The sequence below is a fragment of the Schistocerca serialis genome, chromosome 1, assembly GCF_023864345.2.
Source record: "Schistocerca serialis cubense isolate TAMUIC-IGC-003099 chromosome 1, iqSchSeri2.2, whole genome shotgun sequence".
Classification (NCBI taxonomy): domain Eukaryota; kingdom Metazoa; phylum Arthropoda; class Insecta; order Orthoptera; family Acrididae; genus Schistocerca; species Schistocerca serialis.
The window spans coordinates 719,842,437-719,986,615 of record NC_064638.1 but is presented as its reverse complement, the minus strand read 5'-3'; the positions used below and the strand labels follow the sequence as shown (position 1 = coordinate 719,986,615).

The window sequence follows — 144,179 nt, the reverse complement described above, 5'->3', positions numbered from 1 at the left end:
AATAAATCAGACAACCACCGATGGAGAGCACAAAATCACGTCAACCAGCTCGTGCGTGTGCCAAAAACATTGAGTCTCGTGATGTGGGATATCCCATTTGCGTGCACGTCTACGTTAGCTGACTAGTCCCGTGTGCCGACAGCTTTAGGTTGTTCCCAGAGATGAATCCCTGTGGGGTATTCACCGCATTGATTGCGTTGCACAGCCCGCAATGCTCATATGTAAGGTGAAAAGGATTACAGTTAAATTGTTGACTCAAGTGAGGATAGTGAGCGGTACAGCAGACGTGTTTAAATATAAGGGGAGAAAATAAAAAATATAGAAAATTCTGGGAAACTAATTCCGAATTTAAAAGTTGGATATGCGCTGATGAATCGAACTCCAAATGTGCTAGATGTAGAATCTGTAACGTATCTTTTTTATATGAATTGGGATGCATTAAAAAATTTTTGAAAATGAAAAATCATGTCAAAAAGTGAAGGGGGTGTCATCTAACTAAACACCTGGCAGTACTGAGTAGATTTGTGAAATCATCTACCGCAGAAATATCTTTAAATAATCTGGCTCACATTGCAGAAATTAAATTGGCAGGATTCGTGGGAGAACACGGTCTTCCTTTCAATTTTGTAGATCATCTGGAGGGTTTAGTTAATAGTTGCTTTCCTGATTCTTAAGTCGATGACGCTGTAAGTCTGTGTCACACTAAATGTTCCCAGATAGTATAGAACGCGATAGAAGAAAGCCATAAGACGAAACTTGCAAAAACTGAGACATACAAAATTCAGTCCTCTTACCGATCAGCCAAAGGACGTTAAAAATTCCTGATAAAGACACAAATAGAACTGATATTAGAGTTTGGAATCTTTGTGAAATTTTTAAGCCAGGTGAGTATGAAAGGCTAGTGAAGTTGCAACAAGTAAAAACCTTTATTCGAATCTAATACTTTCATTTTATGAGTACAATATTTCTGAAAACAGTATTGTGGGATTTGCATCTGACGGTTGTAATTCTATAATGGGGTCAAGATACACTGTTGCTACTTGGTCAACTGAAAAATGTCTTGGATTAAATATTCACAAATGCATATGTAACTGGCTTCACATATGTACCAGTGAAGCTTTTAAATGTCTTTCTGGGCATTCTGAAGACCTGTCTAGGAACATTCATAATCATTTCAAACCTAGTGCTGAGAACAGACACTAATGCATTAATTTCAAACTTGTTTGTATATCAGAATTTATAAAATGTTGTATGCATCACACAGAGAAGATGGCTATCTTTGCAGGTCTTTGTAGTGAGAACGTCAGAACAGTGGTATGCTCGCCATCTCTATTTTCATTCTAAAGTCTTAGAGGGGAGGCTGTTTGCGGCAGCAGAAATTCACTGATCGCACAGTGACAACTTTTTAAAATTGTCTAATTAATTTTGGCCCATATTTTTAGCAAAATTCACAGATTTCTGGAGTGGCAAAGTTGTTATCATTAGCTTACATGACAATTTGACAAAGAGTTACAGGGAAATATTGCTTTGCTACAAGGAGTGGTGCTATGTCCAATAAATTGATTGACATTGAGCCCAACAACAAGACAAAGTTTCTTCCTGACAGCCAAGTGTATTTAGGAGTTCAAGTTCTGAACGCATTCAGAAACCAGAAACATACAGGGTGTATCAATAAGAACCATCCGATTTGGCATATCTGTATTTCTAAAACTTGTTGTTGTTGTGGTCTTCAGTCCTGAGGCTGGTTTGATGCAGCCCTCCATGCTACTCTATCCTGTGTAAGCTTCTTCATCTCCCAGTACGTACTGCAACCTACATCCTTCTGAATCTGCTTAGTGTATTCATCTCTTGGTCTCCCTCTACGATTTTTACCCTTCACATTGCCCTCCAATGCTAAATTTGTGATCCCCTGATGCCTCAGAACATGTCCTACCAACCGGTCCCTTCTTCTTGTCAAGTTGTGCCACAAATTTCTCTTCTCCCCAATTCTATTCAGTACCTCCTCATTAGTTACGTGATCTACCCATCTAATCTTCAGCATTCTTCTGTAGCACCCACATTTCGAAATCTTCTGTTCTCTTCTTGTCTAAACTACACTCCTGAAAATTGAAATGAGAACACCGTGAATTCATTGTCCCAGGAAGGGGAAACTTTATTGACACATTCCTGGGGTCAGATACATCACATGATCACACTGACAGAACCACAGGCACATAGACACAGGCAACAGAGCATGCACAATGTCGGCACCAGTACAGTGTATATACACCTTTCGCAGCAATGCAGGCTGCTATTCTCCCATGGAGACAATCGTAGAGATGCTGGATGTAGTCCTGTGGAACGGCTTGCCATGCCATTTCCACCTGGCGCCTCAGTTGGACCAGCGTTCGTGCTGGACGTGCAGACCGCGTGACACGACGCTTCATCCAGTCCCAAACATGCTCAATGGGGGACAGATCCGGAGATCTTGCTGGCCAGGGCAGTTGACTTACACCTTCTAGAGCACGTTGGGTGGCACGGGATACATGCGGACGTGCATTGTCCTGTTGGAACAGCAAGTTCCCTTGCCGGTCTAGGAATGGTAGAACGATGGTTTCGTTGACGGTTTGGATGTACCGTGCACTATTCAGTGTCCCCTCGACGATCACCAGTGGTGTACGGCCAGTGTAGGAGATCGCTCCCCACACCATGATGCCGGGTGTTGGCCCTGTGTGCCTCGGTCGTATGCAGTCCTGATTGTGGAGCTCACCTGCACGGCGCCAAACACGCATACGACCATCATTGGCACAAAGGCAGAAGCGACTCTCATCGCTGAAGACGACACGTCTCTATTCGTCCCTCCATTCACGCCTGTCGCGACACCACTGGAGGCGGGCTGCACGATGTTGGGGCATGAGCGGAAGACGGCCTAACGGTGTGCGGGACCGTAGCCCAGCTTCATGGAGACGGTTGCGAATGGCGAGGACGCCGATACCCCAGGAGCAAGAGTGTCCCTAATTTGCTGGGAAGTGGCGGTGCGGTCCCCTATGGCACTGCATAGGATCCTACGGTCTTGGTGTGCATCCGTGCGTCGCTGCGGTCCGGTCCCAGGTCGACGGGCACGTGCACCTTCCGCCGACCACTGGTGACAACATCGATGTACTGTGGAGACCTCACGCCCCACGTGTTGAGCAATTCGGCGGTACGTCCACCCGGCCTCCCGCATGCCCACTATACGCCCTCGCTCAAAGTCCGTCAACTGCACATACGGTTCACGTCCACGCTGCCGCGGCATGCTACCAGTGTTAAAGACTGCGATGGAGCTCCGTATGCCACGGCAAACTGGCTGACACTGACGGCGGCGGTGCACAAATGCTGCGCAGCTAGCGCCATTCGACGGCCAACACCGCGGTTCCTGGTGTGTCCGCTGTGCCGTGCGTGTGATCATTGCTTGTACAGCCCTCTCGCAGTGTCCGGAGCAAGTATGGTGGGTCTGACACACCGGTGTCAATGTGTTCTTTTTTCCATTTCCAGGAGTGTATTTACCATCCACGTTTCACTTCCATACAAGGCTACACCCCATACAAATACTTTCAGAAACGACTTACTGACACTTAAATCTATACTCAATGTTAACAAATATATCTTCTTCAGAAAAGCTTTCCTTCCCTTTGCCAGTATATATTTTATATCCTCCATACATTGGTCATCATTAGTTATTTTGCTTCCCAAATAGCAAAATTCATCTACTACTTTAAGTGTCTCATTTCCTAATCTAATTCCCTCAGCATCACCTAATTTATTTCGACTACATTCCATTATCCTTGTTTTGCTTTTGTTGATGTTCATCCTATATCCTCCTTTCAAGACACTGCACATTCCGTTCCACTGCTCGTCCAGGTTCTCTGCTGTCTGACAGAATTACAATGTCGTTGGCAAACCTTTAAGTTTTTATTTCTGCTCCATAGTTTTTAATTACTACTCCAAATTTTTATTTTGTTTCCTTTTCAGCTTGCTCAATATACAGATTGAATATCATCAGAGATAGGCTACAACCCTGCCTCACTCCCTTATCAACCACTGCTTCACTTCTGTGTCCCTCGACTCTTATAACTGCCATATGGTTTCTGTAAAAATCGTAAATAGCCTTTCGCTCCTTGTAGTTGACCCTGCCATCTTCAGAATTTGAAAGAGAGTATTCCAGTCAACATTGTCAAAAGCTTTCTCTAAGTCTACAAATGCTACAAATGTAAGTTTGCCTTGCCTTAGCCTATCTTCTAAGAGAAGTCATAGGGTCAAAAAAATGGCTCTGAGCACTATGGGACTTAACTGCTGTGGTCATCAGTCCCCTAGAACTTAGAACTACTTAAACCTAACTAACCTAAGGACATCACACACATCCATGCCCGAGGCAGGATTCGAACCTTCGACCGTAGCGGTCGTGCGGTTCCAGACTGTAGCGCCTAGAACCGCTCGGCCACTCCGGCCGGCTCATAGGGTCAGTACTGCCTCACGCGTTCCTAAATGACTCCAGAATCCAAAGTTATTTTCCCCAAGGCCTGCTTCTACCAGTTTTTCCATTGTTCTGTAAGGGATGCATGTTAGTATTTTGCAACCATGATTTATTTAACTGATAGTTCGGTAATTTTCACACCTGTGAACGTTTGCTTTCTTTGGGGTTGGAATTATGAGCATAAGTGCTAACGTCAGCTTTTATTTTTGAAGCACTGGAGGGAGATGCAACACCACATAGAAACAAAGCCTACACAGTTACGCTTGAGAGATCTGTGACGTCACAGATCTGCGGCTAAATACTAGGATCTCTAATAGATTCCCAACAATAAGCGTCTAACGTTAACAGTAATGGGGACACTCGATTACTGACTAATCTGATAGATGTCTCCATGGTCGCGCTACCATGATCCCTTGCGAATCCACGATGATCATTTCTGCTGTTCAGCAAGGGAAGCTTTAAAATGACGTCGAACATATTTGGTGCGTGGCTGTCATCACAGTGATCGTTCCAAAGTATGTGAAATACATAATTCTTCGTAAGACACAACTCACTGATTAAAAAAGTCACAATAGGCGATTAGAATGTTGTAACAAATAGCTGTAACAATTAGCCGTGTTCGATCCCTCCTCCATCTCTCTCACTCCTCTCCGACCTCCCCTCTCTAGGCACATGTTTGTCGAATAACACACGAAATTTTTCACTGTAGGATTCGAGTTGTATATTGCAAGCCGGGATAGTTTTTGGTTGTTGTTAAAATTCTTAACCTAGGTCAGAGACGATCTTCGGCAGAAATGGCAATCATCATTTAAAAAGGGAAACGTTCGACGAGTTACCTGTTTTTTCATGCTTAGCATTATGCATTTCTTCTCATAATAAAGTAAAAATGTTTACATAGGTATTTTTGTAATGCTTCAGACAAAATAAATCTGTCTGAATTTCTCATTGCAGTAAACCATAAAAAGACAGTTGCAGGGCATGAAAGGCAGAATACACATATAAACGTCATATAAATTACGTATGGAAATATTTGTTCTTGATAATAATTTTTCGAAACACATCATGTCAAGTATGAACATACTTAACTTCTGACCATTTCATAATAACTGACTCCTGACTTTGAGCTCATATTCTGGTCTCATTGCATTACAAACATAGATATGTTATATCTTTCCGGAATCTTGGAAATGTCTAATTTTATTCAGTGTGTGAATATCGTGTCTTACCTGAAATAAGGGCAACATATGCGGTAATATTTAAGAGAAACTGTGCTTTCTCTAGATTCATTCGGCGAGTGTCAACTTTAATGACGCATAAAAATCAGTCCGTGATTAGGAGAAAAATTTCCTTTTACACAGTTTAAAGATGCAACATTATTCTATTTGCAGGCAGATTTTCGTTATTTTCTGATGGCTCGTTTCATCGCTATAATGTGAAATGCAAGACGGTGCGATTAAGCTTAGCGTTGTAGCTATTGCAACAGAGAAGGCACTGGTGTTAAGCTTGAAACTGTTTGGCTACATCATATATCTTTCACTGATGAATACTCCTCGAGTTCGTCAGTTAAGAATTTGTCAAGCAATTGTGTTAGTAGCTGCAATATATGCGAGGCTATGGTGTGCCGTAGTTGTCATACCAGTGCGCCACCACAGTTGTAATGCGCCAAAGGCGCCTAGTCATCAGTGAAAAACAGCAACTGCATAGTCGCATTCCAGTACAGCATGGTCGCATTCAGTTTTTGATGCAAATAGAGGCAAATAATACGGGAATTGCAAATAAATGCTTGATAGGCAAGCACCTCACAATAAATGAACATTTGTATAGCACATTTCAACAGTAAAGGGAGAAGTCGATTGGCTAGAATAAATTGTGCAGTGGAGAATGATGACTGAAAAAAACCTGCCTTAATCGCTTTCGCTGCCGGCCTAGGTCTTGCTGCTGCTGTTATTGCAGTCATCCATTTGGATCAGCGACGGTTCTATTGCTATGTCAAGACGGTGGGCTCTTTGTGCTTAACTGTTTTCAGGTTAGTATACATGACTCACGGAATTCCTCCAGATACTTTGGGGACCACCTTCCAGAGCTGGGCGACACAACTGTAAATTACCATTTATTTTAAAATTCTTGTTCTCCTTTGTTACCTAGTTCTTGACAGATGCCTGGATAAGTTCAATGACATTCAATTCGCAATGCACTGTAGGCAACCACACGAGTTTTATTTCCTTCTCCACTGATTGCAATACACATTGCCAACGGTATTTCTGTGTCTTGGAGTGCAGTCGCGCATGTTTCTATAGACGAGCTGTAGTAAATTCCTCATATAATGTGGCATTACATGGAGCATCTACAATATTGTTTTCCATCCATTCAATAAAAGAATCCTGTTTCCATTTCGCATATGGATTTCGTGATACTGGATTTATCGTCATGTTATATGGATCCTGGTCTAAAACAATCTCAGATTTATTTGGTAATTTTTCGAGAATGCTCCTAAATTACTTTTTGTAGCATTTGGCATTCATTTCAGAATGATAATCTGCACCTCCTTTTTGCCCAGTGAAATATAAGCCAGTATTTTGCAGGAACCCATCTTCATTCCCAATGTGGCACATTATAATCATTTTCCCTGAACTAGACTGTGTTTGAATTACTCCTTTCCAGCTGGACACTTCCTCTGTGATAAGCGTATACATTTTATCATGCATATGGCATTTTTTGTTCCTGCTAATCAAACTTTCTGAAATCATTTGCACCACACAAGCCTCATCAATTTATTAAATAGTCCATCCAGTGTTGCGGAAATGTCTTATTTCCCGCAAGAACTCGTCTCTTTTGCCTGTTACGTTGTTATTTTCCATCAACACAAGTTTTTGTCAACTTTTCATATCTGAAATCCAATTTTTGAATAGCATGCCAAACAGTTGTTTCATTCATATCAAGAACCCACTTCAGTCTTCAACTTTTCCAACGTGTCTTCCACTGCTGTTCCACACAGAAGTCATGGATTTTTCTGCTTATGACTCCGTGTGTAAACTCATCCAATACAAACTTCTTCGCCTACCAAAACTTTTTTTTGGTGATACAAGACATTAAGTTTCTCAATATTCTCACAAAATTCGCTTCACTGTGCTTTCACTAATACTGAGACATTTAGAAGTTCTCTTTACTAGCTACACTACTGGCTATTAAAATACACCAAGAAGAAATGCAGATGATAAACAGGTATTCATTGGACAAATATATTATACTAGAACTGACAGGTGGTTACATTTTCACGCAATTTGGGTGCATAGATCCCGAGAAATCAGTACCCAGAACAACCACCTCTGGCCGTAATAACGGCCTTGATACACCTGGGCATTGAGTCAAACAGAGCTTGGATGGCGTGTACAGGTACAGTTGCCCATGCAGCTTCAACACAATACCACAGTTGCAATATCGTGCTGAAATGTAGGGTTTCGTAGGGATCGAATGAAGGGTAGAGTCATGGGTCGTAACACATCTGAAATGTAACGTCCACTGTCCAAAGTGCCGTCAATGCGAAGAAGAGGCGACTGAGACGTGTAACCAATGGCACCCCATACCATCACGCTGGGTGATATGCCAGTATGGTGATGACGAATACACGCTTCCAATGTGCGTTCACCGCGATGTCGCCAAACACGAATGTGACCATCATGATGCTGTAAACAGAACCTGTATTCATCGGAAAAAATGACGTTTTGCCATTCGTGCACCCAGGTTCGTCGTTGAGTACACCATCGCAGGCGCTCCTGTCTGTGATGCAGCACCAAGGGTAACCGCAGCCGTGGTCTCTGAGCTGATAGTCCATGCTGCTGCAAACATCGTCGAACTGTTCGTGCATATGGTTGTTGTCTTGCAAACGTCCCCATCTGTTGACTCAGGGATCGCGACGTGGCTGCACGATCTGTTACAGCCATGTGGATAAGATGCCTGTCATCTCTATTGCTAGTGATACGAGGCCATCGTGATCCAGCACTGCGTTCCGTATTACCATCCTGAGCTCACCGATTCCATATTCTGCTAACAGTCATTGGATCTCGACCAATGCGAGCAGCAATGTCGCAATAAGATAAACCACAATCGCGATAGGCTACAATCCGACCTTTATCAAAGTCGGAAACGTGATGATACGTATTTCTCCTCCTTACATGAGGGCATCACAACAACGTTTCACCAGGCAACGCCGGTCAACTGCTGTTTGTGTATGAGAAATCGGTTGGAAACTTTCCTTGTGTCAGCATGTTGTAGGTGTCGCAACCGGCGCCAGCCTTGTGTGAATGCCCTGAAAAGCTAATCATTTGCATATCACAGCATCTTCTTCTTGTTGGTTAAATTTCGCATCTGTAGCATGTCATTTTCGTAGTGTATCAATTTTAATGGCTAGTTGTGTATAATAAGGAAATGCTCGCGCCCTATTCTTTTTCGGCCTCAAAGCAAGTACGCACAACAATCACCGTAGGCTTTTCACAACGCCATAAATGATTCACGGTTTCACACAAGTAAAAGGCAACTAGTTACATTATGAGCACTGTCTTACACATCTACTCAGCAACGAATGGGAGAACGATTGTTTTCTATCTGACAGGAAGCAGAAATGTAAACATTGCAACAATGAACAATGTCTGGCAAGATGGCACATGCAAGCACGCAGCCCATAGAAATGCAAAAGCAAATAAATTAAAGATGTGATGTTAGCGCTTTATATGGATTTATGTGCAAATGAAAGTAACGGCCGCGAAAGTAAACAACAGAGCTTGCATTTACAGTTTTTGTCTTATTAATGTTTATCACCATTAGGACAAAACGACCAATTGGAAAGCAACAATTCGTCTGGAAGTTGAGTATGATCGTATCTTTAAACTGTGCAAAGGGAGTTTTCCTCCTAATTGCCATCTGACTTCTGTGACTCCTGAAATTTGACACTCGCCAGAACATGATCGAAGAAGCATGATTTCTCTTAGATATTATCGCATATAGGGGCTCTTTTCAATTAAAATGTAATATCCTTACACCAAATAAAAGTAGACATTTCCCTGATTCTGGCAAGGTATAACACATCAATGTTTGTCATGTGATGTGACTAGAACATGAGCTCAAAGTCAGGGGTCAAGTATTAAGAAATGGAGTTATTTAAATCATGAATGACACAGGTCCATGCCTTCCAGAAACATTGATTATGATGAATGAAATTAGGAAATGACATTTTTTGAATAGGTATCGTGTTTGAGTTTATTCGCTCATTATCAAATGATTTTGTAGTTACGTCCCCGCACCATACCTCAAGGAGCTAATTCTGGTGCACACTTCGAGCTCTCCTCACTATCCATGGCTTCACCCATAAATATTTCCATTTCTGTTTCTTTTTAAGCAATGTGCTCACCACCAACACTAAATTAAATCCTGTTGTATAGACGACAACCATTCCCAAGCAACTACAAGGAAAAATTTTATGATAATGTAGCTCCAATGAAATAGTTTGGTCAAAGAAGTCTGACCAAATCTTTTAGGTTTTATGTGATTTCCTTAAATTGCTTCAGGTAAATGCTGGAATGGTTTCCGTGAAAGGGCACAGCCAACCTCCTCCTCCATCTTTCTCTAATCTGATAGGACCTATGGAGAGAAAAGCAAAGAAAAAAAAACCAGTTATGTGTTTGTGACAAATCTTAAACACACCATTGCTTTGAATTAGCTTTTGCTTAACTTGCGAAGGATCATGGTAGCATGACCATAGGCACATTTATTGCATTTCTCAGTAGACGATTTTTCTTATTGTAGCCCTAAGACAGCTGTAACATGGCAGTTTGAAAGCATGGATTTGCAGTCACTATGTTTATAACAATTGTTATGACAATCTTGTATGTCATGGTTGAAATAAATGCTTCAGAGTATTAACTTACTTACAAGGGAACCTCCCCATCGCACCCCCCTCAGATTTAGTTATAAGTTGGCACAGTGGATAGGCCTTGAAAAACTGAACACAGATCAATCAAGAAAACAGGAAGAAGTTGTGTGGAACTATGAAAAAATAAGCAAAACATACAAACTGAATAGTCCATGGGCAACATAGGCAATATCATGGACAGAGTTAACTGTAATAAGTTTAGTGTCTGTGTTTTGCGACCGCACCGCAAATCCGTGCGATTAGTAGACGAAAGGACGTGCCTCTTCAATGGGAACTGAAAACATTTGATCGATACGTCATAGGTCAACCGATTTCTCCACAGGAAAACACATCTGATATATTCTATACGACACTGGTGATGGCATGTGCGTCACATGACAGGAATATGTTGTCGACCCACCTAACTTGTACACTTCGCGAATGGGTAAAAAGATTCTTCTACCTTGCCCGATTTAGGTTTTCTTGCGGATGTGATAATCACTCCCAAAAAATTGATCGCGTCGAACGGACGGACAGACAGGTAATAATTGTCTGGAAATAAAAAATTAAAATTTTCACTCGTGGCAAGACTTGAACCAAGGACTTCTCATTCTGCAGCTGCTCACGCTAACCACGGGACCACGGCACTCCTGAGGTCACACTATGCTTGATCTTGCCAATCTTGCGCATGGACTACTCAGTTTGTATATTTTGCTTATTTTTTTCATAGTTCCACACTTCTTCCTGTTTTCTCGATTGATCTGTGTTCAGTTTTTCAAGGCCTATCCACTGTGCCAACTTATAACTAAACCTGAGGGGGGTGCGATGGGGAGGTTCCCTTGTTAGCGTCTTTTCTAAATGCTGCATATGTGTTGCATGCCCAATTCTAGGGGAAGTTATGAGAATGGTCCTAAAGATAGCATGTTTATGTTGCCGTCTGACAAAGCCTTAAGACTGAAGTGGTTCTCAGCAATTCACAGGAGAGCCTGGATCACCAGTAAACAGTCTGCTGTAAGTATCTGCACATTTATCTTGATTAATATGTTGTTACTTTTTTTTAGTAACGTAATGCTACAGAACTGAAAATATTAACGTCAGATTTCCTTTGTCAGTTTGCATCCTATCACTAGATTAACTGTAAGATGTTTAGATATGTGAATCACATTTCATTGCACATGAACTTTTAAGGAATGCCGGCGCATATGACCAACAAACTGTCTGACTCCTTATGGCACCTTTGGACCATAACATTTAAAGTGGCAAAAAAATTATTTAGTACATAGTAGTGAATACTTGTAATATGTTTTTAAAAAATCAAAATTATAGTACCAATTCTTTAATTTTTTTCCGGTGTTGATAGTGGTCCAGCCCAGAAAAGTACATTATAAAAATTGCTGTATTAATGTCGTGTTTATCTCTCTATTTCCAGATGCTGACCCCTAAAATTTTTCCAGGGTGCCCTACTTATTTGTCTTTGTAGCACACATCTACTCTAAAAGCTCCAGATAGTTGTTGAGACCATTTGGAAAACAGGGGACTCAATGTAACCATTTAGCAGAATGTGAAATCGCTTGCAAAAATGAGTCGATTTCATTTAGCAGTTAAGAAGAATGCAAAACTAACTGGTGTGATTGTGAAAAGCACAATGGCTGGTTCGCAATAAACAAAGCAAACAGTTTGCTTCTTGTGTTCTTGAAGAATGATGCTTATCCAGGGATTGTGTTACGTAGTTGTAAATAGTGATTTATTGCTAAGTGTCATTGTTAATGACGCTGCATTAAAGCATCCTGGAAATATGAAGTTACCCATGAAAGTAAGTGTCCCCCAACTAGACGAACAAAACTTTTGTTTGATTTTTTTTTACAAATGAAGCATGTTGTAGTCATACTTATTAGTAGCATACATGCAACATAATGAACTCACACAAACACCTGTCTTCTGTCAATTGTGCTGGCAGACTGATCTGTAGCTTTGCCAGTTTCAAAAACAAATTGTCAATAACATCTTGTTATAGTTTCCCCATTGCTTACTGCATTTGTTGCATGTTTCCCAGGTCACTGGTGAAAGTCAGTGACTTGTACTGAACATTCCTCTACATCCGTGGTGCATTTCATGAGTATATATATACAGAGCTTCAGAAAGACCATATCACTTCCACAGAAGTCTAAAGGGATACAAAACGAATTTATTTTTGAGTGAACATGTTAAGGAAAACAGTACTGCAGATAAAAAAAGGCTACATATTATGGAATAATTATTGACAGCACTCCCAATGAAAGCAGAACTGACAAAATGAGTAACATAATTATATACATCCATATAGAAGACAATATTGTGGAAATTCAAGAATCCTTCTTAGAGTCTCTGTGTTGGGAAAGACAGCAGAGGTTATGTCAAAATATATTCAACAGCAGCTGGGAGAAGACTGGCTGGATATTGTGTTGTGCAGGTCTCAAGGTCATGGCAATGCCGCACCAATGTCAGGTTTTCATGGACTGGTACAACAAAAGATACGACAAGCCATATCCATGGCATTTCATGAGCCACACATGGTCCCCCAGGTCTTTCCAAATGGTGAGCACCTCAGGGAGCTCAGTATTCTCTTCCTGGGTATGGACTTGGCGACCCAGGGTTTCCTGAGTTGGGGATTAGTATGCACCGCCACCCCCTGCAACCGTAACCTCTGGTCATATTTCAGCAGCCACTATATGGTGCGATGGTGGAACACTGTACATTACAGGGAACAGGGATCTTGGCTTCACCACCTGAGTCGCAATGATGGCACAAAACTCTTAAAAGACACCTCACTCTTAAGGTGTGCTGGGTGCAGATAAGATGCGTGGCTATTGAGGCAGAACAGTCTTTAGCAGACAACCTCTGTGAAACCTGCCATACCTCAGTTGTAAGAGGCTTACCTCTTCTCAGCAAGTGGGGCTCTGTCTGAGAGGATGAATGACTCCAGCGACTTGTAGGAGCAAAATAGCTCACAGTAGCAATACCTTCAACCTCCAGTGGAAGGAGTGGGCCACTGGAGGGTTTACCTACCCACTCCACAAAGAGACCTCTGGTGGTGTGTCCATCTGATATATCTATTTTTATGTTGAATAGCAGTAACAGAAGGAGGAAGAGGGCACATTCAAAAGAATATCTACATTCTATATACAGAAGGGAGTGGAGGGGATTTCAACAGCAAGTTATGCAAAGGAAAAAGCTTCGAGGATATACTGTAACTGCTGAAATGCAAGGCATCTTCAATTACAGCACACGTTTTACCAAGTAGTGACCTTATGTACCTAGACACTGCTGAATTTTAACAGAATGGTACGATGAAGGTATATTCAAAGTGAGAAATGTGACAAAACGGGTTGATGGTGAAGTAGGAAAAACACCTACCTTGCTCATCTTTAATTCAGCTACAGGGTGACAATTACTAAACAATATGAAAAAACGTAAATTAGTTACAAACTCCAATGTGCACACACTTTATTCAACATGTAAACATCACTATAGATATTCAGATCCAGGTTATGAGGTGTACGATATGCCTGCCATCATTGCCGATCATGTGGAGCAGACGAATAGCAAAATTCTGCATGACCCACTGAAGCATCAGAACACTGATTCTATCGATGACCTCCTGAATGGCTGTTTTCAGTTCAGCAATGGTTTTGGCGTTACTGTGAACACCTTGTCTTCAATATAGCCACACAAAAAAAGGACTCACATGTGTTCAGATCCGGAGAATATGGCAGCCAATTGAGGCCCATGCCAGCGGCCTCTGGGTACCCCAGAGCTATAATGCAGTCTCCAAAGTGTTACTCCAGGACATCACACTCTCTCCTGCTTCGATGGCATCAAGTTCTGTCTCGAATGAACCACATCTTGTCGAGATTAGGGCACTTTGGATAATGGGGATAAAATCATCTTCCAAAACCTTCACGTACTGTTCAGTAGTCACCATGCCATCAAGGAATATCACACTGATTATTCTGTGACTGCACATTGCACAGTCACCCGTTGAGGTTGAAGAGACCTCTCAATCACAAAATGGGGATTCTGTCCCCAAATGCACCAATTTTGTTTGCTGACAAACCCATCCAAATGAAACTGGGTTTCGTCACTAAAACAAATGATAAGGCGCGTACTAATTCCCATCATGCCTCGTGGCCAACTGTGCAGTTTGAACATCCTTATGATGATATTATTTTATATAGTTCAATAATTGTTACCCTGTACATTACCTCGTTACGTACAGGCTGGTTTCTTATGTCTTAAGTCTGTATATCTCCAGTCCTGTGTGTTCCTTTCTGTGCCAGAGATTTGGGGAGACAGTTCCAGTGTGCAAAGGAAAGCTGACCTGTGGAAGACGATGTTTACACACTCATGAGCCCAGGCTCACTGTGCACCCAAACCTCTTGTGTTAATTGCTCCAGCACACATCTACTCTGGTCACAGGAATCTGCTCTTGATGTACATGAACAGAAGATCCAGGAATTTCTGGTCATCAGGCGATTACTGACACAGAGGCAAAAATAGTTTTTGAGGCTATGCAACCTCCGACACTAACAGTTTCTGCGACAAGAGAAGCAGTGCAAAACTGGATTGTGAACTTCACACTTCTCTTACTACAGTTGACTTACTTGAAACGTTTAGCCGATCCTCTTCTCTGTATATGCAGCTGTGTCGATCTCCACAACTTCTCCGAAGAAATAATGCTGGTTAGAGGAACCAAAAAAATTACTATCTCTCTCGCTTGAAATAACTCAGTACTCTCATACTTCCAGTTCAGCTCAGGCGTATTTTCCTTTCCACAAGTTTCATATAAGCATACAAACTCTTGCAAGTCAACTGCACCAATACTCATTAGATACAATTAAATATAATCACAATTGCCTAGTTTTAACAACCAAACAATTTATATACGTCCCAGCGTCTTGCTTTGTTCAGAGCTAAGACATGAAGTAAGTTAAAAGTCTATATATACGAAGACAGTAACTTGTTCTCGAAAGAACAGTTACTGTTGATGACCATGCAGCTTTTCCCTGGAATAAATGATGACTAACTGACAACCTCAGCTGCCGACAGGTGTTGTTGATATACCTCAATGTAGCACACATTTTCAGCTGTCCACATCGAGGTATATCAACAACACCTGTCGGCAGCTGAGGTTGTCAGTTAGTCATCATTTATTAAAAGTCTATATTCAAATGTTCATTTTTATTTTTTTTTCAACAATCACATTCACTAACACAGCAAAGAATAGCATTTAATTATTCTGTGTCCTCTCATCCTCTCACACAGCGTCTGTGGTTCTTGTGGCCAACACCTGTCAGCGCTGTTCGACTGCCTCGCTTATTGTCTTCTCATTACAAACTTCCAACTTGCACACAGAAACCAGTGGCACAGTAGATACGTTTCCGCTCTCTTACTTACTTTTAAAATATTGGGTGTTCGAGATGGTGGAAGGCCGAGTCTCTCTAGAATTTTCATCGAAATTCTTGAGTCACTACAACACTTGTACCCTCATTCTCTGCCACTGTCAAGCAACCAGTTATATCAAGTCTGATGCTTCAACACAAACAGCCAGGACAGATGCTAGTGCGTCTGCCATTGTGAAGCAACCAGTAGCCAAGTCTGATGCCTTGATGCAAACTCACAGTGCAGGTGCTGATGTATTCATCAGGTGTTTGCAGCTGCACCTATCAAGGCACTGCTGTAGTTATTAGTTTGCCAGAACCACCAGTGTTGAGTTCTATGGAAAAGCAGGTGACTTCTACTCCAAAAAAGAAATCTGGTTACAAGACAACTACTTCTACTTATTTACCATTTTCCCCACAGAAAGGGAAACCACTGGATGGGAAGGCAAAGCCGAAAAAGTATGATGTCAAGCCCTCTGACTGTAGTGCTTCAGTACCTTCTAATGGGGAAGACTGTTCGATGGACCTAGACATATGTTTGGGTGATCCACTGAGCCCGCCACCTTTTGAACTCCGCTCCTACGCCACAAGACTTGGTGAGGGTTAAACAAAATGATTAAGCTGGGTCCCATTCTTCAATGAAATTTAAATGGTTACTGGAAGCATTTGGAAGATTTACAACTGTTTGTACAAGAACAGCCTTCAGGAGACGTACTTCAAGGTCATAAATTATCCTATACTATCAGGATTTTAACCTCCACATGAAGGATGACTTAAGTGGTGACCATGCAAACGGTGGTATGGTTGTGTTCATCAGTAAAACACTCCATTACCTTGCTCATCATCCTCACCATTGAGATACAAGTGGCTATAGTGGCAATGTGTGCCCTCTCACCTTATAGCATGATCTGTGGAACCCCACCACAGCAACTGCTTGATGGTACACTACTTACTTATCTCATGTTATAATAACTTCGCCCCCATTCTTATTACTTGATGACATCAATCCACATCACATGCTCTGGGGCTCTTCTACTATCTGCCCTGGGAGTCAGGTGACAGAGGCTCCAAATGTCAGTCGATATCTGCATACTTAATACTTGGGATACAACACAGTTATGCACAGTTACTGGGTCATTCTCTGCTAAAGGTCTCTACCTATGCTCTCCTGCCCTCAGAGATACCACTACATGGGAAGTGGCTAATGATTTACACTCCAACGATGACTTGCCCATCTAGTTTCATCCAGCTGTAAATACAAGACCTGAATGGAGGCCACCTAAGCAGCTGTTTGGCAGTGTGAACTGGCTGCTATACAGCCAACGGTTTGTCTGCCAATACTGTTATGACACGCAGGAGTGGGTGGACCAAATCACAAATGTGATGCATCATGCTGCTGATTCCTCCGTTCCTACATCTTCTAGCCACACTAAAAGAAAAAGCGTCCCTTGGCTGAACAAGGAATGTCAGTTAGGAGTTAGGAACATGGTGCTGTGTTACATTGGTTTAGGAAAAGAACATGTGGAGTTTGTTTCCCAGCCTTTTGGCAGGCAAGGGATAAAGCTAGGTGAATCATCAAGAAGAGAAAGCAGTGCATGTGGGGAGAATTTTTAATATGCATTAACTGTTCTGCACCAGCAATGAAAGCATGGTAATTACATCTACATCTACATCCATACTCTGCAAGCTACATTATGGTGTGTGGCGGAGGGTACTTTGAGTACCTCTATCGGTTCTCCCTTCTATTCCAGTCTCGTATTGCTCGTGGAAAGAAAGATTGTCGGTATGCCTCTGTGTGGGCTCTAATCTCTCTGATTTTATCCTCATGGTCTCATCGCGAGATATATGTAGGAGGGAGCAATATACTGCTTGAGTCGTCGGTGAAGGCATGTTCTCGAAACTTCAAATTACACGATTACTAAATGATCCTGTAACGAAGCGCACTGCTCTCCGTTGGATCTTCTCTATCTCTTCTATCAACCCTGTCTGGTACGGATCCCACACTGGTGAGCAATATTCAAGCAGTGGGCGAACAAGTATACTGTAACCTACTTCCTTTGTTTTTGGATTGCATTTCCTTAGGATTCTTCTGATGAATCTCAGTCTGGCATCTGCTTTACTGACGATCATCTTTATATAATCATTCCATTTTAAATCACTCCTAATGCCTACTCCCAGATAATTTATGGAATAACTGCTTCCAGCTGCTGACCTGCTATATTGTAGCTAAACGATAAAGGATCTTTCTTTCTGTGTATTTGCAGCACATTACACTTGTCTACGTTGAGATTCAATTGCCATTCCCTGCACCACATGTCAATTTGTTGCAGATCCTCAAGCATTTCAGTACAATTTTCCATTGTTACAACCACTCGATATACCACAGCATCATCTGCAAAAAGCCTCGGTGAACCTCCGATGTTATCCACAAGGTCATTTATGTATATTGTGAATAGCAACTGTCCTACGACACTCCCCTGTGGCACACCTGAAATCACTCTTACTTCGGAAGACTTCTCTCCATTAATTCAGAAGATTTCTGGGAATAAAGGTCCATACCCAATATCTGCCATAATTATTACAGAAATAGCAAACAGCACCTCTGGAAATAGCACAGACATTGACAAAACATTTTTGTGATTTGCCCTCCACCTATTACATCACTTTTGATTCCATCACAATAGGGAACACATGGAGAAATTGTGACTACATTTTTTATCTGACATCTTGGAGCCATATAACTGTCCTTTCTCCATGCTGGAACTACAGTCGGCACTAACTGACGCGTGTGACACTGTTCCAGGACCTGACAGTATTCAACATGACATGTTATGATACCTAAGCCTTTTCAAGCAAATATGGGCTGAAGGCTATTATCTGGATCCCTGGTGGGACGCAAACCTTATACCACTTTTAAAGCCATGGAAAGACAGGTTTTCTCTAAATAGCTGCAGGAGTGTTGTGCTTACTAGCTCTATAGGAAAGACCTTTGCACAGATGATAAACTGACACCTAGTGTGGACTCTCAAAACCGAGGGATTGCTCGGCTATTTCCAATCTGGATACTGGAAATACCGGTCCGTGTCTGACAATCTCCTCCAATTAGAGGAAGTGATACAAAGATTCATTCCTACGTAAACAACAGTTTAATAGTAACTTTTTCGATTTGGAGAAAGTCTACGATACCACCTGGAGACACATTATCTTCCATAAACTACATAAATGGGGATTTCATGGGTATCTTCCCATCTTGCTGCAGTCTTTCCTCAGTGAATGATGTTTCTGGTATCGAGTCGATGCTACATACTCCAATCCATTCCCTCAATGGAATGGTGTTCTGAGCATCACCCTTTTTTCTACAGTTATTAATAGTACCTCTTCCACAATGAGGAACCCAGTCAATTATTCTTATTTGTGGACGATTTTGCAGTATTCTACTCTTCCTCCAGTCTCCCAGTTACTACACATCAACTACAGCTGACCCTTAAGAGGCTGGAGTATTGTGCCTGATACCTCTAGTTTTAAATTCTCCAAAGATAAAACTGTATGTCTTTAATCGTTCACAACAGTGTTTTCCCTACCAGAACTCCAGCTGAGGAGAACCATCTTGGATTTAATGACTTCACTGAGGTGGTTGGGCCTCACTTTTGATCAGAGGTTAAGTTGGCTGCCACACCTGTATTACCTATTATGCAGATGTATAATGGCACAAAACATCTTAAAATGTATTAGTGGTATGAACTGGGGAGCAGAATGATTCAGTTTTCTCGCACTCTATAGAACCATCGTACACACACAGTTTGACTAAGTCATCATAGTATATGGATCAGCTAGGCCTTCTTATTTACAGATGTTGGACGCTGTAAAACATGTGTTAGGCTGGCAAAAGGTGCCTACCAAACCAGTCCCATACCTAGCCACTGTGCAGAGGCTGGTGAGCTACCTCTCACCATCTGGCATGAACTGGCTCATGGAGTGACGTGTACAAAATTGCAGTCCATCTCTGATCATCCTGCTGTCAGTGTTAAAGCTAAACAACCCATATAACACAGGTTTACTGGTCGGCAGGTTGGTAAGCCTTTTTCTGTCCACATGAAGGAATATCTTGAGGAACTTGGCATACCTCACATACCAGTTCTTAAACAGGGATGGGGCAAAGTCCCTTCCTGGATGACTGACAGGTCCATTTTTAACTTGGACACGATAGAATACAACAAGCTCACAACCCTACCTTCAGTTTTAAGATGGATTTTCAACGCCATTTTATTGGAGCACAAGGAGGTTTTTCACCGATGGATCGGAGCAAAGGGACAATGTCACTTTTACTGTTATCTTCCCACATTTTATCATTTGACTCTGCCAACCAAGCCACTTCTTTGTGTACTATGCAGGTCATGAAAGTACTGCAGCACATGAAACTTCTTTGTATGACTAGATCTACTGGAACTTGTATCTGTCACTATTGTTATGTGGCCTCTCTTTTCGTTTTCAAAACAGTACTCTCCATTCTTGAGCACCACGTTCTTGTGAAGGGTGTTGTTGATCAAGCTGTTTAGCACCTAAAAATTTTAAATCCACCCATCCATCCAAACCAAAAGCTCTGTTCAGTCCCTCTGCCAATCACACTCTAAATCTTTGTGAAGTTCATGCAATCTCAAGTGTTCCCTCTAGTGTGTCCTGTTTTAGAACTGCAGAGAAGGTATATCCATTCTTCTCATCTTTTCCATGTAGATGGGCATTACTTGCAGGGGGTGAAAAACACAAGCAAAAGTTTGAAACAGTTGTCTGATACCAGAGTGGTCATTACAGTTCAGATCATCATAAAAGAAAAGATGAAAACAATTGTGAACACTTTGGAAGATTCAAAGGCAAACTTTGGTACTAGATCTGCACCAAGCTTGCTCCTTTCAACAATTGTACCTTTTTGACCGACATTAAAGTTTGGCACACAACACTGGAGGAAATAAATGTAGTTCAATATCTACAGTTTCCAAAAATGACTTTTGACAAAGCACTCACTAAATTAAACATCCTAAATGAGTTATTAGTAATGGAACAAACTAAAATTATACACAATGCTGTTGCTTTTCGCACTAAAAAATACAATGATATGGACATAAACACTAACCAACGACGAAGGAGGAGGTTAAATAAAATGATGCTGGGTGAACAAGCTCACAAATAAGAATTATCTTTGCTCTACGGTGAACCAACAACTACTAGCCAATTAGTCATTTAGTAATTTAAAGAAAAGTTTTATATAGAATTATTTTAGTGACATTGACAATGTTAGTAAAGTACAGGCACAGAAACATGTAGTGTAATAAATAGTACTAACTTTCTCATGGTAAAGTTACAAAACTAACTGATATGGTTTCCAGACACATAAAATAAAACAGGACATGTGGCCTGTAATTGAAAAAGTGTCATGATGATCTCTCCATTGGCAAAGATTCTGGAATAGTCCCCCATTTGGATCTCTGAGAAGGGACTGCCAAGGGGGAGGTTACCATGAGAAAAAGCTTGAATAATCAACGGAAGGATAATGTTCTACAGATCGGGGCATGGAATGACAGAAGCTTGAATGTGGTAGGGGAACTAGAAATCTTAAAAAAGGAAATGTAAAGGCTCAATCTAGATATAGTAGGGGTCAGTGATGTGAAGTGGAAAGAAGACAAGGACTTATGGCCAGATTAATGTTGTTGTTGTGGTCTTCAATCCAGAGACTGGTTTGATGCGGCTCTCCATGCTACTCTATCCTGTGCAAGCTGCTTCATCTCCCAGTACCTACTGCAACCTACATCCTTCTGAATCTGCTTAGCGTATTCATCTCTTGATCTCCCTCTACGATTTTTACCCTCCACACTGCCCTCCAATACTAAATTGGTGGCCCTTGATGCCTAAGAACATGTCCTACCAACCGATCCCTTCCTCTTGTCAAGTTGTGCCACAAACTCCTCTTCTCCCCAATTCTATTCAATACCTCCTCATTAGTTATGTGATCTACCCATCTAATCTTCAGCATTCTTCTGTAGCCACATTTCAAAAGCTTCTATTCTCTTCTTGTCCAAACTATTTATCGTCCACGTTTCACTTCCATGCATGGCTACACTTCATACAAATGCTTTTAGAAATGACTTCCTGACACGTAAATCTATACTCAATGTTAACAAATTTCTCTTCTTCAGAAACGCTTTCCTTGCCATTGCCTGTCTACATTTTATATCCTCTCTACTTGACCATCATCAATTATTTTGTTCCCAACTCCTCTACTACTTTAAGTGTCTCATTTCCTAATCTAATTCCCATCAACAGCAGCAGAAAATGGTATAACGGGAGTATGTTTTGTTATGAATAGGAAGGCAGAGTGTGTTACTGAGAACAGTTCAGCAATAGGGTTGTTCTTATCAGAATCAACAGCAAACCAACATTGACAACGACAGTTCAGGTATACATTCCGACGTCGCAAGCCGAAGATGAAGAGATGAAGAAAGTGTATGAGGATACTGAAAGGGTAATACAGTATGTAAAGGGTATGAAAATCTAATAGTCATTGGAGATTGGAATGCAGTTTTAGGGGGAGTAGAAGAAAAGATTACAGGAGAATATGGGCTTGGGAGAAAGAATGAGAGAGGAGAATGACTAATTTAAGTTCTGTAACAAGTTTCAGCTAGTAACAGCGAATACTCTGTTCAAGAATCATAAGAGGAGGAGATATACTTGGAAAAGGCCGGGTGATACAGGAAGATTTCAGTTAGATTACGTTGTGGTCAGACAGAGATTCCAAAATTGGATACTGTATTGTAAGGCGTACCCAGGAGCAGACATAGGCTCAGATCACAATATATTAGTGATGAAGAGAAGGCTAAAGTTTATATTTGGAAAAGGCCGGGTGATATGGGAAGATTTCAGTTAGATTCAGTTCAGACAGAGTGTCCAAAACCATATACCAGATTGTAAAGCGTACCCAGGAGCAGACATAGACTCACATCACAATAAAGTAGAGATGAAGAGTAGGCTGAAGTTTAAGACATAGTCAGGAAGAATCAATACGCAAAGAAGTGGGATACGGAAGTATTGAGAAATTATGAGATACAGTTGAAGTTCGCTAAAGGCTATAGATACAGCAATAAGGAATAGCTCAGTAGGCAGTACAGATGAAGAGGAATGGATATCTCTAAAAAGGGCCAAATCAGAAGTTGGGAAGGAAAACATAGGTACAAAGAAGGTAACTGCGAAGAAACCATGGGTAACAGAAGAAATACTTCAATTGATCGATGAAAGGAGGAAGTATAAAAATATTCCGGGAAACTCAGGAATAGAGAAATACAAGGCGCTGAGGAATGAAATAAATAGGAAGTGCAGGGAAGCTAAGACGAAGTAGCTGCAGGAAAAATGTGAAGACATCGAAAAAGAAATGATTATCAGAAGGACAGACTCAGCGTACAGGAAAGTCAAAACAACCTTTGGCGACATTAAAAGCAAGGGTGGTAACATTAAGAGTTCAATGGGAATTCCACTGCTAAATGCAGAGGAGAGTGTGGATAGGTGGAAAGAATACTTTGAAAGCCTCTATGAGGGAGAAGATTTGTCTGATGTGACAGAAGAAGAAACAGAAGTCATTTTAGAAGAGGTAGGGAGGGTCCAGTATCAGAATCAGAATTTAAAAGAGCTTTGGAGGACTTAAGATCAAATAAGGCAGAAGGGATAGATAATATTCCACCAGAATTTCTAAAATCCTTGGGAAAACTGGCAACAAAACGACTGTTCACGTTGATGTGTAGAATGTATGAGTCTGGCGACAAACTATCTGACTTTCGGAAAAGCATCATGCACACAATTCCAAAGGCTGCAAGAGCTGACAAGTGCGAGAATTATCGCACAATCAGCTTAACAACTCATGCATCCATGTTGCCTACAAGAGTGATATACAGAAGAATGGAAAAGAATATTGAGGGTGCACTAGATGATGATCAATTTGGTTTTAGGAAAGGTAAAGGGATGAGAGAGACAATTCTGACGTTGCGGTTAATAGTGGAAGCAAGACCAAAGAAAAATCAAGACACGTTCATAGGATTTGTCAACCTGGAAAAAGCGTTCGACAATGTAAAATGGTGCAAGATGTTCAAAATTCTGAGAAAAGTAGGGGTAAGCTATACGGAGAGATGGGTCATATACAATACATGCAACAGCCAAGAGGGAGTAATAAGAGTGGTGACCAAGAACGAAGTGCTCGTATTAAAATGGGTGTAAGACAAGGGTGTAGCTTTTTACCCCTACTGCTCAATCTGTACATTGAGGAAGCAATGATGGAAATAAAAGAAAGGTTCAGTAGTGGCATTAAAATTCTAGGTGAAAGGATATCAATGATATGGTTTGCTGATGACCCTGCTATCCTCAGTGGAAGTGAAGAAGAGTTACATGATCTGCTGAATGGAATGAACAGTCTAATGAGTACAGAATATGGATTGACAGTAAATCGAAGAAAGACGAAGCTAATGAGAAGTAGTAGAAATGAGAACAGCAAGAAACTCAACATCAGGATTGATGGTCACAAAGTAGATGTGGTGAAGGAATTCTGCTACCTAGGCAGTAAAATAACCAATGATGGACAGAGCAAGGACGACATCAAAAGTCTATCAGCAATGGCAAAAGGGGCATTCCTGGCCAAGGGAAGTCTACTAACATCAAATATTGGCCTTAATTAGAGAAAGACATTTCTGAGAATGTATCTGGAATACAGCATTGTATGGTAGTGAAACATGGACTTTGGGAAAACTGGAACAGAAGAGAATCGAAGGATTTGAGATGTGGTGCAACAGACGAATGTTGAAAATTAGGTGGACTGATAAGGTAAGGAATAAGAAGGTTCTGTGCAGAATCGGCGAGAAAAGGAATATATGGAAAACACTGATAGGAGAAGGAACAGGATGATAGGACATCTGTTAAGACATGAGGGAATGGCTTCCATGGTACTAGAGAGAGCTGTGGAGGGCAAAAACTGTAGAGGAAGACAGAGATTGGAATACGTCCAGCAAATAATTGAGGACATTGGTTGCAAGTGCTACTCTGAGATGAAGAGGTTAGCACAGGAGAGGAATTTGTGGGGGGCCGCATCAAACTAGTCAGAAGACTGATGACAAAAAATTAATTTTCTATTATTCTGTTCTTTATACTCTTATCGCGTAACTGTTGTGCTACATGCTGATTTGCATTCGAAGTTTCTCAGTGATCTATTTTAAGCATGTATATTACAGTTAGCAGAGCATGAAAGTACACAAATTATAAAAACTGATCTTTTTTGTCAGCCATTGCATCTATATTATTCATTTTTTTAATAAAATGTACACTACAAACACACCAATTTAAAAGCAGATTGTGCAGCATCACTTGGTTTCGGCACCCCAGGCCTCCAGTGGGTTTAGTCCACCACTGCACCAACCACACTGTGTGTGTTTGCCAGTAAAGGATTCTGGTGTGTGTGTGTTCAAATTATTGACACTGCTTGTCCTCGTCCTGCCCATGCTGCCATTGTTCTTTGCTCAGTCAAAAAAGTTGAACTCACTAAAGATGAAACGTCCCTTGTGAGCCTATTCACTGAGTCTTTGAGATCAAGAAGCCACATTCAGCCTAAATAGTCAGTTATTATTTGTAAACACCTGCTGTAAAGATAGCAGCAGAAGTATGTTCCTACATATGTTACTTTCAATAATTCCTTTTTTATAGTGGAGTAATTCCTTCTGGGTCTCAATGATGGGATGTTAAGCAAATAGATGTTCTATTCCACTTCCTTCCTGTGAGAACACACGTCCTACTCTGAAAGTGCTAGTGTCACATAACATGATACAGGGTTTCTCATAGAATCACTGTGCAAGTATGGGGCTAGACATAATAAACTTCTACAACAGCACAACAGTTTCTTTGTACTTCACAGTCCAGGAGAACATTCCTCCCTTTTTTAGTCATTGCACAAGAAACCTTCCCATTTTTGAGTAATCAGGCATACATTTCCACTAATAATTTGCCACACCAAGATACAATTCCAACTCTCTTATCACAGAATCTGCTGGGAAAATATGTACAGCTCTTACATGCTCCACATTGGGCTTGATTCCTTTCTACATAATGATATAACAGCAGCACACCACCTGCAGAGCGAAGTGACATTTCCCAAACACAGGATTGTACAAGCAGCTCTGAGTCTTTCTAGCACACTCAGCAACTTTACAATCTTTTCATCAATATTATGAGAAAAACCAATTATGTCATCTAGATAGACCATACACTTCCCATACGAATCCTCACAAGACTCTGTCTGGCACATATTTAAATGTGGAAGAGGATGGGCAGGCCACTACAGTATACTCCTAACTAGTTTTTAGAAGTTTCAGTTCACAAAAAGCCTCGTTCATTAACAGAAAGCTATTAATGATATCTATCTGGACCTGCCTGGAGAAATTTTGGAAAAACATTCTCTCTTCACAGATCAAAACAGGTGCAACATATCTGGTTTTTATGTATACTAACTGAGTGGGAGAAAATCGATAAGGGTACTCAACATAAACTATTGTACGCAGAGTAAAGCAGGGACATACGTCATGGTCTGGGATTATATAAGTTATGGAGGTGTTTGAACATAGTGATAAATTATGGAATTTTTAATATTTTGTTATAAAAACATTCTACGAAATAATTACTAAATGTATAGATGCTTGAAACTGACTAGGAATCTAAATTCCAACAGGATAATGACCCCCACTGAAGGTCGAACACACGAATGATTGATCTGCAATGCACGTCACTTACAAACTACTACTGCATTACCTAGCATCAATAAAAAAATTGTGGTTCACAACTGGTAATGAAGTCAGGAAAAGGCAGTGCTCATTGCAAAATAATAACCTGAAAGATGAAAACAGCTTGGGGCAAGAGAGAACCAGAAGTCACAGCTACTCCTAAGGATTTCATTGCCTGAACACTATAGACAATAACAAGAGAGAATGGACTCCATATGAAATAATGAAGGCTCAGGAAATCCCAATGAAGCAATACTTTTTATTTTATTTGGTATTATTGTTTCTCCTTCATTGTTTAATCTTTTAGAGGAAATAATTTTAAATTTTTGCTTCTTGAAATTAACATTTGTAAGTTCTTTGAAATTTGTTAAATGTAATACAAGGTCTTAATTTCGTGCCAATTGTGTGTTGGAGTGAAATGCGGTTGGCATTCCTACAAACACCTGAGTTTAATGTGTAACTGTCTGTCTGTTATTATTTGGTGCTGTATTGAGTACAATGCTGGGTCACAGTTTGAAAATTTTGAGATGGCAGAGTTAGAGGAGCAATGTGTCTGCATTAAATTTTGCTTGAAACTCAAGACATCCTTTACAGACATACACCAAATGATGCAGGAAGCCTATGGTGATTAGTGCTTTAAGCTCTACTTAATGTTATATGGTTCCCATGGTTAAAAATGGCCACACAGAAGTTAAAGATAACCCTTGTTCAGGACGTCCTTCAATGTCTACCGAAGATGCTCTTATCATGTCAGGAATGTCAAGATATTGTGCATGCCATCGAAGACAACACTGTCCAAGAGATTGCAGAACATAACTTTTCAGTTGGATCATGTCATGAATTCCTGACAACATCATTTTTGGAATGCATCGTGTTCTGCCAGGTTCATCCCATGGCTCATGAGTCACAACCAGAAAGTTCTTCAGCTCACAATCTGAGAAGAGCTTCTGGATTGCACAAATGAGAACAAGCTGTTCTTTAAGAGAATCATAACTGGTGATGAGACGTGGGTCTACAGTCATGACATTGAGACCAAGCTTCAGCCTTCACAATGGGTCGGGAAAGGTTCTCCAAAACAAAAAAAGCTTGTCAGGTCATGTCAAGTGTCAAAGCCATGCTCATAGTTTTCTTTGACTCTGTTGGTGCGACTATTGTACAAAAAACGAAATCACTGTGTTGCTTCATCCTCCGTACTCTTCAGACCTGGCTACTGCAGACTTTATTATTTTCAAAGTTGAAAATACTGTTGAAAGGATAAAGCTTTGCAATGATCAAGGTGTATATGTGGACAAGGAAAAAAAATTCTCGGATTTCCCAGTAAAAGATAAACTTTCTCCCGGGTGGAAAATACACTTTTTCCATGTTAAGTGACAGTATACTAGTCTTAAAAACTGTAAAACTTACCAAGCCTTTGAATGATTATGGTTTTATGCACTGGTGTAGAATTTCCTGACACTTTAGAAAACTAAATTCAGGAAAAAAACACGTTTTGGAAAGATGTCTGATGTGCAGCAACATGTATACAGTGTATTTTCTTGTTACGAGAGTATAAATTCGAATTTCACCAAACATCGCATGTTACTTTCCAGAGCATTGAAATCGAGATTGCGATGTGCGTTTGTAAGCCAGTCATAGCTCATGTCACGTGATCTCGCCAGCTGATGACAGCAGATATTTAGAGCTTAGGACACGTAATGTAGTCAGCCAATAGCAACATCACTGCTAAGTAGTACGAACACAAAAAAAAGAAAAGTTAATGGTTTAAATTAATATACGTAGTCTTGTTACAAGAGAAGCTAAGCTTTCACATATAATGTTGATCTTTTTTGTGCATGTTACACTTTAAGATACATTGAACACACATGCCAGTAAAATTTTTAATCACGACAAATGTCTGGTCTTGAAATTATTCTAAATGGTCGTTCTCAAAGAATTGATTTTTAAATGAGAGCCAAATGCTCTGTAGCAATGCAAGATAGTGGCACCCTCCCCCCCCCCCCCCCCCCTTTTCCTCGAGCGTTTTAGGTAGGACCCCAAAAATTACAATCAACTTTTCAAAAATATGTTCATTTTGTAGCACACATCTTTCTGTAGTGTCTGAGACATAAAACATGTGTTCGAGGAAACATGAGACATTTTATTTGGTCGTAAGTGTGCCAAAGTGCAGTGCCACAACTCTTCACACAGCTATCTTCTATTACACGTCACTGTATTTCGCTCTGTGGAATTCAAACGTGTAATATTTTGTAATGGGTGCCATCAAACTATATTCAGGACAGTGGAAATTGAAATGTCCTGTGGTACTAGCTCTCTTGCTCCCAGGAGGTCGGTTTGAAAAAAACACTCACAATTAATACTGGATGGAATTATTTGTAACCAGAAGAACAAGAACTCTTTATTACCTATTAGCTAATAACTTGCTGTTTTGTGTGACATAAAATTAAATATAGAATACATAAAACCAGTAAAGACAAAAGACAAGCCAGACAATACACAGATCTTCAGTCCTAGCATTTTTCTCTACTCTTGCTACAGCTTTACATGGCGTGCTTTCCTTTCTATGAAAGAATCTATTACCTCATCAAAGCTCGTCAAACGTTTTGCTAGATGAAAAAATGAAATGTCGCTGTCTAATATTGAAAAAGCTGTTAATGCAAATTGTAACAAAGACTGGTGTGGTTTCTCGATCTGATTACATGTATTTTGTCACTGTCTGCCAGATAAAACAAAATAGGCCTGCCTAATATTGCAGCAATTGTAATACATGCCAAATAAACGAGACATTTTGGCACAAATTGTTATTTTTTATAACACGACAGAATATAATTCACGAAGTACCAATGAACAGGCTATTAGGCCACCTCACGCAAATAGTTTTATGTTAGGCAATAGTTTCACATTTCGTTCATACGCTCCTGCTTCTGAAGCACGAGATCAAAAAGTAGTAGTACGAAATTTTTATATAAATTTCGAATCGTCTTATTTTTCCATAATTTGTGTGCTGTCCCCGTTTCTTCTCCTTCCTCATCCTGACAAACAATGTTGTCATCACTAATTCTGTAACTATTGCTGCCAGTGTCAAAACTTACTCTCCAATTAACTTTACTAACCCTGCCACAATCACCAGTTTAGTTATCCTGCGTTTATTCTCCGGTTAGACATTATGAAGTGTTCGTACAACGCGTTTCCTGCTCTTCTCCCAGAATACAACTTTAGCAGATGCTATCCGGGGGCTGTACAACCGGCTCTTACTAGTGTAACAGTCTGGCCAAACATTTTCCGTCAAAATTTCATTTTCTTGGATACACCGAGAAGATAATACGTAATCTTTCTTAGCTCTTATTCCTGTTACTCATTTATTTCCATTCTGGTAGCCTCAACCTACAGATTTCGCAAGTAATTATAACAACACTGACAATTCCCCAGTTAACCATATAAACAGCAATTGGCATTCAACCATTCGGCTTTATTCCGCTCAGCTTGTGTAGTCCCGTCCCGTTTCGTGCGCAGGAAAGTTTATTTGTAGATGTGACGGGGATTCCCCTGGCAGAGTCATCACATACATTATACACACATTCAAAAATCAACTTATGATCCATTCAGAAATCAACTTAGAATTTATCCAAAAACCTATAGGGATGAGTTTCAAAATCATATGAACAATCGATACACCAATGTGCGCTGGATGCTATGCACTTTGTGTAACAAGTTCTTTTTCCTCAAGAATATGAATATGACTGCTTGTGCATGAAACTAAAGGACTTAGTAAGCTGCATAGGTACATGTAACAAAATAATTTTCTTTTAATAAGATATGTAGAGAAAGTATAAATACATATATAAATATGTACATATCATATCATAAACAACAACAACATCAACATATATAAATTCTCTTATCTATACGAGTATTGCAGGTAGGACACAATATGGTAAACAGTGTTTACAACATACTTAATGACTTGTCAGTCAACAACATATTGTCATATTGTCATGGTGGTACAAAATATTATCAGTAACCTTTTAACAACTGGCACAGTCAAAAGTATAACAGAGATTACACTCTGCAAGGAAGAACAGCTTTAATGTGAAAGGCCAAATACTTTCAGAGCATTAAATGCAGTTGCTAGAGCAACTTCTTCAGGTCCTTTTCTCATAAACGCCCCAACCATTTCGACAATTGCAGGAAGTGAACATGGTTCATTTCTCTGAAAGGTACAGTACCGCTGCAAAAATGTGAGAGACCTAGAACAGAAAATGAAAACTACAAAATCCGAATAAATTAAATCCTAATTTTAAAATATCTACTTAACCAATGAGTCTTCCCAAAGTTTGTTCTGTTTCCAGACTAAATATCAGTGCTATCAGTCTTTATAAACTCAACACATTTATCCATTAAGCACCTAACAATTTCCTCCATTTTATATATTTCCATTCTAGATACATCTTTTAATATTATAACAACAAGAATAATAGCTTACACAATTTCCATTCCTCATAATTTGAAATAAGTCACTTATTAATTTTAGCACACTGTGCTAACATACATAGTATTCTTAGGGCTATCGTTTATTCATAAAATCTAAAATAAAACCTTATAAAATAAAAAATAGAAGTAAGACTAAACTCTCCTAACCAAGCCACAGTTTTATCACTGCTCCATTTTTTTCAAAGAGCACAAGATGAATAATTAAGTCTTCTGGAATCAAAAGGAAAAAATATGTTTAACTTATACTTTCACAAGTGAGGCTTCAAAAAGATGAGTAACTCTCCTCGCACCCACCATTTTAATGTTCTGTCAATACATTAACTCAATGTTTATTGAAAAAGCAATTACTTAAGTTACTATGAACAGACAGCATCATGGCACTGTAAGGAGCATTTAGAATTTTGGACACAAATTTTCCAGTCAGAAATGAAGCTTCATTGAATTGCTGTGCCACCTCCAAATGATAATTTGTTTTTGTGAAACACCATGGTAACCTTTCAACAGAATCATCTCATTTGGTCATGACTGTGTTTTTGTTGGGCACAAGATTTTGCAGAAAAAAAAACTGGAAGTTAATCAAGTGAAAATCATACCTTTCTGTTAGAGCCTCTTTAACATGTGGGGGCAACTTAGATGCGCGAGTGTTGGGATACATGAATGGAGAGTCAGTTTCCACCATCAACTGTTCCAGTGGGATGACACCAGATTCTAAAAGCTTTCTAACTCCATTGTCAGATTTGTCCTTGCATAAATAACCTGAAATAAAAGAAATTTATCAATTTGAAGCATAATTTATTTTAAAAAAATATTGTGATTTTCCTGTCCATATTTGTCCCGGCTGAAGTAAGATGACTAAACAATAACACTGCTGAAAAGATTATAATTGACACTTTTTCTTTCATCTCGAGTCACCAGTCTAGAACGCAATACAGCTCCAAGATGATTTTTTTCCCTTTCTTTTTTTTGATCCAATTTCGTTCCTGTCCCTTGCCAACTTTTTGTTTATACCTTTATTATCCTTTCTTAATGTCTGGTGCTAATACGTATGACAGCTCCACACTTCCATTTTTTTTAAATTTGTTTTATACTAGAGAATCTACCTGTTTGTATAACTCCTACTTGTCCTCTCAGTTCCTTCCGTGTATACGTATAACCACTTTAATGGGGACGTCATGGATTTGGGTTCAAGAAATTGATTTTTCAAAAATATTTTTTTCTTACTCTACAGATATTTACCAAACGGGAAAGCGCTGGTAGATTGGCACAATAAACACACACACAAAATTTCAAGTTTTCGCAACCCACAGTTGCTTCATCAGGAAAGAGGGAAGGAGAGGGAAAGACAAAAGGATGTGGGTTTTAAGGGAGAGGGTAAGGAGTCATTCCAATCCCGGGAGTGGAAAGACTTACCTTAGGAGGAAAAAGGGACAGGTATACACTCGCGCGCGCGCGCGCGCTCACACACTCACACACTCACACACACACACACACACACACACACACACACACATATCCATCCGCACATATACAGACACAGGCAGACATAGGCCCTTACATATGTCTGCCTGTGTCTGTATATGGGCGGATGGATGTGTGTGTGTGTGTGCGTGTGTGTGTGTGTGTGTGTGTGTGTGTGTGTGTGTGTGTGTGTGTGTGTGTGTGACCACGGACAGTGTCTTTCATTGTTGGAAAAAGCCAAAAGTCACTAGGAACCAGGTCAGGTGAGTAGGGAGCATGAGGAATCACTTCAAAGTTGTTATCACGAAGAAACTGTTGCATAACGTTAGCTCGATGTGCGGGTGCGTTGTCTTGGTGAAACAGCACACGCGCAGCCCTTCCCCGACGTTTTTGTTGCAGTGCAGGAAGGAATTTGTTCTTCAAAACATTTTCGTAGGATGCACCTGTTACCGTAGTGCCCTTTGGAATGCAATGGGTAAGGATTACGCCCTCGCTGTCCCAGAACATGGACACCATCATTTTTTCAGCACTGGCGGTTACCCGAAATTTTTTTGGTGGCGGTGAATCTGTGTGCTTCCATTGAGCTGACTGGTGCTTTGTTTCTGGATTGAAAAAAGGCATCCACGTCTCATCCATTGTCACAACCGATGAAAAGAAAGTCCCATTCATGCTGTCGTTGCGCGTCAACATTGCTTGGCAACATGCCATGTGGTCATCCGTCAGCATTCGTGGCACCCACCTGGATGACACTTTTCGCACTTTCAGGTCGTCATGCAGGATTGTGTGCACAGAACCCACAGAAATACCAACTCTGGAGACGATCTGTTCAACAGTCATTCGGCGATCACCCAAAACAATTCTCTCCCTTTTCTCGATCATGTCGTCAGACCGGCTTGTGCGAGCCCGAGGTTGTTTCGGTTTGTTGTCACACGATGTTCTGCCTTCATTAAACTGTCACACTCACAAACGCACTTTCGACACATCCATAACTCCATCACCACATGTCTCCTTCAACTGTCGATGAATTTCAATTGGTTTCACACCACGCAAATTCAGAAAACGAATGATTGCACGCTGTTCAAGTAAGGAAAACGTCGCCATTTTAAGTATTTAAAACTGTTCTCATTCTCGCCGCTGGCGGTAAAATTCCATCTGCCGTCCAGTGCTGCCATCTCTGGGATGTATTGACAATGAACGCGGCCTCATTTTAAAGCAATGCGCATGTTTCTCTCTCTTTCCAGTCCGGAGAAAAAAAATCGGAGGCCTTAGAACTTGAATGCACCTCGTACAGACATACTGGAACACAGTAAAACTATGTTTAAGAAACTTAGGTTTCAAGGTAACTGGTTTACTAAGGGGGGGGGGGGGGGGGGGGAGGGGCGGGGAAGAGAGAAAAGAGGACACAGCCCCTTGACGCGAAAAACATAACCTCTTGGCTACATCATCAGAAACAGGAATGTGAGTGATATTGATAAGGATATCACTAGATTCTGGCTTTTGATTTAGAACTTCCCTGTCACACTATAAAGCTGTTGTTTGTTCGAGTTGACTGAAATGGTATGGAATGCACGTCGCCTGGAACAAAGAAGAGTGGGAATAGCTAGCGATTTTAAATTACTTTGTAGTAAATGTGGCTATGAATTTTCATTTTTCTTGTCTATGAATCTAACAGTGGTTCCTACAAAAGTAATTTTAGGTTAACATTCCTCCGAGATGCCTTGGATGGGGTACGGAAGGAAGTAATTTATAGTGTAGTTTCCTGAACATGCTTCCACCATGTGCGAGGTTTGACAAAAAATAACGAAATTTCAGATGCTGAATCTGATACTGCCAAAGTTTCAGTGAAGAAAGCACTAGAAGAACTGGTTGAAATAAACCAAAAAGAAATAGATGCTGGCTTAGACATTGACGACAATGAATCTACTGCAAAAATATTGTTGATCTCTTTAAAGGGCCACACATCTCGATATGATGGTGCAGCTTTAACTGGCACTGATTCAGGTAAAGTTTTAGATACAGAAATTATGTCTATATACTGCCACCAATGTGCAATTAGAAAAAAGTCCAACAATAAACATAACGAAAAACTGTGGTAAAAAAAGTGTGCAGTAGCATGTTCCAGAATTTATAATGGCTCAAGAGGGGCATGGAGGCCTCAGTAGTTGTGTGGATTTTCTACAGATGGGACGAGTATGGCACTAAGTTCACTAAATATCTTTGTGATTGAGATTCTTCTCCTTTCAAAGCGGAAATAGACAAAAAAAAAAACCATACAAGACCCCAATAGAAAATAAAGAATGTTTTGGCCACATCCAAAAGAAGCTTGATGGTAGGTTTCTTTTACTCCTAAAGGAGGAAGAGTACTGCTTGAGGATAGATAATCACTTGTAGAAAAAACATGCTTACTCTTAAAGAAATTTATTCTCTTATGGGAAAGCTATTAGGAAAAATAGGACAATTCACGAGCAATGGGCAAGCTGTGTGGGCAATTTCTTTTCACAAAATATCCACCTAACACAAACACATAATCTGTGTCTGAAAGACAATTGGTGTAACTATAATGCAAGAAATTACAGTGACTTGCTGTAATATTCTGGAATGGTACTGTGCCTTGGCACTCACCTAGACGCCACCTAACTGTCGGTCTGTGACCAACGTGTCACTTAAGCCAGGGACTCCTTGGTATGTGGTGTGCATGACATCGGCAGCAGCCACATTACAACAAACCCACTTTTGTATGTATAAATATTAGCCAACTGGCCAGGTAAGCTGAATAAGTGAGTTAACGTGTTAGTGTCCACTATAGTATTGGCTTCCATCATTCTGACAGGACCGCCTACCTGGGGGTCCACCTGCAGCATTAATAGGTCAAGGGTCGAACTGAGGCCCTCCTGGCTTATGAGCCACTGGGCAACTGCCAGCACCACATGCCACACAAGGGCTCACACCCCAGACATCTATGCTGCCACCACTCAACACGGTCGGGGGCAGACACCAGCACATACTGTGCTCGGCCGGCCATACTAATCTGTCACATCAGCTCCTGACACAGCTCAGCCACCCGGACAGGGTTGCAAGAACCATCCACCATCATGGAGAGCTGTGCATAGCTGCCGACATCTCTACAACAACGCTTACCTGTCGAGGCATGGAGGTTTGAGCCACACTCAAGTGTCCACCAGGTACGGGCATGAGCTACTAATACAGACTGCTGGAAAGTAATGAAGGGATTCTGCTGTCATATGAATTGTGACTCATCCCAACTTACTAACCTTCACCAGACAAACCCACAATGTTACACCACAAACACTTGCTACCAAAAGCTGTTATGAATGTAATTAGGCCCATAGTCAGGTTTATTGCAAACCCTGATTTCCTGAGAGAGTTATTTTTTAATTTGATACCTGGAAAGTATCACAGCACACAAGAAAACTTTTTTTTTTCTCTGACAATATATATAGATGCACACAAGTGCATCCCCCCCCCCCCCACCCCCCACACACACATATTTAACACTAAGAAACATTCACAAGTTAATTAAATTTATTATGTGGGACAGAAGGTCACAGACATATGCAACGGTGGAATATGTTTAACTGATGTATTTGCTGTCATCTGGAACTCCTTCGGGTCACCAAGAAATGATCACACTGAGCACCAAGTAATGACTGACGTGCTGAACAGTTTGACGTTCTGCACCAGAATCATACCCAGAATGATACAGAAAAGGCTTCCCGCTGTCTCTACCATTACCATGAATAATATCCATGAAGTCATTGTCACAATTGGAGAAATAACGCTTGCGAATATCTACGCACCACCGGGAACTGTGTGGCCTGCATTTGCACCCTACCATGCTGAGGAAGTCTATTCATGGGAAAACAAGAGAATGCAAATGAAGCCCCAAATACCTGAATTTGAATGAAATGTAAGGATATTCTATTGACATAACATACTATAAATAGGAGTCTATGATGCAATTTTATATTTCACTGAGGGAGAATAATGGCAGAATTGAAGTTCTGAAGAGTGTTGGTGAAAATCTAGGTGTTTGCACTGCAAAAGCACTTTACACCATCGGTCAGAGTACATAAATGATGCCGAGAGAGCAATGTCTGATTTATAAATACAGGCTAGACATTTTAGAAGGGGAGAGAAGAGAGACCTGGAGAATGAGGAGAATCCAATATGGTGACTTTTAAAATCAGGTAAGCCTATTACACATTGAAATATATGAACTAAATCTTTCGACTGCATTGTCTCAGTTTTACACTTTTTTGTATTACTAGAAGGCTTTCCTTAGAAAGTATAGGAGCTAATGCTATGAAATTTTCAGGAGCTGTTTGAAACATGTTGTCATCTTACTGGAACTAAAGAAATACAAAATCCTTTATTGAATTATCTTTTATAGGATTTTCGTTAGAGAGAAAACTTTGACTGCGACAGTATTATGGAAAGGAAAGTTACTACTCACCAATAGCAGAGATGCTGAGTCACAGATACACACACACCAAAAAAAAAAAAAGACTGTTGCAAATAAAGCTTTCAGCCCTAAGGCCTTTCTCTCTCTCTCTCTCTCTCTCTCTCTCTCTCTCTCTCTCACACACACACACACACACACACACACACACACAACTCTGCAGTCTAAGGCAACTGTAGCCACACTGTGAGCAGCAGCACCAGTGCATGATGGGAGTGATGACTGGGTGGGGGTAAGGAGGTGGGATAGTAGGGTAGGGGTGGCGGACACTGAAGTGCTGCTAGGGAGCACACAGGGGCGAGGTGGAGAGGGTACGGCAGCTGTGTGCAGTCAGGAGATTAGACAAAAGACAGAGAATAGGTGGAGAGAGGGGGTAGCGGAAAAAGAGAGAAGTAAAAGAACTGGATGTGATGTGGGAATGAGGGATGGAAAGTGCTGGAATGGGAACAGGTTGGCTGGATGGGTGAGGGCAATGACTAACGAAGGTTGAGGCCAGAAGGGTTATGGGTATGTAGGATATACTATATTATAGGGAAATTTCCCCACTTGCACAATTCAGAAAAGCTGGTGTTGATGGGGAGGAGCCATATGGCACAGGCTGTGAAGCAATCATTGAAATGACGTGTTTGGCAGCAGGGTTCAGCAACCAGGTGGTCCACTTGTTTCCTGGCCACAGCTTGTCGGTGGCCACTCACGCGGACAGACAGCTTGTTGGTTGTCATGCCCACATAGAATGCAACACAGTGGTTGCAGCTTAGCTTGTAGATCATGTGACTAGTTTCATAGGTAGCCCTGCCTTTGATGGGATAGGTGATGTTTGCGATCAGACTAGAGTAGGTGGTGGTGGTGGTGGTGGTGGTGGTGGTGGTGGGAGGATCCTCCCAGCCTCCTCCTTACCCTACCCAGTCACCACTCCCATCATGCACTGGTGCTGCTGCTTGCAGTGTGGTTACAGTTGCCTTAGACTGCAGTTGTGTGTGTGTGTGTGATGATGATGATGTTTGGTTTGTGGGGCGCTCAACTGCGTGGTTATCAGCGCCCGTACAATTATCCAATCTTTGCTCAGTCCAATTTCGCCACTTTCCTGGATGATGATGAAATGATGAGGACAACACAAACACCCAGTCATCTCGAGGCAGGTGAAAATCCCTGACCCCGCCGGGAATCGAACCCGGGACCCCGGGCTCGGGAAGCGAGAACGCTACCGCGAGACCACGAGCGGCGGACTGTGTGTGTGTGTGTGTGTGTGTGTGTGTCATATATTTTTCATGAAGGCCTTATGGGCCAAAAGCTATATTTGGAATAGTCTCCACTAAATGGTGAGTAGGAACATTCCTTTTCATAATATTGTTACTTTCCATCCTAGGTTAGCCATTGTTTGAAATTTGTAAATAATGAACATTTAAATGTAAATTAATGGTTTTAGTTCAGTGATCTAACAAAGCTCTTAGGAAGCTACAATACAATTTTCAAACTGATTGCATGAATAGAATCTCAGTTATGGTCTTTTATTCAAAACTTAGAAATAAATATTTGTAGCAAATACTAATCCTGAGCCCTTAAATAAATTATTCCTTTTCACAATTCTTTTCCTTTGCTCTTGCAAAAGTTCAGATCTCTCCCTACCTAACTATTGCTACAAAGACTTTTTAAAGAAATATTTACATTTTTGGCAAGATCTCTCCATAAATGTATTTTATGCAGTTGCAATAAACAGTAAACATTCCTGAATTTACACTGTTACATTTCACTTTCACTGATAATGATGTAAGGCACTTTTGTTACATTTCATTAGCATCAAGAAGTGACGACCAACATCACCACCTCAGATCTTTCAGTCCAAAAGCATGAAACAAAGTCATGATGCCACAAGTGAAAATCAAATATGTATGTCTCGGCATGTTATATGTCTATCTTCAGTGGAATCATACATTTTATTTTAATAACTATTAGATAAAAATAAAGTAACTATGACAATGTCATGAGTGGAATGCAAATAATGGATAGAGTAAGGCAACGATTCACTCTGTAACCTATTTCTGAGAATATTCCTAAGTGATTTTCAGTTAGCCATAGTCAGTTTCCCTACGTACATGTTCTGAATAACAGCATTCGTGCCCACATATTGAATGTTGTTTTGTTCCACTGTTGAAATGAGATGGGTCTTGCAGTACTACATTTTATAACAATTCCTATAGGCCATTCTTTTTGAATGTTGTACATTTGACTACCAGGGAAACTTCTTTGTTTATTCCCTGTAATTGTCACAAAAATGAAGTGTCTACTGAATGACAAAAACAAACATTTTTCTTGCACCAGGTACACCTTACAAAAGAAAAGTAGTTGCAGTCAGGCACTTCAAAGTAACCACTAGTTTTGTTTACACAGAACTGGGATGGAGTCAGAAATGGTCCCGGCCGTTGTTCTGCATACTGTGCTGCATACCAACATACTTGATCAAATTCACAAAGCGTGGTGAAGAAAACTGGTAATGCACAAATGACTGAAGCTTCAGAATAATGTTCCACTGATAAGCTTGAAATGAGAGAGCGGTATTGGAAATTATGTTGTCCGATAATTTCCTGAAAAATGCTTTCCACTGGCGAAAAAAATACTTTATCAAGAGGCTGAATCACACTAGTAGTTCCAGATGGAATCCACATTACATCTACAGATTTTTTGTCACCCTCCACAAAAACAGAGGTGGTGTTATGTCCAGACCATGAATTCAGTAAAGGCAATGAATTAGTTTCTGCAGCAGGTAGGAATACGTTTTGAATGAAATGTTGAAAATTATTTTTTTCCCATTTTTCCAGATTTTGATATGTCAATTACAAGATTTTTGTGAATAAACAATCCATTTTTTAATTTTTTACCCTAATTTGCCTTACAGTTCTTGAAGACAGATATATAGCTGCAGAAAGAATAAACCACTCGTACTTATCACTGGCATTATCGTATACGAATGTGTCATTGCATTCACTAGATTGGGCAACTGACTCAGTCTTTTTTTTTTTTCACCCTGAAATGATTAAGTGCGGTGTGCACTCAGTTCTTTCACAAAACCTGACTGATTAGTGTTATAAACAGCAGTTGTGGGGACAACAGCAAGTTTCATCTTTATGTCGGCTATGAATTTCTCTAATGCACTGTCTATCACTGGCAGATGCTCAACACATTTACATAACATAAACTTGGTAATTTTGCAAATACCTATTCTGTATGATTTCTTGAACTTGTCTAACCAGGTCGATGAAGCCTGGAAATTAGCAATGTTCATGGCAGATGCAATTCAGAGAGCCCAGTCTCGCAGATCTCCATCAGTAACAGTGCATAGCCTATCATGAGCAGTTCTAAATCTTTCATTCAGATGGTTTCAGGTTTCCGTTTGGCGCATATTACTTTCTTCGTGTAATTCATTCTTCCATTTGTACAGTTCACACTCCAATTTTAGGAAACTAAAATGCCTTTGCACACTGCGTAACTTCAATAGCTTTTTTTCCTCCTTTGTCTAACCAATATTTCCGGCCTTTTCTTTGTTGCTGAAAGCTGTTGCAATATGTGTGTGTGCGGTTTTTGTCTTGGAAGGTATTCTTCTTCAGAACTGTTACTGGCACAACTGACACTGTCTGAACCACAGTTCATGGAGTCATCACAGTTACTTCCTATTTCTTCTAATGTATCCACAATTTCAAACAAAATGTCAATATCATTCGAATGAATGCCAAGGAAATCAGCTAACAAATGACACATATGCACGTCCTCAGGAGAAGTAGATGATTTCGGCTGGAAACCACGTTCTTCATATTTCATCATTGCCAAGTTGAGAACATTAATAGGATTCCACATTACTGTGAAACTGGAAGAAAAAGGTACTATTAGCAGGCACGCCTTACGAAAGCACAATAAATATTAATTCAACTTTATCTGTATTGTCAATACAATTCATAACCAGAACAGCGATTAGCATGAGAGACGTAAAAGTAGGTACCTTAGGTGTTGTGAAACAACTCAAATCACTTAAGAAAGGCAAGTCTTCCGGTCCAGATGGTATACCAATCAGGTTCCTTTCAGAGTATGCAGAGACAATAGCGCCTTTCTTAGCAATCATATACAACCGCTCACTTGACAAAATGTCTGTTCCTAAAGACTGGAAAGTAGCACAGGTCACACCAATATTCAAGAAAGGAAATAGGAGTAATCCATTTAATTACAGACTTATATCACTGACCTCAATTTCCAGTAGGATTCTGGAACATATACTGTACTCTAACATAATGAATCACCTTGAAGAAAATAACTTATTGATACATAACCAACACAGATTCAGACAATATCGTTCTTGTGCAAAACAGCTAGCTCTTTATTCCCATGAAGTAATGAGGGCTGTCGGCAAGGGATCTTAGGTCAATTCCATATTCCTAGATTTCCAGAAGGCTTTTGATACTGTGCCTCACAAGCGACTATTTGGAAAGTTACAGCATCTTTGTTTTTTATATATATTTTTCCCACGTGGAATGTTTCCCTCTATTATATTCATATTATTAATCAAATTGCATGCATATGGAGTATCGTCTCAGTTGTGTGACTGGATTCGTGATTTCTTCCCAGAGAGGTCACAGTTCGTAGTGACAGACAGTAAATCATTTAGTTGAACAGCAGTGATATCTGGCGTTCCGCAAGGTAGTGTCGTAGGCCCTCTGCTGTTCCTGATTTACATAAATGATCTAGGTGATAATTTGAGCAGACCCCTTAGATTGTTTGCAGATGACACTGTAATTTACAGTCTAGTAAAATCATCAGACGATCAATTCCAATTACAAAATGATCTAGAGAGAATTTCTGTATGGTGTGAAAAGTTGCAATTGGTATTAAACAAATAAGTGCGAGGTCATCCACATGGGTGCTAAAAGAAATCCAATAAATTTTTGGGTTCACGATAAATCGCACAAATCAAAGGGCTGTCAATTTAACTAAGTACCTAGGAATTACAATTACGAGCAACTTAAATTGGAAAGACTACATAGATAATATTGTGGGGAAGGCGAAACAGGCTGTGCTTTGTTGGTAGAACACTTAGAAGATGCGACAAACCACTAGAGAGACAGCCTACATTACACTTGTCTGTCCTTTGCTGGAATATTGCTGCATGGGATCCTTACCAGGCAGGATTGACAGAGGACATAAAAAAAGTGCAAAGAAGGGCAGCTCGTTTTGCGTTATCGTGCAATAGGGGAGAGAGTGTCACTGATATGATACGCAAGTTGAGGTGGCGCCATGATACGTCTTGTAGGCGATGATGTCTCTGTCGACGAAACTTTCCAGTCCTGAAACGTTTGGAACACCTGTCCCACCTCGTACAATAGCTACTGTCAGCCATCCATTGCCATGCGTAAATGTGTCGTTAATGTCGATGCTGCAGTTCAGTTTACATCCACAGAACACTGCGGGTCCATCTAGAAGCGAGTGTGCAGCAACAGATTTTATTGTATTCTTCTTTTTGTCTGCCGCTGAAGTTGTCATTTCCACATCTTCAATGGTCTTATATATTGTATGTCTTGCACGACGACGTAGTCTTCTGTAGCGCATGCTGGCGGCGTTCAATGCAGTTGCCTGTGCGACAGCAGCAGCGCGTATGAGCCGCTGGCGCGGGAACGCTCGCTTATGTAAGCGCGCGATAAGCGCTCAGTAGCGGCCGCTGTAGCAACTCGTCCCAACGTGTTATCAGCCCCGTGTTAAATAGCCTGCACAACTCGGCGGCTCGGCCCTAGTAATTTTAAGGGCCGAGCCTACTGCTGGCGCGGTGACGCAATCGCGCGGTTGCGCAACCAGCGATGATGCTACTTGCTGCAGCATACTCTATGCGCTGCAGGGGGGGGGCTGCGCCCCCCCCTGACCCCCCCTGCCAACAATGTGCAGAGGTGGGACAGGTGTTCCAAACGTTTCAGGACTGGAAAGTTTCGTCGACAGAGACATCATCGCCTACAAGACGTATCATGTTACCGAAAATGCAAATAAAGACTTTGGCAAATCCACATATATGTCACCCTCACCATTCTTCCTGTATACACGTAATAGACGTAAGATATCTGTAAATGAAACAGTATTTATATGGTGTAAGGGAAAAGGTGTGTGTGAATATGTTAAATTTGTTGGTGATTGTACATTGTATTTTCATAAATAAATTGATCTGTAGCGTAGCCCTGAATACGAGGTTAGGTTGGGAGTTTTTTTTTGGCAGGCGCATAGAGTATGCCGCAGCAAGTAGCATCATCGCTGGCGGCGCGCGGCCGCTGGTTGCGCAACCGCGCGATTGCGTCACCGCACCAGCAGTAGGCTCGGCCCTTAAAATTACTAGGGCCGAGCCGCCGAGTTGTGCAGGCTATTTAACACGGGGCTGATAACGCGTTGGGACGAGTTGCTACAGCGGCCGCTACTGAGCGCTTATCGCGCGCTTACATAAGAGAGCGTTCCCGCGCCAGCGGCTCATACGCGCTGCTGCTGTCGCACAGGCAACTGCATTGAACGCCGCCAGCATGCGCTACAGAAGACTACGTCGTTGTGCAAGACATACAATGTATAAGACCATTGAAGGTGTGGAAATGACAACTTCAGCATCTACACCTTTTCCCTTACACCATATAAATACAGTTTCAATTACAGATATCTTACGTCTATTACGTGTATACAGGAAGAATGGTGAGGGTGACATATATGTGGATTTGCCAAAGTCTTTATTTGCATTTTCCGTAACATGATACGTCTTGTAGGCGATGATGTCTCTGTCGACGAAACTTTCCAGTCCTGAAACGTTTGGAACACCTGTCCCACCTTGTACAATGGCTACTGTCAGCCATCCATTGCCATGCGTAAATGTGTCGTTAATGTTGATGCTGCAGTTCAGTTTACATCCACAGAACACTGCGGGTCCATCTAGAAGCGAGTGTGCAGCAACAGATTTTATTGTATTCTTCTTTTTGTCTGCCGCTGAAGTTGTCATTTCCACATCTTCAATGGTCTTATATATTGTATGTCATGCACGACGACGTAGTCTTCTGTAGCGCATGCTGGCGGCGTTCAATGCAGTTGCCTGTGCGACAGCAGCAGCGCGTATAAGCCGCTGGCGCGGGAACGCTCGCATCTTGTAGGCGATGATGTCTCTGTCGACGAAACTTTTCAGTCCTGAAACGTGAACACCTGTCCCACCTTGTACAATGGCTACTGTCAGCCATCCATTGCCATGCGTAAATGTGTCGTTAATGTCGATGTTGCAGTTCAGTTTACATCCACAGAACACTGCGGGTCCATCTAGAAGCGAGTGTGCAGCAACAGATTTTATTGTATTCTTCTTTTTGTCTGCCGCTGAAGTTGTCATTTCCACATCTTCAATGGTCTTATATATTGTATGCTCGGCCGCACAGTTACACGTAACTGCATAGTTGCTGCAGCACCAGTAGGGATCTACATTTCTACAGATGCCCGGCACACTACAAATTTGGCAATTTTCAGCTACTTTTTTTAATACTTTCATTGCCTCTTAGCAGCTAAAATTCTAACAGTGCATTTCTTTCATTGTATTCTTCCTGTGTAAAAACTTTGAAGATCAGTTTCCACATAGTCTTATTGGACCATTCCCTTGTCAGTGGTACACAAAAGTGGACTGCATTGAACGCCGCCAGCATGCGCTACAGAAGACTACGTCGTCGAGCAAGACATACAATATACAAGACCATTGAAGATGTGGAAATGACAACTTCAGCGGCAGACAAAAAGAAGAATACAATAAAATCTGTTGCTGCACACTCGCTTCAAGATGGACCCGCAGTGTTCTCTGGATGTAAACTGAACTTCAGCATCGACATTAACGACACATTTACGCATGGCAATGGATGGCTGACAGTAGCCACGCCAGCGGCTCATACGCGCTGCTGCTGTCGCACAGGCAACTGCATTGAACGGCACCAGCATGCGCTACAGAAGGCTACGTCGTCGTGCAAGACATACAATACATGCGCGCGCGTGTGTGTGTGTGTGTGTGTACGCGGGTGCGCGCGTGCGCGCATGCGTGAGTGCGCATCTAGTTGCACATGCACAGTTGCTGCAGCACCAGTAGGGATCTACATTTCTACAGATGCCGGCACACTACAAATTTGGCAATTTTCAGCTACGTTTTTTAATACTTTCATTGCCTCTTAGCAGCTAAAATTCTAACAGTGCATTTCTTTCGTTGTATTCTTCCTGTGTAAAAACTTTCAAGATCAGATTCCACATAGTCTTATTGGACCATTCCCTTGTCAGTGGTACACAAAAGTGGTTGCAAACACATCTAATTATGAAGTTATTGGTAACTTGCACAGCTTGTAATTTACATAAAACAATGGAAAATCCAGGATGAAATAACAACATTGTGAAAAGGATAGATCACTACTCAATACATAGAAGAGACACTGGGTTGCAGACAAGCAAAACAAAAAGACAGCTCTACATCTGAGCTTTTAGCCAAAGGGCCCCCTCCTGAAGCAGAAAACACACACACACACACACACACACACACACACACACACACTGTTTCTGGTTGCTGACTAGTCCAGTCTCAGCAGCCAGAGATGGTGGCCATGTGTGACAGTTGAGGTCATGTGTGTGAGTTGCACTCGTGTGAATGTGTGTGGGTTTTCTTCTCCAGAAGGTCTTTTGGTCAAAAGCTCAAATGAATAGCTTTTTGCTGTTGTTGTTGGGCCTCTGCCTATCTGCAACTCGACTTCGTCTCTATATGACAAACAGCAATCTATTTTCTTTTTTTGTAATTTAAATACTTACTCATAATATTGCGATTCAACACGAAATGGAATGAATCCGCCAAATGAGAAGAGAAGTGGAAAGTGAATTGAAGATCAAGATTTTTTGGGAGAGTTCTGAGATGGTTTGGTGCAACTGTAAAAAAGCTACTTACAAAATACTAGGGTGACCAATTCTAGAACACAACTTGTAAACAAGCAAGATGGAACATCAACTTGTTTCAGTACCAACCCTGACAGTAACGTGTTTTTTCTTTAATTTTTCATGTTTTACAAAGAACATATAAGGTAATTACCCAAAATAGGTAATTTCATTTTCAGGCCTTGTTTCACCAAAACTAATTGTTCAAGATATAGTTTCTGTCACTAATAATGATAGTGTATTAAATTGCATGGAAATAATTTGCATAAAGAAATTTTCATAATTTAAGATGCTTTACAAACACATGGAGATTTGCAGTGAGGTGTGACTGAAGTTATATTTCCTCAGTTTAGAGCTCTCATCCTCCTCCTCTTAGTCAATATCTTACTTTTTCCAAAAATTTACTATTTAAAATTTTATTCATAAATAAAATTATTGTATTCTACAACGTTCCACTCTTAATCAAAGATTATTTGCACAATTCAGTCCCATATTTCTATAGCCATGATTTTTCAGATTTCAAAAATGCCCACTTTCACTGGGAAAACTTCTTAGTTTGATGTTTATTAGATCAAACACATTTAGCCATTTTTGGCAGTATTCGTGAACCCGAGAAGAAGTATACATAACACATAGTTCTACAATTTTGTCAATTTTCCAGATATCCAACCCATAATCAATCTTATAATTTCATGTCACCTAATTTTGTTCTTTTTCCTACTGTAAGCCTGAATATAATGACAAATTTTAATTATTATTCCTACATACTTCTATAATTAGTTGCACAGGACAGTGCTTCAGTCAGCCTGTAGTTCAAATTCATTCTATCAACAGCTTTGTGACATTATATTAATAACTCACAATTGCAACAAATCAAAATTTGCAATGGATTTGTTAGCTAAGTGGAGTCCCATAGTGAAATTTTACATTACTATTCAAACCATTGACAGTAACATAATTAGCCTGGCGATATCACGTGTTAAATGAACATTATGCAACTAGTGTGTGGAAGAAGAATTTACATGCACCATATCGGTATAACCGTGTTCTAATCTGCTACCTATGACATGTGATATGGTTTGTTGATGAGTGTAGCTTATGTATTTGCTGTAATTATTGAAACTCACAAGTGTTAGAAAGCTGATTATCACAAAAATAAAGGTGTGTTACCAGAAATGTGATTGAGATTGAAAGCTACATGCTGAAGTTTAGTGTAAGTTATTTAGCGAACATCAATCCAACCACTTAACAGTAGTGTGAACTAAACCACTGATGTGATACGAGACCACTGAAGGCCAACAACCAGATAATGTAAGTTATTTACTCTTGTGTTTGAAGTCTTTGTCGAGTAACCCTGACACGAGGCGTTTATGGAAAGTGTGATAGATTGTAATAAAGAAGCTCAGGAAACATAATGGGAATCGTCTGACTATAGGCAATGTTGTTATTATGAAGCACATTGAGGGGGAGAACAAATTAAACCTGCTATTTTTAAAATTATAAAACATAACTACTGCACAAACTAACAAACCCATATGTCCTTTATTAAATAAAAAAATGTTGAGTTAATGAAGAAGTTGGTATCACTTATTTCTGACACTTTATGTTAAGTTTAGTCTTGGTCAATGCACTTCAATCAGAGGTCCCCTTTCACTCCTACAAGCTGTGGTGAATGGAAACAGTATTCTCAAACTTTTTTCTGATAATAATGAATTCTTGCCAGAAACCGTTCTCCACAACATTGAAAGTTCCATTACATCAAATATATTTTCGGTAGATTGTCTTCACTTTGACTGGAATTCCAGTATCTCAGAACATTTCGCCATTTACAGTAAGCAGTCCTAGAACTCAGATATTTATTCATCAATTTTCCAACTAAGGACAACAGTAGTCTAAAAATGAGCCACTTCCCCACTTCCATTGATGAGCATTATAAGTTCTAGCAAAATTGAGATACCCTCCACTTTACTTTTGCATTCATAAAATTCCCATTTGTTAGGAAATCTGGCAACTTTATCTTGTCTCTTAAAATATTCACTGCACAAAGGGTGTTCAAAAAGTTTTGCACAGCTGTCTCCAATTTTTTTATTTTTTGCAGGAGAATGCAATATTTTGTGAACATACTTGGAACATTTAGCTATAAGTTGGTGTATAAAAGTATTTTCTTTTATTTACAGGTTAGCTATAACGGACCGTGAAGTACATGTCAGGTTGCGACAACAGTCGGTGATGGAGTTCCACTTCAAGGCCGGCAATGACTCTGCCACATCAATTCACAGGAAGTTGCTCCCTGTTTATGGTTGGATTAAAAGAGGGGTAAAGGATCAAACTATAAGGTCATCAGTCCTTTGTTCTGAATAAAACAATGCCACATGAGTGAGAATAAAACAAACGAAACTGACAACTCAAAACGGAATGAAAGGAAAAATCACAAGAACGATGAAGGGTAACAAACATGTAAATGGACAAAAGGGGACAAGAAAACCAAGGACATGCGCTAAACCGTAGATCAAATACACTCCTGGAAATTGAAATAAGAACACCGTGAATTCATTGTCCCAGGAAGGGGAAACTTTATTGACACATTCCTGGGGTCAGATACATCACATGATCACACTGACAGAACCACAGGCACATAGACACAGGCAACAGAGCATGCACAATGTCGGCACTAGTACAGTGTATATCCACCTTTCGCAGCAATGCAGGCTGCTATTCTCCCATGCAGACGATCGTAGAGATGCTGGATGTAGTCCTGTGGAACGGCTTGCCATGCCATTTCCACCTGGCGCCTCAGTTGGACCAGCGTTCGTGCTGGACGTGCAGACCGCGTGAGACGACGCTTCATCCAGTCCCAAACATGCTCAATGGGGGACAGATCCGGAGATCTTGCTGGCCAGGGTAGTTGACTTACACCTTCTAGAGCACGTTGGGTGGCACGGGATACATGCGTACGTGCATTGCCCTGTTGGAACAGCAAGTTCCCTTGCCGGTCTAGGAATGGTAGAACGATGGGTTCGATGACGGTTTGGATGTACCGTGCACTATTCAGTGTCCCCTCGACGATCACCAGTGGTGTACGGCCAGTGTAGGAGATCGCTCCCCACACCATGATGCCGGGTGTTGGCCCTGTGTGCCTCGGTCATATGCAGTCCTGACTGTGGCGCTCACCTGCACGGCGCCAAACACGCATACGACCATCATTGACACCAAGGCAGAAGCGACTCTCATCGCTGAAGACGACACGTCTCCATTCGTCCCTCCATTCACGCCTGTCGCGACACCACTGAAGGCGGGCTGCATGATGTTGGGGCGTGAGCGGAAGACGGCCTAACGGTGTGCGGGACCGTAGCCCAGCTTCATGGAGACGGTTGCGAATGGTCCTCGCCGATACCCCAGGAGCAACAGTGTCCCTAATTTGCTGGGAAGTGGCGGTGCGGTCCCCTACGGCACTGCGTAGGATCCTACGGTCTTGGCGTGCATCCATGCGTCGCTGCGGTCCGGTCCCAGGTCGACGGGCACGTGCACCTTCCGCCGACCACTGGCGACAACATCGATGTACTGTGGAGACCTCACGCCCCACGTGTTAAGCAATTCGGCGGTACGTCCACCCGGCCTCCCGCATGCCCACTATACGCCCTCGCTCAAAGTCCGTCAACTGCACATACGGTTCACGTCCACGCTGTTGCGGCATGCTACCAGTGTTAAAGACTGCGATGGAGCTCCGTATGCCACGGCAAACTGGCTGATACTGACGGCGGCAGTGCACAAATGCTGCGCAGCTAGCGCCATTCGACGGCCAACACCGCGGTTCCTGGTGTGTCCGCTGTGCCGTGTGTGTGATCATTGCTTGTACAGCCCTCTCGCAGTGTCCGGAGCAAGTATGGTGGGTCTGACACACCGGTGTCAATGTGTTCTTTTTTCCATTTCCAGGAGTGTAGTAAAACCCTCCTTCATGAATAAAATGTAAAACTAAATCAGCCGATGTGGCGTTGCCACATCAAATTAGCGGCAACAAGTCCAGCAACCCAAGATTTTATTGGTGGGCAGTCAAAGTGGGACAGTGCACCAGAATATGGGCCATTGTCAACTGGGCATTGCACCGACACTCAGGCGGGTCTGCACGGTGCAGGAGGTAACTGTGGGTTGCCCAAGCAAGGCCAATGTGGAGCCAGCAGAGGACAACTGATTCCCTGTGAGAGACCTGCATGGAAGCCTTCCACACATTCGTAGTCTCCTTAATGACATGCAGTTTGTTGTGTGTACTGCTATGCCATTCCATCTCCCGAACCCAAAAAACCCTATAGCGTAAATCAGAACACAGGTCAGGTTCAGAGATGCCCATCTCCAGAAGCAGCTCCCACATAGCCTGTTTGGCCAGCTTGTCGGCAAGTTCGTTGCCTGGGATACCAACATGTCCTGGGTTCCACACAAACGCCACTGAATGACGGGACTGGTCCAGTGCATAGATGGACTCCTGGATGGATGCTACCAAAGGATGGTGAGGGTAGCACTGGCCGATAGGTTGTAGGCTGCTCAAGGAGTCAGTACACAGAAGTGAGTCCCTGGGACATGAACGGATATACTGAAGCGCACGGGAGGTGGCCACCAGCTCTGCAGTGAGTACACTGCAGTCACCGGGCAAGGAATGCTGTTCAAAATGGCCTCTGTGGACGTAGGGGAAGCCAACACGACCATCAGCCATCGAGCCATCAGTGAAAACCATTTCAGAGCCCCTGAACACATCAAGAATCGAGAGGAAATGACAGTGGAGAGCAACAGGAGTAACTGAGTCCTCAGGGTCATGCAAAAGGTCCAGACAAATCTGCAGCCTAGGTGTACTCCATGGAGGTTTATGTGGACGGACCTGAATGGGAGGTGGTAAAGGAAAGGACTCCAGTTCAGACAGAAGGGATCACACACGAACCGCAATCGTTAGCCCTGATCTGGGCCTGGGCCACCGATGCAGGAGATGAACTGCCACGGGTGGAAAAAGGAGGAGGTAATACAGATGCTCAGGAGAACTACAAATGTGTGCAATGTATCTGGTGAGCAGTTGTGCATGTTGGATCCGCAATGGTGAAACTTTGGCCTCCACTAGGACACTGGTCACTGGACTCATTCTAAAAGCTCCCGCTGCTAGGCGAACACCACAGTGATGGACTGGGTAGATCACATGCAATGCTGAGGGCGCCACCAAACCATAAACCAGACTCCCACAGTCAAGGCGGGATTGAACAAGGACTTCGTAGAGCTGCAGCAGATAGAGCGATCTGCATCCCAGTTGGTGTTGCTCAAGCAGCACAGGGTACTCAGGTGCTGCCAGCACTTCTGTTTAAGCTAATGAACGTGAGGCAGCCAAGTCAATAGGTCACCGAAAACCAGTCCTAAGAATCAATACGTCTCCACTGCAGTGAGTGGATCATCATGAAGGTAAAGTTCTGGTTCCGGATGAACTGTACGATGCTGACAGAAGTGCATGACACATGACTTAGGGACCGAAAACTGGAAGCCATGGCGGGAGTCCATGACTGAGCCCTGAGGATGGCTCCCTGTGGGTGCCGCTCAACAACACCAGTACTGGTGGAGCAGTAAGAAATATAGAAGTTACCGGCATACAGAGAGGGTGAGATGGACAGTCCTACAGCTGCTGCTAGACTTTTAATGGCCACTAAAAATAGTGATACACTCAATACAGAGACCTGTGGGACCCCATTCTCCTGGATATGGGGGAAGTATGGGAGGCACCAACTTGGAAAGGAAAGTACCAAGCTACAGGAAATTGTGGATAAAAATTGGGAGCAGCCCTCAGAGACCCCACCCGTATGATGTGGCAAGGATATGATGTTGCCAGGTGGTGTCATACGCTTTGTGTACATAAAAAAGAGACAGCAAAAAGGTGTTGGTGTCTGGAAAAGGCTGTTCAGATGGCAGACTCATGGGACACAAGATTATCAGTGGTAGAGTGCCCATGGTGGAAGCTGCCCTGAGATGGAGCCCATAGGCCAAATGACTCCACGACCCAACTCAACCGCCGACACACCATATGTTCCAGTAGCTTACAAACAACGTTGATGAGGCTGATGGGCCGATAGCTATCCACATCAAGCTTTTTTTTTACTGGGTATGAGCACCAGAACGATGGTGCTCTCCCACCACCGTGATGGAAAGACGCCGTCACACGGGATCTGGTTGAAGATGACGAGGAGATGGCGCTTGTAGTCAGACAAGAGATGTTTAATCATCTGACTGTGGATCTGATCTGACCCAGGAGCTGTGTTGACGCAATGTGCAAACGCAATGAGGAGCTCACACTCCGTAAATGGGGTGTTATAGGGTTCACTGTGGGGTGTAGTGAATGAGAGGACTTTCCTTTCCATCTACCGTTTGAGGGTGTGAAAGGCTGGGGGTAGTTCTCCAATAGAGGATTGAGCATAGTGCTCAGCAAAGTGCTTGGCAATCGCATTAGCGTCGGTACATAGCACGCCATTGATGGTAATGCCAAGGACACCTGTTGGGGTCTGGTACCCAAAAAGACATCTGATCTTTGTCCAGACTTGGGAGAGTGACACATGGCACCCAATGGTCGACACTTACCTGTCCCAACACTGTTTCCGTCGTTTTATAAGCTGGCGTACACGGGCACGGAGCCGCTTAAAGGCTATCAGATGCTCTAGGGAAGGATGTCACTTAAGTCGCTGTAGAGCTCGCCGACGCTGTTTAATTGCCTCAATGACTTCTAGCGACCACCAAGGGACTGTCGCCAGGGGCCCCTAAACAGTGATGGATTGCATTTTCTGCCGCAGAAACAATTGTGGTAGTCACCTGCTCAACAATCACATTGATGTTACCATGTGGGGGAGAGTCAACGGTGGCATCAGAGGTGAAAGTTTCCCAGTCTGCCTTGTTTAAAGCCCATATGGGCAGGCGTCCATGGGCCTGATGCCGGGGCAGTGACAGGAAGATGGTCACTACCACTCAGGTCATCATGTGCTCTCCAGTGGATAGATGGGAGAAGTCCTGGGCTGCAAATTGATAAATCAATGGCCGAGTAACTACCTAGAGCCACACTGAAATGAAATATTTAAGAGGCAGAGGTTGAGTTGTGACAGTAAATTTTTGACATCTCTGCCTCGGCCAGTAAGCACGGTGCCACCCCACAAGGGGTTATGGGCATTAAAATCTCCCAAAAGTACAAAAGGTTTTGGGAGTTGGTCAATTAGTGCAGCTAATACATTCAGGGGTACTGGACCATCTGGAGGAAGATATACATTGCAGACAGTTATTTCCTGCATTGTCCGTATTCTGACAGCCACAGCTTCAAGAGGGGTTTGAAGGGGCACAGTTTCACTACAGACTGAGTTTATGACGTAAACGCAAACTCCACATTGCACTGCCGGAACCAGGTTTCCTGGAGGGCAATGCCGAAAGCAGGTGTAAAGCTTAACAGTTGCCGTAACTGAGCCAAGCAGTGGAAGAAAACACCACAATTCCACTGGAGGATGACATCATGCGACTGGAAAGGCATGGAGCATTCAATGATGCAGTTTAAGCCTCAGGGTCGCCTGCTGCCACCGACTTTTTGCCTGAGCAGTCTATATTCATTGTGTCTGGGGTCCAGCGAGATCCAGGTCCTCAGCAGATGCCAGAATCTCCACCCCATCATCAGACACAGAGCTTGTAGGTAGTGGTAGTGTGGGTGCCACCACAAGTTCCTTGTTCTTGGGAGTATTTTTTTCCCCCGATTTCTTGCGCTGTTCCTTGGGTTTACCTGGCTGGGAGGACTTCACAGAATCAGTCTCCGGGGCTGAGGATGCCCTACGACCACCTGCTTTTGGGCTCTTCAGCCACTGGCAGGTGTTATCTTTCCCACTAACAGAAACCTGGGAAGGAAGTGACCCAAGGGACCCCTTCCTAGTGAGAAGAGCCAAAGAAGCCTTACGCTTCTCTGGGTCAGAAGTAGGGACTGAAATCTCCGATGGTTGGGGGGGGGATTGCTTCCAAAGTAGGTGGTGTGGTGCGGGAGCAACAGGGAGGGAAGTGCTCCCCACCATCAAGGGGGCAGGTGTGGTCTCCCTGTTCTGACAAGGGAACCTCACCATCGCACCCCCCTCAGATTTAGTTATAAGTTGGCACAGTGGATAGACCTTGAAAAACTGAAAACAGTCAATCGAGAAAACAGGGAGAAGTTGTGTGGAACTATGAAAAAAATAAGCAAAATATACAAACTGAGTAGTCCATGTGCAAGATAGACAACATCAAGGATAGTGTGAGCTCAGGAGTGCCGTGGTCCAGTGGTTAGCGTGAGCAGCTGCGGGACGAGAGGTCCTTGGTTCAAGTCTTCCCTCGAGTGAAAAATTTTCTTTCTTTCTTTTCGCAAAGTTATGATCTGTCCGTTCATTCATTGACGTCTCTGTTCACTGTAATACGTTTAGTGTCTGTGTTTTGCGACCGCACCGCAAAACCGTGCGATTAGTAGACGATAGGACGTGCCTCTCCAATGGAAACCGAAAACATTTTATCGCAAGGTCATAGGTCAACCGATTCCTCCACAGGAAAAACACCTCTGATATCTTCTATATGACACTGGTGACGGCATGTGCGTCACATGACAGGAATATCTTGTAGACCCACCTAACTTGTATGCTTGGCAAATGCGTAAAAAGATTCTTCTACCTTGCCTGATTTAGGTTTTCTTGTGGATGTGATAATCACTGCCAAAAAAGCGATGAAAACACATGAGTTTGTCACATAAACTGCAACAAATGAATGCAACAGTTTCAGTCACACAGTTTTCCCTGTGCTCTGTCAAAACATGTTTTTAACGTTTTCAAATTTTTCTGTGTGTAGACCATCAAATCCTGCATATGTCCAAGCAAATCTGAACGTGTCCTGGAATTTTGGAGAGCTAAGTTGATTATGAGTGAGTGCTGAACTTTGATAATTGACACACGATCACGTAAACAATATTGCTCTGTGTACCTGTGCAGCTCCGCAAAATAATTGTCTGAAAATAAAAAATTAAACTTTCCACTCGAGGGAAGACTTGAACCAAGGACCTCTCGTTCCGCAGCTGCTCATGCTAACCACGGGACCACGGCACTCCTGACCTCACACTATCCTTGATGTTGCCTATCTTGCGCATGGACTACTCAGTTTGTATATTTTGCTCATTTTTTTCATAGCTCCATACAACTTCTTCCTGTTTTCTCAAGTGATCTGTGTTCAGTTTTTCAAGGCCTATCCACTGTGCCAATTTATAACTAAATATGAGGGGGGTGCGATGGGGAGGTTCCCTTGTGAGAGGCGACAGGAACTCGAGGAACTGATGGGGTGACAAGAGGAAGACCGCACTGCAGTTCTTTCTCTAAATCCTCGCACAAACGAAAAAATGGCCTACATCGAGATAAGTGTCCAAGGAATAGAAAATCAACTGAAATCACTCAACAGAGGAAAGTCCACTGGACCTGACAGGCTACCAATTCGATTCTACACAGAGTACGCGAAAAAACTTGCCCCCCCTTCTAACAGTCGTGTACCGCAAGTCTCTAGAGTAACGGAAGGTTCCAAATGTTTTGAAAAGAGCACAGGTAGTCCCAATCTTCAAGAAGGATTGTTGAGCAGATGCGCAAAACTATAGACATATATCTCTGACATCGATCTGTTGTAGAATTTTAGAATGTTTTTCGCTCGCGTATCATGTCATTTCTGGAAACCCAAACTCTACTCTGTAGGTATCAACATGGATTCCAGAAACAGCGATTGTGTGAGACCCAATTCACTTTATTTGTTCATGAAACCCAGAAAATATTAGTTACAGGCTCCCAGGTACATGCCATTTTCCTTGACTTCCGGAAGGCGTTCAATACAGTTCTGCACTGTCGCCTCATAAACAAAGTAAGAGCATACGGAATATCAGACCAGCTGTGTGGCTGGACTGAAGAGTTTTTAGCGAACATAACACAGCATGCTGTTCTCAATGGAGAGATGTCTACAGACGTTAAAGTAACCTCTGGCGTGCCACAGGGGAGTGTTATGGGACCATTGCTTTTCACAATATATATAAAAGACCTAGCAGATACTGTCGGAAGTTCCATGCGGCTTTTCGCGGATGGTGCCGTAGTATACAGAGAAGTTGCAGCATTAGAAAATTGCAGCGAAATACACAGAGATCTGCAGCGGATAGGCACTGACCCTTAAGATAGACAAATGTAATGTATTGAGAATACATAGAAAGAGGGATCCTTTTTGTATGATTATATGATAGCGGAACAAACACTGTTAGCAGTTACTTCTGTAAAATATCTGGGAGTATGCATACGGAACAATTTGAAGTGGAATGATCATATAAAATTAATTGTTGGCAAGGCAGGTGCAAGGTTGAGACTCATTGGGAGGGTCCTTAGAAAATGTAGTCCATCAACACAGGAGGTGGCTTACAAAACACTCGTTCAACCTATACTTGAGTATTGCTCATCAGTGTGGGATCCGTAGCAGGTCGGGTTGACAGAGGAGATAGAGAAGATCCAAAGAAGAGTGGCGTGTTTCGTCACAAGGTTATTTGGTAAGTGCGATAGCATTACGGAGCTGTTTAGCAAACTCAAGTGGCAGACTCTGCAAGAGAGGCGCTCTGCATCGCGGCGTAGCTTGCTGTCCTGGTTTCGAGAAGGTGCATTTCTGGATGAGGTATCGAATATATTGCTTCTCCCTACTTATACCTCCCGAGGAGATCACGAATGTAAAATTAGAGAGATTAGAGTGCACACGGAGGCTTTCCGGCAGTCGTTCTTCCAGCGAACCATACGACTGGAACAGGAAAGGGAGGTAAAGACAGTGGCATGTTAAGTGCCCTCCGCCACACACCATTGGGTGGCTTGCAGAGTATAAATGTAGATGTAGACAACTGTTATTGCAACAAAAACAGTTGCATATGAAGAGGTCATAGCCACAGGATGTACGCACTTAAATTTCCTCTTAGCCTCAGTATAGGTCGGTCAGTCTAGGGTCTTATAGTCCATGCGTTTCCTCTCTTCCTGTAAAATCCTGCAGTCTGGCGAGCAAGGTGAATGATGCTCTCCGCAGTTGACACAGAGGTGGGGCACATGGAGTATTGGGATGCGATGGACATCCACAATCTCGAAAGGTGTGGTTGGAAGTACAGCAGGAAGACATACGGCCGAACTTCCAGCACTTAAAGCACAGCATGGGGGGAGGGATATATGGTTTGACAACACAGCAGTAGACCTTCACCTTGACCTTCTCAGGTAATGTGTCACCCTTGAAGGCCAAGATGAAGGCACTGGTGGCAACCTGGTTATCCCTCGGACCCCGATGGACGTGCCGGACGAAATGAACACCTTGCCACTATCGACTGGTGCACAGCTCGTCGTCACACTGCAAAAGCAGGTCCCTGTGGAATATAATACCCTGGACCATATTTAAGATCTTGTGAGGTGTGATGGTAACAGAAACATCCCCCAACTTGCCACAAGTGCGTAATGCCTGTGACTGGGCAGAGGATGCTGTTTTTATCAAAACTGACCCAGAGCGCATTTTGGACAAGCCCTGCACCTCCCAAAACTTGTGCTCCAAATGTTCCACAAAAAACTAAGGCTTCATGGACATGAAAGATTCCCCATTAACTCTCGTACATACAAGGTACTGGGTGAATAGGCTTCACTGCCATCCTTAGCCTGGCATTCCTCCCATGGTGTGGCCAGGGAAGGGAATGACTTGAGGTCATATTTCTTGGCACTGAAGTTAGCCTTTACCCGCTTAGAAACTGCTGGCGGTGGACCACCAGCAAGAGATGATGAACTATACTTTATGGCGTGTCGTCCACCCTGATGCCACCAACTCCTACCAGGGGCCCTCCCCACGGGTGCCACCCAGCCACAGCAAAGACCACCTGGCAGGATGGCCATTGCTGGGCATCCCGATACCCCAGGGTGATGGGCATCTACTCAACATACCTGGGGAGTTGACGGCGCAGGCATCTGCAGAGCAATCCCTGTGTTGTCAGGGGGCTAGAACCAGCAGGGTACATGGCGGCCCCACCAAAACTGACTGGCTACCATGCTTGATATGAGGTGCAAAGAAGTCCATGGTCATCGTCAGCACAGATAGTGACAGTGCATAGGAATGGTGGAAAATGCACCCAGGATGGTGTCCTCGCCCAAGAGATGGAGAATGGGCAGGATTGCAATGCGACAACAAGAAAGTGGGCTAAAGATCTCAATGCATGACGGACGCGATGCACCATGTAAGGCACCCTTCCACAATTGGCTCGCTCTTCGGGAAAATTTTGAAAATTGGAGGTCAAACCCTACAGGGGACCACCACATAAAGGCTGAAACATGTGAGACTCCTTTTAGTCGCCTCTTATGACAGGCAGGAATACCTCAGGCCTATTCTAACCCCCGGACCCGCAGGGGAGCTCCCTGTTTATCCAGCGGTGGTTGCTGAGGTTTAAAGTAGGTGATTTCTCTTTACTGGACTATCCACGATGCGGTAGACCATCAACACCAGTGAGTGATGTAAATGAGGAGACCATTGATCAAATTATCCAAAATGACAGATGTGTGATGACACGACAGCTTGCTGAAATGACTTGTTTGTCATTGGGTAGTGTAGTATCAGTAGTACAGTCACTAGGGTACAGAAAAATCTAGGTGCCTATATTATTGACAAGAGAAATGAAAATGATGAGGAAGAATGTGTTCGAGGGTCTCATTAAGAACTTTACTGAAGAGTGGAAACAGTGTTTTGACAGCATCATTACCCTGAAACACGGTTGTTTTTGTTCGATCCTGAGAGCAAAACCCAATCCATGGAGTGGTGTTATCCGGGTTCCCCTCAGAAGAAGAAACCAAGACTTTCACGAACAGCAGGCCGAAAGGTGATGGCCTCCTTCTTCTGGGATCAGTGTGCTGTCATTTTCATTTTCATTGACTTCTTGGAACCTGACTCGAATTATCACATGATGCTTAGGGAATTACATTAGGAAATGAGACACTTAAAGTAGTAGATGAGTTTTGCTATTTGGGAAGCAAAACAACTTATGATGGTCAAAGTAGGGAGGATATAAAATGTAGACTGGCAATGACAAGAAAAGCATTTCTGAAGAGGAGAAATGTGTTAACATCGAGTGTAGAGTTAAGTGTCAGGAAGTCGTTTCTGAAAGTATTTGTATGGGGTGTAGCCTCATATGGAAGTGAAACATGGATGACGAACATTTTAGACAAGACGAGAAGAGAAGCTATTGAAATGTAGTGGTACAGAAGAACACTGAAGGTTAGATGCGTAGATTATGTAACTAATGAGGAGGTACTGAATAGAATTGGGGAGAACAGAAACTTGTGGTACAATCTGACTAAAAGAAGGGATCAGTTGGTAGGACACATTCTGAGGCATCAAGAGATCACCAATTTAGTACTGTAGGGAAGTGTGGGGGTTAAAAAGAGTAGGGGAAGACCAAGAGATGAATACAATAAGCATATTCAGAAGGATGTAGGTTGCAGTAGTTACTCGGAGATGAAGAGGCTTGCGCAGGATAGGGTGGCATGGAGAGCTGCATCAAACCAGACTTTGGTCTGAAGACCTCAACAACAAAACTTCCCAGCAGATTAAAACTGTGTGCCAAACTGGAATTGGAATGTAGCTCTTACTTTTTGCAAGCAATGCTCTCAACGACTGAGCTGTCTAACTGGGAGTTTCAAAACAGCACACACACTGCAGAATGAGAGATGCATTCAGTACGAAAAAATTTGTGTTATTTTGGTTAGTTCAGCTGGCGAACAAATGACTGACAAAATAATGACAAGTGAGAGAACAATTTGGTGAAACCACTGTACAAACCATGCCAAGTGGCCAGTTTCAGTATGCAATAGCCATTGCCAACTATACACAAATTTCAAATAGTGCTGTTTATCGTTTAGTTCTGTAAGACGGGGCTGCTGTTGCATAGTGGCATGAGCTAAACACTGTATCTGCTGAACACTATTTAAATACTAGTATACTAGTTGAGTACCAGTATTGCAGCATATGTATGTATTTCAATTATATTAGTCCATATCACCCCCCCCCCCCCCCCAAGTGCTCTCTCTCTCTCCACTTCCTCTGCCCTTCTCTCGGTCTGTCTCTTAATCAAATGCTTTTTATTCTTCACTCACCTAGGGGGTAATTAACCTGCAGTCGAGAACCACTGCTCTATGCTATGGGCTAGAGAACCAGTACTCAAGGCAGAAGATGCTACATTTCTACTACCTTTATTATACTACTTGCATATGAATAGTGAGAATAAAATGACAGAGATTAGCATTGTTGCACAAACATACATGAATGAAATGACAGTGAGTGAATAATATTGGTAGAAAGAACCATCCACCATGAACTGCACAGTTCCTTGCAGAGTGTATTTGTCAATATGTCAGCTAACTCCTAAGTATTAATCTCCCATCCTGTTAAACTTTGTTTTCAATCTGTCAATGTGTCCCTAATGAGACTGTCACTATTTACAAACTAGTACACTGGTTGCATGTCATAATGTCTACTACTCTGACAATCTCATTACCAAAATTCTGAATAATTTGGTTCAGTCACAAACTTTCCTAAATCCTGTAGTCATTTGTTCAACAAACAGTGAAAGACCGTCTTTCTTGAATAAATAGCTTCAGTTCCAAAAATTCAAAAAGCAATTTTTACTGATTATCAACTCAATAAAATACAAAATGAGGAAGTAATGATATTTCTATCATGAGGCAACACAGTGAACAGTTTTTACTGCAATGAAAACAAAAATCTCTTTCAATATTTTTGTGGAAAAAAGCAAGGTTACATTACCTGTTATTCCCAGGTATATTCCCATTTTGATATAGCTTTCTGCTTCTTCGAAAGTTCCAGAAAAACAGTGTATAACAACAGAAGGCAGGTTTTCCTTATACTTTTCCAATATTTTGATTAAATCTTTATGAGCATCCCTTTCATGCAGTAACAGGGGTTTACGCAATTCACATGCCAGTGCAACCTGAAGAATGAAATACTGTTAAATGCAAAATATATGAAACATATGGAGTTATTCCTTTTCTATGCAGAAAATCAATATTGCTAATTGACAGGTGCACACACTGTTCAATAGAAACACAAACATACACATGAAATTCAAGCTTTCGCAACAAACTGTTGCCTCATCAGGAAAGAGGGAAGGAGAGGGAAAGATGAAAGGATGTGGGTTTTAAGGGAGAGGGTAAGGGAGTCATTCCAATCCCGGGAGCAGAAAGACTTACCTTAGGGGGAAAGAAGGGGTATACACTCGCACACACATACATATCCATCCGCACATACACAGACACAAGCAGACATTTGTCAACGTGAGGCAACAGTTTGTTGCGAAAGCTTGAATTTCATGTGTCTGTTTGTGTTTGTTTGTGTGTCTATCGACCTGCCAGCACTTTCATTCGGTAAGTCACATCATCTGTGTAACTATGTCTGAACAATTAAAATGTGACGTATCAATGGTTTTTTTAGTACAACATATATAGCAAAATGACTAGAAAGATGATGTATAATATTCCATATTAAACATTACAATTGTGCTTGAGGTGTCACACTGAAGCCAGTAATCTAAGAGAAAGCCAAACACATCTAGACAGTCATAAGTGTAAATTCGTGACTTTATGGGTAAGTGTTGGAGAAAGGGTGTAAGTCCTGAGATTATCTCCTTTATCTACAAGAAAATAAAACTGTAATGCAATTCAGAGAAAAGTGATGGCATACCACCTCCTAGAAATCAATTCAATTGTTCAAACCAAGCTTTAAGTTAATGACTAAACTTATTTAATATCACCATGAAAAATTATTTTAACAGATTCTGTGCGCAGCCAGAAAATATTTCTGCTGTAACCCATCCCTGACAGTTCCTTTTCTGAATATTTTCACCAACCACCTTAATACTCTTGTCAGTGATCAAGTCCATTCAGGTACAGGAACAAAAAATAAGTTTTGGAAAGATCTTTCATGTGCAGCAACATGTACACTGAAAAGGTCATAAAGGAAACAAGATATCAGAGGACATTCCAAGATCATTAAAATTTCATGAACCATACTAATATGCATAATTCTGGTTAAAGTACACATTCATATGTACAAATCCCCAAACAAATAGGCCTCTACCTGATATTAAGGTTTTCATTGTGGTTTTTGGGATGTAAATTTTGCTTCGAGTACTAATACTGTATTATGTCATGTTTGGTACTTTAATATGGCATAATGCCATATGTGCTAGAAAATGAAAAAGTGCACTTGAAATGCAGCAAACACTCGAAACTAGCAGTAGTGTGGAATTAAACACTTCATTTCAAATAAATTGACTGCCTCACTGGACAAGATCACTAAAAGCCAAATTTCTTTAGCAAACCGACAAAAATAACTTCATTGTTCTTGACCGTCAGAAAGTAGGAACTAAAATAAAATCTGAAACTAATGACATATTTCAGTTTTCCGTAATTATGTGAATGTATTTAATCATTTAATTCACTTGATAGCTTCCAGTCACAGAAATCTGTTTTGTCCTTATTTGAAGTGAGAGCAGTAAACGAAGAGGAAACAGCAAAATCACTAAATGTAAACATGGGTCACGTGGAGTTCACCCACCTCCTCACTACAGCATAAAGTGCTCTGTGCATCAGCTCCGGATCTACGATATTTCCGAGCTGGGGCAATACTAGATAGTGGCATCAGCTAAACAGACTACATTAGGGCTGTTTATTGTATCATTTTAACCTATCTCTAGCATTTTAATGCCCCCACCCGCAATTTTTGTGTACCACAATGTAGTGTTTAAAATGAAGAGAAATATTTCGTCAATACTTAAGTTGATGAGCCTGGGGAAATGGCAATACATTTAAGAAGACTAGTCCTGTCTGAGTGAATGGCAACCTTGTGAAGTCCATGAATTCTGAAGGCATGTAGTAATTCAAGCCTGTCTTTCTGTTGAATCTATGTTGGACCATGCACGAATTTAAACGTTATTTACATTTTTAGATTAGTGAAATATAATTGCTATAATTTAAACTATTTCAATGTGCAAATTGTCTTTGATTACCCTACCACAAGTGCGCACTATGAACAGTTTTGTAAACATAAAATGTGCAAGGTATGCAAAATTTTAAATTGCTACCACAAGCCAAGATGGAAAGTATAAAGGAGAATTTGTTGTACTCCAAATGAATCCCAAGCGATAGCAGGGAATACCGAACTGCGAGAAGCAGTTACTAATGCAACTCTTCTTATAAAAACTATTATTTGAACTGTAGTGATACAAGTTTTTAGAATAAAAAAACTTAACAACAATGGGACAACACAGCATTCTGGATTTCATTATGTTCGAAAAATAATGATGATTTTTGTATTTTGGAAAGAATTTTTATTTATTCTTCTACATTAACATTATCCACTACCAAATAATTCCCATTAGATATTATACACTTATATCAACACTTTCTCCAATACCTGAAACACTTTTGGAGAGATATTTTAGTTCTCTCAATGTTTTTTTTAATTATTATTTTTTTAATCTCACCTATGCTTGTAAAACGATATTCCTTTAAGATTTCTTTACTTCTTGGTGATGGAAAAGTTACACAGGAGCATGTCTTACAAATATGGAGCCTAGGGCATGAATATAATATTGTTTTGGTGAAAAATCCATGAACAAGCAACACATATGAGCAGGTTCATTATTGTGGTGCAAAAGTCATGAATTGTTTCAGCAAAAATTTGGGCTTTTTTATGGATAGTTTCACACAAATGGTACTTAATTTTTTAAGTTCTACTTCTTACTGACTGTTCAACTTTATGGCAAGAATGTATGGTGCACAATGCCACTGAAATCAAGGAACATAGTAAATATAAGTTTCAATATTCCTTTCACACATTTCATACCTAAAACATCTGAAAAAATGTCATGGAACAAACTAATAGATATGTCACTGTCACCACCACCACCACCACCACCACCAACAGCAACAACAACAGTTTCTTTGCTAAATCACAATCAATCAATCAATCAATCAATCAATCACTTTTTTCACTTTTCCACAATTTCACAAGTTGATGAGACTCGCCAAAAGCAATATTTAACAGTTCTAAAACTTCACTCAATTTTTTTTATCAAACAAACTTTCATAAAAATTATATGATCTATTTTTATAGAAACTGAATCACTAAGGCTACCAAAACATATGAAAAACGTTTTGACAGCTGGCAACAGCCAAAATATCCAATATGGCTCACACTGTATAGATCACACACATTTACCACCCCGACAATGTAAAAATTGTGTGAAACGAACTATGACGACACATGAAATAACATTCCTGTTACTTTTTAAACAAACTTTGTACATATTATTTTTGAACTCAAGAAAATGTGGAAAGATAAAGATTTTTCAATTCTGCAGCATTATGAGTAATTGCTTTTGTGAGCTAGATAAGAACATTAGCATCTTTACCAAACATTTCAGTCATTCGTTGAAACTTGTTGGCAGATTAAAACTCTGTTCCAGGCAGGGACTCGAACCTGGGACCATTGCCTTTCATGGGCAAGTGTTCTACAGGCAGAGCACATGTCTGTGAAAGGAAAAGGTCCCAGGTTCAAGTCCCAGTCTGGCGCACACTTTTAATCTGCCAGAAAATTTCAAATCAGCACACACTCTTCTGCAGAGTGAAAATTCATTCTGGATTTCATTCATTGATGTGCATCTCCACAACAAGGAATATTTTAAATGTGAAACGTCATTTGTGTTGGCATTCTCAGAGCAAATTACTGTTGAAACTGTAGTAAGACAGCTCAGAAGGTAAATATTCCAGGCTTGTTCCCACTGTTTTACTTAGAAACATCTATTCTACCAACTTACAGTACTTAAAATGACATTTCCAGATGTTTTATAGAACGTAAATAATGTCTTACTTTTAAAGTTGCATTGACTGTAGCAGTGAATACGAGCATATGTATGTGTATGTGTGTGTGTGTGTGTGTGTGTGTGTGTGTGTGGGCGCGCGCGCGTGTGCGGGTGTACGTGACAGTGTTTAAATTGTGTGTAATTTGCTCAATTCACACCATCCATTAAGTGCAGGCATGGTTATGGATGCAATTAGCATTGATAGGACAACGCTGAGGATTTGGCAATGCAAAATACCTGCACTGAACTCATCCTGAAGATCTGGATGGGCGACCAAAAGCAGAGGTGAGTGTCGGCTTACAAAGATCTTCTGCAGCGCAATGAAGACGACTCCAGCTTTTCGGAAAATGTTGCCACTGGAGATGAAACTTGGATATTTGAATATGACCCGGAAACAAAGTGCAAAGTTCTAAATGACACACTGTAGCTTCAAATATCCAAAAAAGACTCAAATGAGCAAATCCAGAGTAAAAGCCATGCTCATCATTTTCTTCGATCCTGTGGGGGTGGTCCACTATGAATTTGTACCTTAGGGGCAGACAGTGAATGGTGCTTTTTACCTAGAAGTGCTAAGAAGACTGAAGACAAGGGGTCAAGTCATAGGCAAAAATTGGAAATTGCACAATAACAATGCACGCAGCCACGCCTGCTCCTAGGTCCACCAACTACCTGACAATAAATAGCATCGAGCATGTGACAATTCCCCAAACCCCTTACAGTCCCGACTTGGCACTAGCAGACTGTTTCCTATTCCAAAAAATGAAATCACCCCTGGAAAGGACTCCACCACAAGACTAAGTGCTGTTAAATAATCTTGCACATGTATCCTTTAAGACCTTCCAAAATCTAAGTACCGGGGAGTCTTTAACTCATGGAAAAGCCACTGGCAAACGTGTGTCAAGGGCTAAACTTTGAAGAATTTTGAGGCATTGTAGTAATAACCAAAATAAATCTATTTTTCCATTATTTTTCCTGGTACTTTGTATACAAACCCTGTATAAAACTCAGTAATTAAAAAAAGGAAACAAAGCAAACACTATTGTAGAGGTGTGCAAGTTAACAGGTGAGAACGAAAAGCACAAGCACAAGGTATCTCTGTTTGAAACTAAACTGGAAATACTGGAAGGAGGTAAAAGGATGCAGTCAATGAGCAATAAAACTGCTTACAGTGTGGAACAGACAACAAATCAATTGATTTCAGTAACTAAGCTAATTATCAAATACCTACAGACGGGTGAAAAAATGAGTTACCAAACAAAGATATAAATTTGAAATACACCTTATGACAGCTCAGATATTATATTGCGATGCTATAGCAAAATACCATTCAACAAAAAATAAAGGGTGATATGCATAGTAAAAATGAAGAAGTCCAAATCATTACAACTGAAATTAAACTGAACTACCAATGAATCAAACCACTTCAACTGCATCATTCAATGCTCGGGCTGAGTACTGACACAGTACTTTTGACAAACACTGTTCTGAGTTACATCATACTGGAGCAGCAAAACAGGTGTGGCAGTGAAATGGGTGGTTTTGAATAAACCACCACAAACGATACCGATTTAATCACAGCGATATAAAAGAAATACAACATTAATTTACAATGTTTGCAGTTTACCGTATTTACTCGAATCTAAGCCGCACTTTTTTTCTGGTTTTTGTAGTCCAAAAAACCGCCTGCGGCTTAGAATCGAGTGCAAAGTAAGCGGAAGTTCTGAAAAATGTTGGTAGGTGCCGCCACAACTAACTTCTGTCGTCGTATATATGTAGCGCTACGCAGGCATGCTTCACAGGCACAAAGACAATTACTGGAACCAAAACCTCTGCGTCAGTAAATAAATAAAAGAAAAGGTGGAGGACAAGCTTTTTTTTCTCCGCCCCGAGTTTCGACCACTGCATTTTCATACATTATCCAACGAAGTAAATACAAATTCCGTATTTTTCCTCTTCGAACGTAGCAGCATTTCAATGTACTACGAAAATCCGACTGGCAAGACTGTTTGGGATATTTGTCAATATGGCCAACTCTGCTTTCTGAATTTTTTCCTAACTGTGAGAAGAAATGGTTGCTAACAGGAACTTTTATGGATTGTGAATCACATGCAGTATTCTCTTCACCATAAGAATAATACGAATATAAACATTTTGCCATGTATTCTTTCGTGTTTGCTGCTATCTCATTTAAATCCTGTCCGCCTAATAAACTACGAAACTAGAGTGAGACAACAGCAGATGCGGAAGAATATACATACCATGTCATGTTTATATTCGTATTGTTCTTATGCCTAATAGTGATACAGTCAAAAATGAAGCACGGCAATTGACTAGATTTTTAAATCTAAGATGACTCTAATTCCTGTGCACAATGTAATGTACTAAAGAGGCGTCTGCAAAGATTTTCAAACGGAAAAAATTTTCGCTAAATTCTCGTTCAGAACATCTTCTATCATACGCAGTCTATTATTTGATTCTTGTTGATCATTATCAAGGAAAGCACCAGTGTAAGTAGCAACGAATAGCAGTCTCATGCCATTGTTTTGCTAATGAGACGATTCCTCTCTGTTTTTTTTTTACTTGTAAGCGGCGGTAGCGTGCACGAAAGCAAGCCATGCAGCGAGCGGCGACAGGTCGTAAACCCTCATTTTCAGAATGCGACAAACAATGCATGACACAGTACAGTAATGCATTTTCAGCTTTGAGTGACGGAAACACCTATAACAAAGAGAACTGCACTTGTCAGATCAAAGAAAAATAAGCAATCAATTCAAACCAGACGAAGCACGTGAAAAAGGAAGGGTACCCGTATAAATACGGACGGAGCGCCTGATGCATAACAACGGCTACCTGGTAAAGCTTAACTGCTAAGCTTACGACTTGAACCAAACTACTACAGCTGTATCGTCATTCATTCAACCTAAATTGTGTCTCATATTACAACGGACCAAGTTTGTTTCGATTTGGAAGTGCGGCCTAAAACTTTTCTCTCCCCTTGAATTTCGAGTCTCAGATTTCAGGTGCGGCTTAGATTCGGGAAATTTTTTTTTCCTCGATTTCGAGTCTCATTTTTCAGGTGCGGCTTAGATTCGAGTAAATACGGTAAAGTGACCCACATTTCAAGCCAACAGAAGTCAGACATTACACCTAGCAAGATTGGCACTCAAATTCAATAAGTTCCTGACAAATTTGATCGCTCAGTTCCTGGATGGTGTATCATGGATCACACCAGAAGATATGAGATTTCAAATGACCCCAAGGGAAGAAGACGTCATGCTGAAAGAGCAGTGGGTCTTGAAGGCTAGGAAATGTCTCCATTCTTGGAAATGAGATGACCAGGAAAGACATTCTGCAGAACATTAACGGAACGCCACAAGGAGTGGCATGTGCCCCCCACCCCCTTGCTGGAAAAATGTTTTTGCAGTTATAGGAATATCAACAAGCTGTCACACTAGGAAATAGCTCAAAGCATTAACACAACATTCTGTATCACAGTAACACCACTGCCACGACCATCTTAAAAAAATAAGGCCCTATGATATCAAACAATGATATATCACACCACACTACCACTTTCTGACAGTGAAGTGGTGTTCACATGACTAGTATCTAAGGTTTTGCTTGTTAACACAGCCTGACATATAAAAATTAGCCTTATCAGTCATGATCAGATTGTTGCACTGGCCTAGGTTTTCGTTCACAACTTTCAACAATTCCCAACAAAAGCACAGTCTCTTTGAGAGGTCATCTTTATTCACTTTTTTGGATGGTATTGCAATTCCCAATGTAATATTTGCTGTACACTGTGATGCAATATGTCAACTGCAGTACATGCTTGCGTGCAGAACACCTGGGACTTTGGCTGAAGGCTTCTCCCAATCTCGCAACACTTTCTGACGTGTGCACCTCCCTTTCAACACTGTATTACCCATTTCCTCAAAATTCTGTACTCACACTTTGATAGCATGTGCCGACAAGACTGGGACATGATGTGTGTGAGAGTAAAAAGCATGAAACACACACTACATGGCCCATAGCTGTCGCTGTTTTTTGTAAAATGCCTTACACCAACAGCACATTGTTTGCTGGTCCATGACACCACCTTGACTCAACATCGATATGTGTGTCAATGGCAAAGGTTTGTTGTCCAGATGGCATGACTCCTGTTTTCCAATTCCTAACATAACAATCGCCTGTTTCGGTGTCACACCTATTGTACCTGTTTGTTCCAAATATTTCCAATTGGTTTAAAAATAAGGTTTCAAGACGGCAGGAGGCACTGTGGCTATGTATGTGTGATTTGTGTTTGTATGAATGTTTGTGTGCAATTCATATTTCCAAGGAAGGCCTTTTGGCTGAAAGTTTCAATCATTAGTTGCCTTTTCATTGTGCCTCTCTGCAACTCAATGCTTCTTCTGTGTGGTGAGCAGCAATCTACCCTTTTCATAATAATGTTGTTATTACCTGTACATCAAGGATTTTCCATTGTTTATTTCTTTTAAGAGCAAACTCAAATAAAGTGTTTGTAATAACCATAATTTTGATTGCAGAGAAATCTACCAAATCTTCACCTCTCATATATTTTCCCCCAAGCCAAAATTTCCTACAGTATTATTGGCTGTATAGGATCATATTATGGCATTAAAAACACCCAGATTGCAACATTATCTTTTTTTTAATGTTTTAACAGTTCTTCAATGTTCTCCATACACAGTCTCCACTTCTTCTAAGTCACGAGCTGTTGGTGGGAAATGTGTGTGAATTACTACCAAAGTCCACACAACTACTACTATTTTTACCATCATTAACCAGTTGCCAACGTGGTAAGTATTGTGAAAATTATTTGACCATTTTCCTCTTGTTACAATTTACATTTCATGCTTTCCTTTTCTCTCATCACCACTACAATTTACTGTAAAACCATCACTGTAGTAATCTCCACTTCCCTCCCAGCCTGTCTTACATATACCTAATATATCTAGTTCATTCTTCCTCATCTAATCTTTCACTTCATCCAGTTTTCCTGCTTTGACTAATGTTTGTATATTACGCCTTCTCATCTTCATCGTTGTTTTAGAGAGGACTAAGACCTGAGGACCCCTCTTAACTCTCCAGCCACATCTCGTCTTCCAAGAGCCATGATCAATAGTTAATTCCTCATTAGTATCACCTCCATGGTGGCATTCCACTGAACAAGATGTATTAAGTAATAGGTTACGACTAACTCTAGAAAGCATGAAGTGATTTGACTGACCATTCTAAACTTTCGCCTGCCTCTAACGACAGTACATTTTTTCATAAAACCAACTATTTTGTGACTGGTTTCTTTCCAAAAGAGATTTCACTGTAAAAATTACAGACATATATTAATACTCCCTGCTTTTATTTCTCACCATACACCTATAATCATGGCAGCAGTCCTTCTGACCATGTAATGCTTATTTATGCGCCTAAGCCATCTGAGAATGCTGAAAATGATGAGTTGTGTTGGAAGTGACTGACACGGTGTAGTGATGCACACTGAAGCTTCTGTGCTAATTATTACATCTCGCTATAAGTAAAGTGCTTGGTGGTGCATAAGTTTTGAAACAGATTTTGAAAATGGCTCCTAAGTTGTTAGACAACGAAGCACCAAAATATTTAGAACATCTACAGCCAATTTCAGAGCAAGAGCCTGATTGTAGTGAAATTGAAAGATAAGTACAAACTACTAGCAATGATTCTATAGCATGATAGTGCTGAATCAAGAAAAACTATACCAATGACTCTTATAGCAGCAAGACAGACTCCTCCACTGAAATCAGCATATCTTTCGGCACAGAATGACATTTGATACAACAGAAGAAGACAGGGAGGAAGAAAGAAGTGTCATCACTTCACTTTTTTTACAGCTGGAATTCAGAAAAGAGATTGAGAGATTTTAGATCACAAATGCAGCTGAAAAACTACAAAAGCAAAAAGTTTTCTGACAGACAGCAGGACCAAGGCCACTTGCTAAGAGAAACATCAAAGTTCACAGCACTACAAACTACTTCTTAGTGCCTGTATGCAAATGGTAAAACAGTGAAACATAAAACTGTGCACCGAGATGAAAGCTCAAAAACGACTTCAAAATAGTAACTGGTGTGTTTCTATTTCTGAAGTTGACAAAATGTTGCAGCTTTGTGAGTTTGTGGCTTTTTTTGCACCAAGGGAATTGACACTGATATCAAGTGGTAAGTGATATCGAAGTCTGGAGTCATTTAAAAATTGTTTCTCGCTTTACAGCTCTGGACAAAACATCACAATTGATGATGGGTCTTAAGACACATGTAGATTAATACCGTACATGGGAGATAAATTTGCCATCAAAGTTTGGTTATCACTGGATGCAGACACCAAACAGATGTTCAACTTATTTCCATGAGACAGAAAGAATGGACATCAACCAGAGAATCATAACATTTCCAAATACTTTAGCACGAAACTTGAGGCACCATTCCTTTGAATGGGAAGGAATTGTGATTATAGATATCTCTTCACATATTTGCAAAAGGCCACTATACTGAAGAGTAAACATATCAAGCCAAATGAGTTCAGCGGACAGCGATCATCAGAAAGAATGTTCTAAGCACCACTGTTTGATACTACTGTGATGAAGCATGGACATAAAACCTGGTTTATTTATCAAGAGAAAGAACGAAATAATGTTCCCATTCTCAGTATGCTTCATTCAAGTATAGAAATTGGGAAAAACTCGAAAAGTATTCCAGAATTTTAGATTAAAATTAAATGTGGAGTAACTATACTGGACCAGTTGGCTATAAAACATATAGTCAAAGAGCTTCACAGATATGGGAAGTGAAAATGTTTTACAATACATTGGCCTTTGCCTGAATAAATGAACCGACTTGACATATGTGACAGCTGGAAAAAAAACTTGTGTTTGGAAAATGTATAAAACTTTGTGTCCGGAACTCAAGTTGTGTGTTTGTTTTTTTTTAACACAATTTTACTTTTTTTATACTCCATGAACCACGGACCTTGCCATTGGCGGGGAGGCTTGCGTGCCTCAGCAATACCAATGGCCCTACCATAGGTGCAACCACAATGGAGGGGTATCTGTTGAGACGCCAAACAAACATGTGGCTCCTGAAGAGGGGCAGCAGCCTTTTCAGTAGCTACAGGGGCAACAGCCTGGATGATTGACTGATCTGGCCTTGTAACACTAACCAAAACAGCCTTGCTGTGCTGGCACTGCGAACGGCTGAAAGCAAGGGGAAACTACAGCCGTAATTTTTCCCAAGGGCATGCAGCTTTACTGTATGGTTAAATGATGATGGCGTCCTCTTGGGTAAAATATTCTGAAGGTAAAATAGTCCCCCATTCGGATCTCCGGGCGGGGACTACTCAAGAGGACATCGTTATCAGGAGAAAGAAAACTGGCGTTCTACGGATCGGAGCGTGGAATGTCAGATCCCTTAATCGGGCAGGTAGGTTAGAAAATTTAAAAAGGGAAATGGATAGGTTAAAGTTAGATATAGTGGGAATTAGTGAAGTTCGGTGGCAGGAGGAACAAGACTTTTGGTCAGATGAATACAGGGTTATAAATACAAAATCAAATAGGGGTAATGCAAGAGTAGGTTTAATAATGTTTAAAAAGATAGGAGTGCGGGTAAGCTACTACAAACAGCATAGTGAACGCATTATTGTGGCTAAGATAGACACGAAGCCCATGCCTACTACAGTAGTACAAGTTTATACACTCCTGGAAATTGAAATAAGAACACCGTGAATTCATTGTCCGAGGAAGGGGAAACTTTATTGACACATTCCTGGGGTCAGATACATCACATGATCACACTGACAGAACCACAGGCACATAGACACAGGCAACAGAGCATACACTAGTACAGTGTATATCCACCTTTCGCAGCAATGCAGGCTGCTATTCTCCCATGGAGACGATCGTAGAGATGCTGGATGTAGTCCTGTGGAACGGCTTGCCATGCCATTTCCACCTGGCGCCTCAGTTGGACCAGCGTTCGTGCTGGACGTGCAGACCGCGTGAGACGACGCTTCATCCAGTCCCAAACATGCTCAATGGGGGACAGATCCGGAGATCTTGCTGGCCAGGGTAGTTGACTTACACCTTCTAGAGCACGTTGGGTGGCACAGGATACATGCGGACGTGCATTGTCCTGTTGGAACAGCAAGTTCCCTTGCCGGTCTTGGAATGGTAGAACGATGGGTTCGATGACGGTTTGGATGTACCGTGCACTATTCAGTGTCCCCTCGACGATCACCAGTGGTGTACGGCCAGTGTAGGAGATCGCTCCCCACACCATGATGCCGGGTGTTGGCCCTATGTGCCTCGGTCGTATGCAGTCCTGATTGTGGCGCTCACCTGCACGGTGCCAAACACGCATACTACCATCATTGGCACCAAGGCAGAAGCGACTCTCATCGCTGAAGACGACACGTCTCCATTCGTCCCTCCATTCACGCCTGTCGCGACACCACTGGAGGCGGGCTGCACGATGTTGGGGCGTGAGCGGAAGACGGCCTAACGGTGTGCGGGACCGTAGCCCAGCTTCATGGAGACGGTTGCGAATTGTCCTCGCCGATACCCCAGGAGCAACAGTGTCCCTAATTTGCTGGGAAGTGGCGGTGCGGTCCCCTACGGCACTACGTAGGATCCTACGGTCTTGGCGTGCATCCGTGCGTCGCTGAGGTCCGGTCCCAGGTCGACGGGCACGTGCACCTTCCGCCGACCATTGGCGACAACATCGATGTACTGTGGAGACCTCACGCCCCACGTGTTGAGCAATTCGGCGGTACGTCCACCCGGCCTCCCGCATGCCCACTATACGCCCTCGCTCAAAGTCCGTCAACTGCACATACGGTTCACGTCCATGCTGTCGCGGCATGCTACCAGTGTTAAAGACTGCGATGGAGCCCCGTATGCCACGGCAAACTGGCTGACACTGACGGCGGCGGTGCACAAATGCTGCGCAGCTAGCGCCATTCGACGGCCAACACCGCGGTTCCTGGTGTGTCCGCTGTGCCGTGCGTGTGAACATTGCTTGTACAGCCCTCTCGGAGTGCCCGGAGCAAGTATGGTGGGTCTGACACACCGGTGTCAATGTGTTCTTTTTTCCATTTCCAGGAGTGTATGCCAACTAGCTCTGCACAGGATGAAGAAATTGATGAAATGTATGATGAGATAAAAGAAATTATTCAGGTAGTAAAGGGAGATGAAAATTTAATAGTCATGGGTGACTGGAATTCGAGAGTAGAAAAGGGGAGAGAAGGAAACGTAGTAGGTGAATACGGATTGGGGTTAAGAAATGAAAGAGGAAGCCGCCTGGTAGAGTTTTGCACAGAGCATAACTTAATCATAGCTAACACTTGGTTCAAGAATCATGAAAGAAGGTTGGATACATGGAAGAATCCTGGAGATACTAGTAGGTATCAGATAGATTATATAATGGTAAGACAGAGATTTAGGAACCAGGTTTTAAATTGTAAGACATTTCCAGGGGCAGATGTGGACTCTGACCACAATCTATTGGTTATGAACTGCAGACTAAAATTGAAGAAACTGCAAAAATGTTGGAATTTAAGGAGATGGGACCTGGCTAAACTGACAGAACCAGAGGTTGCACAGAGTTTCAGGGAGAGCGTAAGGGAACAATTAACAGCAGTGGGGGAATGAAGTACAGTAGAAGAAGAATGGGTAGCTCTGAGTGATGAAGTAGTGAAGGCAGCAGAGGATCAAGTAGGTAAAAAGATGAGGGCTACTAGAAATCCTTGGGTAACAGAAGAATATTGAATTTAATTGATGAAAGGAGAAAACATAAAAATGCAGTAAATGAAGCAGGCAAAAAGAAATACAAACGACTCAAAAATGAGATCAACAGGAAGTGCAAAATGGCTAAGCAGGGATGGCTAGAGGACTAATGTAAGGATGTAGAGGCTTATCTCACTAGGGGCAAAATAGATACTGCCTACAGGAAAATTAAAGAGACCTTTGGAGAAAAGAGAGCCACTAGTATGAATATCAAGAGCTCATATGGAAACCCAGTTCTAAGCAAAGAAGGGAAAGCAGAAAGGTGGAAGGAGTATTTCGAGGGTCTATATAAGGGCGATGTACTTGAGGACAATATTATAGAAATGGAAAAGGATGTAGATGAAGAAGAAATGGGAGATACGATACTGCGTGATGAGTTTGATAGAGCTCTGAAAGACGTAAGACGAAACAAGGCCCCGGAAGTAGACAACATTCCATTAGAACTACTGACGGCCTTGGGAGAGCCAGTCCTGACAAAACTCTACCATCTGGTGAGCAAGATGTATGATACAGGCGAAATACCCTCAGACTTCAAGAAGAATATAATAATTCCAATGCCAAAGAAAGCAGGTGTTGACAGATGTGAAAATTACCGAACTATCAGTTTAATAAGTCACAGCTGCAAAATACTAACACGAATTCTTTACAGACGAATGGAAACACTGGTAGAAGCCGACCTCGGGGAAGATCAGTTTGGATTCCGTAGAAATGTTGGAACATGTGAGGCAATACTGACCTTACGACTTATCTTAGAAGAAAGATTAAGAAAAGACAAACCTACTTTTCTAGCATTTATAGACTTAGAGAAAGCTTTTGACAATGGTGACTGGAATACTCTCTTTCAAATTCTGAAGGTGGCAGGGGTAAAATACAGGGAGTGAAAGGCTATTTACAATTTGTACAGAAACCAGGTGGCAGTTATAAGAGTCGAGGGACATGAAAGGGAAGCAGTGGTTGGGAAGGGAGTGAGACGGGGTTGTAGCCTCTCCCCAATGTTATTCAATCTGTATATTGAGTAAGCAGTAAAGGAAACAAAAGAAAAATTCGGAGTAGGTATTAAAACCCATGGAGAAGAAATAAAAACTTTGAGGTTTGCCGATGACATTGTAATTCTGTCAGAGACAGCAAAGGACTTGGAAGAGCAGTTGAATGGAATGGACAGTGTCTTGAAAGGAGGATACAAGATGAACATCAACAAAAGCAAAACGAGGATAATGGACTGTAGTCGAATTAAGTCGGGTGACGCTGAGGGAATTAGATTAGGAAATGAGACACTTAAAGTAGTAAAGGAGTTTTGCTATTTGGGGAGCAAAATAACTGATGATGGTTGAAGTAGAGAGGATATAAAATGTAGACTAGCAATGGCAAGGAAAGCATTTCTGAAGAAGAGAAATTTGTTAACATCGAGTACAGATTTAAGTGTCAGGAAGTCATTTCTGAAGGTATTTGTTTGGAGTGTAGCCATGTATGGAAGTGAAACATGGACAATAAATATTTTGGACAAGAAGATAATAGAAGCTTTCAAAATGTGGTGCTACAGAAGAATGCTGAAGATTAGATGGGTAGATCACATAACTAATGAGGAGGTATTGAATAGAATTGGGGAGAAGAGGAGTTTGTGGCACAACTTGACAAGAAGAAGGGACCGGTTGGTAGGACATGTTCTGAGGCATCAGGGGATCACAAATTTAGCATTGGAGGGCAGTGTGAAGGGTAAAAATCGTAGAGGGAGACCAAGAGATGAATACACTAAGCAGATTCAGAAGGATGTAGGTTGCAGTAAGTACTGGGAGATGAAGAAGCTTACACAGGATAGAGTAGCATGGAGAGCTGCATCAAACCAGTCTAAGGACTGAAGACCACAACAACGACAACAACATACTCTTACCTCAAAATGAGTGAAATCACAAACAAAAATAACTATAAATGAAAATAATTTATGACTTAAGTTTAAATATTCTTTTCATAAAGCTATTTTCTCAGTAGTTAATAGTGTATTAAAACAGAAAAGAAAGATACCTCTACCACTGCAACCAGATTCCCCAATGCTCAAGTTTTAGATACATACAAAGTCTGGTGGTTCTATTGGTCATAGGCTTTCTTTTACTGCCATACCTCATAATTCATTTTTTAAAGGATAACTTCGATGATGACTGTGTCCTATCCAGTCAACCCCTTCTTTCTGCACATTTATTCAATAGCATGTCCATAATGCCAGGCTATGTAAAACATTTCATGAAGTATGAGTACCATATTACTTCACAAACTGGCCGAGGCCCCCATACAATGTGCCAGGAATTTTCCAAAATTTATTTTTGCTAGCATTCTCTAATGTCCTCTAGTCACCAAAAAGTTATTACCCATTTTCCTAAATTTAAGATGCACATATTTTCCTAACAAGGAAAACTTTCCATCCCCCCCCTCCCCCAATGTTTTGTGGTAAGATAGCCCAGTGGATAGCCTGTCAAAAGCTGAACACAGATGAAATATGAAAACAAGAAGAATGTGTACTGAACTGTGAAAAAAGGCGAAACAGAAATGGTGAACAGTCTAACTGTAACAAATGCAATATCGAGAAGTTGGACAGCTGCAGCGTCACAGTTAAATGGTAATGGTGTTGGACTGCCACTCTACAAGCCACGTCCAAAACTCCCTCGTGCCTTCCCCTCTCCCCCCCCCCCTCCCCCCCGAACATTATGAATGGTTCGTCCCGTCATGGAAATGTTTGTTCTCTTTCTGTAGTCTTGGCAGTTGTCATACTACACATCGGTTATAGAATATGAGTCATGTGGTAAGAATACATTACCAACCCAAGTAAATGTGATGAGTAATGAGAGCAGGCAAGATATCACATACATGTTTCACAGAAATGACAACAACAAATAAACAGGTGTGAACTATGTTGCAACAAAGGGATTCCAGAGTCGAAACTTCCAAAATGGAATGCAACATCAAAAACATTTAAAACATATGTTCTGACAGAGCACAGAGAAACTGTGCAATTGTGAAACTGTTGCACACATTTGTTGGAACTTACATGACAAACTATTATGTTTTCATCATTTCCTTGGGAGTGATCACATTCACATTCATACAGACACCTAAATCGGGCAAAGAGGCATATTTCACTAGGCGTACAAATTAGGTAAACCAATCAGAGATTCCTATACAACACACGTCCTGTCATTAATGCCATGCCTTGTCATCAAACGTTTGCAATTCTAATTCGAAAGCCACCTCCTTTTAGCAGCTAATAGAGTAGTTATGCAGACTCAACTGTCTTTAAAGGTCCCTTAACTTACACTTTCTTGCAAATGGACATTACACCACGACACAGACACAAATTTGAATACAGTGAACAGCAGGAGAGGAAAAAAAAAATGGCACAAGTGAGGTCTGAACACAAGTTGCCTGCTTGGCAATCCAACACCTTGACCGCTTAACCATGACACCGTTGCTAATTATTGTTGCTCCATATTGCATATCTTGTAACTGGACTGTTCAATGCTAATTTTTTTTATTTTTTTTTTTTATTTCACAGTTCAGTACAACTTCTTCCCGTTTTTGTGTTTGATCTGTGTTTAGTTTTTGACAGGCTGTCCACTGGGTCCTCTTACCACTAAATCTGAGGGGATTGTGATGGGGAGTTTCCCTTTTAAGTATAACATCTGTAACATATAAGCAGGGAGAAGAAAGAAGAAAAATAAAGAATGAATTACACTATTTGGAGCAGCACACTAATTATAAGCAAAAAGCTACAAATAAACATGCACACACACACACGTACATGTACACTTGTGAACAGACATGCACGCAGTATACAAAATATAATGTGGATAGTGTACTAAAAACACCACAGAAAAAGCAAATTACAACAAAATAACGTGAATTCAATATGAAGAACCCAACATAATCAAAATATGAAGTTGAATGTAATTTACATAGAAATGGCGGGAGGGGGAAGATGATTAAGAAATCCCACAAAGAATGTGTCTATGCAAAATGCAAAACAATACTTTTAACTACAAAAAAAGTCTTCCATGACACTTACCAAAATTTAGGAGAATACAGGACCTTCTGTAAAAACACACATATTACAAAGTTGACTATTTTATTTGACCTCCAACACTAGCAAAGGTATACTTATAAAAATATTCATACGTAAATGATATCTTTGTAAAATACGAATTTCATTGTATGTGCTTAAGTTTTTCATCTGGTAAATTACACAATGAAAAATGTCAGTTTTCTTCTCCATATTTTAAACCAATTAGCTACAGGCAGTAATGGCATTCATGTTCCCCTGAGACATTAGTGGTTTCTAAATTATCGAAGCACACACAACTGTCAACTACAGCATCTCAAGCCGAAGTGTGTGTGTGTGTGTGTGTGTGTGTGTGTGTGTGTGTGTGTGGGCGCGCGCGCGCACCTGTATCTCTCATTCTTTACAAACGAAGTCTGTGGCTGAAAGCTACATCTGAGTGTCATATAATCATGCCTGTCTGCAACTTGATGTGCCTTCTTTGTGGTAAGCAGTAATCTATCTTTTCCTACATTGTTAACTACATGTTTTAAGTTTTCTTACATTTGTAACTACAGGTTTCAATACACAGGTAACATAGTTACTTCATTACTTTCATGTTTTCAAAATTCATTTCTCTGAAATCAACGAAGACTATTATAGTCACGTTTCAAATAGAACTCTTTGAAACGACAAATGGATTGAACCCGCAGCTGAAATAAAATATCCTTCAAAAAATCTACTTCCCCAGTTGCTGAAAAAGCATCAAAGAGCAGAGCCAACTATAAAATTTACCAGCAATGTTGAATCTTTAGGGTTACGATTTTTCCTTCAACTGGTATAGTACAAAAACATATTTTGAATGTGAGCAAAACCTTCCCAAGCCCTGGTCTAGGAGACAAGGAACAGGAAATGGTTGGAAAAAATTATGGAATTTCAATCTTTCCTGCTAATCTGTCGTTACTTCCTAATAATTTTCTTTACACTGTGTTCCTCCTCACACCACGGACTATTCCTTCCTTTCAACAACTACGCATTTCGACAGTGTCCTATCATTACTGGTATGAACGAATTTTGAAAGCTTCCAAAATCTCGGAATCCAACTTCAAAAACTGTGTATATGACTCTTTCTCAAGTGGTTCGTTTTAGCGGCTCCTGTCATAAGGTAAAACCAAATTCAGTAGCAAGGATATATAAGTGTTGCCCTTATTTACAAAAAAATATGATATAAACGATATGATACTGTGCTTAAAACAAGTTTACAATCTCTATATGATCTTGAAGAAACTTTTTTCTGGATCTGTTTCCAGTGTGTGTGTCGCAGAGTTCTAGATTTTCTCAATCACGTCAAGCTTCAGGTACATTTGTGGTTCTGGGAACAAGGAACAGTCCACAGATGACAAATCTGGTGGATAAGTTAGAGGGTTTTAGTATTTGGAGATGACTTTAACCTACCGAGTATAAACTGGGATGTCTATGGAATCATTGCATGGGGTACAAACAGTCATTCAAAGTACTTTTGAACGAGTTTCCTACTTTGAGCAGCTAGTTCAACAGCTCACGCTCAGTGGAAGTATCTTAGATCCTGTAGCTAGAAATAAGCCAGACGTTACTGACAATTCCATAATAAAAATGTCAATTGGTGATCATGATGTCATTATATCAACAATTACGTAAGTTAATAAATCAGGTAAGAAATCTAAGAGAGTGTTCCTACTAGGAAGAGCAGATAAGCAGTTATTAGTATCTTATTTAGACTGTGAACTGACCTCACTTAGTTCCAATTAAGATGGACATAGAGGAACTATGGGCAAAGTTTATGCAGATTGTAAATTGTGGTCTGGAGAATTACGTGCCTAGTACGTGGGTTAAGGATGGAGAAGACCCACCATGGTTTAACAAAAAGTTTCGGAAAATGCTGAGGAAGCAGAGGCTGTCGCACTCTTGGTTCAAAAGAGAACACATAAATGACAACAGGCAATGGCTAGTAGAGATTCGTGCATCTGTGAAAAGATCTGTGAGTGAAGCATACAATCACTACCACTGTCATACCTTAGCAAATGATCTGGCAGAAAACCCGAGACAATTCTGGTCACATGTAAAATCGCTAAGTGGGTCTAAAGCTTACATCCTGTAACATGTTGACCAGTGTGGTGTGGCAGTTGAAGATAGCAAAATGAAAGCCAAAGTTTTAAATTCCTTGATCAAGAAATTGTTCAAAGAGGAGAATCCTACAATCTACCATTGTTTGATCATTTGAACAGCCTCCGATACGATATATAAGACACAGTAATAAGCATTCCTGGTCTAGAGAAAAGACTGATTGGGCTGAAAACAAATACAACACTAGATCCAGATGCAATGCTTATTCGGTATTTCAAACAGTACTTCTGACACTGGCCCCTTACCTAGCTCGCATTTATTTTGAATCTCACCCAGCACAAAGTCCCAAGTGACTTGAAAAAGTGCAGGTGACCCCTGTATGTAAGAAGGGCACAAGAATGGGCCTGCAAAATTACTGACCAATAGCTCTAACATCAGTTTGCTGCAGAATCCTTGAACATATTCTCAGTTCAAATTTAACTGAATTTTCTTGAGACCGAGAAGCTCATGTCCATGAATCAGCATGGTTTTATAAAGCATTGCTCATTCAAAATGCAGCTTGCCCTTTACTCACATGATACAGTGCTAACTATAGATAAAGGAGAACAGGCAGGTTCCATATTTATAGACTTCTGGAAAGCATTTGATACAATGCCCCATCGTGGGTTGTTAAAGAAGATACGAGCATGTGGAAGGTTCACAAATATGCGAGTGGCTCTCAGACTTCTCAAGTTATAGAACCTAGTATGTTCTCCTTGATGGTGAGTGTTCACGAGAGACAAAGGTATCGTCAGGAATGCCTCAGGGAAGTGCAATAGCACCACTATTATTCTTTTGGAAGTGTGATAGGACTGCTCTTATTCTTTATACACATAAATGACGTGGCGAACAGGGTGGGCAGTAATATGCAGTTGTTTCCTGATGATGCTGTGGTGTATAGCACTCACTCTGTCATCAGGCCACAAGTGGCCCATCGGGACCATCCGACCGCTGTGTCATCCTCAGCTGAGCATGCGGATAGGTGGGGCGTGTGGTCACCACACCGCTCTCCTGGTCATTACGATGGTGTTCTTTGACCGGAGCCGATACTATTCGGTTGAGTAGCTCCTCAACTGGCATCATGAGGCTGAGTGCACCCCGAAAAATGGCAACAGTGCATGGCGGCCTGGATGGTCACCCATCCAAATGACAGGCATGCCCGACAGCGCTTAACTTCGGTGATCTGATGGGAACCGGGGTATCCACTGCGGCAAGGCCATTGCCTGTGGTGTATAGTAGGATGTCGAAACTGAGTGACTGTAGGAGGATACAAGAGGACTTGGACAAAATTTCTAGATGGTGTGACGAATGACAGCTAGCTCTAAAAGTAGAAAAATGTAAGTTAATGGAGATGAGTAGGAAAAACAAATCTGTAATGTTCAGATACAGCATTAGTAGAGTCCTGCTTTACACAGTCATGTCATTCAAATATCTGGACGTAACACTGCAAAGCGATATGAAATGGAATGAGCATGTGAGGATTGTGATAGGGAAAGCAAGTGGTCAACTTCAGTTTATTGGGAGAATTCTATGAAAGCGCGGTTCATCTGTAAAGGAGACCGCATTTAGGACACTGGTGTGACTATTTGCGAGTACTGCTCAAATGTTTGCAATCTGTATCAGGTCAAATTAAAGGACAACATCCAAGCAATTCAGAGGCAGGCTGCTAGATTTGTTACTGGTAGGTTCGAACAACATGCAAGTGTTACACAGATGCTTCAGGAACTCAAATGGGAATCCCTGGAGGGAAGGCGACATTCTTTTCAAAGAACACTACTGAGAAAATTCATACATTGCACATAAGGACCACAAAAACAAGATACGAAACATTTGAGTTCATACGGAGGCATATAGACAGTTGTTTTTCCCTTTCTTTATTTGCAAGTGGAACACAAAAGGAAATAACTAGTAATGGTATAGGTACCCTCCACCACATGCCATATGATGGATTTTAGAATCTCTCTGTAGATGTCAAAATAGTAGATGTGACTTGCTGATGGTTTGTTGTTTTGTTGGCAAAGAAATCTGGAGTGTGTCATGTAAAAAAAGAATAAATAAAATAAAAGAGCAGTAAAAATTATCTCAATGGAGGTATACACGCTGTGTTTTGCGATCAAAACAATACAATCAAATTCTTCTTCACCATTGACTTTTGAAAGCAATTTTTCCAGTCCTGTAGATATTTCACATACCTATTTAGAAGTTTTATTTCCTTACCACGTAAGCATACCAGCATAGCTGTGGCGGTGTGCATTTTCTCTGACTGTGGCCTCCTTTGGCCTGTTGCACAGTGGCAGTTTTTGCAGAGGAGTAAAATTATTGTAATTACTTGAGATTTTATTGAGGCCTCCACAAGTAATATACTTTGTTATTGAGCACAGTGTGACCATTTACAACCAACCTTCATGACTGCAATCAAGTTATTTCGAGAGAGGAACTTTAAATCAATTAATTTTAATTCTGAACAAACATACTAACTTGTATCTCTAATAATGGACAAACTTGCATCAGAGACAGCATTATGATTTTCAAATCAAGTGTATGTAACTTCAACCAGTTATGAGCTGTAATGTGACAGACCAGGAGACAAAATTATGAAGTTCTTAATGCCAGAACTGATGATAGTCCTGAAAAACAGGTCGTGTATAAAAAAACAAATTTTTTAAGCGACTGATAATATGACCATTCTTGATTGCACTAGGATATGTTTATTCCTTCATGCTTATATAGGCTTCTTTTTGGCTTTCAAAATCAGTTTTACATTAATGTCTGAAATCACATGCTCAAACTGTTTACTTTGGAAATGTTAGATGTATTAGGACTGAAAATTCATCTCTTAATCAAAAAGTAATTTATTACCTTATAGAATTAACTGTTAGCATAACGCAACTAATGAAATTTTATACAGAAAAACATACTTAATGATGATTTAACTTACGTAAAGTGAATTTGCAATTCTGGTAGAACATTTTTCAACACTTGGATTTATATAAAAGTATAATTGGAGATTTATCATGTTTAAGCACTAATAATGTTTCAAAATACATCACTTAGCCATTATTGTAATCTGCAACAGAGTTCTAGCTAAAATTTGCAATAGTTACAATGCAGGACCAATCTGTGTCAATTTGTTCCATGTACAAGTTTTGTAACATTTTGGTGCAAATGAAAAGAATAAACAGATCATAAAATAGCAATATTTGTCTGGTTATTACATAACATTACAAAAAGAAAAACCCAGGCAGAATTGAGTTACACTTCCCAGAAATAAGTATTTTCTTAAAAATTGATTTAGTTGTGCTTTTTAATTCAGTGTTTTTGACTCTTAATGGTGCACATTTGCAATTTGTTCCAATTAAATCGTCTATAGTGTTTTAAAAGTTCAAACATGTATCAGTGACTTTTCATAAATCAATGAATGGTTACATTACAGAGACCTGAGCTATGTTTCAAAGAATACATTCAAAACATTACAATTTAGTGCACAAATTTCTCATTGATTTGGTGTAGTGCTCTGTTCTAAGATTACAACCAAACTCTCGGTTGTTTAGTGTACACAGGAAACTATTAGGTGAAAATAGGATTAACTGATGTGTACTTCTCCACCTGTTCATGTGGTGCCTAAATTTTAGTTCTAATAGCTTTTCTGTAGGAGCAGTTCACAACCAGTAAAACGCTTGTGCCAAGTGTTTGCATAACTGTCAATTAAGGATAACAACACTTAATAACACAGCTCTACTGTTCACTTTCTCCCTTATCATTGCATGGAGGACAAACTTTGTACACAGTTTCTGCTAGTTCAAACCTTCATGCAAGTTACTATAAACCACTGTCAATTCTACCATTAGATACATCTTTTTCTGACCGTCTTCGATCAATTTAATGACAGTGTTCAACTCAGTGTTGGTTCACTATACTACTCAATCACGGTATTATTGCACTTGGCCGGTACTGGAAACGCGCATTGATGTTACAGTAAAGAAGTACTGTGGTGACTAAGGAATGTACATCATACTGCCAATGTTTTCAGGTCAGTTGTGCATATACTACTAATCCCGATTATGTGCCTACTCACGATAAGCTAACCAAAGCATCCTCACTGCCAGGTGCAATAATGTTTTGGTCGACTATGACAACTTCTGAGGCCATTTACGTGTCTTCAAAAACAGCTCCGTAAAGGAACTTAACTGCTACCACCACCCCCCCCCCCCCACACACACACATGTTGTAGTAGACAGTCACAACACAAACTTAAAGAGTGGCTTTACTGATGCCTCTCAATGTGACCAAGTATTATAAGAACCATCTCAACATTGCTGGTGCAGGAAAGAGGCACAGTAATCACAACTGTAGGGAAACAGAAGTGGATGAGAACTTTATCATTATTCTTCAAACAAACAGTACAACAGTCTGTGGTAACAGCACTTGTCCATTAATTCCTAATGTATACTGTAGCTCATTTGTATTTGCCAATCCAGTGAAATAATGCAATCTGAAGAACAAAAATGGGATTATAAATCCCCAAAATTATACTGAACTTAGCAGTACAATTTCTTAACAGTACAAAGAGTATGCAAAAGTGCAGACTGTTGGCTAGAATTCTACGACAAAAATATGTTCAAGCATAATGATGATAATTACATACTTGCAAAGAAACACATCATTCACTGTTCATACCTGCTGCACATAACCCACAAATGGTATTGCGGGAGGGAGTGAGGAACACAACAATATACACTTGCACTCACCTCTGGAGTGTGAACAATATTACCCATGCCCTGTAAACAATATCAGCCATCTGTTGCATAGCCTGTTTTGGCATATGACCATGTCTGTAAACTGTGTAACTTCAATGCCATCAATAACCGAAACTATCAAGACAATTTGGGTTCACAAATATATACTAAGGATTTTTTGCCCCATCATTTGGTTAATGTAGCAAACTATCTCTTAGCTGTTAAATTACTAATTACCTGTTTCTCCAACACCTCTCTCTGCATATCCGGTGTAGAAAAATCACGGTTGTAATCTAATCCACATTCTCCAATAGCTACACATTCTGGATTTGATGCAATATCCCTTAAATCATCTAAATAGCCCTCTGTCCAAGACTTTGCATCATGTGGATGTATGCCTGAAATTTAAAATTAACTATTACAATCAGATGACGTCTTTAAGGGTAAATTAGAATTTAAAAAAGGGAAAACAATACATTGTGGTTGCATATCCTGCTCCTGCTCTCTCTCTCTCTCTCTCTCTCTCTCTCTCTCTCTCTCTCTCTCTCTCACACACACACACACACACACACACACACACAGTCTCTGGCTACTGAATCTGGCCTCAGCAGTGAGAGAGGAGAGTCCATAAAAATGATTCTTATTAGACATATGTAGCTCCAGTCTGAGGATATGCAGCTCCAACATGACCACACAGCATGCAGGTCACACAGCACAAGGTACTGTAAATCACAAGCAAGGCCCCACAACACACACGTAGTGTGGACGTGCACAATGGATTCCGCACTGAGAGCTTAAGAAAGTACTTGATAAACTCTACATATGAACCCGAAACATTTTAATAACCCCTTCATTCTGAGTCTAGGAATTATGATCACAACCACAGGTGCAAACATAACAAACCAAAAACACTCCTTCATAATGAAAACTGGCCACCTATGGCTAAGTTCAAATATATTAACATGATATCAGTAACCCCCATCTCTCAGCAATACTGACTGGCTCTGCCAGCTACAGTTGTTGCATAGCTGAACATCGTGCTATCACAGAGAAGTTGCAAACATGTAAATCAGAAACAAAACATAAATGATAATTTACACTGTGCAGTCAATTTTACAATCAAATTGACCTCTCCAATAACATTTCGTAACATTATTTGCCCAGGAGTCCTTATTGGCAACCATCAACAACAGTAACTTCCCCACTACTAATAATCCAGGTATGAAATGTCACTGCTTGCAGCATATTCTGCTAACAACCTTACCACTCTCCCGGACTGTCAAGAAGGATTTTTTCCCTGATAACTTGCTGTGGAATTTCTTAAACCTGGCCCTATACAGCTACTGTTGAAAAGTTTCTGTGCACTATCTCAGGTGGGACCATATTAAGAGCTGATCCCCCTCAGACAAATGGATATCATCACAAACCTGCATCCTGTGAATTCAACTGTGGCAAAATAACACTTTTGCAGAGGTGACAGTACCCTTTTCTGTGATGGTCACCTCCCAAGAGGGGCGTCAAGGGGCTCCACTTCTTGTGGCAACACTTGGTCATGAGCTGACATGGAAAGATAGGATGCAAAATAGCCAATCTGTATAGCCAATGATGCAATGATGTTTTTATTTCAATAGTTGGAGAAATACAATATAATTAAATGTAACAACATTAACATACTAAGTGATAGAGTGCGATCAAACTGAATTTTGGGAGAAAAACACTTCAACAGCACTTCCTGCTTTTGCCACACATTATCATTTTCATTACTGGGTTACAGTGTGTTATTGGACTATCACCCTCCTAATCTCTGAAATTTTGGGTGTTGTGACAGGCTGACCAGTAACATGCCCAAGGACTCTGCTAGGTTGGACCAGTAAATAAAGGTTATGGTATCAAACTGACTTTTAGCGCAGTTTACACTATAATAAATGCACTTTTCCATTTTTAACCACCCTCCATCATAAAACTAAAAGTCTAGGGAAAATTCAGAAAGCCTGTAACAAACTATGTACAAGTACCCAGTGAGTATTACATATCACATTCACTGGCTTTGTCAACTCAATTGAAGTGTCACCTTCCAACATAACTATACCTCAGGCTATGCCACAAATCAGTCACCACAATGAAGTTTCTGCCTTTCTAGATGAAACGATTAATAACAACTCAGCATAGACTGTGCAAAAGTCCTGTATATACCTACACAAGTAACTCCTGTAAACAACAAAAGCAGAAAATGAAGAGTGTGTCATCCACACTACGAACGTAATTCATGTTATTCTGGCATAACTATCAATACTTTTGATAACATCATAGATAACATTTTCATTTAAAAGGCACACATGTGATTTTTTTATAACACTTATAAAACCTTCAATATGCAGCAAGAGCAAAATCTGAATGAAAGTCTGCCCACAAAAATTATCATTAAGTCATATCTTAGTGGTATGAAGAGGTATCTACAACAGAACCAGCGAAAGAAGTACCTGACAACAGGCAATGCTGTTGCCAGCTCTCAATCGTAAATTGTAAACTGTTGCAGGTGAAAACAACAGTTGTCTACTGAGCTGCAATAGCACTTAAGCATTGCAACGGGACTAATACAAAATCATGTTGTGTGACTGGTTGAGTAAGACTCATGAAGCAGCTGTGCCAAGCCCACTGCAACTATCAGGGAGCCGGCCGGTGTGGCTGAGAGGTTCTAGGCGCTTCAGTCTGGAACCGCGCGACCGCTACGGTCGCAGGTTCGAATCCTGCCTCGGGCATGGATGTGTGTGATGTCCTGAGGTTAGTTAGGTTTAAGTTCTAGGGGACTGATGACCTCAGATGTTAAGTCCCATAGTGCTCAGAGCCATTTGAACCATTTGAACTATCAGGGATCTTCTTTTTCTGCCTCTACAATGGTCAACAGCTGTTCACTAACTAGTACGTACTATCCCATTTGTTGCCTCCAACTGGACAGGGAGACACGTTACCAGCATCTGCGCTCTACTATGAACACACAGTGTGTGTGTGGACTGACTTTTGTAAAATTTATCCCAAAGGTTTACATTGACATCTGAGTGGATAAGACAATTAATCAAACAAACTTCTTTCTATCATGGAAAAACTATGAAATTTCACTTTAAAGCAGGCACGTCAGATACTGGATCTTTACCTAATGTAAAGAGCAGGTTCTCTTAATTTGAAGGCTCCTACTCAAATTTCAGAATGATGGTAGCCCAACATACATGAGGTCATGTTATAGCTGTAACACATTATCAGAGCCTAATGACCTACATAGGAACACCTAGTAACTTTGCCTGAATCACTTGTCAGGAATTATTTTTTTAAGCTCATTAATCTATTAAGTGCAATTCACTGCCTTCACTTTCACACCATTATGCTCTCAATGAGCCATGACCCCTGTCTACACAATGAGGCAAAATGGTGTGAGACAGCAAATAAGTGTTGTTCTGTGCATGTAAACTTTCAGTGGTTTACTGAGTGACTAGTTTATTTAGAACCTCATTTGTCTTGGTAGCCAACTGTAGTTGTCATGGCTGAATGTATGTGCACATGCACTATGCAATTTTATTTAGTTATGACATCTAGCTGTTTAATAAGACCAATTTTCTGCACTACGAAGGACAGAAGTGAGAATCACCGTGGCATATGTAGTTGGGACAATTGTAACAACTGTCAAGTCTACTCAAATAAAGGACACCTGAAGGATTAGAAATAAATGAAGACACACCTGCTTTCTGTTTCAAGGCTATGTTTTCAGCGATGCTGTCAACATCCACAAAGATGATGATTTTATTAACAGAGAAACAAGCTACAACCTTGGCATGGTGCAGATCACCACTGGCTAAGTGAAAATAATGTCAACTACAGAGTATGAACACAGCATTAGAATGAAAGTGTAGATACTTTGCAGTTTTTTGGGCATTACAGAAGTGTCCGATTCCAATCATTTGCTTTAACCCATGATGTCATCAATATGGTGAAAACTGCTACTTCCAGCATATACAAAATGACAATGACACGAACAAAAATAAAGAAGACACAATAATGGCTCACTCCGAAAATAAAAATGAAACTAATAGGACAACCACGGAAAATTGTTCATGTAGTGCAAGCACATGCAAAATATACAACAGTAAAAGAACACCACACCATCCCAAAACAAATAGTATAAAAAATTTAAATTACAGCATTCTGCTATACCAACAAAACCACGTGAATCGGATGTTTCCCTTCACCTATACAGCTCAAGTGCAGCTATCAATACTAAATAACCAACACCTACAATTCCAAAAAGTGGAACCAACCGCCCCCCCTTCACCCCCCCCCCCCCCACACACACACACATTAACTTCACTGTGATATCCACACCTAATGGAAAAAAAAGAAGGATCTTTCCAGACAACAACCACCAAACTAATCAGACCTAACAAAAAAGAACCTTAATCACTAACTATGACAACCAAAACTCAAATGAACCCAATACCACAAGTTAAACTCAGCAAGTCCACATCTGCCACAAGAGTGCGCCATCAAATACAATAGCACGACATCTACAATCACAACGAACTCAAAAACTCCATGCTGTAATGACGTCTCACACCACACCATTATGTCATGAGTCAAAGCAGACGGGTGAAATCAGATGCTTATGCTGACCCAGTTTTTTTGTATTAGCAGTACACCCAATGACCTAATTGGATTGTACTATTACCGTTGTGTCACAGCTATAGGTCACTGCTTGGTTTTGGCACATTCTTGTTTCACTATATCATCATTCTCGTAACCAGAAGCATCACAAAATGAATGGTCCACTGTCTTGAGGAAAATATCTCAAATGTTTATAGCAGACATTGTCTGAAACCGAGATTATAAACAATGAAATGGAATTACCTGCTGTTGAATACAGTGTGCCAGGAAATATTCTTGTAAGGCGAAGGGCTTCCTTACTTGAACGCAGTGACGTGCCTGTAACTATTATTTTTTGAACACCTGCAACACAACCAATAAAGTCTTATTACTATCACAATTCAATTAGTTTTCAAGATAATATTTGCCTGTTCTGCTGAAACAAATTTCCTGTTTCAGAAAGCCATCCAAAAACTTTACACAAAATATTCATACAGCATGTCATGGAATTTGTCACGTTTCATGTTCTGCACCCCTCCCTCTTCCCAATACCAACACCATATAAAATCAGCAGCCACAGAACAGCACTCTATAAAATTAGCCAATGCACTGCCAGGTAGTTATGACTTTTTCCCACAGTGAAGCTTAAGTTTATTTACTTATTTCTTGAAGGCTCACTTGCCAGTGATGTAGGATTTGTCACCATAATGCAATGGGGATGACGAGCTCAAAATATATTGGTACATGTAGAATATGTATCAATGTTTTCATCATGATGTCTTGGTCTTTCTGAAGGAATTACTTGGATGGAATTATTTAGCAAAAATATAGAAAACGTGAACCAGGGTGGCTGGATGAGAAAATGACAACCTTCCGAATGCAACATTTTTTTTAACAAACTAGATCTATTAATGAGACTACATACTGTACTGTACATTGAGAACTTATTTCTACAATTAAAACCTCTTATGAATGGTGTGTTGTCACACTGTGAGTGCTCTGAACCCAAGTAAAAGCAGTTTAGCAATAAATAGGCTGCCACAGTCTTTTTAAAGCTCACTACTTGAAGATAAGATTTTTTTTTTGTTTTTGAGTAGTCTGTTATAGTTTCGTTCCTGTATGATATATACTTTTTTTTGCATAATGTGGTGTTGCAGTAACTAGGAAAATGGTTTTCTTTAGTCAGTATACTTTTTTCGACCCATTATGTAAATGCTGAGAGAGAGAGAGAGAGAGAGAGAGAGAGAGAGAGAGAGAGAGAGAGAGAGAGAGAGAGAGAGAGAGAGAGATATTTTTATATATTTTCTGCTTCTTTCTTGTTTCATTATTCTTGTAATTGTCTTTTGTTTCTGTAAACTGTTTTGGTCTGGTGTACAATCCCCAGAAAATGATACTGTACTTCAGTAATGATGTACATGAGCAAAATAACTTTCAGTACCAGTGTTGTTGCAAAGAATTCTTTCTTCCTTTGATTCGACTGTATACACAATTTGAACTTGTTAACTTATAATATAGAATTTGTTAGCTGCTGGTACTCAAACTGATTCCGCAAAACCTTCCTAGATATAAGTATCATGGCTATATAGAGAGTAATTTCGAAATTATATAGAATATTTCGAAAAAATATGTAAATAACAGCTAACTATTTACGTATAATCTCATTCTACGTCAATCAAAGGTGTATCCATTAGAATGTGTTACGTTGTTCACTAAAAATTTTAAAATGTGCTGTTTTGTGATATGCAACGGCTGGTACTCAAGTAGTATTTTAATTATTTCGTGAAGAGGCTTATGAAGCAAAACGGTCAGGATTCAGACACCTGCGTTTCATACGTCTTACACTCCCCAACTTACGAGAACTGTCTCTCACCAATATCTAACTACTTAACACAAGATTTATAACATCGATGTACTTGAAAATCAACATACAATTAAAAAAATGTTTGTACAGAGTTTTTAACTGCAAATAACCGATACTATATAGATTCGCATAAACAACTAAATACGTAGTTCCCATACTATTATGACGTGCAGGCAAATTACGCCTCTTAAAATTCAATTATATTTTTAAAAAAGACAAAGTACTGTTTTCGCATGGAGGTCTCAAATAAAGGGCATGATTAACCAATATAAATACATCTCCCGAGTCATATGTTTTATATATATATATATATGTACTAAACATCATCAAATAAACGCACCGGCGTCTTTAGCTCTCTGTACAACGGAATCCAAATCCCTGCCATACTTTTTATTGGTTAAGTTCGCACCAATATCAATAAGAATGTAATTTTCGTAGCACTCTTGGAGCGGAGAAGTCACAGGTTTCTCGCTGTCATTTTTGCCTTCAGTAGCATTACCAGAATGTGTAGCCATTATACGATGTGGAACGGATTACAAACCGTAAACCTGCCCACAGCAACACCCTCAATTGTTCTACTATCTACACTACATGACTCATGCAGCGATGTTTACAAATTATCAAAGACTTACGCACATGTAAATGTTTTGACTAATATGCTCTATTGTCAAATCTCGTCTCAAATAAGGGTCATAAAATTCTTCTACCACGTAACAAGGTACATTCCTTGTAATTTGATCGCGTTGCAGAGGGAAAAATTTAGACCCCGAATTCTTTTAAGTTACTTCTCATCATGATAATCTTTCCGCATAGAACTTGCAGATTCTGAAAAGCGACCAATTGACGGAAACAGTGTGAAACTCGCAATACTAAATAATCTGGTAGAAAAATGATTGCCGAAACGTTCCGTATTTAGTTTTCTCATACTACGTTCATGTTGGAAGGACTCTTGGTGATAAATCACTGCTATTAGATTCTCCTCCCGGCCCCTGTCTCCAACCAACCTGACCACCAAAGACCATTTGAAATGACCGTAGATGATTATTATTATTGTATACTACTGTTCTTCTACATGGCTGAATTTTTCTGTAGATTACTCAATAAAAACGTATAATAATATTGTGCTAGATACAGTCAGATAAGAAACGTTCGACAATCAAAATGCTGCTGATTTATTTAACGATAATGGCAAGACGGCACCAAATATACATACGTTGTGTTAGCTCCAGAATTGAATACAGTATCAAAACACAGTAGAAAAGTGCTTAATGTGCAACAAATGCGGCGTACATCACGATAATACGTGTGTTTCGTGTTACATTATTAGAAAAGTCAACGAAAGACGTAGTATGCAACAATAGTATGTACAACATCAACGTCGTACTGCAGAATAAAATATCAAAAACCAGCAAAAAGTACTCAGTGTGCAACAATAACAATACAACGTATGTTGTGATAATGAACATTATTACAGAAGTCGTGAAAAAAGTAGTAGGCAAACAGAAAAACATAACAGTGAGATAGAGTGTACACCATCAACCTCGTACTACGAAAAACGCAAACAGAAAAACATAACAGTGAGATAGAGTGTACACCATCAACCTCGTACTACGAAAAACCAAGTTTCGAGTTGGTCATGGGTCACTACTACCGTGAAAAGAAAGCAGGCACGGCCGCTCGACAGGCGGCCGTGAAGCAGGGGAAGGTATAATGTACATAAAATGTGTATCATTATAAATGTGCGAAAGTGAATCCAAGGCAAAAAATTTATAGTCGCGCTGTGATAAAGACGGTCTCAGTAAGAAACTTACCGACAACGACTGTCCAGGCGAAAGCATTGCCTTTCTAATTGAAGAAATACATGGATTAAATCACAAATGAGTTGAATGTAAACTAAAGCAGGGACATGAAATAGGCACAGAATTGGCAATCAATACGACTGCTCAAAATCTTAGTCATAATGTTTACAGAAAGTGTAAGAAAACGGTGAGAAATGGTGCCTGTGTACTGAATGTGATACTGTGGTTCACTATCGTTGTGGGAAGATTGATTCCTCATTAAAAAGTGATGGAAAATACACAAAACAATGGAGATGCGATTTTTCCAGGCATAAAACAGAAATAATGGATAGGGACAACGCTACATATGAACCAATTGAACCTGATAACAGTGATAGAGAAGGAACACACCAAGCCCACATAAACAACTAGCTAATTAAATTTACTAAAAACATTTAAAAGTCGAGACTGTATAAATATATCTTTATTTAACACAACCGGTTGCGACAGACTTTTTGTCATCTTCGTATCTTAAAAAATCTTTTTGTTGTGAATGGTTCATTTTAAGTTGGACTTAAGGCAAAGTTGTTGTCAAAAAAATTTTTAATACCTGAAGGTGAGAGCAAAGTCTGTCGAAAGCAATATTTTTAAATAAAGAAATATTTATGTGACCTTGTCTTTTGAATCTTTTTAGCAAGTTAAACAGATAACTCCTTCTGTCTTCTTCAAATGAGACAATTCAATCTAGGTCATTACTATTTCAGGTGCAAGTAGACTAGACCAGTCAGACTGGAGAAAAGGTGGTAAAGAAGAAATTGTTTAATTGAAAAACAAATGCAAACTCTGGCACTAAATAGGTCTTTCGAACCTCTATCAAACTTAATCAATCACGAGAATCTGACAGTATGCCAATAAGTTGCCAGCCATTCTAAGCCTTATTCCTGCAATACTAAAATGTATACCTACGAGTGCATGCAGATAGCTATGGAAGAAATGTTGCTTGAGTGATGAAAGAAAAGCATCTCCAATATGTTACAGGTACTTTTTAAACCAAATTCTTGTATCCAGGATGAGGCAGTAAGAAACTCTGAGTTGGATGCTGTTCTTTACTGGGACAAATGATGTGGCTAGAAATGAAATGAGAAAATTTCAGCACTCTCTAAGTGAAATATTGTATTGTCTAAGAAACGTTAATTCCGCAGTTTTCTTCAGTACCTCACTGACATGATCTATATGGTTATGTGTCAATGCAGAAGTTAAAAAGCATGTGAAGCCACATCTAACATCTGTAAAAACGTAAAAATGTATTATTTGTGTATATAAGTAAATCAGGAACTAGATTCCATACAACTTATGGACATTGTTTCAATAGTCTCGGTACGAAATATGTAAGGGAAACAATGAGGAACTTTCTAAAAAAGTGGTATTAGACTTTGGCACTAATCTGTATGCGAGTACTTGTAAGTCACTTCCATACATGGAAATGGAAGCAGGTGTACAGGAGCAGGGAAACTTGAGTCGCTGACCAAGCCTAGTCCACATAAGGCTAGGTCACTTCCAAATGATCATGACCATAACCATGCTAAAAAAACAAGACCTTTTAGGCTAAGTGTTAGGACTGACTATATCGAGAAAAAATGTCCCTAATCTATCAGAAAATAGTCAGTGAGAAACAAACTCCCTGCGCTGGAGATACTCTTAGAAAAAAATTGTTGTGAAATATTTTGTCTGAATGAACAATGACTGAAGTAAGAGGAATGTAGCTTGTACACTCCAGCTGGCTCCACAAGCCTAACTGGTTACTATGGATGAGAGAAGATGAAGGTTGATAGTGTAGCAATGTTCGTCAAAGAACAGTTGTCCTTGAAAGACAAAGTAGTAGATAATAAACATTTAACTGCAGAAGGAAACTGAAGCTGTTGCTATCCAATTCCCTGGTGCAAAGTGATTATAATTTCCGCATATTACCCATCCACAACAGAGTTTAAAGCCTTTATGGAGTGCATAGAAAATTTGTTACCGGTACTATCATTACTCTTGAATATAAGACATAGAATATTAATCATTGGTGATATTTATTTAAATGTCTTAGAGGAAAAATTCTTAGACTAGACTCTTTCTAGATACTCTAAGGTCACACAACTTTCACAGTCTGAATGATAAACCTACCAGACAAAATGCTTGCTTAGATTTGTCATTTCAGATATACATAAAAATGAGACTCACTTGAAAATCATTAAGTGCTTGCTATCTGACCATGATGACCTATTCCTGAAACAGTCCAGAGTTGGAAATATTCACAAACACGAGGCTGAATCCAGGGCAATGAGACTACTGTATGATGTACACATAACAAATCTCAGATATGATCTGAAACGTGCTGGCTAGAGGTCAGTTCTTAATTTGTATCAGTCCTGTTGTGAAGTACATGAAAATTTCTTGCATACTGTAACTTACGCTCATACCTTCAATAAATGCTGCACTACTTCAAACACCAAGACTACTTGTGCAGAGAAAAACAGGAAAGGACACATAACTAATTGATACACTCCTTACCTGCAAAAACTAAAAATACTGCTATTCTAAGGCAGCTTGGAAAATAGAGCAGAATCTGAGATAAAAAAAAGCACACTACCTATTCCTATTAGTTCAGATTAGCTTAATCTCAGCTTTTCCAATTCATGGAAATACACTCATAATGATGAGATAGTAACCAGTAATCACACAGAACCAGCCTCAAGTTGTCTTGCTGCATGCAAACTTTGAAACCAACCACCATAGTAATGGTGAGTTAAATGGAAGTCTATCTCCCCTAAGGATATAGCATATTCAGTAGCAAAGCCAAGAAAATGAAGACTAGTATGGCCTTTTCACATTTATTTTATAACAAGTTGTAGGAATAATAAGCCATCCCCTATGCTGCATTATAAGCTGGATGGCTGAGGAAAGTACCTTGCTGACTGTTTAAAAGTCAACTGTAATTTCACCTTTGCACAAAAAGTCCAAGCAAGGGGAAAACACAGCCACAATATTTCACAAGGGGCATGCAGCTATACTGTATGGTTAAACAGTGACAGAATCCTCTTGGGTTAAATATTCTGGGGGTAAAATAGTCCGCCATTCAGATCTCCATGTGTTGACTACGAGGTGCATGGTTTCATCAGGAGAAACAAAACGGGCGTTCTGTAGATTGGAGTGTGGAATGTTAGATCCTTTAATTGGGCAGATAGTTTAGAAAATTTAAAAAGAGAAATGGAGAGGCTGAAGTTAGATATAGTGAGAGTCAGTGAAGTTCTGTGGCATGAGGAACAGGACTTCTAGTCAAGTAAATGCAGGGTTATAAATAAAATCAAAAAGGGGTAATGCAGGGGCAGGTTTAATAATGAATAGGAAAAGAAGAACGTGAGTTAGCTACTATGAACAGCATGTTGTTGTTGTGGTCTTCAGTCCTGAGACTGGTTTGATGCAGCTCTCCATGCTACTCTATCCTGTGCAAGCTTTTTCATCTCCCAGTACCTACTGCAACCTACATCCTTCTGAATCTGCTTAGTGTATTCATCTCTTGGTCTCCCTCTACGATTTTTACCCTCCACGCTGCCCTCCAATACTAAATTGGTGATCCCTTGATGCCTCAGAACATGTCCTACCAACCGATCCCTTCTTCTGGTCAAGTTGTGCCACAAACTTCTCTCCTCCCCAATCCTATTCAATACCTCCTCATTAGTTATGTGATCTATCCATCTAATCTTCAGCATTCTTCTGTAGCACCACATTTCGAAAGCTTCTATTCTCTTCTTGTCCAAACTATTTATCGTCCATGTTTCACTTCCATACATGGCTACACTCCATACGAATACTTTCAGAAATGACTTCCTGACACTTTAATCAATACTGGATGTTAACAGATTTCTCTTCTTCAGAAACGCTTTCCTTGCCATTGCCAGCCTACATTTTATATCCTCTCTACTTCGACCATCATCAGTTATTTTGCTCCCCAAATAGCAAAACTCCTTTACTACTTTAAGTGCCTCATTTCCTAATCTAATTCCCTCAGCATCACCCGACTTAATTAGACTACATTCCATTATCCTTGTTTTGCTTTTGTTGATGTTCATCTTATATCCTCCTTTCAAGACACTGTCCATTCCATTCAACTGCTCTTCCAAGTCCTTTGCTGTCTCTGACAGAATTACAATGTCATCGGCGAACCTCAAAGTTTTTATTTCTTCTCCATGAATTTTAATACCTACCCCGAATTTTTCTTTTGTTTCCTTTACTGCTTGCTCAATATACAGATTGAACAACATCGGGGAGAGGCTACAACCCTGTCTTACTCCCTTCCCAACCACTGCTTCCCTTTCATGTCCCTCGACTCTTATAACTGCCATCTGGTTTCTGTACAAATTGTAAATAGCCTTTCGCTCCCTGTATTTTACCCCTGCCACCTTTAGAATTTGAAAGAGAGTATTCCAGTCAACATTGTCAAAAGCTTTCTCTAAGTCTACAAATGCTAGAAACGTAGGTTTGCCTTTCCTTAATCTTTCTTCTAAGATAAGTCGTAAGGTCAGTATTGCCTCACGTGTTCCAGTGTTTCTACGGAATCCAAACTGATCTTCCCCGAGGTTGGCTTCTACTAGTTTTTCCATTCGTCTGTAAAGAATTCGTGTTAGTATTTTGCAGCTGTGACTTATTAAGCTGATAGTTCGGTAATTTTCACATCTGTCAACACCTGCTTTCTTTGGGATTGGAATTATTATATTCTTCTTGAAGTCTGAGGGTATTTCGCCTGTTTCATACATCTTGCTCACCAGATGGTAGAGTTTTGTCAGGACTGGCTCTCCCACGGCCGTCAGTAGTTCCAATGGAATATTGTCTACTCCGGGGGCCTTGTTTCGACTCAGGTCTTTCAGTGCTCTGTCAAACTCTTCACGCAGTATCGTATCTCCCATTTCATCTTCATCTACATCCTCTTCCATTTCCATAATATTGTCCTCAAGTACATCGCCCTTGTATAGACCCTCTATATACTCCTTCCACCTTTCTGCTTTCCCTTCTTTGCTTAGAACTGGGTTTCCATCTGAGCTCTTGATATTCATACAAGTCGTTCTCTTATCTCCCAAGGTCTCTTTAATTTTCCTGTAGGCGGTATCTATCTTACCCCTAGTGAGATAGGCCTCTACATCCTTACATTTGTCCTCTAGCCATCCCTGCTTAGCCATTTTGCACTTCCTGTCGATCTCATTTTTGAGACGTTTGTATTCCTTTTTGCCTGTTTCACTTACTGCATTTTTATATTTTCTCCTTTCATCAATTAAATTCAATATCTCATATGAACAGCATAGTGAACACATTACCATAGCCAGGGTATACTGCCCATGCACACCACAGTGGTACGAGCTTACATGCCAAGTAGCTCTACAAACGATGAAGAGATTGGAGATACGTATGATGAGATAAAAGAAATTATTCAGATAGTTATGGGAATCGAAACTTTAACACTCATGGTGGATTGGAATTCGATAGTGGGAAAAGGAAGAGAAGGAAAAGTAGTAGATGAATATGGACTAGGGGAAATGAATGAAAGAGAAAGCCACCTAGTAGAAATTTGCACAGGGCATAATTTAATCATCGCTAACGCTTCAGCAGCAGATTGGTGTTTAACGTCCTTTTGACAATGAGGTCAATAGAGACAGAGAACAAGGTTGGATTAGGGAAGGATGTGGAAAGAAATCGGCCTCGCCCTTTCAAAGGAATTTAGGTATTTAGAGATAGAAATTAGCGATTTAGAGACATCACAGAAAACCTAAATCAGGATGGTCAAACACAGATTTTAACCACTGTCTTCCTGAATGCGAGTCCAGTGTGCTAACCTCTGTGCCACCTCACTCGGTGTGCTAACACTCGGTTTAAGAATCGTAAATGAAGGTTGTATATGTGGAAGAGACCTGGAGACACTGAAAGGTTTTAGATTGATTATATAATGGTAAGAGAGAGATTTAGGAAACAGACTTCAAATTGTAAGACATTTCCAGATCATATGTGGACTTTGACCACGATTTATTGATTATGAACTGTAGATTAAAGTGACGAAATTCGAGAAGGGTAGGGATCTAAGAAGAGGCGATCTGAATAAGTTGAAAGAACCAGAGGTTATTGAGAGTTTGAGAGGGAGCATTAGACAATGTTTGACTAGAACGGGAAAGGAATACTGTAGAATATGAATGGGTAGTTTAACAGATGACATAGTGAAGGCAGCAGAGGATCAAATAGGTATAACTACAAGGCCTAGTATAAATCATTGGATAACACTAGAAATTTTGAATTTAACTGATGAAAGGAGAAGTGTACAAATGCGCCAAATGAAGCAAGTAAAAGGGAATATAAAGGATTAAAAAATGAGATGGACAGGAAGTGCGAAATGGCTTAGCAGGATTGACTAGAGGGCAAATTTAAGTATTTAAAAGCATATTTCACATGGTGGGCGGGGAGGGGGAGGGGGGGGGGGAGAGAAGGTACATACCACCTACATGAAAATTAAAGAACCTATTACAGAGAAGAGAAGGTGCTGTATGAATATCAACAGCTGAGATGGGATACTAGTATTAACAAAATAAGGGAAAGCTGAAATGTGGAAAGAGTATGTAGACGATCTATACAAGGGAAATAAACTAGAAGGTAAGATTTTAGAAAGGGAAGTGGACTTGGATGAAGATGAGATGGGAGATGTGATACTGCATGAAGAATTTGACAGAGCTCTCAAAGATCTATGACTTATCTTAGAAGAGAGGATAAGGAAAGACAAATCTGCATTTATAGACTTAGAGAAGGTAACGTTAGCGACAGCCCTGGACAGGGAACAAGTCCCGCCCATTCACTCTCCTCCACACTTATCCATATGCTAAGCCCCACCCATGGTCTGTCGCATGTTCTCACTTCAAGGTTGTTAGTATCGCAGATATGCCAGTCATAAAAACAAGCGAGAAAATCAGTAATTAGTACGAAATTCAGCTTCTTGCGGTACCATTGTGAAAAGAGCGTATTATTAAAGAAAAAAATATATATATTGAATATGTGAGAAGAAAAATCATCAATAAAAAACAAAAATAAAATTGGTATCATTGCTGTCGTTTTTATTTCATAGACTTTCGTCTCTACTACATCAAAAAATCTGATATTTGTTAACTGCAGTGAGTGACAATTTCATCCAAGTCACTCTGTGTAAGAAATTCTGTAGAGAAATATTTATTGGTGGTAATGCCAAGGATACAGTTTACTGACTCGATTGTCTAAAGTCAATGTTGTGCATGAAGAAGCCAAAATCGATGTCTTGATTTGTTTCTGATTACCTCACCAAAACTGAAGGATAAAAGAGTGAGATAATGTAGAAATGTGTAATACAAGCAGTCAGACATTTATATATGTGACATACTTTATTAGTATTTGCATGTGTAATAGGTGAATTTTTACTTGTAAACTCTTGTGACTACTTGCTTATTGCAGACACGAGGTTACTTTGAGTTCTTCTTTAGTGTTTGAGATATTTAGAGCAGTCTGTTGTTAAACATTTGTATATAATTTCATCAGTGCCGTTCCAACTCATCTTATCGTACTTTAATGTCTGTTAGATTTCGGTTTTGACAGAAGTTATCTTGTGTATGATAATTTTATTGAAAGTGAATATCTATGTTTCATCCTGATAATGTATTAATTCAGTAAATATCAACATTTCCAGTTTACTGCAATATATTCACACAGTTTGACAACCTCCTGATAAATGATCAGGGTAGTGAGTAATTATATGAATTGTTTTTTATTTCATACTTTCTGACTTGTTCTACACCCATGAAAATCATCTCATTTTTGGTCTATGTAATGAAAAATAACTCTAATTTGAACTTAATAATTGGGATGTGGGTGTAAGAAATATGTTAGCAGAATTGAACAGCACGAAACAAGCGATACATAGCTTTTTTATGGCCAAAACCAATGTTCTTGATTGCATTGCTAACTTATTTTTCCACCCTTAAAACTTTGCAGCAAAACTTAAAACTGCGTGGATCACATACGCAGAAAGTTTGGATTTCACTGGCAGCAATACAGTTATTTGGCTCCCCTGCATGCAGAACATCAGACAAATTTTGTATTTTGTCACACATACTGTCTGAATTCTAAAAGTTAACTCTCAGCTAGTATGTTGCTCTACATTCTCTAAGTTCTTCTCATTATTATTCTTCTGATTGTGCTTTATAAATAGGCTCCAAGCATTGATGTTACAGTTAGCACAGCCAGTTCTGTTGATGGTGCGAATGAAGCTCTCTGCTGTCTTTCGAATCTCTGGAACAGCTCTGACGCGAATTCCAAGAAGTGGTTCTTTCATCTTTGGAATCAAATCAAAGTCACAAGGAATTAAGCCGTATTACTGTTCGTTTTTTATCACAACACTTTCAAATCTGTTACTATAAACTGATAAGGGGAGCTAACCTCATTGATATGGGTGCATCTGGAGAAATCTTGTGTACTTGGATGGGCGAGGACTTGGCTAGTTCCATTCATTCACGAGACGTGGGAGGTAGCGGTCTACTTCAGGTCGGTTGCAGATTAAATAGGTAACGGTGCTGCAGGGTGGGTTGGTCAATGACAGTGTGAGGGATTTTTCAGTCATTAATTTTACCCTAAGACTTTGAGATTACTCTCTGACCCCCATCACTATAGAGATAGAGCATAAATTAGGCACTATGTTTGAGATGTTAGAACTATGTAGAGCGCTCTATGGTATACTTTGATGATGTATGTGTTTATACAATTAACAATAAATGGATGTACTGCACAGTCATCTATCTACATTCGCAATGATACTCGCAAAGTAGAGAGGGGCGGTTTAGCTATGAAACTGAAATTAGGAAACGTGCTGTCACAGCATTGCTCTCTGTTGAAATCACTGTAAAAATGCTAAAATTGTTCATACTATCAACAATATGCTTATTATTAGAGTAGATTGTTGGTGTCTTTTCCACCCCATCCATCCACTGGTACGCTGTTGGTTACCACATAATGACTGACTGACATCGCTTGTTTGAGTTGGAGAAATAGTTTTGGGGGAGGGACAATACTTTCTGGGCATGGATAGCACCGCAACAGCGATCGCGTACCTGACTGTATTTAAAATCATACAGTGTGTGTGGCATGTTATGGTAGCCGGAGTAACAAGATGATTTACACTATGAGAGGTCTAGTTTTCTGCAAGAGGCAATGGATCAGAACATGTTAATGTCAATTTATAACCTGACATACACCTCGAAGTCGTGGCGGAAAAACAAAATGTATGGTGGTGTACAACGCATGTTACAGCAGAAAAAAACAATGTTTCAAACAATGATACAGGGTCACAGGGAGTGTCTCTTGCGACTTACAGTATGGTCTGTGGGATATGGTCATCCTCCTACAGTACAGGCGATGAAACTGTAAACTGATCTGTGCAATGGATCAACACTTGTATAAATAATAGGAGCGTCACATGTGCTCGATGCCGGCATGCATGTGGTATTTGTTTTCGACATATGGGATGAGAGAGATGCAGTAAAAATCTTATCAAGTTCTCTATCGGATGAAGTTAGTGGAGCTTTATAGTGAGTAATTTTTCTCTGGTGGATAGATAAGAATAAAGATGATAGAATGTTGGGGTGATACACGTGAACGGGCTCCGAGGGACATGGATCTATAGTACCTGATTGTAGTTTGGAGAAGCACCACAATGCAGTAGCAAAATCCACGTCCTTCCCCCAGTTCCTGTACTGTGTTTTATACTTCCTCTTGTTGCATGAGCAGGCTTCATTTCCGTTGAATGGTCAAAACAGAATTCTGTCACAGTAACTCAGCTTCGCCTGTTTCTACACGGATTACAGGAGGTGGTAGATATAGTTTCCTCTGGCCCCTACTCAGTTCCCACTTACATTGAAACGCTCAAGCGCGCAAAGCTGCAGGGATGGTAGCGTAGAGTCTAAGGGGGGAGTTGCAGGAGGCATAGGGGCTACCTAAAATGATTAGGGGAATTTTACTGTAGCAGATAGGTTCGATAAGATGACTCATTTCGAGATATGAGAGTGCTAGAAATATGATTCACTAGTGGCTATAATCATTAAAAGACTTCTCCATAGGATCGAATGCAGGTATGTGCTTGAATGGGAAGGGGCGGGACCAGATTCCAAATCCCAGATGGCATTTCTAGCGGATAGCGTAGCACTAGAGATCTGAAAAGCTAGTGTACATTTCTTACGACCTCAATCAGCACACCATCTACTACTGTTTGTGACCCTTCTCAATCAACTAATGCCTACAGCCCACTTGATATATCGCAGAACCTCTGACACGGTGTCGAGACAAAATACATGACGAATACAGGAGGCAGTGTGATGGGGTTGCAAATAGCGGTGTCATACCATGTCCCTTAGCCAAAGCACTTTCAAAATTCAGCGATTTTATGATGAGGATGCATCGTGGGCTACGTGTAATGGGACTGCTGGTCTGATAATACACATTCCTACGATCACCATCATGGTATTTGTCTGGAAAAACCATGATTCGTAGGTAATAGCTTTTTACATGAATACTTGTCTGCACATGTAGAACCAAGACCGCTTGTGACAGTAACATACAGCAGTTGTTGGGATCAGGTTTCTTAACATCTGGCGGTCTGTAAGACAATTAAAGCTTTCTTTCTAAGACACAGTGGTAGCACTCACAAGAAACACTTATGAGACATGTTGGTCCATCGTTGATTTCCGGTCAGTATTATTTTGTATCGCCAGTGATCAGTTATTGATGAAGTATTATACTTAGTAGTGGGGGATGCGTGATTGGTTCGCCATAAGCATCAGCCTTATAATCCTTTGAGGCCCATGAATAAACATAAGAAGAATATTATAACAATTTCTCTCAAAATCGACTTTTATTGTCTCAATAAGCAATAATATAGTGTAATAACAATAAAATTTATATTCCATAACAATATATTCTAGGTGGTTTCATAGTGAAACCACTGGGCTGTTAGGACAGTTTTCATGGCTACATTTTCTTATGAAATTCAGTGAAACAGTGTTTTGTTTTTGTTAAGCACAACCCCACATTACACGTTTTGCAGAATGATCTTGTCCGATGTGGCTCTTTAGCAGTACTACATTGTGCACATCTTCGAGATGGTCCTTTTTCTGGCATATGGGATGCACTGTCAAATCGCTTTTCTGGTGCAACAAATTGCTTGAATTTGTTCCGCTGGATCTGAGATCTCTTGCGATTAGGAGTTGATGACGAAGTTGCTCCAACTAGACCAGCAATTACAGACTGAATTGATTCAGAGTTTTCTCATCATTATCACAATGTGCATTATAAATGATGCAGGCATTTACAACAGTGACATCAAGAAAGTGCCAGAAAATTCTGTGTCACTATTTCTTGCTTTTTCTATCAATCTCATAGATTGATTTCAACATGTTGGATTTGTCTACAAGCCCAATATAGGTATTGTAATCCTTTACAATATCTGGTCACGAAATTTCTGTGCGAGAACCATCTTTGGACTTCCGAGATGCTGTGTTCACATTTTCAATGTTGTGGAAGTTCGTAAGAAACTGTATTGGTTTACGATCTTTCCAAACCAATGCCGTGGTATCTTGGCCACTAGGACGAAACTGGAACTCTCTTCGGGACATTTTCTTTTCATTTTCCAAATCTTTGGGAACCCAACTCTGCCTTTCCTTGCTGTCCCACAGGCATATTTTCCTTGTTCCTTCAGATCGAGCATCAGGGGTACAGAAGTAAAATAATTATCAAAGTACAACTTGTGATGCTTTCCTGCTAATTCTGAACTAAGGTGTTTTGCAACTGTGGCACCTAAACACCTTTCTACCTCCAGACCTATTTTCCCAGTCTAAAGCTGAAATTTGCCAGTACCCAAACTTTGTACCCACATTTTATGGGTTTTTGGGGCATATACTGCTTTAGGTTGGATCTACCTTTGAAACAAATCATTGATTCGTCCACAGCAAGGTGTTCTGTTGGCTTATAACTTTCTGCTTAGCTCTTGCTAAGATAGTCCAATAGTGGGCATATCTTGAACAATTTATCAAAGCCTTTTTCTCCCTTTTTTGATTGCTGGCTGTTATCATTTGCATGAATATTGCCTAGCAACCACGAAAATCTATTCCGAGGCATGAGATCTGAAATGTGTGAATCACAGAGAACTGGACCAGAGGACCAATAATCCCTACACGAAGGATATTTTCATATACCCATTAGTAAACTTATGGCAAGAAATTTCTTCACTTCGTCAATATCGGTTGGTTTGAAAACTGTGGAACCTCCAAGATTTTGAGTTGCATATAAATTTGTTTGATACACTAGATGGTCTAATAAATCATCACCAAATATTTCAGTGGGACGTGATTTGTTACATGGGATATTTGAACCATATTCCTGTAAAAACTCAGTTGTCGCATTTGACAGTATCTGTTGGACCCATTCAATATGCTCATTTATTTCTGTATTTATCATCACACACATCGCTGTCATTGTTGCACTACAAACGTGAACAGAGTCACTTTCAGCACAAACACCTTCATTCACATCCTGTTCAAATTCAATTACGCTCTCATCAGGTAAAAGAAGTCAAAGTTCTTCATCAATTTCGCCTGATTCACTTCCAGTATCCGAAGCAGCCGACTCAGTATCACTTGGAATTTCAGCAAGTATGTCCATTAGCATATTTATGGTAAGGTCACAAGCTCTGAATTGCTGATTTACTCTTGATGGTGGTCTATTATCTCCAAAATGACACGCTGTGAAGAATAAAAGAATTTACCATTTGAAGGTCGTTATGTCCCGATGGTTTCATGCTGAAACCACCTACATATTCGTAAAAAAAACTAAACTTTACATTATAATTATCAATAAAAATATCTTCCAAATATCATAAAATGAAGCATAAGAATAATCCATTACCTGAAATTCTTATTATCTGCTGTATATACATCACAAAACAATTTTATGTGAAGTCTGTGTCGTAAGCGCGTGTACTCGGCGCAGCACTACACAAATAATGCTTTTACCCGACAACAATCACTTCTCTATTGCCACAAGTAGCAGGCGCTGACGCTAGATATCACCAGCAATCAACGTGGGGTGGTGGTTTCAAGAATGAACCTCTGGATCGCAAAAGCAGGCAAAGCACAAATGTGGTTTCAGACTGAAACCACTTGGCCGGAAAGGGATAAAGTATGTGTTTGTGATCCGATATGTGCAAAGGAAATGACTGTGTCCAGTTGTAAGGAAGGTATGGATTCGACATAGAGTACTGTGATAGCAAAGGGAAGAGTACGTTAAGTCATAAGAATGGTACTGATATTTCTATTTCCAGAGCAGCAGCCATCAGCAGGGTGTATTTCCGATACTATGCTCATTGTCAGGTATAGTTCAACTGAGACCACAATCGTAACATTTAGTTGTAAGTACAGTAATAAAATATATATGAGGCTGGATTATTTTTTTCTACAGCGATTCTGTCTCTGCTTGCTTGTCTTGGAGCCCCGGTGATCTGTGTGGGAACGATTCAGGTTTCCTGTTAATGCAGGAGCCGTCCGAATGCATGCAAAGGTCTGTTGAAATGCAGGACTGTAGCTGAGTTAACTGTGTCCTCCTCTAGACAGCCGAATAGCGAACTAACACTTAGTGTGTGTTGGATAGCTTTCGTGATTGAGAAGATAGAATATGGATGTGTGTTTGCACTGGACCGTTACTCCCTTCCATGTAAATTCTTCAGTTGACTGCTTCTGCGCATTTCGCGCCTGTATTTAGTTGATGTAAGATCGATTGTGATGTGTGCATATAGCAGGTGAAAGACACATTTGCTGATTCTCTAGACATGAGAAACACCTTAATTGGCTTTGTAAATTATAGGGATGATTTGGAATCTGTTACATCACCAACATCAATGTGCAGCAAGTGTAAATATAATTTTCCTCTATTTGTTTCGAGTTCTCACACAAAGGTCTTCAGAGACAGTATAAGTTTCTAGTTAGCCAGTGGTTTACAGCACACCCCATCTAGATAAATTTTCGGGTTTGTAGGAGACTGCTGTGTGTTTAACATCGAGAAGTGCCGTGAAAATGTTATAATATTATGTCAAACCGTGCGAAAATACATATGTTCTTGTAATCCCAGAGTCTGGAGATGCTTGTAGAAAAGCGAGCAAGCAAGCAGGTCCAGACCAGAAACAGTAATGCATTTGTTTCGAGGGGAAATGACCCAAAATTTGTAGAACACTTCTGAGAGTGACTTTGGCCCACTGAGAGTGCTCTGGTCACCTGTCGGGAGTGGATGACCATAGACCTCCCAGGAAAATACCTAGTGCTGTCAGTCATTGCAGTATATGTACACATGATGTAAAAGGAGGGATGTAGTAAACATACGAATTGTATGTTTACTACACTCCTGGAAATTGAAATAAGAACACCGTGAATTCATTGTCCCAGGAAGGGGAAACTTTATTGACGCATTCCTGGGGTCAGATACATCACATGAGCACACTGACAGAACCACAGGCACATAGACACAGGCAACAGAGCATGCACAATGTCGGCACTAGTACAGTGTATATCCACCTTTCGCAGCAATGCAGACTGCTATTCTCCCATGGAGACGATCGTAGAGATGCTGGATGTAGTCCTGTGGAACGGCTTGCCATGCCATTTCCTCCTGGCGCCTCAGTTGGACCAGCGTTCGTGCTGGACGTGCAGACCGCGTGAGACGACGCTTCATCCAGTCCCAAACATGCTCAATGGGGGACAGATCCGGAGATCTTGCTGGCGAGGGTAGTTGACTTACACCTTCTAGAGCACGTTGGGTGGCACGGGATACATGCGGACGTGCATAGTCCTGTTGGAACAGCAAGTTCCCTTGCCGGTCTAGAAATGGTAGAACGATGGGTTCGATGACGGTTTGGATGTACCGTGCACTATTCAGTGTCCCCTCGACGATCACCAGTGGTGTACGGCCAGTGTAGGAGATCGCTCCCCACACCATGATACCGGGTGTTGGCCCTGTGTGCCTCGGTCGTATGCAGTCCTGATTGTGGCGCTCACCTGCACGGCGCCAAACATGCATACGACCATCATTGGCACCAAGGCAGAAGCGACTCTCATCGCTGAAGACGACACGTCTCCATTCGTCCCTCCATTCACGCCTGTCGCGACACCACTGGAGGCGGGCTGCACGATGTTGGGGCGTGAGCGGAAGACGGCCTAACGGTGTGCGGGACCGTAGCCCAGCTTCATGGAGTCGGTTGCGAATGGTCCTCGCCGATACCCCAGGAGCGACAGTGTCCCTAATTTGCTGGGAAGTGGCGGTGCGGTCCCCTACGGCACTGCGTAGGATCCTAGGGTCTTGGCGTGCATCCGTGCGTCGCTGCGGTCCGGTCCCAGGTCGACGGGCACGTGCACCTTCCGCCGACCACTGGCGACAACATCGATGTACTGTGGAGACCTCACGCCCCACGTGTTGAGCAATTCGGCGGTACGTCCACCCGGCCTCCCGCATGCCCACTATACGCCCTCGCTCAAAGTCCGTCAACTGCACATACGGTTCACGTCCACGCTGTCGCGGCATGCTACCAGTGTTAAAGACTGCGATGGAGCTCCGTATGCCACGGCAAACTGGCTGACACTGACGGCGGCAGTGCACAAATGCTGCGCAGCTAGCGCCATTCGACGGCCAACACCGCGGTTCCTGGTGTGTCCGCTGTGCCGTGCGTGTGATCATTGCTTGTACAGCCCTCTCGCAGTGTCCGGAGCAAGTGTGGTGGGTCTGACACACCGGTGTCAATGTGTTCTTTTTTCCATTTCCAGGAGTGTACATTGACACGGTAGGCGGTGATATATTCCTTGGTTGAAGATCAGTTTTTCGCTCTAATATTCAAGCTCCTGTACTCAGTGGGAGAGCAGTGTCATTGAGTAGGGGTCTTTCCATATTTGATGATCTGTAGGCCACTTTGCAAGGTCTAATTGTAGGAGCAATATCGCAATTTGTGTAAAACATTTTTTTTTTTTTTTTTTTTTTTTTTTTCTTTGCCGCTGGAAGTCTCATCTGCAGGAAGAAAAAGAAAAGGCAGACAGTGCTTCCACACTGGCGCCATCAGTAATTCGGCGGGTAATTTCGATAAGAGCCAATCATAATGTGCAATTCATTCACAAGACATTGTTTGTGCTGGGGTATAGGAGTTTCTACGTAGCAGTGAGACCATTTGCGTATGTTGGAAGCATGAATGGTAACACGTGATGGATGGGGTGCCACATTAGGATCATGAGGAAGAATGCGTTCGACATTATTCTGCCCTATTTTCGTAAACAGGTTCTGTCAGGGCGAGAATTTCCATGCATACAAGCTGAGACATCAAGAAAGTGAGCGTTAACTATTTCTGGGACACTATACAATTTCCGAGAGGTCGGCATGGCTCTTATTTTTACATAGCCATGTGATATCGGAATAAGATTGAGAACCTTTTAGATGGCGAGTCGCCACTCTGACGTTCTGTGGCGCTGTGTCGGTTACACTTGGCAGTTAAGCATGGCTAGACGCCTCTTGCGTGTTCTGTGAGGATCGCTAGGGCGAAAGCAGCCTGTGCTATTCTGGAACACATTTCTATAGCGCAGCCTGTGACGTCAGCATCAGCAACTGTAAACACACGGTCGCTCAGTCCAGAGGACGACTTGGCGCTTATTTAGATAGACATGTGATGTCAGTATAACATTTGAAGAACTTTCGCATGCTGTCGGCAGTGGAGTGAGAGTGGTGGGTCATGCTGGCTAGCATCCAACGTCTATGCGTTCTGCAAATAGGTCTTCGCTTCCGTCTGATCGCATCAGCAATGGTGCCTAGGTGAACACGTACTTTGAGAGGACTTTCTCAGGCACCAAGTATGAAAGGGATGTCGCCACCTCACGCTCGCGGGGTGTGCCGGTGCATCTCGTCTTCTGGGAGCATGTGCGATAGTCTCCTGTGTGGTCAAATGGACAGCGGGCAGCTGGCGGTGTCTGCGCATGTCTGTTGCATTATTTTGTGAACAGGTCTATAGGTTGTGCTATTCTTTATTTGGGCAGTTTACAAGTTGTTTTCGTGTCTGCATCATTTGGGAGCAATTTACATGTCTATACTGAAATTACACTCCTGGAAATGGAAAAAAGAACACATTGACACCGGTGTGTCAAACCCACCATACTTGCTCCGGACACTGCGAGAGGGCTGTACAAGCAATGATCACACGCACGGCACAGCGGACACACCAGGAACCGCGGTGTTGGCCGTCAAATGGCGCTAGCTGCGCAGCATTTGTGCACCGCCGCCGTCAGTGTCCGCCAGTTTGCCGTGGCATACGGAGCTCCATCGCAGTCTTTAACACTGGTAGCATGCCGCGACAGCGTGGACGTGAACCGTATGTGCAGTTGACGGACTTTGAGCGAGGGCGTATAGTGGGCATGCGGGAGGCCGGGTGGACGTACCGCCGAATTGCTCAACACGTGGGGCGTGAGGTCTCCACAGTACATCGATGTTGTCGCCAGTGGTCGGCGGAAGGTGCACGTGCCCGTCGACCTGGGACCGGACCGCAGCGACGCGCGGATGCACGCCAAGACCGTAGGATCCTACGCAGTGCCGTAGGGGACCGCACCGCCACTTCCCAGCAAATTAGGGACACTGTTGCTCCTGGGGTATCGGCGAGGACCATTCGCAACCGTCTCCATGAAGCTGGGCTACGGTCCCGCACACCGTTAGGGAGTCTTCCGCTCACGCCCCAACATCGTGCAGCCCGCCTCCAGTGGTGTCGCGACAGGCGTGAATGGAGGGACGAATGGAGACGTGTCGTCTTCAGCGATGAGAGTCGCTTCTGCCTTGGTGCCAATGATGGTCGTATGCGTGTTTGGCGCCGTGCAGGTGAGCGCCACAATCAGGACTGCATACGACCGAGGCACATAGGGCCAACACCCGGCATCATGGTGTGGGGAGCGATCTCCTACACTGGCCGTACACCACTGGTGATCGTCGAGGGGACACTGAATAGTGCACGGTACATCCAAACCGTCATCGAACCCATCGTTCTACCATTCCTAGACCGGCAAGGGAACTTGCTGTTCCAGCAGGACAATGCACGTCCGCATGTATCCCGTGCCACCCAACGTGCTCTAGAAGGTGTAAGTCAACTACCCCGGCCAGCAAGATCTCCGGATCTGTCCCCCATTGAGCATGTTTGGGACTGGATGAAGCGTCGTCTCACGCGGTCTGCACGTCCAGCACGAACGCTGGTCCAACTGAGGCGCCAGGTGGAAATGGCATGGCAAGCCGTTCCACAGGACTACATCCAGCATCTCTACGATCGTCTCCATGGGAGAATAGCAGCCTGCATTGCTGCGAAAGGTGGATATACACTGTCCTAGTGCCGACATTGTGCACGCTTTGTTGCCTGTGTCTATGTGCCTGTGGTTCTGTCAGTGTGATCATGTGATGTATCTGACCCCAGGAATGTGTCAATAAAATTTCCCCATCCTGGGACAATGAATTCACGGTGTTCTTATTTCAATTTCCAGGAGTGTATTTCGGTAATTTAGGAGTTGTCTGCAGACTGTTATTTAGGAGTAGTTTACAGGTCTGTGGGCTGTGTGGCATGACCCCAAGCATGTCAGAGCATGTGTTTTGTATCAGTTTGATGAATATACTATCTCTCAAAACCCATCCCTGAATAAATCGTTCCAAAACAAATGATGTACACTCCTTCCATACTCTCTTCTGCAGCCCGGCGCCGGCTGAGTCATTTCTCCCTCCAGACAGTCATCTTGGATTATGTCATCGAACAGAGGACAGCGTCCTCTGGTGATAGTACTGTGTACTAGGTCCAGACATCGTGGTGACCACATGTTTCCTGCCATTTTTCCCCACCATCATGGGTTATGTCACAGAATGGACGACAGAGCTCTCTGGTGGTGGTACTGCCTCTTATTGTTTAAATAAAATATGTTGTTGTTGTGGTCTTCAGTCCCGAGACTGGTTTGATGCAGCTCTCCAAGCTACTCTATTCTGTGCAAGCTTCTTCATCTCCCATTACTTACTGCAACCTACATCCTTCTGAATCTGCTTGGTGTATTCATCTCGTGGTCTCCCCCTACGATTTTTACCCTCCACACTGCCCTCCAATGCTAAATTGGTGATCCCTTGATGCCTCAGAACATGTCCTACCAATCGATCCCTTCTTCTAGTCAAGTTGTGCCACAAACTTCTCTTCTCCCCAATCCTATTCAATATCGCCTCATTAGTTATATGATCTACCCATCTAATCTTCAACATTCTTCTGTAGCACCACATGTCGAAAGCTTCTATTTTCTTCCTGTCCAAACAATTTATCGTCCATGTTTCACTTCCATACATGGCTACACTCCATACAAATACTTTCAGAAACGACTTCCTGACACTTAAATCTATACTCGATGTTAACAAATTTCTCTTCTTCAGAAACGCTTTTCTTGCCATTGCCTGTCTACATTTTATGTCTTCTCTACTTCGACCATCATCAGTTATTTTGCTCCCCAAATAGCAAAACTCCTTTACTACTTTAAGTGTCTCATTTCCTAATCTAATTCCCTCAGCATCACCCGACTTAATTCGACTACATTCCATTATCCTCGTTTTGCTTCTGTTAATGTTCATCTTATATCCTCCTTTCAAGACACTGTCCATTCCGTTCAACTGCTCTTCCAAATCCTTTGCCATCTCTGACAGAATTATAATGTCATTGGCGAACCTCGAAGTTTTTATTTCTTCTCCATGGATTTTAATACCTACTCCGAACTTTTCTTTTGTTTCCTTTACTGCTTGCTCAATATACAGATTCAATAACATTGGGGAGAGGCTACAACCCTGTCTCACTCCCTTCCCAACCACGGTTTCCCTTTCATGCCCATCGACTCTTATAACTGCCATCTGGTTTCTGTACAAATTGTAAATAGCCTTTCGCTCCCTGTATTTTACCACTGTCACCTTTGAAAGAGAGTATTCCAGTCAACATTGTCAAAAGCTTTCTCTAAGTCTACAAATGCTTGAAATGTAGGTTTGCCTTTCCTTAATCGTAAGGTCAGTATTGCCTAACATGTTCCAGTATTTCTATGGAATCCAAACTAATCTTCCCCAAGGTCGGCTTCTACCAGCTTTTCCATTTGTCCGTTAAAAATTCGCGTTTGTATTTTGCAGCTGTGACTTATTAAACTGATAGTTCGGTAATTTTCACATCTGTCAACACCTGCTATCTTTGGGATTGGAATTATTATATTCTTCTTGAAGTCTGAGGGTATTTCACCTGTCTCATACATCTTGCTCACCAGATGGTAGAGTTTTGTCAGGACTGGATCTCCCAAGGCCGTCAGTAGTTCTAATCGAATGTTGTCTACTCCCGGGGCCTTTTTTTGGCTCAGGTCTTTCAGTGCTCTGTCAAACTCTTCACGCAGTATCGTATCTCCCATTTCATCTTCATCTACATTCTCTTCCATTATTATAATATTGTCCTCCAGAACATCGCCCTTGTATAGACCCTCTATATACTCCTTCCACCTTTCTGCTTTCCCTTCTTTGGTTAAAACTGGGTTTCCATCTGAGCTCTTGATATTCATACAAGTGGTTCTCTTTTCTCCAAAGGTCTCTTTAATTTTCCTGCAGGCAGTATCTATCTTACCCCTAGTGAGATAAGCCTGTCCTCTAGCCATCCTTGCTTAGCCTTCCTGTCGATCTAATTTTTGAGACGTTTGTATTCCTTTTTTCCACTTCATTTACTGCGTTTTTATGTTTTCTCCTTTCATCAATTGAATTCAATATTTCTTCTGTTACCCAAGGATTTCTAGTAGCCCTCATCTTTTTACCTACTTGATCCTCTGCTGCCTTCACTACTTCATCCCTCAGAGCTACCCATTCTTCTTCTACTGTATTTCTTTCCCCCACTGCTGTCAATTGTTTCCTTATGTTCTCCCTGAAACTCTGTACAATCTCTGGTTTAGTCAGTTTAGCCAGGTCCCATCTCCTTAAATTCCAACATTTTTGCAGTTTCTTCAATTTTAATCTGCAGTTCATAACCAATAGATTGTGGTCAGAGTCCACATCTGCCCCTGGAAATGTCTTACAATTTAAAACCTGGTTCCTAAATCTCTGTCTTACCATTATATAATCTATCTGATACCTTTTAGTGTCTCCGGGATTCTTCCATGTATACAACCTTCTTTTATGATTCTTGAACCAAGTGTTAGCTATGATTAAGTTATGCTCTGTGCAAAATTCTAACAGACGACTTCCTCTTTCATTTCTTACCCCCAATCCATATTCACCTACTATGTTTCCTTCTCTCCCTTTTCCTACACTCGAATTCCAGTCACCAATGACTATTAAATTTTCGTCTCCCTTCACTATCTGAATAATTTCTTTTATCTCATCATATATTTCATCAATTTCTTCATCATCTGCAGAGCTAGTTGGCATATAAACTTGTACTGCTGTAGTAGGCATGGGCTTCATGTCTATCTTTACCAGAATAATGTGTTCACTATGCTGTTTTGTAGTAACTTACCCACACTCCTAATTTTTTATTCGTTATTAAACCTACTCCTGCATTACCCCTATTTGATTTTGTATTTATAACCCTATATTCACCTGACCAAACGTCTTGTTCCCCCTGCCACCGAACTTCACTAATGCCCACTATATCTAACTTTAACCTATCCATTTCCCTTTTTAAATTTTCTAACCTACCTGCTCGATTAAGGGATCTGACATTCCACGCTCCGATCCGTAGAATGCCAGTTTTCTTTCTCCTCATAACGATGTCCTCTTGAGTAGTCCCCGGCCAGAGATCCGAATGGGGGACTATTTTACCTCCAGAATATTTTACCCAAGAGGACACCATCATCATTTAATCATACAGCAAAGCTGCATACCCTCAGGAAAAATTACGGCTGTAGTTTCCCCTTGCTTTCAGCCATTCGCAGTACCAGAACAGCAAGGCCATTTTGGTTAGTGTTACAAGGCCAGATCAGTCAATCATCCAGACTGTTACCCCTGCAGCTACTGAAAAGGCTGCTGCCCCTCTTCAGGAACCACACATTTGTCTTGCCTTTCAACAGATACCCCTCCATTGTGGTTGCGCCTATGGTATGGCCGTCTGTATTGCTGAGGCACGTAAGCCTCCCCACCAGCGGCAAGGTCCATGGTTGATGGGGGGGTAAATAAAATAGTGCATGCAAAATACTAAAGATTATGTCTAGCACAGGCTAAGTCCTTTTCCTGCAATCCCTAGGAAGAGGTGGTGTTCACGAGACTTAGGTTAGTGGAGGTAGCCCAAGCGCCCTTTCTTTCCCGCCATTTTCTTAGGTTAGTAGAGATAGCCTAAGTGACCTTTCTTTACCACCAAAATTCAAACTTTGCACCAATCCCTAGAAAGAGGTGGCTGTCGGATGATTTACATTGGTGGAGGTAGCCCAATTTCCCTTCCTTTCCCGCCATTTTTCTTACATTAGTAGAAATGTGTTACATTATCCTAATGGAATTTGAGCTTCCGCTATTTTCTGGGGGAGGGGATTAGGTTATTAGAGGTAGCCCAATTGACCTATCTTCCCACCAAAATTCAAACTTCCCACCAAAATCAGCCATCTTGAATAACGCCATGGCCACCATCTTGGATGACAGAACTTTTGGGGCACCCTGTGGGGTAGAACTCTCCTGGGGTGGGTTGACATCATGGCCACCATCTTGGATGAAGTCCTTGTGATGGCACTTTTGGGACACCCTGTGGGGGTAGAACTCTCCTGGGGTGTGGGTGACATCATCGCCGCCATATTGGATGATATCATCAAGATGGAACTTTTGGTACACCCTGTGGTTTAGAACCTCTTTGCCCCAATACTTACTATGTCATCTGGACACAGCCGTCAACAGAACTGCATGGACTACATCTACATCTACATCTACATTGATACTCCGCAAGCCACCCAACGGTGTGTGGCGGAGGGCACTTTACGTGCCACTGTCATTACCTCCCTTTCCTGTTCCAGTCGCGTATGGTTCGCGGGAAGAACGACTGTCTGAAAGCCTCCGTGCGCGCTCTAATCTCTCTAATTTTACATTCGTGATCTCCTCGGGAGGTATAAGTAGGGGAAAGCAATATATTCGATACCTCATCCAGAAACGCACCCTCTCGAAACCTGGCGAGGAAGCTACACCGCGATGCAGAGCGCCTCTCTTGCAGAGTCTGCCACTTGAGTTTATTAAACATCTCCGTAACGCTATCACGGTTACCAACTAACCCTGCGACGAAACGCGCCGCTCTTCTTTGGATCTTCTCTATCTCCTCCGTCAGACCGATCTGGTACGGATCCCACACTGATGAGCAATACTCAAGTATAGGTCGAACGAGTGTTTTGTAAGCCACCTCCTTTGTTGATGGACTACATTTTCTAAGCACTACCCTAGTGTGCCTCCTGTCTGACCCAAATTTTCAGCTTGTACCACACATTATTGATGTAGTGTTCCTTGCCATGAGTAACGAGGATGATGGGGAGGAGAACTACAACAGTAGTGTGTGGTATAAGATGAGAATTTGTGTCTGACTGGAGGTGCGCTAGGATAGTCCGTGTGGTTGTGCTGACCATCATGTCCGGATGGTTTAGTGGTCAGTGCATCTGCCTAGTAAGCAGGAGACCGGGCTCAAATCACGGTCTGGAAAAAATTTTCAACTTGACCCACTGATTTAAATCGGTGCCCACTGGCAGCTACTGTCTTTAATTCCCTTGTGTCTTCAAAAATATTTTCTTACGTTTCTTAACTTTCCTTGTAATACACTTAATCAAAGATGCCATCACAGCCTTATGATCACTGATACCCTCCTCCCTGTTGACTGGTTCCAAGGGATCAGGTCTGTTTGTTGCTAGAAAGTCTAAGTCTGCATGAGTTGGTTCTTTAGTTATCCACTCTAAGTAATTTTTGGACATGGCATTCAGAATAATGTCAGACGAATCCCTGTTCCTGGCACCAGTTTTGATAGCATGATTCTCCCTGTCTATACTTGGTAAGCTGAAGTCACCCCCTTTTACAACAGTATCAACAGGACACTTCCTCACGACATGCTGCAAGTTCACTCTGAAACGCTCTATCACTAGTATGACACAGGTGGCATACAAAAGTAGCTGGATACAATTATTGACCAAACTTTGGTGCATAACTTTACCAAAATTAATTCTGGTTTAGAATCTATGATAACCTCACCAGATATTACCGAATTCCTTGCTGCAACAAATATACCACCACAATTTAGGATTGCTGTTCACCTCTACCGACTTTTGTTTCTAATACTATCTAGGCAATACAACCTTCAATAAGCGATACTAATTCTGGGACCTTTCTTTGCACGCGTGTGCAGTTTGCTAATATCATATTAACCTTTTCTATATCTAATCTGAGAAGACGAACGTTCTCTGAGATTATTGTGGATGACATAACGTATATTTTGGCAGGCTCGATTTTGCGAAGTTGCCCAACTGTGAAATGTGGCCATACAAAGGAAATCCCGATGCTATCTTATTAATAGACTCTTTCTCCTACTGTACTGGCCGCATAAGCTGCATTTGGTTTTTGGCATCGTCAAGTAGGCTCCTCCACAGCATTTCATCCTTGACAAATTCTTTCCTTCCTCCAAGTATCTGAAGACCCTTGGCCATCTGGTATCTCCATCTTATTTTCGGTCTACCTAAAAGTCTTCGTCCTTCAGATTTCTTCTCTGACACTTCTCTCAAACTTGTTCCCTCCTCTCTTCTACAGACATGCCCAGCCCATCTCAGACCTTGTCGTGGCTTCGACAACAATATCTGTTTCATTATATACCCCTCTGACACCCAAATCTCCAGGTGCCAGACACTCAGATCGGTACCAAACGTTGTGTGTCGGAAGAGTATCAACCAAAATACTGATATAGTTTGTGCTGTGTGCTGTCGTCTAGTAGCAGATGCGTAAACGGCAATTAAAAGTAACACCAGAACTACAGAGTATAGGCAATCCGTATCGGTGAGCTCGAAATTTGAAGATCTCTGGTAGATAGGTTGGTAGAACGTCAAATCGTTGCTCTAAAGGTCACGAGTTTAAAACACACTGATGGCGATTCTTTTTAACAGATAACGCATGAAATTGTTATGTGGGAGAACATTTTTCTACCATGTAAAAGGGCGTTTGAGAATCTGTAGCAATGTTTTTTTTCGCAGCCTGCTTTCGCTTCGTTAGATGAAAGTAGCTAACCTATAGAGCACATTTGTATAGATAGGTGTGGTGTTATATATACAAATGTATGCTATAGGTTTGCCACTTTCAGCTAATGAAGAGAAAGCAGACTGCCAAAACAACATTGCTATAAACTCCGAAACGTCCTTTTACATGGCAGAAAAACGTTCTCCCATATAACAATTTCACGCGAAATCTGTTAAAAAACTCACCATCAGTAGGTTGCGAACTAGGTACCTTTATTATGAAAATCTGGCGCCTTGCCAAGTCCCCCACTAGAAATTTTTGCTTTCATATCTCACAGATATGGTTTGCCTATAGTTTTGATGTTACTTTCAATTACCGTTTACACTTGTTCGACTGGACGACAGCACACAGCACAAACTAAATCGATGTTTTGGTTGATACTCTATCAATGCACAATGTTTGGTACCTATCTGAGTGTCTGACATCTGGAGGTTCGGGTATGAGCTCCTTACTCTTTCTGCTTCGCCGTTCCACTCTCACAAATTGGTCCAAATACCTTCCGCATGATTTTATTTTAGAAAACCTTCGTTTTCATCTCTGTATACCTACCCATTCTCCATATTTCTGCCCCATATAATAATTCTGATCTGACTGTAGTTTTGTATACCCTTATTTTAGTTCTCCTGATAACATTTTGGATTATAGTAATTTGTTGAGCGAATATGATGCTCTGGATGCCGCTTTTATGCTCGTTTCTATTTATTATTCCTCATCATTTCTATTATTTGCTAGAGTCGCCAGATATTTAACTCTTCTGCTTCTTCAGACACCTTGTCATCAATGTGTATGGTTTTTTGTCTTGTAATTTCCTTCTAGCTACATAAATGTCTGCCTCCAGTAGCTGAAGGGCCAGCGTGACGGATTGTCAATCCTCTGGGCCCGGGTTGAATTCCCGGCTGGGTTGGGGAATTTTCTCCGCCCAGGGACTGGGTGTTGTGCTGTCCTCATCATCATCCTACCATCCTAATCGACTGCAGGTCACTGAGGTGGAGTCAAATTGAAAGACCGGCAAATTGAAAGACCGGCACCCGGCGAACTGTCTGTCCGACGGGGGGCCCTAGCCATATGATTAAATAAATAAACCTACATAAATTTCGTTTTTTCCATCGTTCACCTCTATTCCAACTTCCTTTCCTTTCTGAAATAGTTTTCTTGCCAATATTTTAAGGTAATCTAGATTTTCAGCAATTAATGCTACATCATTTGCAAAGTTCAGTGCATTCATTTTTATTCCTATGGTGATTCCCTCCTCTGCTTCACTTGTTGAATCCAGTGCTTCCTCTATTATTGCAATGAACAAGAATAGTGATATTCCAACTCCTTGCCTGACTCCTTTTGGTACATCCAAGGCCATGGAATATTCCCCATCCATTTTCATTAGCCCTTTTAAGCCTTCTAGAGCAATGTTTACAAGATCTGTAAACTTGTATGGTATTCCAAACTCCTGCATTTTTCCCCATATGTTTTCTCATTTAATGCTATCTCAGGTTTTCTTAGAATCAAAAAACAGTATTTCCACTGCTTAGTCGTATTCTCAATATTTTGGTGTGGATTATTTCAGTACAAATATCTGAGCAGTGGTAGATTGATTCTTCATAAATCCCACTTGTTTCTCATATACTATCTCTCTTAAAATAGTTCCAAACTTTTTGGGACAATCTGGGAGAACGCTTTGTAGGTTGTGCTAATAATTTCTGCATACTAGTTTATCGCCCTTTTTATGGACTGATACTGATTCTTTCTATTCATATGGCATTCTTTTATGGAAGATTTCCCTACTGGGTGTAAGTACAGTTCAAATAACAAAGACGAGAAAGCTGAGAGCGAACAGTACTTAATTAAGACTGAATATACATAAGCATGACTACACATGCGTTTGTCTCACATTGCACACATTGTACAGATATTCCTGTGTAGAATCGCTACTTTCTGTGCCCAGCGATTCTGATACCTCTAAGCTGCACTATCAACGTCGATATCCCCGCAGAGCGCCCCTCTCCGTGTCTCGGTCCCACTCTCCCCCCCTCCGCCCCTGTGCTGAAGAGCACTGCGGAAAGCTGTGTGTGGCTGTCATTGACTGGTGTGGAGTATGCAGATGTGCGTGAACAGCTGATTCGTGGCTGCGATAAGGACCAGACACAGCCGGATCATTTCTTGTGGAAGCATTGCACAGGTGCACCTGACAGGTCATGTTACGTCAAGTGTAGGTGCGGTACACGACCGGATGATTTCTCGGAGAAGTGTTGAACAGATGTGCCCAACTAGTCATGCCATGGAAGGCGTGTAAGTGAGACACGACCACACAGTTTCTCCGAGAGTTGTCGCCTATAGTGCTGCTGCTGTACATCTGATAAGGTAGCAGATGGCGTGGCAACTGTCTGGTGCGGTCATATCAAGTTTCAGACAGAGTGTTCGGGGCTGCAGGCTGTAGTGGAGGAGGTGGTGTGTCAACGGGTTCATCTTGTGGTGTGGGATGCTGTTCATTCAGAACAACATGTTTGACTTCTTCCTCTCCAGCTGACGAAACATATGCATGTAAAAAACCACGTTTATGTAGTATTTAAATAGAGACCTTCCTACTGTGCACGCTGTGATATGGTGTATCTGAAAGAAGCGTGAGCACAGATCATCATCAAGACACAAAGCCGATCGAGTGCCTCTACCTACAGTGGTAGGTTCACTTATACTTTGGCGTCGCGGCTTGGCAAAACCTTGCAAGGCAATAGGGTAACAGACAGTGCTGATAATGACAATGCCCAGGGACAGTTGAAGAAAGTGTAAGAAAAATCTCTTTCTGTTACGAGATTCTGTACAGAAGCGATTATATCTAATTATTTATGTGAATTAAAAATTGAAAACAGATCTATTTGCTCGTAGCCGTAAATGTTCTTATAGATTGGATACGAAATACAGAAGAGTTATTGAAAGATGCTTATGTCGTTTAGTAGCCTTTAGTAGCGTAGTTCACAGCTCTCTTACAGCCTTCGACCCTCTGCAGAGGGTAAAGAAGTCACAGAGCTAAATTTTGTGGCACTGCGTAGCAAGTTCATTACATCAATAAACTTTGAAAAAGGTAACCGTGAGAAAGATACAATTAAGGTAAAAGTTATCGCGAATATTATTTGGGTAACAGATCATTTGGCTTAGCCCAGCTGCAGAACTTTTTGGTTGCACTCCAGCCCACATCGGCATGTGGACTCTTCAGTGGCGTCTGTCATGTGAGAACACTCATGCAGATAATTGCGAGGGTACCGTGTGTTGACAAACAATATGAAATATAAGCATAGTCGACTTTTTGTGGTAGCACAATTGCTTGTTTGACTCATTGTATGCGGGCCACGATCGAAGTCGGTGTGGTGCCCTGCGAGTGTTCACCTCAGAGGTATTATCGACGATTGTGACACGTACGCTCTTTGGGACGATGTCTTTAAGGTTTATATTGATAAGGACAGGTTCTTCTGAGTCTGAAGAAGTCGAGTGCATCCTGGATAGCAGTCGGTCGTCACTGTCATTGTATGTCCTTGCAGAGTCATCGCCATTCATTGGATCATCATCCTGTAGGATCTACACAGGTTTTAAGCGATTCATTGATCGCGAGAGTCGTCGCTTTGCTGTTGAGCATAATGTCGAATTTGTGTGCATCCCTCTGGACGACTTTGAACAGTCCTACGTAGGGTGGCTGCAGTGTCAGTTTAACCGTGTCATCATGCAGCATGAGCTAATCAAAGGAAAACAGCATTTTCTGCACAGATATCTTAGGGGTTGAATGCAGTGTGGGCATTAGCATCTACGTAGGTCTGATGTGGTCTTTCACGCATTGAACCAGAGCGGGAAGGTCCATCTGTTCAGAAGCTGGCATTGGTAAGACAAAATCGACAGGCAGTATTAGTGACTCGCCATATAGAATCTTGGGTAGAGATGCTTGCACATCCTTCTTGAATGCTGTTCATACTCCTACAGGAACCCATAGTAAAGCCTCTGGCCACAACCCCCTTGTGGCACATGAGAGCAGCTTTAAATGTTTGTGTCGCAGATTGACAAACCTTTCACTCTGGCAGTGGTATGCTATCATGAGGTTATGCTTAATGCCACATAGGTTACATAGAGCTTCGAATAACGCCAACTCAAATAGTCATAATGACAAAGGTGAGATAAATCGAGTTTCCCAATTATCTACAAATGCGTGAGTTGTTGCTTCTGCTGTGATGTTCTCCAGCGGTATGGTTTTGACAAATCACGACACACTGTCGGTCACAGACAACATTAACATCCCCCTGATTCGAGGGTTGAAGGCAGACCACTTCAACTGTGAAGCTGTAGGCCTAAACTTTTGAGAAAAGAATTTGTATCGCTTACTGAAGGTTAAAATGTTCAGATAGCATTAGGAACAGAAAGTTGGTTGAAACCAGAGGTTAATGACAACAAAATCCTTATCTCAGACTGGAATATTTATCGTAAGGATAGGTAAGCCGCCAATGGTGGCAGCGTGTTTACTGCAGTAAAGAATTCCACAAAATCTAGCGACGTTATCCTGGATTCCGACGGTGAATTGATCTGGGTGAAGTTAAACGTCAAAGATCGGTCAAAAATACTGATCAGATGCTTTTATAGACCGCCTGCATTAGGAGTTCTAGTGGTACAGCACTTCAGATATAACTTGCAGACTATCGTTAATAATTTTCTGATCTTACTGTTGTAATAGGGGGTGACTTCAAATTGTCATGTATAGATTGGAAGTGTCATGTGTCAAAACTGATGCCAGACGCAGGGATTCCTGTGACATTATTCTGAATGTGTTATCCGAAAATTATTTTGAGCAGATAGTTAGAAAAACAACCTGTGAGTATAACGTCTTAGACCTGCTGGCAACAAACAGACCTGAATTTATCGAATCAGTTAACGTAAAGGAAGGTATCAGTGATCATAAGGCTGTGATAGCGTCTATTACAATGGGTCTGACAAAGAATGTTAAGAAACGTATGAAAATATTTTCGCTTAGCAAGAGTGACAGGATACACATTTCAGAGTCTCTGAGCAGTCAGCATCAAATTTTCGGTAATGAGGACGAAGATGTGGAAAACGAATGGACAAAATTCAAAGGAATCGTGCAATATGCCCTAGACAAGTATGTTCCGAGTAAGGTCTTAAGGGATGGGAAATACCCACCATGGTTTAATAGCAATGTTAGAAAACTGCTACGTAAACAAAGAGAACTTCATCTCAGTTTCAAGAGATGTAAAAACCTAGCTGACAAACAAAAGCTGAACGAAGCGAAAATGAGCGTAAGGAGAGCAATGAGAGAAGCGTTCAATGACTTTGAAAGCAAATTTTTTTCGGAAAGATAACAGAGAGAAGAGCGAAATACTGAATTCCGTCTTCCATGGAAGATTGTAACACGGTCCCTCCTTCCAATCGTCGTACGAACGTCGAAATGGCCGATATTGAGATAACCGATCGCGGAATGGAAAAACAACTACAGTCGCTTAGTAGTGGAAAGACGTCAGGACCAGACGACATACCTGTAAGATCCTACAAAGATTAAGCGAAAGAACTTGCTCCCCTTCTAGCAGTAATTTATCATAGATCACTTAAGCAGCGAAGGGTACCTAGCGACTGGAAGAAAGTGCAGGTCATTCCTATTTTAAGGAAGGGCTGTAGGATAGATCCACGCAATTATAGACGTATATCGTCGACTTCAATCTGTTGTAGAATTATGGAACATGTTTTATGCTCAAGAAATATGACTGTCTTGCAGAAAGAAAATCTCCTCTATAAAAATCAACATGGATTCCGCAAACAGAGATCCTGCGGAAATCAATTCGCTCTGTTCCTTCATGAGATCCACAGCGATGTAGACAACGACACTCAGGTTGTTCCTTGACTTCGGGAAGGTAAAGGACACCGATCCGCACTGCCGTTTAATGAAAAAAACACGAGCTTATCGAGTATCGGAACAGATTTGCAACTGAATCCAAGACTTCCTTGGAGACGGAACTCAACAGTCACTCTTAACGGAACAAAGTCGACAGATGTAAAGGTAATTTCCCGAGTACCTCCATGGAACTCATATAAATGACCTAGTAGAAAGCGTCGGATGCTCTCTGAGGCTGCTCGCAGATGATGCATTTATAACAAAGTAGCAACGCCAGAACGTAGTGACGATTTGCAGAATGACCTCCAGAGATTTGATGAATGGTGCAGGCTCTGACAGTTGACCCTGAGCGTAAATAAATGTAACATATTGAGCATACATAGAAAAAGAAGTCCATTACTATATAACTACACTATTAATGACAAACCGCTGTAACCACTATCTGCAGTAAAATACTTAGGAGTAACGATCCAGAGCGACCTAAAGTGGAATGACCACATAAAATAAATAGTGGGAATCGCAGAAGGCAGATTCAGATTCATAGGAAGAATCTTATGGAAATGTACCTCATCCACGAAGGAAGTGCCTTATAAGGCGCTTATTCGACCGATTCTTGAGTATTGTTCATCTATCTGGGATTCATGCTAGATACGACTCATAGAATAGATAGAGAAGATCCAACGAAGAGGGGCACGTTTCGTCACGGAATCGTTTAGTCGGCACGAGAGGGTTACGGAGATGCCCAACAAACTCCATTGGCAGACGTTACAAGAGAGGCTTTGTACATGACAGAGAGATTTACTACTGAAATTTCGAAAGAGCACTTTTTGGGAGGAGTCAGACGACATACTTCTCACCACGTTCGTCTCGTGTAATGACTATGAGGAGAAAATTCAAAAAATTAGAGCCAGTACGGTAGCTTACTGACAATCATTTTTCCACGCGCTATTTGCGAGTGGGACAGGGTTGGAGGGCTCCGTTAGTGGTACAAAAGTACCCTCCGCCACTCATAATTAGGTCTCTTACGGAGTATGACACAGATGAATAAACGCAGGACTGATTCTCGCTTCCCATGAGTTATTGCAGTATAGCTCTGATCACAGTGTCACTGACATCTATGGCAATGGTGAGATGTGTATTTGGTGTAGGATGAGGAAACGTAATTGCTCATGTTAGACATTCCTTAGCAAATCAGATGCAGCCTTCATTTTAACGGTTACAGACTACTCGTTTTTTCTCCTGCTTGTTTGGATTGGTGAGGACATCAGTTTGGGGTGCTTATACTGCTGCTGCTTGCAGTAGGTTATGCCGGCAGAAGTTCAAGAACCATAAGGAGCTTCAACGCTCATGGTAATTCAGAGAGTTGGGGAGATGTTTGATTTGATCAGTTTGGTCAGCCGGAGGTTTGATTCCTGTCGCGCTTACTGTATTTCCTTGGAAGTTTATTTCTACCTTCCACAGCTGAGACTTTTCTTTAGTAGTGAGCATCACCACGTCCTGCAAGATAGTGTGAACTTGTTTGAAGTGCTGGTTGTGTTGCTGAGGAGTGCCAGAAAAAAAGAGGAATCCATTAAGTAAGCATATTAGAAGTCAAAAAGCATCCCATCTATGAAGCACTGCCACATTTGGGCTTCGTACAGCATGAAGAGTATTCAAAGAGACGAATTGGTGTGATTATCACCCTTTTTGTAACATCGTCTGGGTGCATGGGATTTCGGCGGTATGCCTTTTTACAGTTGATCATAATGAAGATCATCGCTCCTGCAAGTAATTGTATGAAGTCCTGAACATTCGGTATCACGTAGCTGTCATACACTATTCAGGAGTTGAGAGCTCCGTAGTCCTTATAGAGTCTAATCGCTCTGTCTTTCTTCCACACAAGTTTTATTGGTGATGTCCACAGGCTGTCTGAAGGGTGGACTGTTCCTGTGTTCAGCAGTTTGTCGACCACTGCCTTTGTGGCACACAGGTTAACTGGACTAGACAAAGTGCTTTTTATCAAAGTGGTGGGCTGACTGTCATTCGAAATTGCTGCACCCTGCCATTATGGATCGCACATAGTTGTGCCCTACACTGTGTGAATCGGAAAGGGTGCCTATATTCGATGCACTGATTGGTGAGGCAGAGTGCACCATACTCAACTATGTTGCTTGAGGTGTGCCCAGGGCAACTGACTACACAGATACTGACAGTAAGGCCAGGACAGGCAGGGATGGCATTGCTGTATTAGCTCACCTGTCCTCAGCTGCATGCTGGGTGCGTGCAAGTTTCTTCTAGTAATCATGTGCCAGCGTAAGATTAGTGGACACATCATTTATACACTGTCAGAGAGTCGCATTTTTGGGGTGGAGTGTAGTCGAAGCCAAGCGGCAGTTGAGGTACCTCTGATGCATTTTCGACAGGTTTTCCTCTGACGTGACACACTCCTTGACTGTGTCAGAGAACATTTGGTAAAAATCCACATTCATGTTTTGTTAATATTTAACTTTCTTTCTTTTTAGTTAGATATTCAATAAACTTTCTCGCAGCTGGAATAAATTATGTAATAAGTAAGTTTTCATCAGTTTTCATACCTCTCTTTCGTTTTTCAACAATAGTTAAAAATAGTTCAAAACCATTTAATTGATCATTGTTCAGTTTAATATTAACTGATTATTCTTGCCACTAGGAAGCAAAGTATAACCAATAAGTTATTCATCAACACTGACTAAAAATTAATGTACAATATTTTTATAAATGACATCCATTTAGAGCAAGCAGCAGGCTTAAGCCTGCTACAGCTGGTGTAACATTTAATCCCACTCCTAATTTTAGTTTTCCATAGATTATTCTTGTAATTGCTGTTGCAGCTAATTTTTCACCAAATGAAGCATCTATTCTTCAATTAATTGAGTTCTTTATGAGCATCATGTCGTTTTTCTAAATCTTTATTGTTTCTATACATGAATTCAAGTTTTTTAAAAGCTTCCTCTAATGGATTTATTCCTTCATCTCCTGTAGATAATCTTTCTTCTAATTTTGTTCCAGGACCTCAAGAAGTATAACCAAGAAGTTGCAGTTCTAGAGGCAATTTATTAATTAATGTGTTTACTAATCCTTTGCCATATTTTCTGATTTCCAAAACATGTGAGGAAGATTATTCAAAATCTAATTAAACATGAATTTCCTTTTAGATTGTTGATGTTGAAATCATTAAATTTATTTGTAAACACTGGAGTTACTCCTACTGCTTCATTATTGATAGTTTTTATTTCCAGATCATTCCGAAACATGAATTACCATTAATCTATCGATTAAACCACAAACATCATTGATCCAAATGTATTTGATTGGTTTTTCTATATATTTTCTATTTAAAACTTCAACAACTTTTTGAAACGAATCATTAGGATTTCTTTCTGAAAAATTAGGAAAATAATCTTCAACCATTGTTTTCAAATTATTATATTTATTTCCTTTATTTTATTTGCATTACTTTCATTGATGATGCTCCGTTACGGAGCATAGGGGACCCGCTACAAACAGCATTTCAGACAAATAAAATTCTAGCATAATTATGTAAATCAATGGAATCAAATTCGTCACCTAAATCATTCTTAGTAATTCGGTTTTACTTAATAAATACCTTACTGGTAATCCATCAGTACCTTCATATTCTTTTCCACCAATTTTCAATTTATCACAACTGAATTCAACTGAATATTTACCAGTATATTTAAAACTACCAACAGATCTTAATCCAAAAATTAAAATCTTCACTATGATTGATAAATTCTAACATTCTTTCACTAATATTTATTTTTAACATCTTTGTCTTCTATTTTTTTCTTTCTTTTTAATAATTCTCTAACAGATTATTTATTCCTGATTCACTTAACATATAATATCTTTTATCACTATCATACTGTTTCATCTTTGGAATATTGTGAAATTCTTCTAAATAATATTTATTATAAGGAATCAACTGTTTTTCAACTTTTCTGTTTGCTTCAATAGCTATCAAAACATTATCACCTAATCCTTCGATTCCTTTTTTGACATTTTCAATTGCATTGATAAATGGGTCAATCTTATTTTTAAAGTTTTCATTTTCTGTTCTTGGTTGTTTTTCCATTTTTAAACTCTTCTTTTATTTGTTATTTTACTTTTTTATTTGTCTAGCTTTTTTAAGAACCTCTGGATCATATTTTCAAAACATTTATTAAGGATAAAAAGCAATAATCAATTTCATTTTACATTCATCATTTATTTTCAGTGCTTACATTCAGCCTTTATGTTCAAGATTTATGCTCAACATTAAAAAACAATCTTAAACTTTTTCTCTGTATTTACTGTTATTAATTTTTATTGTCATATATATCATAATACAACCAAATTAGTAATTATTCGAACATTTACTACACATTTCTTTAAAACCATCAAATTTTAATTCACCCCAACAGTCCCATGATAAATATGATTTAAATTTGTATCATCTTGTCTCAAAATATTTAAAAAATTAAGATTATCTGTAACTGATTGTTTCGGTATTTTTGAATATGTTTGACAGAAATAAAAACAATCTGTTCCTTTGTGACAACCTCTAATAAAATAGTCTCTAGCTACATTTTGATTTTCAACAATGAAATCATTAAAAACTATGGCTGGACTATCTTCAAATCCATATAATGCAATAATTTCATCATTATTTGAAGATTATTTTTATCTTGAATTTTTTCACATTTTTTATATACTGTTGATATTTCGGCTGATCTAAGCTTTTAGAATAAATGTGCAAATTTTTAATTTCATTCCCATTTAACCATCCTGGAGTTGGAATATAATTATCAATCATTAGTGTTGTTTTTCAACAACCACTTGGTGCTATTATACAACACCAAATAGTTTATTTTTTAATTTTTATCTGGAATTCTTAGTTTTGGTTCCAAACCAGTCATTTATTTACATAAATTTTATGAATAAAAATTGGAAGATTATTTCAATTGAGCGATAATTCATCTGTTCTGAAAAAAAACATTAATTTTTCCAATAAGATAAACTTATAAAAATGTTTCATTAGTTGGTTTTTATTCACACTTTTTAACTCCAAATATTACATTGAAACTCCTGATTGTCAATATGGTTTGGAAAATTTATTCAATTGAAAGAATCTAATATGCACATTAAAGAAGGTAACATTTTAAACAGAGTTACTGTCAAAAGTGATGTTAAATTACTTATGGGCAAAGAGAGTATTGGACAAATTTTAAGTTTTAAAGAGCAAATTATTGAAGCTAATGAAAAAACAATTGCTGATAATGTTCCTAAAATTATTCTATTTGAATTATAAAATAAAAATTTTCATATGGCTTATGGATTGTTTGTTAAACGTAATGATCCTTTTCATAGAGAAACTAATATTATTGTCATTGAAACCTCATGCTGTATTTGGAGAACCAACAATTTATGAACAAATTATCCTGTAAATATTCCAATTTTTGATAGTATTCAGTATATAATAATTAGTATAACTGATGAAAATGATTGTTTCACTGACTTCAGTTGTGCTTGTGTTACAGTAATTTTAAAAAATGAGTTAATATATTTTTCCCTGATAAATCTTGAACAAAATCGAGAGTTATCAATTTTACTCATTTCCTGAAACGAGAAAACAAAAAATAATTTACATATCCAAACAATGAAGCAGAATTTAACAATAATATTGGTGATGTTGGATTCATCCTCATTATTCAAAATACAATATGACATTTGATGTTATTCAACCAGATGGAAAAGATTTTTTAGCATGTGATAGTAAATCAAATATTAAAGTAATTGATAATTATTGATTAAAGTTATTTGATTTTTTTACAATAAAAAATTAAATGATATTTTGCCTGCTATAGAACATTCATTTATTTTTTCATAAACTCTTATTCAATTAACTTCATTGCTATCAAATTAATTAACTATGGAAGGACATATTATTAAGAATGGTACAATTGAAAACAAACAAAATAAAGTAGTAATTCGTGCATTACAATTATCTGAAAGACTTCTTAAGGATTTTAAAGAAAAAAAATTGGGAAGAAAGATTTAACACTAATTTTTACTTGGAGTTCAAGAAAAGCTCAAGAAGATTCTATTCCTGGATGGGCTAGTAGCAATGATAATAGTACACTTCCAAAAGAAGGTAAAATTATTGTTAAAATTATGAAAAACATTGTTCCCACTGTTAAATATGAACCATAATATTCATTTGAAATAGAACATAATTCAATAGAACAAAATTCTAAAATTCCAGTTTATTATTTTTGAATCACAAACAATTTAAATTGTTGGATTAAATGGAAAAAAAATTTGGACTAGGTATTACTAATTATTATAATTCTGTGGAATTTGATATGCCTTACTTTATTTTTGTTGTTTTCCAAACAAATCAACAAAATAATCAATTAAATGAATCTTCTTTATTTGATCATTTTAAATTTCAGACTATCTATGTAAAAAAGGGAACAAGTAATATGTTTCCTCAATTTTTTAAACTTCTTCAGTTTTTTATAAGCTTCTGATGATTTTAAAAGAATAACACAATTAAATAACAATGTAAATGTAAGTCCATATAATTTTATTCAAAATTATCCTATCTATGTCATAAGCATGACTAGGAGACTACTCAAAAAACAATGAAATTATTTGCTTCTTTTAAATGAAAGTATCCCAAATGATATTGCTTCACATATAATTATGTATGGTAAAAAGAATTTAACTTATAATTCTCAACACAGAATACTTACTGAAAATTTTTAGTCACTTAAATGAAAAAAACACTGGAAAAAATTATAGAAGTGTTCCCAGTTACTTCAAGGTTTACATTTCTTTTTGAACTGTTTTCAAAAATATAGAGGAAAAATAAAAACTGAAAAACTTAGATATTAAAATTTTAAAACGTTGATCAAATGTTTTATCTTTTAAAAATTGTTTTTTGTTTACAGATAAAACCAAAACAAAATGATCATGAACAACAGCATTGAAAAATTCGTAAGTGAACTTAACAGCTATAGTAATTGCTATGTGGAAGTATTCACTAAATTAACAGAACTGAAAAAAAAGAGTCGTGCAATGTTTCAAAAGCTGAAATTTTGATAACTAAATATGGTCAATAAGTACCATTACTTTCAGATGATAAATATAACATTACTCTTCCAGTTCGTTACACAAAAATCTTTTCAGTCTATTCAGAAGTCGATTACCAATTACAGAAAGTTGTTGCATTAAATTTTAATATCAAGGTAAAAACAAAAGAAAAATCATTCAATTCATGTTATTTAATTTGAATAAATTATAGAATTTTGTATTTTTTAAATTTTTAGCTGGATGCAAGCTGATTACATTTAGTTTGTTGAATATTAAATTTCAACTAAATAAATTTATTTTTTAATTATTGATAATTTCGTTCAAGGGTATAGATAAATTTTTGAGTGGGAGATACAGCAAAACTAAAAACTTGGTTTATATCAGGGAATTAAAAAAAATGTTTTTTGGTCCAGATTTCTCATGCATATACTACCCCTACACTCTCTGCCCAGTAATGCTCATGCCTCCGAGAAGCGCTATCAATGTCAACATCCTCTCTCTTTCTTTCCAAATGTTGGTCATGAGTTTTCGTACTTGTTCGCAATCGTTTCCTCAGTTGTTGTTCCACCTTTCCCTGAAGTCTTGTTTTAGTATTTTGATTGTGTCTACTGCCTCTTTGAATTGGCATTGCAACTGATATTTACGTTCTTCCTCCATTTATGAACTTCCATCTTCAACAATTAAAAGCTCCACAGAATATTCCGTCCATGTTTACATACATTTTGTTGTTTCTGAAACTGTCTTGCCATTTTTAACTTTAATGCCCATCAGTTGTGGTATTTGGCCTTTTCTAATGAACCTAATTGATCTATAAATATCTCTTGTACTCGATGCTCATTTATCCTGCTTTGCCGTTTTAACTAGACTTTTGACATGAGCTCTCTTTTCCTGCCTGAGACGATTTTTGATTTCCCCATTAGCATTTTCATATCCTTCTTTGTTTTCGCCTTGAATATTCATGTAGGTATTTTTCTTTGCAACTCTTCTTTGTTTCACTTTTTCCTCACTTTCTTCCAAGAATCATGAATTTTTCTTCCTTCTTTCTCTGTTTCTGTGCACTTCTATTGTTACTGCTTCCACATTTGTTTTCATCATTTCTCACTGACCTTCAGTGTTTAGGTTGTCTTCCAGTGTTAGAACCTCAAATCCGTTTTGAACAGTAGTCCATTCTTTTATACTATTTCCTCCCCTTGGCTTTTCTATACTTATTCCTTGTGATAACACTATCATGGCTGTGCCTGCATTGGCTCCTCCTAAGGTTTTACACATTCATGGCACTGCTTTTGTATCATACGTCCACATGGTATGTTTGGTCTACCATCTGGTGACACCCAAGTAGCGTTGTGTATATGCTTATAATACTTAGCTTGACTACACTTGCATAGCTAAGAATTCTCACTCCATTACAGTTTCTTCCAGTGTGTAAACTATCTGTTCCTGCTATTCCTTTCAAATGCCAACTATGGCATTGGCACCTTCAACAATACGCGTAATATCTTGTCCTGGTGTTATAATGCTACAGCCTCCCCAAGATCACTAAGAAGTGTCTGATACCATACCACATACAGAATATTTTGGAATGATGTAAATTCTCATGATTGCTAATCAGTTGTTGGTATTAACAAAAATATGTAAATATTCCAAACTGAACATCACATCATGAAATTGAAGTGATGGTTGTTTAGCAACAAATATTAAGAGGCTGTGGAAATGTTGGCATAAATAACACCTGTATTTACCATAACTGCAATCAGAAAATTAGCTAACACAAAAAACCTCATTCCGATTCAAAAGAAAATAACAATTATTATCTAGTAATGTAATTTGATTCGTTATTCATTTTTATGTAATTCATTGTATTTAATGGTGTTTGTAAATTATGCAGGTAATTAATTACTTCTTGTTAATTACACTACCCTAGTTTACAAAATGCCGTTATCTAAGAAAACATATGTATATTTAATTTATGTAATCTGGCGAAGCACGATTTGTATACTTTGAACAAATCTTAGCAATAAAATCCATACAGTCACTAATTATGAAATTAAAGTAAAATCAAAATAATTGTTAAAATCAGATTGTGAATTAATTTACACACATAAAACCAAAGATGATGATAAATATAATTTGTTATTTTACATTATATGTTATACCATGGTCAAATGTAACAACAGTTAAGTTTAGATGAAATTGTTTTTAATTGTTACATTTTGTAATAAATTAACAATGGTAAAAATTGGTAAATTTGTATATAAAGCGATGCAGCAATGCTGCGAGAAGGTCAATCAGTCAATGTTCTTTTTTAACTCAGGAGTCTGTGCAGTTCGGTTGTCAATTAAAGTCAATAAATAATTTTGTGAAGCTTGAAACTTTTGTGATGTTCTTATCAATCATCAATGAACCAGGCAAATGCAAATTAAAGTTAAGTGTTAACGATTCGAAAACATCGTTACATGTGGTGGATTTGAGCTGGGATTGATGTTTCAAATTGAAACTGTGTTTAATGAGTGTTTGTTTCAGGTAAGGAAAAAAAACTTGAATTCTGGGCAACTTTTGCCCAGAGAATTCATGGAAAGAGTTCATGGAATGATAAAAAAAAATTTTACCTGCTGTGGGAGGATCGCAAATCATATGTTTTGGATATCATTACCTGATAATAATGGACCAAACTCATGGACTGCACCGCTGGAATTCAAATGAGTAACTGTTCTTTGACTTTTCTAACATTAAAAAGTGTTGTGTGATGAGAACACGAAAATGAATGAAGAGAAGCGTGTAGGTCGTGAATCTGTATAAAACACTTCGAGTATCAGTGAACTATCATCCAGCAGTAATCTAAGTGTAGATCAAAGTTTTGCTGGAGAGGGTTCCAGTGAATTCCCAGCATGTAAGGCTATGAGTCCACAGGAAAGAGAAGAAATAGTCAAGAAAGTAATGAAACAACAAGGGAAATTGAGGAAAAACAGACATGAAAAGAAGTTGAAACCTATAAATTTTGAAATCGATGATCTGGTCCTGGTGAAGACACATGAAAAATCCACATCTATGAACAATAAGTTAAAGAAATTCTTTGACATATATATTGGTCCATTCAAAATTCAGCCTATGCCACACCCAAATGCATACAGGTTAGTGCATCCAAAATGTGGAAGGTTATTTGGTTTATGCTATACAACTGAACTGAAACCCTACAAGGAAGTGCCAAACACAAAGAAAAAATAAAATGATGTAAAAGCCCTCAAGAGGACACCACATCTTTGTGTCAAGTGTGTGGCGAGCACTAGGTCTCTGAGCTATGTAGCATTCTACTTTCTTCTTTTCGATTTCGGATGCTACATCTTGTACTCATCTATAAACCTGTAATGAAATTATCTCTTACTGTAAATACTATCCATTCTCTGTAGCATAAGTTTTCTGTATGTAATATGAATACTGATTGACATTATTTGAGGAATTATTTTAAAATGTAAGCTGTGTACTACAATTGACTTTCTTACAGTAATGATTGGCCAATAGTTTGTAATTATTTTTTAGCTCTTAAGATGTGTAAATAATGATTCTTTAAGCACTTTCAGACAATAGTTACTACTACAGCAGAAACATAAGTGAAAAGGACGTTTTAAAATTAGTTCATGAGAAATGAGTTGTGAAAAACATAGTGAGAAAGTTACGACAGCTTTGTAGAGATGAGGATGATAATAGGTTAAAATGTGTACTATGTATATAATAAGTATTGTAAGTGTTATTAAGCCACCACTTTGTGGCCATAATGCCCTGTGGACAATCTGTGTTAGTAAATAATGTTTACTTTTTCTGTGCATGTTGTTAGCTTTGTGAACCTGTGATGATGTTCAGGAGGTAATTGGTGGGAGTGAAAGACAATTTTCTAGATCCTTATGAGTGTGTTCTTTACAGTGTATAATAATTATAGGTAACTTAGTGTTATCATTTTCATGACAGAGTGGAATCTGGGAGTATATAACATAATGGAGATTATTGTACTTATACTCCACAGAGCATGTATTTGATTTGTGGGAACTGATGGCATGAAGGTGGTTCTATGAGAATTACAGGCATGGTCACGATTTTATGAATTTGCTAATGAGATGTACAAATGGACAACGTTAAAGATGTACACGTGTTATTAAATGGGCAAGTTGCACTGTGGCAAAAGACATTTTGTGAAAAGTATGTCATTACAAGATTGTGTAATGAGGAACAGTCTGTGACTTTATGTTTGATATGATAAGGTGTTAAATGAGATCTGAGGGGTCAAATATACCGTATAGTGGAATATACTGAAATACTAATGAAAAAGAAAGGATAGTTACATAATTTCCTTTTGTTCAGTGACTTTAATCTGTATGTAGTTAAATCTTTACAGTTGAACCCTTAAATGCATAGTGTTGTATATCTGCAACATTGATTATAAAACTGTTTTGTGTGCCTCCGGTGGGAATGTTGTGAACTAATATGTGTTTAACAGATGCACCAGTGTGTCTAGAAAGAGCCTATGGTGTTAGTTGTGTCAAGGTTGGCTGCAGTGTGAACTTGTATTAACATCTTTGCTTGTGTTTGTAGGAGGATGCTAAGTTCACAGGACTTGGATACGATGTGACGTCATTATGACGTATACACGCTAAATCGAAAACGATAGAAACCGTATATCGACTATTCGACTTTTCTGAACTTTCGAGAGATTGTGACAGGGTAGCGCTGTGCTCTGTGTTTGTGTCCTGTGCGTTGTTTTTTCGTTTGCTCGTCTCTAATTATGTGTTCAGCATTCGAGAGACTAATGAGAGAAAAGCTTACCACCATGGAAAGCTTTGACACTATCATACCGCCATGGAATGCTTTGACACTGCATTCAATCATTTCATACGTCAATCAGTACTAGACACTAACCTTTGGTTAAGATTACATTGTGAAATCCACTTCCCCTCGTATTTCATCTCCGGTCGACGATTTTTCTTCAACAATGCCTCATATTTTTCTTTTTAAGTTCGAAAATCAATCATTCTACACATCAGTCATTACTGGACCCTAAGGTACTTGTCTCTGCGGTCCAAGTGTAAAAGTACTTGGAATTATGGTTGATAAAGGACTATCTTGGGATGGACATATAAATTACTAAGCTAACAAACCTGCACGAGTTCTCTTCCAGCTATATAAATTAAGAAAAAAAAGTCAGCGAGAGTATGCTGCTACAATCTAATATGTACTGACAAGACCAATTATATGAAACCATACTAAAATGTTGATAATAAATAAATATTATTTTCGGAGTAAGCATTCAATACAACAATCACACAATCTAATCTGGTCGGGACATAAGAAGACTTCACTTTTTTATGTGGTGTTTTCAAGGCCACGGTCAGGAATATTTCTATTAATATCCAGCTCTTTTATTTTGGCGAAATACATATACGCTACCACACTGAGCTGCTTTCAGAATCGCACGTGTCAAAACAAGCCACTAGCTGACGATAGTTTAGAATCTCGAACGTTCGTAAAAGTCGATAGGTGTGTTAATCGACTGAAGCGTATATACGCCATAATGACGTCACAGCATATCCAGGTTGGGTGAACTTAGCATCCTCCGTGTTTGTAGTAAATCGTGGTGTTCAAATATCGCGTTTTTTGAAATTATGTTCCATATTAAGAGCCAGTTTTGAAAAAAATCACACCAAGACAGGTATGTAGAAACATATTAAGCAAAAAACATGTCGCTGTGGCCATATTATGTTCTTGTGACTTTTGCATGAATATTTTCATTCATTGATCTTTTATGGAAATTGGACATTATTGTATAGGGTATTACATGTGCTACGGTGTCTAATTGCTGGTCACTGACTTTAAGGTTATGGATCGATTATTCAATCACAGTGGTATTTGAAGAAAAATATTTCTCCAGAAGAAGTAAGACAGCTACTAGATTTACCTTCTGGCAGTGATGATGATCCTTCAGTAAATCCAAATGATTTATTTGGTTATGGCAAATCTGACAGTGATTACTCAGCTGAAGATAGAACAGAAACTGTTGAGTTATCCCATGTATTTCCAAGTACTTCACAAAGGGTGGATAATGGTGATGTTTCTCACTCTATTGCACCACTAACTGATCACAATTATGACAAAAGTATTGATTCTTCACAAAACCAATCACAGACGAATGGTACACCTAAAACCATCAAAGCAACTGCAAAACGCATTCATTGTATGTGGAAGAAAAAAATCTTTCCTTGTCCGAGGATCAAAAGAAGTTCAAGCGAAACTTAGATTATTTTGAAGAAATAAAATGTCTGGAAACACCATATCAGTTTTTCAGATATTTTTTCAATGATGAACTGTTTCAAAAAATAAAAGATGAAAGTATACTGTATATTTCACAAAAACTTCCAACTAAAGTCTTTCAAATAACAACATCTGATGTGAAAAAATATATTGGGATCAAAAATGGTTCAAATGGCTCTGAGCACTATGGGACTTCACATCTGTGGTCATCAGTCCCCTAGAACTTAGAACTACTTAAACCTAACTAACCTAAGGACATCACATACATCCATGCCCAAGGCAGGATTCGAACCTGCGACCGTAGCAGTCGAGCGGTTCCGGACTGAGCGCCTAGAACCGCTAGACCACCGCAGCCAGCTATTGGGATCTGCTTATTGACATCTGTTACAAATGTGGCAACAATCGAGATTTTTGGAATGATATAATTGGAAATGATTTGATGAAGAAGACTACAGCTTTGAATACATTTGAAAAAATTCGAGCACATCTGCATTTTAATGATAATTCTAAATAGATTCCTAAAGGTGAGCCAGGGTATGATAAATTGTATAAAATCAGGCTAATTATTGAATATCTGGTGGAAAGATATTCATCAGTTAGAATGGATGAGTATTTGTTAGTCGATGAACAAATTTGTGCAACCAAAGTGAAACACAGTCTTCGACAGTGCATTAAAAAAAAAACCTCATAAATGGGGCTACAAGTTGTTTGTTCTTTCCTCAACCATAGGATTTGCCTACAGATCTGAGATCTACTCTGGAGAAGAGAACAATCCTGCTAGTGGATTACCCACAGAATCAGATTTGGGTGCAAGCTCAAATGTTGTCAGACTTGCGAGGTACATTCCAAAACATGTCAGTCATAAAATTTATTTTGACAACTGTTATACATCAGTACCTCGTTATGGTGAATTTGCATAAACAGGGCATATTGTCTCTAGGGACAGTTGGAAGAAACCAAATTCCTGGTTGCAAATTACCAACAGAGAAGGAGCTAAGTAAGCTCCCAGTGGTACTACAGAAGAATTTGTAGCCAGTGTTGATGGTGTGGACATCTCTTCTGTGATATGGAAGGACAACAAATGTCTGACTCTTCTGTCAACATTCACAGGAATATATACAATTTTTTTAAAGATTAAAAGATTCATGCATTTAAGGGTTAAATATGGTTATCTACGTGTGATTTTGCTAATAAATATGCTAATAGAATAGAATAATATGTGAATGATTTTGATATACACTCCTGGAAATTGAAATAAGAACACCGTGAATTCATTGTCCCAGGAAGGGGAAACTTTATTGACACATTCCTGGGGTCAGATACATCACATGATCACACTGACACAACCACAGGCACATAGACACAGGCAACAGAGCATGCACAATGTCGGCACTAGCACAGTGTATATCCACCTTTCCCAGCAATGCAGGCTGCTATTCTCCCATGGAGACGATCGTAGAGATGCTGGATGTAGTCCTGTGGAACGGCTTGCCATGCCATTTCCACCTGGCGCCTCAGTTGGACCAGCGTTCGTGCTGGACGTGCAGACCGCGTGAGACGACGCTTCATCCAGTCCCAAACATGCTCAATGGGGGACAGATCCGGAGATCTTGCTGGCCAGGGTAGTTGACTTACACCTTCTAGAGCACGTTGGGTGGCACAGGATACATGCGGACGTGCATTGTCCTGTTGGAACAGCAAGTTCCCTTGCCGGTCTAGGAATGGTAGAACGATGGGTTCGATGACGGTTTGGATGTACCGTGCACTATTCAGTGTCCCCTCGACGATCACCAGTGGTGTACGGCCAGTGTAGGAGATCGCTCCCCACACCATGATGCCGGGTGTTGGCCCTGTGTGCCTCGGTCGTATGCAGTCCTGATTGTGGCGCTCACCTGCACGGCGCCAAACACGCATACGACCATCATTGGCACCAAGGCAGAAGCGACTCTCATCGCTGAAGACGACACGTCTCCATTCGTCCCTCCATTCACGCCTGTCGCGACACCACTGGAGGCGGGCTGCACGATGTTGGGGCGTGAGCGGAAGACGGCCTAACGGTGTGCGGGACCGTAGCCCAGCTTCATGGAGATGGTTGCGAATGGTCCTCGCCGATACCCCAGGAGCAACAGTGTCCCTAATTTGCTGGGAAGTGGCGGTGCGGTCCCCTACGGCACTGCGTAGGATCCTACGGTCTTGGCGTGCATCCGTGCGTCGCTGCGGTCCGGTCCCAGGTCGACGGGCACGTGCACCTTCCGCCGACCACTGGCGACAACATCGATGTACTGTGGAGACCTCACGCCCCACGTGTTGAGCAATTCGGCGGTACGTCCACCCGGCCTCCCGCATGCCCACTATACGCCCTCGCTCAAAGTCCGTCAACTGCACATACGGTTCACGTCCACGCTGTCGTGGCATGCTACCAGTGTTAAAGACTGCGATGGAGCTCCGTATGCCACGGCAAACTGGCGGACACTGACGGCGGCGGTGCACAAATGCTGCGCAGCTAGCGCCATTCGACGGCCAACACCGCGGTTCCTGGTGTGTCCGCTGTGCCGTGCGTGTGATCATTGCTTGTACAGCCCTCTCGCAGTGTCCGGAGCAAGTATGGTGGGTCTGACACACCGGTGTCAATGTGTTCTTTTTTCCATTTCCAGGAGTGTATTTATACCTGATGTGACCACAATTGTAACCTACATAAGTAACTTGAGTAATGAGTTCATCCCTGTTCCTACCTAGTGAACTGTATCAAAGATCCTTACCTGGGCTGGTAGTAAAAAAACTAGAAAACTGTGAAACTAATAGTGGACTGTGCTATTGCAGCACAGAGACTGCCAGGAATAGAGGGGTTGCAGACACAAGATGGACAGCGCAAAAGGACTGATGATTGTGAGCTGCCAATTCCTTACTATGTGTGATGTGAACTAGTGACTGGAGTGACAGCAAAAAACTTTTATTTTATTTTTTCTATTAAAGCAAATACAATGAAAATTTAAATGTATTGAAAATATGTGATTTGAAAGTACCAGATTGTGTGTACGTATTTAGCAGCAATTCTTGCAAGTAATACTTCTAAGTGTGGCTTTGGGGGGGGGGGGGTGTATAACGCTACAGCCTCCCCCAAGATCATTACGAAGTGTCTGATACCACCTTTTTTTATATATGCATCCATATATTTATCATTCGATTCAGTGCTTAACGGGGCCTTTTGTGTGTATTTTGTAGGTATTGTTTAGTTCAGTTTGCCCAAAAGACCTATTCTTCTTTGTAAACACATTTTGGAACGGTGTAAATTCTCATGATTGTTAATCGATTGTTGGCATTAACAAAAATATGTACATATTCCAAATTGAATATCAAATCATGAAATTGAAGTGATGAATGTTTAGCAACAAATATTATGAGGCTGTGGAAATGTTGGCATAAATGACTAACACCTCTATTTACCATAATTGCAATCAGAAAATTAGCTAACACAAAAAACCTCATTCTGATTCAAAAGAAAATAACAATTATTATCCAGTAATGTAATTTGATTCATTATTCATTTTTATGTAATTAATTGTATTTAATGGTGCTTGTAAATTATGCACACAAGTAATTACCTCTTGTTAATTATACTACCCTAGTTTACAAAATTCCAGTATCTAAGAAAATATATGGATATGTAATTTATATAATCTGGCAAAGCACGATTTATATATGTTGAACAAATGTTAGCAATAAAACCCATACAGTCACTAATTATGAAATTAAAGTAAAATCAAAATAATTGTTGAAATCAGATTGTGAATTAATTTTCACACATAAAATCAAAGATGATGATAAATACAATATGTTATTTTAGATTATATGTTATAACATGTACAAATGTAACAACAGTTAGTTTAGATGAAATTGTTTTTAATTGTAAGTTACTTTTTGCAATAAATTAACAATGGTAACAATTGTTAAATTTGTATATAAAGCGATGCAGCGAGTCAGTCACTGTTTTGTTTTACCACAGGAATCTGCGCAGTTCAGTTGTCAACTAAAACCAATAAATAATTTTTTGAAGTTTGAAAGTTTCCTGTTGTTCCTATGAATCATCAATGAACCAGGCAAACGAAATTTAAGTCAAGTGTCAACGATCCAGAGATCATTACAGTGTCTCATAGATTACCTCTTCAAGTATTTCACAGAAACTTCCTTTTACTTCACTGCAACCTCAGTTGGGCATGTAGTATAATTATTGTTATAGTTGTAAATCTACCTCTGTCCTGTATCAGATATTCTGTCATCAATTACTTAAAATCAATTATTGCCGCTGATATTCTTTTACTAACCATGAAACCTACCACATTTTGAATTTTTCCATCTTCCCCTCCAGTGTAGTATAGAATATACTGATCCGTTTCCAGCTTTCCTGTTCCTTGGTATCTTGTCTCTAATTAATATAATCCTCTAAATCAAACACACTTCTTAAAACAAAAGGATTTTTTGATTTAGGTTACGCTAAGCAATATGGATTTTGCTTAGGAGAACTTTCTACCAGAAAGGGACCTTGAAAGACCAGCAAAAAATTGTTAATTTCTTCCAAAACCTTACTCGATCTTTCACCAACACATAACATTCTGATTGAAATGTGGCAGACTTGGCTCTTTCATCCACTCCTGAACTTTCTTTAGAATACTCTCCTGCCCTTGTTTCTCGATTTCTTATTGGGTTGGTATTTGTCCCACATGGAAAACTGACTTCCTCTCCAATGATGTTCATTTGGTCTTCTGCCAAACATCAATTTGCATTGAGCAATTTCTGCAACCCCATAGCAAAGGTTATTAATGATCTCTTCAAATGTGCTGTTTGAGAATTTCCGACATAATAACTGCTTCTGTGGTTCACAGGCATCACATCAGATAATCTTGTGAAAGCTGCACATTGTTTCAATGAGACAACTGCTCCTTTATCTTCAGGTGCCTAATGATGTGTTGCTGCAGTGGCTCCCCAATGTATGTACTGGCTCACTAGAAAAATGCTGGCACTATAACTGCTTCTGTGGTTCACAGGCATCACATCAGATAATCTTGTGAAAGCTGCACATTGTTTCAATGAGAAACTGCTCATTCATCTTCAGGTGCCTAATGATGTGTTGCTGCAGTGGCTCCCCAATGTATGTACTGGCTCACTAGAAAAATGCTGGCACTAAGGAATGGGCCTATGATGTCATCATAGGCTAATCAGAGAGGCCATCAATATCCAGAGAAACAGAGAACAATCTTGATATACATGATGCAGGAAAAACGCAGCCGCAAATCATTGCCTAGCGTATGCATGGACTGAATGGTTGGTGCCAAATCGAAGTATCCCGACTCTCATTCCCTGTCTGTGTTGATTCGTTGGCCTGTGGCTGACAATCTCTTAGTACCACCAGTGTTGGTTCCCATGCCTTACTAAGTTGAAATCCCATGTCTCTATTAATCAGATCGTTACTGATACATATTTTGCTTGCTTCTTTAATGATGGAGTCCCAGTATTTGGAGATGGTTGAAAGGATCTCGATCTCTCCATAGTTCATGCTATGTCCTGTAGCTCTTAGATATGGGTCAGTGTGACTTGGTTTAAGAACACATTA

The 144,179-nt window shown here is 40.4% G+C and overlaps 1 protein-coding gene and 1 long non-coding RNA gene across 2 annotated transcripts; both read right to left on the bottom strand.

The window, feature by feature from the left end:
• Nucleotides 1-30,389: 30,389 nt before the first annotated feature.
• Nucleotides 30,390-92,755, bottom strand: LOC126481338 (3'-5' ssDNA/RNA exonuclease TatD). Its single transcript, XM_050105026.1, has 6 exons — nucleotides 92,493-92,755; nucleotides 90,556-90,654; nucleotides 85,900-86,060; nucleotides 60,815-60,998; nucleotides 31,692-31,854; nucleotides 30,390-30,854 (listed from the first exon to the last, which is right to left on the bottom strand). The coding sequence occupies exons 1-6, from the start codon at nucleotides 92,665-92,667 to the stop codon at nucleotides 30,692-30,694; spliced, it is 945 nt and encodes a 314-aa protein (XP_049960983.1). The 5' UTR covers nucleotides 92,668-92,755; the 3' UTR covers nucleotides 30,390-30,691.
• LOC126481343 (uncharacterized) lies at nucleotides 40,010-41,203 on the bottom strand. Its single transcript, XR_007587548.1, has 2 exons — nucleotides 41,028-41,203; nucleotides 40,010-40,895 (listed from the first exon to the last, which is right to left on the bottom strand). It is a non-coding gene; the product is annotated as an uncharacterized LOC126481343 (long non-coding RNA).
• Nucleotides 92,756-144,179: the final 51,424 nt, after the last annotated feature.

What these genes read in the sequence shown, in the direction of transcription:
- LOC126481338 (XM_050105026.1), bottom strand. Translation starts at nt 92,667, where the DNA reads ATGGCTACACATTCTGGTAATGCTACTGAAGGCAAAAATGACAGCGAG. An exon ending in GAGAGGTGTTGGAGAAACAG is followed by an intron (nt 60,999 to 85,899) that starts GTAATTAGTAAT and finishes TTCATTCTTCAG; the next exon opens with GTTGCACTGGCATGTGAATT. An exon ending in AATATACCTGGGAATAACAG is followed by an intron (nt 31,855 to 60,814) that starts GTAATGTAACCT and finishes CTTTTATTTCAG; the next exon opens with GTTATTTATGCAAGGACAAA.